The sequence below is a fragment of the Apteryx mantelli genome, chromosome 1 (assembly GCF_036417845.1).
Source record: "Apteryx mantelli isolate bAptMan1 chromosome 1, bAptMan1.hap1, whole genome shotgun sequence".
NCBI classification, from domain to species: domain Eukaryota; kingdom Metazoa; phylum Chordata; class Aves; order Apterygiformes; family Apterygidae; genus Apteryx; species Apteryx mantelli.
Genome location: NC_089978.1, coordinates 171,676,875 through 171,821,053, shown reverse-complemented (window position 1 = coordinate 171,821,053; position 144,179 = coordinate 171,676,875). Strand labels below are relative to the sequence as shown.

General features: G+C 41.3%; 2 protein-coding genes and 1 long non-coding RNA gene across 4 annotated transcripts in view; 1 reads left to right on the top strand and 2 right to left on the bottom strand.

The window, feature by feature from the left end:
• LOC106488535 (uncharacterized) overlaps window positions 1-2,305 on the bottom strand; it is a 4,347-nt gene extending 2,042 nt beyond the window's left edge. Inside the window, exon 1 of the long non-coding RNA XR_001293216.1 lies at window positions 2,038-2,305. This is a non-coding gene — a long non-coding RNA (uncharacterized lncRNA). The remainder of the gene's footprint in view (window positions 1-2,037) is intronic.
• A 32,995-nt stretch (window positions 2,306-35,300) lies between these two features.
• On the top strand, window positions 35,301-106,782 carry PLXNC1 (plexin C1). Its single transcript, XM_067312526.1, has 31 exons — window positions 35,301-36,254; window positions 48,294-48,416; window positions 49,910-50,044; window positions 51,852-51,952; window positions 57,353-57,467; window positions 58,431-58,575; window positions 60,982-61,051; window positions 62,429-62,504; window positions 62,627-62,683; window positions 67,615-67,754; window positions 68,733-68,912; window positions 70,381-70,468; window positions 71,424-71,630; window positions 71,741-71,932; window positions 75,565-75,664; window positions 76,699-76,800; window positions 77,203-77,306; window positions 79,653-79,694; window positions 80,178-80,302; window positions 80,866-81,064; window positions 82,387-82,533; window positions 89,799-89,976; window positions 91,273-91,376; window positions 95,501-95,555; window positions 96,670-96,701; window positions 96,787-96,894; window positions 98,674-98,837; window positions 99,455-99,602; window positions 101,464-101,604; window positions 101,703-101,777; window positions 103,398-106,782. The coding sequence occupies exons 1-31, from the start codon at window positions 35,301-35,303 to the stop codon at window positions 103,500-103,502; spliced, it is 4,512 nt and encodes a 1,503-aa protein (XP_067168627.1). The 3' UTR covers window positions 103,503-106,782.
• A 5,158-nt stretch (window positions 106,783-111,940) lies between these two features.
• On the bottom strand, window positions 111,941-137,518 carry CEP83 (centrosomal protein 83). Of its 2 annotated transcripts, none has more exons than XM_067312517.1 (17): window positions 137,359-137,518; window positions 135,736-135,805; window positions 132,072-132,335; window positions 131,618-131,768; window positions 129,768-129,860; window positions 129,326-129,457; window positions 125,784-126,035; window positions 125,002-125,133; window positions 121,834-121,948; window positions 120,057-120,201; window positions 119,760-119,909; window positions 119,041-119,116; window positions 117,783-117,940; window positions 114,886-115,015; window positions 113,901-114,004; window positions 112,941-113,121; window positions 111,941-112,247 (listed from the first exon to the last, which is right to left on the bottom strand). In XM_067312517.1, exons 3-17 carry the CDS (start codon window positions 132,218-132,220, stop codon window positions 112,062-112,064), a joined length of 2,154 nt encoding a protein of 717 aa, XP_067168618.1. In that variant the 5' UTR covers window positions 132,221-132,335; window positions 135,736-135,805; window positions 137,359-137,518; the 3' UTR covers window positions 111,941-112,061. The 2 variants fall into 2 exon arrangements, with proteins under 2 accessions (XP_067168618.1, XP_067168611.1); XM_067312510.1 differs by having other exon boundaries at window positions 132,072-132,230.
• Window positions 137,519-144,179: the final 6,661 nt, after the last annotated feature.

Genomic DNA, 144,179 nt, shown 5'->3' with positions numbered 1-144,179 from the left:
TCAGATTGAACTGTCAGCAGAGGAGTTTTAGAGCAAATCAATAAAACGAATAGCAACACATTGCCAGGAGCAAGTAACAGTCACTCGAGGCATCTGAGGGAATTCAAACATAAAATTGCTGAACTTTTAACAGCAGTGTGTAACCCATCGCTTACATTGGCCTAAGTTCCAGAGGAATGGAAGGTGGCAAACGTGGCCTCAATTTTTGAAATAATCTCTGGAGGAGAGCCAGGAAACCAGAGAATAGTAAATCTAACTTCCTTCTGAGGCAAGCTGATGGAAGTTATAATAACGAGCAAAATTAGTAGATGTGAATAAATCCAACTGACTGGAGGTGAGTGAACGGAGTTTGTACAAGAAGAAATCATGCCTCACAAATCTAGTACAGCTCTTTGAAAGAATCATTGCGCTTGCAGACAAGGGTGATTGAGCAACATATTACATTTGGATTCCTGAAGCTTTCTACAATATCCCTTCCAAAACAGTCTTAAAGAGACCTAACTTCAGGGGAAACGTTCTGTGCATTAATAACTGCTGAAAAGGGCCAGAATGGATGGCAGCAATAAATGGTGAGGGTTTCCCAGCTGCCCTGGGAATCCCAGGGGGAAGCGTGCTCTCCAACATGTCCAGAAATCGCCCTGGGGAAGCTGAGCAACAGTGAGAGGAGAAAATTTGCTGGTAGTTCAGAATTATTCAGGACAATCGAAACTAAAACAGGCTGCAGAATTTCAAAAGCTTTCGTCATACTGAGCAGGCGATAAAATGGATGATAAAATTCAACCTCATGCTTGACAATCCTTAGTCTTCAAAAAGACAAATGACGTTAGAGGTGGACTAGGAGAGCAGTAGAGAACAAAACAAAAAACACTTATTTTAATGGTGCCATCACACCTTAGAGACAGGGTAGACTTCGTTCTCATAAAGGAGGCAAAAGACTTAGAAAGCTTAAGAGAGAAATGAGCTGAGGTTTCTATGCAAAGGGGTGATTAACATAAGAAAGCAGTTAACACTGGAAAAAAGATGGTCCCAACAGGATACATCAGAAATGTATAAAGATCCTGAACAATATAGAAAAGAGGAGGAGGGACCACTTCAGCTTTTCCCAACACAAGAACTAGGACCATGCACCAGAAGGCTTAAACAGCATGTCTAAAAGAAAGAAGAAGAAATACTTTTCCCCATAGCACACAGTAAAGCTGTGGAATTGCCACAGGATGTCACAGAGGTTTAACAACTACATAGGTTCAAAACAAGATCAGGCAACTCCATGGGGTGAGCTCTGCGGCTGCTAAACACAACCATCCCGCTCAGAAAATCCCTAATCGCTGATTTCCAGAAACGGGGAAAATATAATAGTGTCAGGATTGTTCACGGCCTGTTTCCCATATACTCTCCTGAAGCATCTGCCGCAGCCAGATGGGATAGACGGACCCTCACTCTGACCTGACGCCTCACCCTCACCTTTCCTGTGGGCTTTCGGTCGCTTTAGCAATTAGTTACCAAGCTTTGCTGGGGCAAGAGGGCGACTGGCCTGTTGCTGTGCCCATACTCAGGTGCACGGAAAAAGTAAGATTAAAAAAAAAGAGTGAGATTCTCCCAAACTTTGACAGATCTTGGCGTAAGTGAGAACAGCTGAAGCCTGCGCTGGTAAGACATAGGGAGAGATAATCCCTCAACCTGGAGAGAGGTGACTTTAGTCGGTGTTGGTAGAAAACACAACCAACGTGGTGGGCGGAAGGGCGATAATTAATCACATTGTTAATGACAGAGCCTGAGCTGTCACAGACCAGGTTGCAATGGCATTAAAGGATCAGCGCTGGGGTCACTGGCGGGGCGCTGCACGTCCCCTTTGGGCTTCCCCTGCACTGTGTCTGCACAGGGATTAACACTTTCCCTTTCAAACATTTAAGCTTCATGGGCTCGACAGGCCTTAAAAGAGACAGGAATAGGGGAAGGGGGTGAGGAACTGTGTCTAGAAACATAAGAATTGTAGTCAGCAGAACGCTCACAGTCATTTTTAATGACACAAAATCCTACCTGAAGCTGAAAGAACTAGGCTGAACCCGGCTGCTCTCCCCCAGTGCAAGTGGCAGCTTTGCCGGGTACCGAGGGAGCCGCTTTGCCGTAGGCAGTCCTCCAACTCCTGGGAACTGCTGCTCTCTGGTGCCCGTCTTCCAAACAGAAACCCCGGCAGTTCCTCTTTCGTTCTCCTTGCCCCGCATTTAATGGTGCTCCTGAATCACATCGTTTAAAAAAAAAAAAAATTAAGATGCAGAAATGCCCGTTCAGATGCACATCCTTTCTCATTAAGTGTTGGCAGATGGCGTGTAACTGAGTCGCAAAATGGGCCGCCGCGATATGTAAGGGAGCTGGAGTCAATTTGCAGGCTGTGCTGAGTGGTGCAGCACCACGTGCTCCAAGCATGCGACAGGCACGGCAAAGAAAAGTCTCATTTTGGCAGTGAGGAGAGTTTAATTTAAACATTTTCAATGGAAAATGTCTGGACTCCTCATTTCAAGACCATTTACATCCTGACATTGACAGAGGCAGCTTGAAAATGGGGTTAAATCATCTGAAATTGAAACAAAGCACTCCTTTTGGAGCTGGATGGGTCGAATCATTGTTTCGCAGGGAGACTGTTTGCTTTAAAAGGAGAATAAATCCTGTGTTGGCTCCCTACAGTCACAAGGGCCTTTTTGATGCATTTTGCAAGTGATGGCTCAAATTCTGTTTTGATTTTATAATACAGAAACTACACGGCTGAAATAATGTATGATTTGGTAATAGAGCTTTCATTATTTATTGCTTATTTTCATCACAGTTCTGTTATTTTTATTCCCTCTGCAAGCCAGTATATCTTCCTTGATGTCAGAGACTAGTGAACTAAATGAGTATAAAGTAGAAATTGTCTGCAGCAAAATTTCTATTAGAAGTTCTCTCTTTTCCATTTTAAATAATTATGTCCCATCAACTGCACAAAGGAAGTAACAAAATCAGCCAGGAAATCAGAAGTATCGAGTAGAAAAAGGGACTGTTGATGGTGTCTTTAACGGCTGAAAATGTATATATACATCAAGTAGTAATACTTTGCAAGCATAGTTATTTCCAACTTTATTGAAATGCCTTCTGTCCGTTACAGAGATTTAAGAGGTAGATGCAGTGAGGTGCAACAGCTATATCAAATGAAAATTGTAATACTTCTGCTTTCTGGACTACCATAGTATGTTTTATACAAACTGTAGAAGCATCAGGTTCACCTTCAACTGACCATCAAAACATCCCATGTTGTTCTTCACTGTGATTTCAGCATTCACTGTTCGTGATATCTATATGCAGTTTTTATTAATACTTCTACTTCCCGTTCATGTTGCTTATGGTAAAGGTGTTTGTGTTTTAAAGATTTTATGCACTAAGTTCAGGTGCAGAAATATGAAGATTAAGGCCTTAAAGCTGAGTAGGGCACCTAAGGAGGTACTTCTTACTGTATGAACAGCTCCATTGGCCCTAAAGCACTTTGCACACATGCTTAAAATAAGCCTGTGTTTAAGAGCTTTGCTGGATATAAAGATGCTATTTTGAGACCCAGGCAAAATAATTATGAAATAGAAACTCTCTTTTGGTGAATAGCATTCACCTTCTTCAGTGGTATTTTAATTTAAAATTACAATTACAAAGTGTAGTATGTAACTGGAGTGAAAAAACAAAGGGAAGGATCCATCTTCTTGAAAGAGGCTTGGGATTAGGAGACATTTTTCAGAAGAAGGTTGTCCATTTGCTGAGAGCCTCCTCTTTAGGAGCCCCCTGGAACTGAGTTTTCCAAGTTTGAGCCTTCCAAGGGGGCAATTTAGATGCGATTTCTGATCAGATTCCTTTTGTGTCAGAATCTTGTATCAATTAAACAAGAAGTTTATCCATATTTTGTGAAACTGTGAACTGAAAGAGTCCATTTTTCATTTTATCAAAAAAAAAAAAGGGTTTTCATTTCTCACTTACAAAAGCTTGTTCACATGATAATACCATACAAACTAAAAATGCGTTTACCATGAGGCAGTAAACCAGAAATCAGAGATGCGTGCTGAGTGCTGATGAGCAGTATTTGATGCAAAAAGAAGTTGGGAGTAATGTAGTCACTACCCAAACCACTTTGTTCAAAGTGATGGCACCTTTCCAGCATTTCATTAAGAAATAGTCAGAAATTTAAGCTACTAGAAAAAGATTTCCGCAGCAAAAATCCTTTACTCAGAGCCTGTTCTAAAGCGATAATCCTCATGGCCATGTACTAGAAACAGAAGTTAAAAGTGGTTAAAAAAAGAAGTCAGAGGAGGCAAAAAAGATAACTTCGCACTTTCAAAATATTTGTGAGATGCCAGAGATTATTTTTCCTGTTACAAATCAGCAAATTAGCAGTGACCAAGTCAAATCTTCGTAGTATTCAGCATGAGAGGTAGGGAGTTAAAGGGAAGGAGGTGGTAAGAGGTACTTCTGCTTAGCTTGAAAAGTATTAACTGGCTCTATCACTGCTCCTGAGTCAGGTGCTGGCAATACCAACCTATGCATGCTTCTAACATGCCAAAAATACACTTGTTGTACGAGTATTTAATGACTGTAAAATGCTAGTACAGAAGTATCCTGTTTTATTTTGGTTTTATTTTGAGCATATAGTCACCACATATAAACAGCACTTCCCCATGCCATCCTTGCTTAGTCATTTTTATCAGCCGTTGGCATTATGTGTTCTGGGACATCTAGTCCGTATAGGTGACTATTAGCATATAATTTGTTACTTACAAACGTGGGCTACATTATAGCTGCACACAGCACAGGAATCTTCGGTGATTATAGGCTCCAGCTGAATACTTCCTAAGTATTTGCATGTTATGGTTTGCAATAGAATTATTCTTCTTATTAGACAGCAAAATTAGGAAACTGTGAGGTCATTTCCAACGAACATTTGCTGTATAATTTACTGAGTGATTAGAAGTAGGAATTGCTGTTGCTTCCTGCTTCCTGTACATTCCTTAAATGAGCACAGGGTAAAACTAATGGAATAGGTAAAGAAGCAAGACCTGCAACTAGTCCGGAAATACAAGAGAGAGCCCTACAGAGAGTGGCCATTGGGAAGCAATAATTAAAGTTATATTGAAGGACATGGATGTTTTAAAGGACACTGATGGAAAAGGAAGTGCAAACTCATGGTTAAAGTTTACTGGAGCTGCCAAGGTATTGGTGCTGTCCTATTGAAGAAGTTATTGTACCGGATACACACCTTCCAAGGGTTGTTTTTAGCTTATGGCCTCAGGTAAATCTTTCCATGTGGATCTCCATGTTCAGTTTTGTGGCTTGGGGATTTATGGGCCATTCATACCTTGACATGTTCTTTCCTGCACCGAGCTGGCTCCAAGATGTGAAGACGTGCTGTGATATGATGAATGAGGTTTGGCTTCACTTCATATTCATGCCTTCCTGCTTGCAGTCTTTCCTCATGTGCTCTGTGATTGCAGAAGCAGTGAAAACAACTTATGTGCAGAGGAAAGAGGTATCTATTCCCATAGCATCTTGGAAGATCTGGTCTGGGCAAATAAACGGCAAAGGCAGGAAGCAAGAGGAGGAAAGAGATGGGAGGAGGCTAAGGGCTGAGATACCCCAAGATGCTTTCCAGGAGGTGACGAGTGTTGCCTGATGTTCCCCTCAAAGTTTCTTTCCGGGCATTCACTCTAGTGACCCTTTTATATGTTTTTTATTGCAGCTGTGGACAGCTGTGTCCTGCTGCAGCACAGTGGCTGCTGTTCTTGTGCTGGCCAACAGCTGACCCTGGTACCCTGAAACGCACAGCAGCACAAGACACTGGGCAGTATGTTATCTGTGCTGGAGCACAAGGGGCATTGCCAAAGGATCCATCATCTGCTTGGTCTTCTCCCTTGGAGGTTAGTGGTACAGGTATGGAAAAAGCACAGTTATGCCAGTGCTGGATGGTCTTGAAAATCTTGTCCTTCTGAGCTAACTCAACCAAAACCGGTGACATAAAAGATTCCCACTGAATATCACTAGCAACTGGATCAAGGCTTTTTTGACTGCTGTCTATCATTACTCCACAAACGAGATAGGGTCTGCCTGGAGAAAAGTGGACTGCTGTTTGCATCAAGCCAGAGGGGCATGTAACCAACAACGTACTGAAAAGAATTTGTATGTAAAATGCTTGGTTTTGAAGAACAAGGCCTGAGGTCCTTATATAGCTTAAGAAGCCTTCTGGATTTGGCCAAAGTTGAGAAGCTGGCTTTCTGTTTGCACAAAATAAGCCCTTGGAAGTCCAGTCAAGACATTCCTAAAGCAGAGCTTCTTACAGTTTAAAATTAATAGTCTGTAGTAAGCCATTATGATTTTATGTAATAAACCAACTCTAAGAGTTTGCAGCCAGTTCTTAAACTTCCAGGAACTGTGCTGCGGGATATAATGTTTCTATAGAGATCTTTTGTTGTGCCACAAAATAGGTCTACAAATACGCAGCGGGATGTCCCTTCTTCTACAGTCCTTATATCTCTCTGCCATATAATACAGTGGTGCCTCATCCAACACGTGCACGTCTTCCCATAACTGTATGTTTTTAGAGATGTCTTCATTCCTTCCAAAAAGATGCAGAGTAGAGGTTGAAAGAGAAGCTGAAATCTTGAGTTTTCCAAGGAGTGGAAAATTTGAGCTCTACAATTACTACTATTGCTACTCTATATTAATGCTTGTATTCCACAGCTTTGCTCCTGCACTGACAGCTTCACTGTATGTTATATTTGTGTTCTACTTTCTGAGTTGGAAAAAACCTGAGATCTAGGAATGAAAGACTGTTAGAAAACATTAATGCAATACAATTCGCTTAGATTTAAAACAAATAGCAAGATACCATGACATACTGAAATGGAAATAGATTTTCTTAAATGTTTTTTTTACATAAACAATTGTTTAATGGAAGCTCTGGGAATTGTGGGGGTCTCACAAGCAAAGTTAATTTATATAAAAAGTAAAGAAAATTTGAAGAAAAGTCACTTACGGTGCAGGATTATTGATAGATGGTAAATTTATAATGAGCTATTTCTTAAAGTTGCTACAACAAATAAGAGAAGCTGTGAGAATATTCTTTCAAACGACTAAATTTCTTCATTAAAATTATTTTAATAGATTTCTGTAGACCTAATGTTCTGTGTTAAATTAAAAAGAAACTATGGAAATCATTCTGCTGGAAAGAATTGTTTAAAGAAACAGTGTAATTTACATCAATACTGCTAACCATTTTTCAAAATAATTTTAAATATGTAAGCATGAATGGTTGCATTGGAAACCTGCCTCAAAGGATTAGGTGAATTGAGACTAAAACCACATTTATATTCTTACTTTTTTGTCCGAGCACTGTTAACCAAAATAGTAAACATTTTTAATCCCTGATTTATAATTCCCTTATCTTTTTCTACAAATCAAGAATTATTCTGCAAGTAATAACCAAAAAGAAAAGAGATTCCAGAACATCTAGAAAAATGCCTGAACAAACTGAGGATTTAAAACCCACCCAAAGTGTATTAGCTCTTAATTTTTTTCCCAACTGCACAGGGGTATATTATTTCTGCAAAAAAAGATGCCAGTTTCTGAAAACCAGAACTGCTGAATAAAAGGAGCTGATCTCACAACATGTTTGTTCAGAAACCATTAATGTGCTTCCCTGTTTAAGAGCAGCTGGCACATCATAGAAGACTTTTATGGAAATTCTGATTTTAATTAATCCCTTGGGCTTCTCCATTGACCTCAGGACAGTTACACAAGGATGAGATTTGTCTTCTCATTAGAAACAATTCCGTTTATAAATATGTCTTTAATTTTGGTAGGAGCTGGGTGGATTCTTCACTCTTTCTTCGGAGAGCGTTATGGGTACAAAGCAGAATTAGCTGTTCTTTGTTCGGTTGTTGCTTAATCAGCGTCCTTCGTTCTGACAAAGCCTATTGTGGGACTCACCTGTTGCTGGGCTTTTGTTATAAACCCAGCTTTCATCACAGATCCCCAGCAAGCTTTGCACACTTTGGTTTGCTTGCATCTGTGGCACAATTTCCACGATTTTATGGGGAGAAGAGGCCAAAGTTGTGGCTTTTAAGAAGCCAGTTAGCCCAGGGGTGACACACATGGTCTGAGGCGACTTCTTTTTTTCTGCTTGAGTTCGCACAAGCTTGGGACTCCAGGTGCAGTTCACTGGGAACAAACCAGCACAGATTCAAATCACGCTAAGCCCTCCCAGTGAAACCACCTGGCTTTGCCCTGGCCATAAATCTTCAGCTACAACAACCTAACCTCTAATCGCTCTCACAGCAAGCAGCAGTGATGTTACAAAGCAACTCCTCAGTCGTTTGAGGAACAAGCAGCAGGAGCTGTTGAGCTTGTACAGTTACATAAAAGTCCCATATCTGTGTCAGGAAGCTTGTTAATATATCAATAAGGAAAGATGGGCAGAGGAAGCATGTGGGAGAAGAGCCGCACACGCGCCAGCGTTACTCCTGCTCCTCCAGGGGAGAATGAGTCAGAGCTTTCTGCCTTCCACACATCCTTGCTTTGAAGTGGCTCATTTTGGCTCAATCTGAGAGAGCATGAGCCACTGTGAACCAGCGCTAGCGCTGATACCGTCAGCCTTCCAGTGTGTAACAAAGCCTGGTAGAGACAGCCACCACTGTGCTGCCCAAAATGTGCTCGGGAACATCAATCACGGGGGTTACACAATGTATTTCATAGCTACTGACATGCCGAAATCTCACCAGCTGGCTTGATCTTGTAGAAGCAAGCACAATGAGATGGTATTTTAGATGCGTTATAGAGGCCGAGCCACGAGGCTCAGAGCCAAGCTTCACTCTCACAAACAGCAGCGTCAGTCCAGAGCAACTCCCTCAACTTCACTGGAGGTTGCTTCAAAGCTAAGCCAGGATTCATATTCCAGGTTGCTTCCCACTGCCTGCACACACTGTACTACGTTACCTAAACCGAACCCCGGCTGCCTCATTTCTGGCATTTAAAAGGAGCAGCTACCAAATACGTGTTTGTATCTATATGTCATTTGAACTGGTGACAGTGCTGGAAATTGTAACCTAAACCCAAGAGTCGACCAGCGCTGGCTGGACTTGCAATGAGTGCATGAGTTCTTGCGCGTGCACGCGCGTGATGTTCGCATGGACGGCTGACTCGATGTGTGCACGTGCGAGTCCTGAAGACAAGGAAGAAGAGGGGCACGCAAGGAAAAGAATGGAGAAGGAAACGACCTGGCGATCTCAAGATCGTTCTTTTAAACGTACAGGAGCAAAGCTCAGGCTGGCTAGACTGGAAAGAGTCAGTGTTACATAGCACGTCTGGGGCTTTTGACATTACTTCTAAGTCGGTTTCACCATTTCCTAGCATAGCCTCTCGGTGCGGATATCCTGCTGCTTGTGTAGGACTTGCACACAGCAAGAGCTTACAGAGAACCTATATTTAGTCGAGCTTCCTACAGAAATCCATCTGTTCATGTAACTGCAGAGCCTGGAGGTCTGTCTGTCTTTTGCCTTGTCCTCCGTGATAACTTTTGGCCAATTGCAGCCATATCAGAGAGGGATGTAGAGTTTTTAAAAATATTAAATTCCTACAGGTTACACAGTCTTTTGACCAGGTGGAGGAGAAAGACCCAAAACTGTGCTTTTAGCGTGAGCTCTGAACACCATTACTAGGCATTAAGGGAAGCCACACCAGAGAAGGAAAGTATAAATATTCCAGTCATAGGAAATGCTTCAGTCAAAGCTTGCACCGTATTAGGCACAGAATATTATTAGTCACCAAGGCACAAGTTACCAGAGCTCATCTGTTCTTCTGCTCAGAGAATTGCTTCTTAAAATGGTGAGAAGTATGATGCTTCCACCCTCAAAAACTGATAAAGCATAGAAGGACAAAATGTAAAAGTGCTTTTTATTCTTTATTTTAGTTTTCTAATAATAAGTTTGTTATAATAATTTTCTCATAATAATTCTAATAATTCTCTAATAATTTTCTAACTGATAGTGTCCCTTTAATAACTGCTTTAAAAATCTATTCTAAAATGATGTAATTAATTTTTTTCTGTTTGTTGAATTCCATGTCTTTATGATATTTAAAAGCAAATTTTTGTACATCGTAGCACCTTGCATATGAAAATCACGTGAGCTCAGAAAGATTTTTTGCAGGTGGGTTTTAATCTGGAGCTTTACGGCAGCCCTGCAGATAAAACCTTCACTTAAATATGCCTTCTGCAGCCCATACCCATCTTATCAGATATAACTATTGCCAAAAGCTCCTCTCTATATAGACAGACCCCTGGGAGCTTTGCCATTCCCTGTGGGAGCTCTCTGTGCCCCTGACACCCTCGGCCACAGCAGAGCACCCATTTAAGAAGAAAGGCTCATGCCAGCTCTCAAGATTTCAAAGAAACTGTTGCAAACATGCAACCCAGAGCTTGGGCTTGCAGCTGCCTGGCTGGTGGCTGGGAAGTTTGTGTCTTTGATTTAGTATTCAACTAAATTAAGCTGGAGCTCCTGGAGCTCATCTTCAGATTGGGGGGAAAAAAAAACAGGAAAAAAAACAACAAAAAGCTTTTGTACTTCACATGCCAACAGATTGAGTGCAGAATTCGTATCCAAGTGTCACAGATGGCAAGCACCACGGTGCAAAGCATGCAAAAGCATGAATTCATCTCTTGGAGGGTGAGCATGTACTATGCTCATACTTGGAAAAGAAATGTTCAATTAATTTCCAGGAAGTTAAGCTTTCTAAACCATAAAACTAGAGATGCTTAATGCTTCAGTCAGTGCCAATGTGTTTTCTTGGCTGGTGAAAGAGATCTTTCCACTCTCGCACTTGGTTGAGCAGCACCTTGGCAGCGCTGCACAACACCCTGTGCCGCCATCCGGGATCAGGGTGACGACGAAGGCGCCTCTGGGGGCTCCTTGTGCGGCTCTGCCCATGCCGAAATCAGGCAGAGAGAGGGGAAAAGGAGTCTCCCTTTGGAAACAAAATAAAACCCCAAAAACCAAAGCAGCAAACAAAATGCCTCTTGGCACCTCGCTGTGCCGGCGCAGTCTGTGTTTGCTCCCTGGGGCAGGGCGCAGGCTGCGCCACCGCCGCGTCAGCGAAGCAGCCCCGCCACACGCCAGAGCAATTGCTTTCCTTGCGCCTTTCCAGGCACTGGCGAGGAGCCAGCGCCAGCGCCTCATCCATGGGACAGTGCCCTCGGCACCCGCGGCCGGGGCCAGCGCTGCCCCGAACCCAAAGGTCCCGTGGGAGCCCCCGCAGGTCCCCCACAGCTGCTGCTTTGCCCTCCTCTCCCAGCTTATTTCTGAGCCTCCGGCATTTGCAATGGCACCGGGACGGGGCAGAGCTCCTGCTCCCCAGCCGTGCCAAGCACCGGCCTTTCAACCGGCAGAAGCAGCCGCCCCTTGCGCCCGGGGCAGCCTCAGCCACCAGCTGGCATCTGTGGAGTTACTCCCGATGGGAGCCGCACGTGTGGCTGGAGTTACTGTGATTTCTACCGGCTTGAGGGTAAAGCCCTAAACGTACAGTTTCTTGCCTTTGAGGCCTTGTCCTTCAAGGGTACTTAAAGTTTGCGCCTCCCGTTTAACCCAATGAGAGGAACAGGGTGCCCAGGTCCCTCCCAGGGACTGGCTTTGAGCTCTTCTCACCACTGCTTGCCAAATAACCCTTCTTAAGCCAGGGTGTTCAACAAAACAGCCTCCTCGCCTTGCGTATATGCATTAAAAAACTAAAACGGAAACCTCAAGAGACAACTGCTCTACTGAAAGTAATAAAAGAAGAATTGGGGTCTGGAGGGCAAAGGCCTTATTAGTTGCAGGGAGTTAGAAGATTTGATAAAAAATATAAGGTAGATGATCTACACTGATGGGGACGACTCCTGTTATACCTTAACTAAGTAGGAGGGGAATAAACCTCTGGCTGTGCCAGTTTGTTAGGACTGGGATGCACTGCACCGGTGCAAAAGAAAAGCTGCTTTGACATTTATAACTGATGAGTTGCTGTTTTTTTTAATGAAACTAGATGTTCTGATTTAAAATGTTTGATAGATGTGTGCAGTGTAGTGAAGGTTGCTTCATAATAGTAAGGATATTACAATGCAAATCCAGACAAAGTCACATGAAACCAGCAGAATATGGTACTCTTATTGTGGAGTTATGTGTATAGATAACTATATAGATATAGCTATCAGCTATATAGATATAGCTATCTAATGACTATGTAATTTCGCCAATTTGGAGATAAAAGGGAGTTAAAGAATGGTTCCCTGGAGCTCTTTCTCAGGAAGGTGTTTCAACGCTTGTTTTTCACCTTGTGTCTTTCATGCCAAGTTTCTAAGAATAAGGTTATTTGAATTTTGAATTCTTAGTAATAGAGTTTAATTTGAATTTCATCTGTTTTCTGCCATGCAAAAACATAACTGCATAAAACCTCTTTGTTTTGGTGGATGCACCTAACAAAAACTGTCCAAATTGACATTTCTAACAAACCAGAAACTTCAGTAAACAACTAGGGTCCTGCTCCCGGTGGTTGTAGCTGTAAGTCTACTGAGTTAAAACAGACCAAGAACGAACCCTGAAGCAACCTGGGGTTTCTAAACTGCAGTCTTTAAACAATAGCTAAAAATCTACTCGTGACCTAAGTCCCTCTGAGCTTTTTCCTTATTTTGTCCAGTTCAAGAGTTCAGTTTCTTAATTTGTACAGTTAGGCTTTCCTGACAAAAGAAAAAGCAAAGCAGAGGGAAGAAGTAGTCTACGCATATCCCGGGCACTTCACTGGTGTTCAAAACCACTGGGTGCAGTGCCAGCATGTTTCACAAAGGAAGAACAAATTAAGCATAACAAAACAGCAGACGAAAATCGCTTTGTTGGTTTTTTAACCCTGTGAATCGCCTGGCAGAATGGTATCTGATTGCAAAAGCCTGTTTTGCTCCTCAGCAGCACTGTGGCACCAGCTGTGCTCAGCCAGGCTGCCTCAGCAAGCTGCTCTTCGGAGAGCACAGGGACTCCGGGGCACGGGAGGAGCTCTCCCGCTTTGCTTTGCCCTCTGCAGCCCTTCTCTGCTCCACTCTGCTCTCATTTTCCTCCTCTGGGCGCCCAGTCGACACTAGGACCCACCGCACAAATAATAAAAACTAGCCCTGAAATTCTGCCCCCTCCTGTTGAGCTTCCTGTTCTTTATATACCGAATATTTGCTCTGGTGAACAAGTCACTTCTTTCCTCCTGCTGATAACTTGTGCTGCAAGTGGTTACCAAAGTAGCTTTGTTTTTGAAGAACCAGCAAGAGGTTTCGGCAAAGACTGGCGTTTCCCACCTCTGCCGGTAGCGAGACCTGCTTTCAGCAGCAGGTGCTGCTGGCCCAGGAGCTGCCCCTTCGGCACCTGTGCCACCTCCTTGGGCTGCTGGAGGGGAATGCTGGCATGCAAGTCAGATCTGAAATGCAGGGAAAACACCGTTTCACAGGGTAAATCCGGCCACCTCGAACTGGGCGCTCACTTTGGAGTCCCAGAAGGGAGAAGAGGGCTCGCCTTCAAAACCCCCACACAGCAGAAGAGCCCACGCGAAAGGTTTCTGGGGGGGGAACAAAAGTTTCCTTATACCTTGACAGCAGGACTGCCTTCAAGGCCCTTGTGCAAATAGAGCTGGGTGTTTATTGAATTCCTCCACACTGAGTATATACATGCCAAGGATTTTAATTCTTTTGTATCTGTTAAGTGCTTGGTTGTATTTCTATTCGAGGCATCAAGATGGGAATTAATAGATATTTGTGTAAATTTGGGTCTGTTTAAATCAAAATTGGGCAAAAAACAAGTACGCAGAACTTCAGAGGTTCCCCATGCAGAGACACTTGGGAGGAGGGAAATCTCCTATCCCTAGTGGCCTGTTTTGTGACAAAATGTGTCATAGAATCTCAGACATGGAATAAAAAAGCCCACATATTGCTTTTGATAAATACTCACCCTCAGGCTTTCTGAACAGATGGGAGCACTAAACACCAAAATTCTTAAGCTTACAAACTGGCAAAAGGCCCGGCAGTGCTGCTAACAGAAGGAGTTGTACTAGCTCTTCATTATTTACAAATCGAAATTCTTCTGGAAAGAATTACTGTAATATGTAGGACATGATCCCAGGGTTTTGGCAAAATGTATTAGTAACATGAGCTATTGATCCCAGGAATTAAATTAGGTCTTTGAAGGTTGAAGTGTGAGGTTGTCTAATGTATTGTGAACTCTAATGGAAAATTGTTTACACCTGTTGCAAGTGTTTTAGTTAATACATGGAAGTTCTGCTTTGAGTGAGGGAATAGGCAGGCCACTCATCTCCAATGGTGTCTGTAGAAATCAGGGAAGCACTTCTGCCCTAGATATGTGACTATAATGTCTCTAGCACAGGATTAAGATGCTAAATCCACTTTATCTCTTATTTTTTGTCAAATGCAATCTTTTGGGCTCAAATATGTCATCCTGGAAACTTGTTGCAAGTTATTCAAAGCTTAGGAAGCTTTTTATTCCATTAAAAGAACATTTTAAGAGTTTTTTGTTTGGGTGGTTGGGGATTTTTGCTTCTGGATACTGTCAAGATAGTTTAAGGATTCACATAGATCAGTATCAAACTAGACCTGCAAAAGTATCTCTGTCTTTGTTTGAAACATAGATTTGAAACATAGTTTTGGAAATGAAATGGTGGGCACAGAGGGCTCAGCCATGCTGAATTGTTTCTTTAAGATCAGAAAAATAGAGAGTTCTGGGTTCTGAAGCTGATGGGGCTGGGGAGCTGCCGATGCACGCTGAGGGGAAGCAGAGAGGAGACCTGCCGTGAAGGGACCTGGAAGCATCTCACCTTCTTGAGAGGCAGATACTCCCTAGTTCCCAAAGCGTTTCTGCCACCGCGCTTCATCTCTGATTTGGGAAGGGAGAATGCCATCTGGCGTACCGTCTCTGCAAGCAGTACGCACTCCGTTTATATTGCAGCAGCTCCAGCGGGTCGGGGTGGCGGGAGACACCCGCATACCAACTAAGCGGGCAGTGCTTTCATCAGAAGGGAGACCCGCGTGGCTTGCCAGATAACATCCCTCGCGATGGGAGAGCGGTCACTCAGAAGCAGGCACGTCTCTCGCTGAAATACCTTCCTTGTTAAACTTTCACTGGCACTCCTATTGTTTCCTTTAAATGTTTTGGTGTTGACATGTTGTTTTGTTGAAAAATTCCTGTTCGGCTCTGCTCAGTATCCCTTCCTTCAGTGAGCTGTCAGCACTCCTTGATTTGGCAGGCTTATGGCAGTCACAGAACAAGGAAACTTGCAGTACAAATCAATGATCTATGTGTCTCCCAGAGGATGCGTGTGATGGAAATCCCAGTTATTGGTTATTATTGGACAAGTGGGAGCTTAGAGTTGGGAAAGAGATCGTCTTATGAGTCTCAGTGCAGTGAACAGAGCCCCTTCTTTGTTCCCCCGAAGCAATGGCAGTCTGTTCAGGCCCCAAGTTTGGGACCATCCATGCAGAACAAGGGAAACCGTCAGAGACATTCAGATTATTCGGCAGGCTTGTTTCTTTCTGCTGAGCTTCTGCTGCTTTAGAGCCAGAACAAGATCTCCTGAAGGCAGTTGGGCTCTGATTATTTCTGCAATGCATTTCAGGAATACCCAAACCAGTGTTAGCCAAGATACAATAGCGCCGTTTTTCTGCAAGAGTTGTGCAAGCTTCAGCCAGAGCCGGCTGTTGCTGTGCTGTGCTTCGAAAGCTAACCAGTGGGAAGGAGGCTCCGACGCTGTGTCTTTGGATTGTGGCACAGGCAGAGTATTTGTTCAGCTGTGTACGTGAAGGGAGGCAGGTTCTTCCCCCTGCCAAGCAGTTCAGTAGATCTCTCGATCTGTCACCACTTTATTTGGCAGTCTTCACTACAGAAGGCTACTCTGGTTTTTGCAGGAGATCTCGGATCCCTGCTCCTGCTAGCTTGCCTGCGTGGGGCAGCAATAAAACGTGACCAAAACAGACATCCTCCCATCCATTTGCACTTCTGTTCCTGTCAGATCTTTTCAAATGAGCAGAGTCGAGCTTGACCAGTGCTCTCACTGGGCAACCTTAGAGGGGCAAAGCCCATTGCCTTTGCTCAGCATGCAGATCCGCAGTGTGGGAGACTGCAGCTATCTGCCAGCAGCTCCTCTGGCAGTTGGGTTGTGTTACTCCCTCCTCCCCCATGCTTCTGCTTGACTTTTCATTAGCTTTCTTCTTTAAATAAATATTGTTCTTTCCCACCATTGTGAATGCATTTGTCAATCATCTGCCAAGTGGCTTAGCAGCTGGAGCCCACATCCTGAGACCTGGGAGAGCTAAAGGCACCAGTCCTGTGTGCCCTTGCACCCACTGCAAGCTGGCACGTGAGAAAGAGCGCAAACAAGGAGGTCTTTATTAAGGAAAAGAGAACAGAGCTGTCAATCTGGGAAAACACAACACCAATTATATTTGCAAACAGAGGGTCAAGCGCCTGTTTCTCTTTTCCAGTAACTGCCAGTGCCCGCCCAACACCCGTCCCAAATACCACCAAAAACAGCCCCTTGCACCAAAGTCCTTGCAAGGGATAGGCAAGAGGACTCAGAGACCCAGAGCGGTCTTGGCACCTTCAAAAGGAGCTGCCTGCCCCACCATATGGGTTCTTACGGGTGATCGGTTCTCTCAGGTCACAAATTCATGAACAGCAACAGTGACTTCACATGGCACTAGTGAACCTGGGAGCAAATAGCTCATGCAAATAAAACCCCATAGCAGCACTTTGCCTGTTTACCTCTAGGGCAAAAAAGAGTTTTAAGCTCTTGTGACTAGACTTGCCGGGGCAACATGGATTTGTTTTGAGGAGGCTTCGGGTGTTTTGGAAGGTGTTTGACTCCTGCTGTGGAGCAGATATCAAGCTGCCTGATGTTCTCCGGAAGGAGATAGAGCTGTGGACTGCTGGGATCCAACACCAATGGCAATCCAGCCGCTGAGCTGCCACTGAGTGGGGCAGGAACATACACATGTGTACGTACATGCCCACATTCACATGCACACCAGGCAGGAGACCACCAGAATTTTCTCTGAACTATTCCAGCACAGTGTTTTGATTTCTACAGTTTGACACATTCCAGCCATTTAATGAGAATCTGGGAATTTTTACTGTGCTCACATTTAGGGAGTCGAGAAGAATATTCCCTGTGGGAATGTTAATCCCATACCTTGTATAGATATTGCCTGAAGATGCTTGGGTTTGGGAGGTTTTTGTTGTTTTTTTGTTTGTTTTTTTTTAAATCCAGGATCCCACAGAATATAGGAAAATGAAAAAGGTGATACATAAGTAACAGAAAATTGTGAAATCCTTTTCAAAGACTTTACATTGAAATGCATGCCTGAAACTCACTGTTGCATGAGGTAATATCACAGACATGAAAACAACTGGCTATGAATGGAGGTAAATTTCTGTATAAAATATGAAATTTACTCTGCAACCAGGAACAGGTCAGGGAGGTTATTTGTCAGGCTCTGTCAGTGCTGCACTATCACCAGTTGATTTTGGTCAGAGGATCAATAAAATGATATCTGATTTGGCCACAGTCTGGCAGCATTCAAGAAGTTACGATTTCCACAATGAGGACATGGTGTCTATCAGCCGTACAGCTATGAATTCAAGGTCAGTGGCTCTCAACCTCGTGATAAGAAAGCCTCTCTTAAGAAAATTCATATTTTACTTTTCCCCTGCCCCGAACCATGCTGCTTCTCCTTCCTTCCACTTCTCCTAAGTGCTGCTGCCACCACCATGCCCTTTCTTCTTTTCTGGCCCCCCCCACACCATGGATCACCACGTCCTCTCCCCACCTTGTGTTGTTGCCTCTCAGAGACCCATGCCAACGCTCTGCTCTGTCAATAGTTTTCAGCTGGCATCCACCCATCTGCTGCTGGAGAGAAGACTTGACGGCTTTGCTTTCTCTCCACGTACCTGTAGTTGCTGTAAAACGCTGATGGGCTTTCCAGTAAGTAGCTGCATGTGTTGGGATATATGTTTTTCCCATGTTAGAAAATACACTTTTCCCAGCCACTGAGGACTGTAAATAAATGTTCTCAACACTAAATGTATCTTTAGAACGCTGTGATTGTATTGCATTTCCATCCAAATCAAAGACAGAACAAAGATCACAAAAATAGTAAGGGTGATGCGAGGAAGCAGTTTTAAAAAATCTGCAGTTCATTAAAAAATATCCAAAACAGCACTTTCCTAATTACCACGAGGGAGCTGCTTGAGGTAATCCAAGAGTTTTGGAATAGGATTAACTGATCATCTTGTTTCACTAATATCTTTATGAGTTTATATAATAGTAGAGATGCATGGTTTATTTTCAGTGGCTTCATCTCAAATCATATAATAAGAATCAAGCTTTTTAACTCTTTTTATAAGCAGTATGATGTTTATGAAATACCTCTTAAAGTTCTTTTTAGGTCCTTTTGTTATTTTTTCTGCTCACCTTTCACTTGTGCATTTTAATAAAAAGTCATTATTTTGTGAAGAAACATCCTGAGTGCAGCTGAATTGAATCCCATTGGCAATTGCACGATGAGGATTATTGTATAAACCTTTGGACAACAGGCAGCCTCACAAAACCTAATGTCCCAAGCTGAGTTATAATATCGCATGCTGTTAAAATTACAGTCTCGTACTTATTGAGGACCATGTTTTTTGTCAACTGAATTGGTAGCGACACCACGTGGCTAAAATATAGACTGCAAATTCTACTAGCCCAAAGAATTATAAATTATAGCCTATTAATTTCTGCTAGGTTAAGAAGGGTTGCCTGTGCCCCCCAGACTGCTTCCAGTTAAGTTCACATAGACCCTAGCAAGAGAAAACTGTTTTCAACCTTTCTCATGAGTACTAAAAGAGTTAGGCAGTTAGGTATCTGATTACCCTTTAAAATATGGCCCTTTTCACTGAAACAGCTAAATATACACCACATTATTTTTGTGTGCAAATGTTGCAGTTGCCATGGGAGAGTTATATAACTGTTTGTGGGAAGGGATGTGATCCATGTAATTTCAAATAGGAAGCAAAATATCTGCAGCGAGCTCTTGGCTATATCTAGTCTATGCTATGAAACAGTGTAAGATACCCTGCCTTTGACATTATATAGGTATTTACACATGTATGTGTGTGTTATGTATCCTTATAGGTATATGTGTGTGTATGCACATTAACCACATGCACACAGCCTCCCTTAAGCATGTGTGGGAAGGTCTCTGCTGGTGGCAAAGCTCTCGCCAAGCCCCAGGTTGTGGCCACGTGGCGTTGGCCCTTCACACAGATCCTGGGGACCCTCGTGGGAACCGGCATGGCCAAGCGAGTCACCAGGCCCTGGTGGCCCCTGGGTGCTGGTCCATAGTGGGGCATCTACCCCGACAGCAGGAGCCAGGAACATCGTGATATAATCAGAGTGTTTCTAAATACCCAGCCAAAGCTCTTAGTGCACATCTAATTCCTATTCAGGAAGCACAATAACATTTTCAATATAGTGCGAGAGCATGACTATTAGTATGAAAACCACTGTCGAAAAGCTTCGCACAAGATAATAAACACAGGTGGTGCGAGGTGCAGGCAGTTACAAATCTGTGGCCACCTGCAGTAGTTCAGAGAGATAACTTGGTGTGTGGGAAGCTGGAAAGGGGTCACAGAAAACATTATGTGCTGTTTAAAAATGGTAAATGTTAACTGATGCAGATGGGCAGCAGGAGTGAATACCCACAGAGGGCTCACCACAGCCCAGACCTCGCCTGCCAGCTTGTGATCGTCACTTACAGATCAACACTCCCTTTGCAGGGTTATTTGTGAAGCTTAAGGGGAAACTGCCAAATACGCTCGCCAAAAAGAGCTTTTAAAACAAGCACCAACAGTTGTCAAGTTGTTCCATCTCCCGTCTCCACCAAGATAAAGGGCCTCGAGGGACAATTTCCAGACTGGTTTCCATTCTGCACCCTTCCTCTTTGTTGCAAGTCTCCCTCCTGCCACGTCAGACTTCCAGCCCAAGAGAGAAACCAGCTAAGCATCGGTTGGGCTTGTGGCCCCACTGGTTACAGATGCAATCCACACTTTGGTTAGCTGTTCTTCATTCGGGAACTGCTGGCCTAGAGAGTAGCCTGCCCTAAGGACACCCATTTTTCAGTGGAAGGTGTTGAAATTAGAAAGAAGCAAAATAACTGAAGATACCACCATCTCTAACCCCCGCATATCTTCCAGAGTTTCCCATAGCCGCAGCAGAAGCAGATGTGTCTCAGCCAGCCACCCTCACTGGTACGTCCACATGCGGACCGCGAGCCAGCTTGATGCCCTGGCTCATTCTGCATTTTAACCCTCCTACTGCAGGGCGGACACCTCTGACCATACGACAGGACAGAATGCCCTTAATGACAGTTTCTGAAATAGCCAGAGTAGACCTGCTTGAGCGTATCTGCCCAAGCCCTGCCTGGTTACTGAAGCACCTGAATATGTCATCTTGGGAGGCAGAGGACCCTCCAGTGCTGGTGACTCTTAAAAATAGGAGAGACAAAAGTCTCTTGGCAATTATTTAGTTGCAGCTGTTCCCATATAACGACAGACAGGCTGGACTAGAGGACCTCTTAAGGTACTGTCTAGCACTACATGCTCTGATTTCTAATTGTAGCTGAAATTTTCAGTCTCTGGAGAGCTCTGATTGATGTGAAGGAACTTTCTACATTGATTACAATACCTAATCAAAAAAAAAAAAGAACAAAAAACCTCCAGTACCCCAAGAATAGTAATATTCCTTTGGAGCAAATGTAAAGTCTTGCTTTGTCTAAGCCTGTTAAGAGCACAAAAACATACTTGCTGATCAGTTTTGATCAGTTAAAAAAGTACTGGTTAATAAATGACAGTACATTGGTGTTACATTTAAACTTGCACTTAAAAGAGGATCAACATCCCTTTTTCATGCTTCAGTAATTATCCTTCACATCTGAAGCAATTCTTCTACTGCTAAGAAATATTTATTGGTGAAATATTTTCTCATCGGTTTTCCCAGACAAGCCTTCAAAAGTGGTCTATATGCAAAATCTTGGCCTTGTTTTCCTCATATTGCTCAAGCTTAGTGATCTCTGCAGCCTCCACACTACTAGCGACCTTTCCTTTTCTCATAGGGATACTTGAGAAGTCCACATCCCTTGGTGGATTTGTGAGCTCTTTTCTAAGCCCTGTAAAAGGAAGGATGCTCTAAAAGGATGAAAGAGTGAGGCAGCCCCTTCCCCTCAAAAAAAGAAGTTTGGAGGTCAAGAAAGAAGGATAAAGAAAGGACAGATAGATAATGTGAGATTGAAAAAAATAATGTCCTAATGTAGGTTAGAATGGTATTAGTCTAAGTTTGGGATATCAAACACTAATGTACAACACATCTTCCCCAATACATGGTGTTGTCTCTACACATACACACATCTCCTTCTTGCCATTATTCATTATTCATGTCTCATCAGGCCCAGTTATTTTCAGTGTCAGAATATTAATCACAAACTTGGTGGGATACTGTGGAACCACCCCAGGCAAGACCAACTCTATCTATGTCTTTCCTGACAGAGTTTTATACTCTTAAATACAGTGACTGACACTTTGAGACTTCCCTTTACTGACATTTCCTAATGTCAAACCTGAACCTTACTCACTGTAGTTTTCCTCTGATGCAATCAACCATTGACATGGGGAACATACAATTCCCTTTCCTGTTGCATGTTTGACAATCATCACAACCCTTCTCAGTCATCTTTTCTCTGGAGAGGAACAAATTCAAAACAATCCTAATTAATCCAGTCTTGTGTTCAAAGCCCGTTCTCATTTGTGTTGCTTTCCACGGGACTCTCTAATTGCTTCTCCTCCTCCTTGGAGAGTGATGCCCAAAACTGGATGCAACACTTCAGCCGCAGCCTTGCCACTGTGGAGTAGAGCGGAAGTATTGCTTCATGGCTCTTGCTTGCTTCATGGCTCTTGGAGGCAATACTTCTGTTTATACAGAAGTTTTAACTCCAAGTGATTTTCCAAGACAACGTGATGCTGTTGACTCATGCTTCAGCTTTGTGGGACACTACTCCCTGATCCTTTTGTGTAAAAGGGTGACTTACCTAGTTGCTCCCCATCTTGTGCCTGTCCCACTGGTTGTTACAATTTAATGTGGAACCTTCTACTTTCAAGGAATACTTAATGCAGCCAAACAAATTATGTGTTTTTTTCCTTATTGAATTTCATTCTTTTTTTCCCCCAGGCTACTTCTCCAATTTGTGAAGAGATCATTTTGAATTATAATCCTGTCCTCCAAAATACTTGAAGCCCCTCCCAGCTTGGTGTCTGTCAACACTCATTGCAAACAATGATCTCAGGAGACTTTTGAACACAGTTGTTAAGTGTTGACTTTTTGCTGAGCTGCATCACTTGTGGGGCAGTTTCTGGAAGTATTATACCTTACTGTGGATTAACAGACTCTGAGTATCTTGACAAAGGAGAGAATTTATTTACTACTACACTTCTAAAAGAGGAGTCATCCGGGCTGGCTAGCTCTGCTAATCCAGAGCAGTCCTGCAAGGATTGTATTTCTTGCTGCTCATCCATGTGTAAAAAACAAGCTTCTTGTTTTGCTCCTTGAGCCACAATCTGGGCTCTACATGCTTCTGTAACAGATGTAACTCTTGAACTGTCTTTTTTAATCCAGGCATAATGACATGTGTTGTGCATTAATTCTTTTTTTTGATGATGATGATGATGATGATGAGTCGTCAAAGGTTTTTTGTACATGTTGGCTGTTCATAGAAATACTTAACAAATGCATCTGCAGAAAACTAATACTTCTCACTAGGGTATATTTCAGATCAGGACAAGTTCTTAGTTTCTGGATATTTGATGCATACTCTGTCATCAAGGAGTGGCATTTTTTTCCATGTATATTCTTGGCTTAGTGTCATTATATTATGTGGAGCTTTATTTGGATAGGATACCTTCCCCAATTAATAAATAAAGAGATTATGAGATAAAATGGTAAATACTGAGAATATGGAGATATAGAGAACACTTTCATCTTTCAGACATGGATTTTGCAGACAATCAAATTAATGTTTCTTTTTCCTTTAATTCAGACTAAATATTCTGCTTTGTTTCAGATCCTCCTTTGGGATAAACGGCTATTGCTCCATTGACCACAGCAGAGTTGCAACATTTTATACCAGGAGGACCTGCCTCCATTATATTTCATTGAGAATATTAAAAGCAATATACTGTTCACAGAAAATGGCAACTGTACCTAGTATTCTTTCATATAGATTAAGTCATAAAAGGGTTAAAAGCATGATATGGCTCAGTAATTTAAGCTCCACTTCAGCTGCAGGCTGTGCAGTAAACATTTCATTCCATACAGCTTGTGTCATTATAATACCTAGAGGGGATATTTGGATAGGAGATCATCTGGTAGATTATTTGGTCAATTACTAAAGTTAGAGGATATGCGGAAAATACAGGATTGCTGATGCATTTGTGGACAATGCAAAAAGCCACAGGAATTTGTTACAAGAGAGAAAAGAAGGAAGATATTTCTGCAGATAATAAATAAGCTCAATGGTATTTGTAATGGGAAACCTGACTGATCTCAAATACCCCAAGTTTTCTTACTTCCACAGGTCTTCATTCACATAAGGAATCCATCATTCCTGCTTTCCTCTGACAATCTTTAATGTGACAGAGAAATTAATATGTGTGATATATTTGGACTTACATTGACATTGTGGATTCATGCACAGTTCTTGTGGCCCTTGGCTCAGCCAAGAGGACAAATAGAGCACTCAGCAAGAGTCGTTGCCCAGATCCAGCACTGAACTGCACTCCAGACTGAGAGCAGATGAGTGGAAGAGGAATCTGTGGGACCACTGTCATATACTGGGGTGTCAACAGCTTCCATGGGAGAGGGAATTTGCAAAGTGACATGCAGCATTTTTAGAATCATGAAGACAAACCAAAACATGCTTGGAAGAGATGAGGTGATTAAGAAGTGAAAAATGAGAGGACAGAGGAAGGAAGAAAGAAAGGAAGAAAGAAGGAAAGAAGGAAGGAAGGAGAAATAAAGGGAGAGAAAGAGAAAAAGAGAAAGAGAGAGGAAGAAAGAAAGAGAGAAAGAAGGGAAGAAAGAAGAAAAGAAAGGAAGGAGAGAGAAGAAGAAAAGAAAAAGAAAAAGAAGAAAAGAAAAAGAAGAAAAATAAGAAAAAGAAAAAAGAAAAAGAAATAAGGAGAAATAGGCTGAGTAGTTTAGCTGTTAGCCTCTTCACCACAAGAGTGGCAATACTAAAAAGGTTGGAGACAGTCACTGCAAATGGTATTACAGATTTATTTACTGTGAGTACCACCATCAACTATGCTAACAAGCTTTTCTGGGCAAATTTGGTGCTGAATCATCAGAGACAGTAATAACTCATCATCTCCTTTTCAGAGAAAACATAGTGGAGGGAAATATTTGAAGAAAAAGAAACAATTTCAAGCAGTTTTGTGTCAAGTTAAGGAGTCTGTCCCCATTTCCTTCAGAGGCACCACAGCTCAACAACACTCAAGGAAAGGCAAGCTCTTGCACTAGCGCATGGCATCAGCTTCAAACAACTATTGTTATAGTTAGAATATATATTTCCACTGCTCTCAGGTGGCAAAGACAGTGTATATCTTTGGTCCTTCTATTAACTCAGAATTTGAACATGGAGATTATTTGACAAAAACTACCTTTGTAGCCCTCTGGAAACAAAACTAAGTTGTCTTGGTTAGTATCATTAGCTGAATTAACTTGGTTAACTTATTTAAGCAGACTTTGATTAATACTAATGAAAAAATAAACGAAGTACTGCTGTACTTAGTAGTGTACTCATACTGTACTTTGTGCTGTACCCATGTTGATAATGGTTTAAAAAACTGGTCATTAAAAGATCATTGATACTCAGAAAACTTTGAAAAATATTCTCTATAGAAATTGGGTTTTTTATGTACCAAGTTTGTCTTTCCCTCTTTTTGAGCCCTTCTAGATGTCTGCAGAAGAAAAAAATGTCAGCTGACAGAGCCCAGTCTTGAGGTACTGAATATCCTGTAGTATGGAGCTAGTTTGTCGGACTCTAACATCCTGTTCCCACACGAAAGTCTCTTCAACACAAACAGAAAGGGGGAAGTGAGACTGAGATACACACTAAATAATTGACAGGATGATGAATAAAGAGTTAAACCGGGGTCAAATTTTACCTTGCCTTGAAGACTTGCTCATGAAAAACAGCGATGGAGCGTGAGAGGTGAGAATTTCTCTGGAAAGGTCAGGCTACAGCAGCAAGGCATCAGGACTGGGCTGTACACCAGAATAGTTTTCGGGTTACCCTCTGAGTGTAGTTAACATGTTTCATCGCCTTCTTATGCACAGCAAGGTTATTCTTTTCTGATAAGTCATTGTCCCTGCATAATTACTGTGAAATAGATCTTCAGCTCTGGAAATCAACGTAGTTGGGGTGGGGTTTTTTTCCTAACCAACAGTATTTCAAAAAAGGAGGTCAGTACATAAGGAGAGGTAGATACATATGCAAATAGGTGCTTAGTTATACAGTCCCTTAAATGATCACGCGTTTGGAAGAATATTTTGATTTGTATTCTCAAATCAGCTTTAATTGCATGTATCTCTATTTATTAATCTAGCTAGCACCAGTGTGTTCTCCCTGATCATTTCAGTTTTTTAACATGATTAATTACCAAAAAAAAAAAATCCAAGATGCTTTTCTGTAGAAGTGTTGAACCTTTCTCTAATATAAATAAGTATTTTAATACGATGATTCGGGTATGTTGAGGGCTATACCCTTGGCAATGCCTGGCTGCTGTGGTCTGTGTTTCAGATGGGATCGCTCCTCATAGTTAAGAGTCTAGGTGGGGGTAGGATGATAGGATTCAAGGAGGAAGGGCATGTGGAGTGAACGGGAATTTCTGGCACATGAGACATTGTGGAGGGTCCCTTTCCGAGACTGTCCTACAGAAGTAGATTTAAGACGCTGTCATCTTTTAGTTCATGCATCAGAAAGTAAAGGACACAATGTCAGTGTTAAAATGCTGAAGGATTTACTTGCAATATTATCCGAGTTTAGATTTAACAGATGTAAGTGGGCCTAATAGTAAGTGAAGGTAATAGTATATTGTATATTAGATTTTGTATATTGTAACCAAATGTCAGGAAAAGTGGAAGGACATATGAATATCTTGGCAGCTCTAAATAATTAAGGCTTGTTCCTTCATATGTATTAGCCTTTGGCAACCTTCTCTTAGAGTTAGCAGATATTCCTATCTGCTACAGCACAACATATCTGTAATCTGACTCAATTTCCAAATGCTATCATGTGTCAGATTATGAAACTCTGGTTGTGACCAGATTAACAATCACAACCAAAAGCTGGAGTTATAAATAAAAGTCAGCTTATCTACTCACATCCGCAGTGAGACTGCACAAAAGTAGTATCATTTGGGGAAATCAGAGAAAAGAGCAGTGGAAACAAATAGCACTTCTTCCATTCAGAACCTATTGTAATCGTGGAGCATTTTAATATGTGACAACACTACGATGGTTCATGTACCAATTCTGTAATTAAAGTTCAGATGACTATGCTTTAAAGCAGTCATTCATTTTGCTTATACCTGAGGAAGATTACAGCATCTTATTCACCAATTTTGAGCACTTATTTTTTCAATTCTGAGTCAGTATTCTGAGTTTAATTTCAAATAAATTCAATCAAAGAATTTTAGCATACATTTTAAGACTTTCTATGGCTTGAAGGACCTTACTAATGGAGTGACGCTGGCTTTTGACTTACATTCTAAAGAATAAATTCTACTAGGTTAAAATTTCTAGAATTCAGGTGGAAAAGCTATATTTTTGAAATGCTCTTGCTACATTATCTATTAAAAGTTATCTGTAAATCTGTTATGTTTGCTGGAAATGAATAGTATGAGGACAAAAGTGAATAAGTGAAGGGTGCCAGAGTTGGGAAAATATAAAGGATTTAGGCAGACAGTGGCTCTGCAAATGGCTGCGCTGATGGAAGGCATTACTTTAGCGATCTTGTGCTGAGATGCTCTTAATAAGAGCTGATGAGACTTTAATACAAGGGTAAATTAAGAAACACTCAAGGAGCCTGTGGAAGGGATGCATACATCTTACTCAGCCTCAGTTCATATCAACAGACATTAGTCATAGAGACATACCCATGCTCTTTGGGGGACAGACACCCTTTCCTCTACCACTTGTTGGCCCAAACCCAGAGGCTTACTGCCACAACCTGCTGCCTCAATTTATCATCCCTTCAGATCTGCCAGCAGAAAAACTTGCATGAGTACTCTTATATCTGCCTCATCTGGATCACATGGGCTGGTTTAAACAGCTTAAATAGGAAACATGCTGACCAAACAGACTTTGTCTGAAGCTGTTTAGTAAGGCTTCAGATGAGTATCTCCTCTGCAGGGGTAGTAAGCCCTGCCAGGGGAAAATGAAGAAGAGTTTAGGACAGGTTCTTGATAATTCTCCTTTTCTAAGGGCAGTTAGATGTGGCAGAAGAAATTTGTCCTTGCGTTACTTCAGGGCATGTTTATCTAATACTGAGGAACTGACTCAAAAAGGAAGTCTGTATTTTGTATTTTGTCTTGTACATGTAAAGCCACACCATAAAGGATTTGTTCATTTCTCATCTGATCAAAATTGCCCCAGGTTCAGATCTTGCTCTAGATCTTAGGCCCCTCCACGGTATAATTATTATGACTGACTGGAGACACAGCCAGGTCAAGAGCTTGGGTCACATTTAAAAACATCTGTGACACCAGAGGTAACTCAACTAGTCACAGCCCTTCCTGGTTGGTTGGGCATGGGAACAAAGTAGTGGCAGGAACCTTCTGGGTCAAAAATTCCTGCAGGTTTCTATGTCATATACCCCCATCACAAAGTTATTAATTCCCACTCTGAAAGCACTGGCTACTCCTGTTTAAAAAGATGCTAATAGCCAGAAGCTATCTCTTTATTTCTAGCTCCAGTTAGCTGGAGGCTGAGCCTTCTGATTATAACGTGCTGGTCCCATGAAGGGAAGCGTTAACCTGCTTCCGGAGCCTCTACTAGGTCAGAGATGCCTGGATGGTGCGTATAGCTCCTGTGATCCATAAGGGAGTATCTCCCTGGGCACGTGCATCAGATTCGTTAGTGAGACTCCAGCAAGGCAACAGGAACACTTTTGCCAGAGCCTAGGGACGTATCACTGGTGGTTGTGACTGATGCCCATGTCACACAGATCCCCAAGGAGTGATAACAGCCTAGTCCTCGTTGAGTGTTATCAGCCGTCTCTCCAGACTTATCACTGCTACCCTCTCTCATCTGATATGATACTGTGCCCTTGTCCTCATCAGGCTCACATCCTTTCAAGCCACCCTCCTCCCTCTGCTTCCCACAGCATTATCCTCACAATCTGTCTGCATCTTGTCACCCATCTTATCTCTCATCACGCACACAAAGCTCTTCTTTCGCCCAAGCCCTGGCCCCTTTTACTCAGACCGGTTTTTGGCCTTCACAGAGAGCCAGTACCAGAAAATGAAACAATGAGCACTGCTACAGAGGATGGAGGCACCTACCATGGTTTTGAGACACCTTTGCGCCTTCCTTACTCTACATTGTCTTGGATGTTGGCAAGTTTTCCCTGATACAATAACACTATCCCCAGCTGTCTATGGGCAAAGCTCTCTGTCCAGAAGTCCTCCGTGCTGTGTACTCTTTGTGTGCATCCAGGGGACAAATATACCAGCAAGCACACTTCCCAGGTGCATAACCAGCACCACCCAGCTGCATTGCTCTGCTTCAGCTTGGTACAAACCAGATCGTGATACAGACGAACCCTACCAGTTATGAAGGAAGAAAGGGAGATGGATATTGTTCAATCCCCTTTCTTTGTAGTTACTTCATGGAGACATTATTTTGCTGGATGAATGGTACAAACTTTTATAATAAATAAAAGAAAAAGAAAATACATTCTAGGTAAAACTTAGTTCTTGAACATGTATCAGCCATGGATAAGATAAACCATTAAGATAAACTAAATAAAAAAAAACATATTATTTTCACTTGTGATATGTTATCTGTATTTCAAGTGTACCTTCCTGTAATCCTGTAATTTTATTTCACATGCATATAATGCCTTTACTGATGTTGATCTACACAGCCTCCTTAAAAGGGAAATAGTTTTATTCCTCTTATAAACAGAGGAGACAACTATGGGATGCAAAGAGGGATGTGTATTGCCCAGCATTATACACAAAGGTTGTGGCACCAATTGTTATAGAACCTAGATTTCATGCTTGATATAAAAATCAACTTTTTGTCACTGTGATTTAGACCATGAATATTTTTCAGTGTATAGAACAGAAAACCATATTTTTCCTTTGGGTGTACCTCTTAATTCCCTCTGCACCCTTGCTACTATATCGCAGACTATCATATTTGAAAAGAAAGGAAACATAATGTGATTGAAAAAATGTGGTTTAGATAAACAATCATAGTTTCCTGATTTCTTATGCAAATTTTATAGTATTAATATACGGAGATAGGCTCAAAATTTCTTCTTTCTTTTCCTTGCTTTCTTCCTTCTTTTCTCTTTCTCTCTCTCTCTCTTTCTTCTTTCTTCCTCTTTCTTTCTTTTTCTTTTTGCTTTCTTCTTTCTTTCCTTCCTTCCTTGCTTTTTTCTTTCTGTTTCTTTCTCTTTTTCTCTTTCTTTCTTTTTCTTTTCATTCCTTCTTTCCTTTTCTTCTTTCCATCTCTCTCTTTTTCTCCCTCACATCCCCCATACAGCAAGTATTACGAATATTTTAATATAGTAAATATGTGACTTTTTGCTGGGACATTCATGAATTCAGGTCACTGTCCTCTCCACTCAGTTACATTATTTGCAGATCTTCTGCAATTAATAGCTCATTTTTTCCAATGATTTGAATTTCCTCTTCAGGTTCACAAAGGAGCCTATTCTTGACTATGACATTTCCTTTGGTGGTAAAGACCACCAAAAAAGAATGCAGAAGGGTCACTAATTTTTAGATTAGACAGTGCATAAAAACAAAACAAAAAAGTAGAACTAAAATCCAAAACTGCAAACTCAGTTTCAGTATTCAAATGCACTTACACTACAAGGAAGGGAATCTTTCTCAGCACAGCTTCTTGAAAAAATGTCTAGCATTTCCTTTTCACTTAGTCAAGATTTACTGACATTACAAAATTGACTTATCTATACAATGAAAAAAGCAGCTATTCCAAGTATTGCACTGAGGATAAAATGTATGTTAACATTAATGCTACCTATCATTACTTTGTAAACAGAAGATTATTTACCCTGTGAGAAAAGACAAGTCAGAACCAAGCTAAGGTAACCACATGCATTAACTAAAAAAACAGACCAAATGTGAATTGGGCTTGGAGTTTCAAAACAGGGAAAATATCAAAGTTAAGCTAAATCTGAAATAAATTACACTTAAAAATAAATCTCATTTGTTGACTAATATTTTGTCACATTCTCTGTGGAGTCCTAAATTCTGAGAAATTTAGCATGCAAATGAGAAATAAGGAGGAGAGAAGTAGGCAGCTGAACAATAGTGAGAAAGACAACTATAAGTTAATTTGCGATGTGTTCTGCCCAATATTGATGAAGATCTAAAAAAGTTCTTTATACGTACATGTAAATCCAAGTGTTGGTGTGATTCAAATGAAACTCTTCCTAGCTCAAATTCTACTTTCAGATCCTATATGCCCCACTGAAATAAATAAAGCTTGCTTCAGAAAGTGAAGGAAGCTGAATTTGGTTCCCTGGCTCCATTAGTTATTTTGATCAGAGTGCCAGAGTTAACCAGCAATGCTTTGTGAAGTGCAACATTAACAGGCAGACTCCCTCGTTTGCCATTTCTACAGTGCCTAAAAAATAAAGCATAATGTAGCAATAGCATAAACACACCAAATATGGAACTGATGACCAGGAGAATACAGTAAGATGTTTGCCATTTCATGCTTTGTTTTTATAAGAATATCGTGAATTGATTGCACTGTTTTCTGCTCTTCTGTATTAATAGCAAATATTAAAATCAGCAAAGTTACAAAAGAAACCTGTAGCCTTGCTTCCTATTTCCATAATATCCATAGAAGCTCAACTCTACTTGTATCCTGCCAGGTATCCCTGGAGGGATGGACTGAACACATGCACTCCTATTTATTTCTGGGACTTTGAAAGGAATTGAGAATACCTTGCCACTTGAAGAACTGGGCCAGTCATGAACAAACCTTCATGCAATAGTCCTCAGTTCAAAGCTGCTTTAGTGGCTCTCAGAAGTGCACACAATTAAATTTTGCAAGATGAGGACCTGGTCCTAGCTATTGCTTCCCTGGAAGGGGTAGAGGAGGAAACAACAGAAAAGCGATGCAGGTAGGGAAGAGACTGTGAACTGGGTTCTGACTGCTGTCTGGGGGCAGGAGGAGGGCAGTCTCCTGTCTTGCCTTCATAGCACCTGATACTCCACACAACTAGCCTGTTTTCTAATGACAGTAGCTGTACACAGTCTAGCTTTCCAGGGTCCTAGAATAAGCAACATTTGAAGCAGAACATTGCTGTTTTGGTGGTCTGAGGAGTCTGCAGCCTTAGGAGATGTCGCTCTTCTCTAAGACTAAAATAAGCCTGAGCTCACCACTTAACCAAATTAGTCACTAGGTGAAGCATGTGGCATATTTCACACATAAACCCAAAGAAACAGGCAATTTGGTCAGTCCCGAAAGCCAACAGATGCAGAGGCTGGTGATTTCACAAGAGGAGCGACTTCCTCGGAAGCTGATCTGTTGCTGGATGTGCTCTGTGGCCAATACCAAAGACATCTTGCATATGGGTATCTGTCCATTCGCTTTCCTAGTTGGCCTTATAGGTTGTAGGCAAAACATAGATCACTCAGAACTTTATATTTGCACTGAAAAGCAACTAGAAGTCAAGGTATGCACTCCAATGTGACATGTTCAGCTTCCTCTGCAATGCTGTATAAATTGTACTTTTGTACACAGTCTATGTTGGTGATATCGGCATGACGATTTACTCTGCCTACGGGTTGACAAAGAGTTCAGTTGTGTGCAGGAAGCTACAGGCAGTGCGTATTAGCAGGTATAGCCTCCCTTGCTCTGCATTTGGTGAGAAAAAAAAAAATTGTGCAATGATTCTGTTCCACATCCTCTGCTACATTTTGCAAAGCTTGGACACATTTTGGAGTGACTGTCCATGAGATAAGCGGATGAGTTGTAAGAGGTTCTGAATTTGACCGTAGTATGCGTCCTAGCCCCTGATTGCTGCAAGATGGAAAAATATTTTTGCTGACCAGAGCAAAAGTAATTCTTGCACAATAGTTGCTGCTGGGTACAGTAATGGAGAAAATAATAAAATTTTGCTAACTGCATTGCACTTCCTATTTGAATATATTGGGCTTGACTCATCTACACGGACACTACTTTTGCTCTTGTTTTTACAGCTCCACTTATTCACACTGTAAAGCCACTTATCTCTAAGTGGTGTGAAGGGAGGGTCAGTGTTAGGGAAAATGGCCTCGCAGTTCTGAATATTATATCCTCTTCTCGGTAAAGGTGGCAATGGGCCCTGTGCCCATCCTTGCCCAGTTTCCAGAGACACCCAACAGAGAACATTAAAATGTGTCCTTGTTATCTTTTATAATCACATTTTTACTTTAAACTCAGCAAAAAAAATATTTATTGTTAGCTGAGTATGCAGTATATACCCCTGGTTTGGTTGAGTCTGTACCAGAAATAACTTAGCGGGACAGTAAATGAGTTGTGCCATTCAACATGCTGAATCCTATCCCCAAATGTTTGAACAGAGTCCATCTTTGGGAAACATAGTTGGAGAAAACAGGGCTTTTTATGTATCATGCAATAGCTAAATAGAAAATGTTGACTCTCTGTCCTACCTCAGATAATACTGTAGGTTTTAAATAGAGATCTGACATCAAAATCCATCCCCACACAGAGATGGTGCCTGATTGGGTTACAACTGGTTTCTGTTCCTGACATCCTTCAAATTGAGTGACTAAAAATACGACGGCGTGTGCACATGGGGTGTTATTTAGCAGGATGGTTATGCAGAATATTTGAATAGATAACCTGGTTTCAAAGCTTGCACCTGCTAGGGTCACAGCCCTGCAGTGTACAGAGACAGGTGGCATGAGTGTCCAGCAGAGACTGGCCTCATACAAATACCTTGCACCCAGCGATGAACCAGTCCAGAGGGACTGCAATGGTTTGTCTTTACCCAAAACCCCCCAAACTTCCAAAATCACACTTCCCCTTTTGCATGGTGGTGGATACGTGGCCGTGGGGAGGCCTCACACCCAGCTGAAGGCAGGGAGCAAGAAGGGGGGCTGGGGGCTGGCCATGCCCCGGGGGACCCACGGATGACCGTTTTCACCCACCAGTGACCAGGGCCTGCGCAGCACGTCCCTGAGGGCAGAGGGGACACGTGGAGGGGACCATGGCATCCTGCAGCCCACCTGGGGCAAGGGGAGGTGAGGCGGCCACTTGAGGCTCAGCAGCCTGCTGCGGGGGGGGGGAGGTGAGGCATGGTGGCCACCTGAGCCATGGCAGCCCATGGTGTGGCGTGGAGGCCTGTGGCAAGGCGAGGCACAGTGTGGCGGCCACCTGAGGGGTGGTGGCCCATGGCAAGGCACGGTGGCCCACCAGGGGCATGGTGGTCTGTGGTGAGGTGAGGTGCGGTATGGCAGCCACCTGAGGTGTGTGAAGTGGCCCAAAGTGAGGTGAGGTGAGATGTGTCATGGCAACTGCCTGAGGCATGGTGGCCCACGGCGAGGCAAGGTGAGGCACAGTGTGGCGGCCACCTGAGGCACAGTGGCCCAGGGCAAGGTGAGGTGAGGTGGCGCAGAGTGGCCACCTGAGGCACAGTGGCCACAGCAAGGTGAGCTGAGGCACAGCATGGTGGCCACCTGTGTCATGGTGGCCCACAGTGAGGTGAAGCATAGTGTGGTGGCCGCCTGAGGCAAGGCAGCCTGCGGTGAGGCGAGGTACGGAGTGGTGGCCACCTGAGGCGTGCTGGCCCACGGCAAGGCAAGGTGAGGCATGGTGTGGCGGCCACCTGAGGGATGGTGGCTACAGTGAGGTGAGGTAAGGTGAGATGCAGCGTGGTGGCCACCCGAGGAGCGGTGGACCATGGTGAGGTGAGGTGAGGCACAGTGTGGTGACCACTTGAGGTGAAGTGGCCCACAGCAAGGCAAGGTGAGGCACAGTGTGGTGGCCACCTGAGGCACAGAGGCCATGGCGAGGCGAGGTGTGGTGAGGCACAGCGTGGCGGCCATCTGAGGCGAGGCAGACTGCGGTGAAGTGAGCTGAGGCACGGTGCGGTGGCCACCTGAGGGGTGGTGGCCCACAGCAAGGTGAGGTGAGGCACAGTGTGGTGACCACCTGAGGTGAAGTGGCCCACGGCGAGGCAAGGTGAGGCAGTGTGGTGACCGCCCGAGGCATGGTGGACCATGGAGAGGCGAGGTGAGGCACAGTGTGGTGGCCACCTGAAGCATAGTGGCCATGGTGAGGCGAGGCGAGCTGAGGCACAGCGTGGTGGCCACCTGAGGGGTGGTGGCCCACAGCAAGGCACGGTGGCCCACCAGGGGCACGGTGGCCCACGGCGAGGCGAGGTGCAGCACAGCGGTCACCTGCGGTGCGGTGGCCCACCAGAGGCGAGGCGAGGTGAGGCGAGGCGCGGCGCGGCGTGGGGCCCCCTGAGGTGCCCCCGGCACAGGACAGCGACCCGCCCGCGGCGCGGCCCCGCCGCCGGGGCGCCGCGTCCCGCCTGGCCCCCGGCGCCGCGGTGCCGCCGCGGGGAGGGCGCCCCCGGCCCCCACCCGCCCCCGCGGGCGGCGGCCCCGGCGGCCCCGGCGGCGCGGCGGCCCCGGCGGAGGAGCCCAGCCCACCGCTCGGGCACGGGCACCCCCTCCCCTCCCTGCCTCCCTTCCCCGCCCCGAAAGAGGAACTCCCCGCCCGCGCACACGCGCCGGCCGCGGCGGAGGAAGCGGCGGCGGCGGCGGCGGCAGCGGCGGCCCCGGGGCGCAGCATGGCGCAGCAGCGCCCGCCGCCCGCCGCCACCTAAGCGGCCCCCGCGGCGCCGAGCGCAGCCCGCGCCCATGGCGGCGCCGCCGGCGGCCCTGCGCTGGGCGCTGCCGCTGCTGGCGGCGCTGGCGGGCGCCGGCGCGGGCGGCCCGCAGGTCTTCGAGGTGCCGGGGGCCCCCATCGACAACATCGAGGTGAGCCGCGGCGGCGTGCTGGTGGCGGGCGGCAGCTGCCTCTACGAGCTGCGGCCCTCGCTGCGGCCGCGGCGGCGCGTGGTGCCGCCGGCGGCGCGGGGCTGCGGGGAGCCGCCCGGCGTGCGCAGCAAGCTGCTGCTGCCCTACGAGGAGGCGGCGGGCGGCGGGGTGCTGCTGGCCGGCTGGACGCAGGCGGAGGGCAGCTGCCAGGTGTGGGAGCGCCCGGCCTACCGGCAGCGCTTCAACCGCAGCGAGGTGGTGAGCTGCCTGCCCGACGGCTCCACCGCCGGCGTGGTCTTCGAGCTGGCCGGCTCCTGGTACCTGGCCGTGGCGGCCACCTACTCAGAGGGCGACCGCGGCGCCCGGCTGGGCTGCGAGCCGGCCCAGTCAGACGCCACCACCGCCATCACGGTGCGCCGCACCGACAGCCTGCTGTCCAGCGAGGAGCTGGCCGTCGTCAAGTACAACGGGGACCCGCTGCACTTCGTGGACGCGCTCCACTGGGAGAGTCGCCTCTTCTTCCCCTACTACAAGCTGAAGGCCAAGCTGGGCGATGACGGGGAGCTGCCGAGCATGGCCGTGCTGCGCCAGCTGCGGCCCTCGGAAAGCGCCTTCATGCTGCAAGGCCAGGTGTATCTGGACTGTGGCTGCAGGAGCCTCGTCGTCTCCTCCAGCCTCGTCCGCCAGGGAGCGAAGGGCTGGTGGGTGGGTGTTTTCCGCCACAGCTGGAGCACCAAGACCTGGAACAGCACTGCTGTCTGCATCTTCGGGATGGAGGAGATGAGCGAGCAAGCCTGCGTTTCCACGCACTTCGCCGGGAACGGGAACCCTTGTGTAAGTTGTGGCACTGCTTTTCTTAAGCTTTGTCCCTTCAAACCGTTGTTGTCACTGTTGTTGTTGCCGCTGCTTTACTCCATCAGGTGTCCGAGGCAGACAGACCTGAAGGCTCGCGAAGTTCGGAGGAACTTCTGAGCTGGGCCAGGCTTTGCGCGTCAGCCCTGGCTCTGTCAGCCCTGAAAATCTCTCTAGCGCTTTGTGTTTCTACAGAGCTGATCCGCTAACGGGTCCTTGCAGGCTGTCTGATGGGTAGTGCCCTTCCCAGTCCCGTTCCAGGAAAGGCATGGAGGAAGGAACACCTGAGGGCATCCTGGCTCAGGCGTGCACCCGTTGCTGTCAAGGATTAGTCATACTTCACTGTATTTTTTATAGAGCCTAGATAAAGCATTTCCTACCTTGTTCTGTGCGTTCACATCTCATGTCATTGCAGCTACATCAGAAGTGAAAAAAAGCCCATCAAAGTGACTCCTGTGCACTGGGCTGCGTGCATTTTTATGCCTGTTGCTCACTAGTTATTTATGATTGCTTGCGTGGTGGCGGGTGTTTTCCAAAACTCCCAGGATTGTCCCTGCTCGGAAGGGCTCACAAAACCCACCCGAACATGTATACACAGCAGACAGCCATAGTCTCTTTGCTGATGTGGTGGTTACGTTTTTACAGCAGTGGTATCCCATGGAGATCCCCTTGTCACCTACTTCTGCAACACAGTCCCTTCAGCTCCTGCATCCTTTTAGAGTCAGCTGTTCGCAGGGAGGGCAGGGTGGGCAAGGCTGCCAGGTTTGCTATGGCCATGGCAACTAGTAAAACAATCAGCTAAAAATGTAATTCAAGAAAGAAGCTGCTTTCGCAAGGCCCTTCCATGCTTTTAAAAGTCACACCCCTCAGAAGTCTTCAGTTCTGTAGCAAAAGGAACAATGCTGAAATGCTGTAGTTCTCGGGGAGGACTACAGGGGATCGAGCCTTCATAATGAAAGCCCTGACCTTTTGCAGCTCCTCCTCCATCCATGGACTCTGCAGCTTCACCCCTCAATTCTTCCTCTGGTAGGACAGGCATTTGTTGTAAACTCCTTGAAAGAAGTCTAGGAGATTTACTATCGCTCCTTGACTTCCAAGATCTAGCCCGTAGCAGAGCACAGTGCTTGAGATTCTTCCAGACAAAAACTACCAGAGGGCACATATGATTCAATCTGCTCGTTTCCCTACTGAATTGCAAGACTGCTGCTGGTGTTAAAGGACCATAATTATGAATGAGAATCTGTATGTAGGTGAAACAACTGTGCTGAAGTCAATACCAAAAGACTTATTTCAACAGAGCCAGAACCAATCCTTAGATTTTCAATGACAGTTTATAACCTACTGCATGATTTCTGTGTTGTCACGTGGCAAACGTACTGAATGAAGTTCAAGTCTCCTTGCATCCCAAAATACACATTTGCTGTTTGGATTTTGAATTTGTATTCTTTGTTTTGAATTACTCATGGGGTTTCCTCCCTGGAAAACAAAGGTACTTTCTGAGCCTGCAAAAGCAAAAAAGGAACATCTCTGCACAGCAGATCCTTAATAAATACATTTCAAAGCCTGATGTTAGAAATTCCAGTTAAGTCTTTCGGAATTTATAGAGTATGGTAATGGCAGATATTTCCATCTGATCTGTGTTCTTCTGAATCCCCTATCTTCATTGTACCTGGGTGTCTGAATATGGAAAGCCGATGTTCCTCTTGTTTAAGGATAGGTCTGATTTAGCTCAAACTCCTGTTATCCCAAAGTTACTTTCATGTCCCAAAAGGCTTGTCCCTTCTCGAAATGTAGGTTGTGTTTGGCCATAACACTGAAGAATCTCAGCATTAAAAATGTTTAAAATGACTGCTTAATATTATGTCCCTAACTGTAACGATGTAGTTAATTTTGATACTCTGGCACAACGATAAATACAGCTTACTACTGACAATAAAAGGGTATTTAGTATTTTTTAAGATAGCAGACATCAGAGAGTTGAGCAGTAATATGGCCTGTAGCATTAGATGACTAATGATGCTCCCTTTTTAAGCTAATTATATGTGTTTGTAGTGTATAAACATAGAAACAAATGCAAGTTTTTCAGCTTTAATATGAATTTTTTTAGAACAGAAGGTTAGACTAGGCTAACGCAGAATAAGTTTATAGATGCCATGTCCATATGCTGCTGTTTCTGAGTTGATTTAATCCATATCCTTTTACTGTCTCTCACCAAATCATATGAGTCCCTGCAAAAGTGGAACATGTCCATGGACTTAAAAGTGTACTGGGTTCAGAACCAGCAGGAAAATAGTGCCTAGCCTGTTGGTCAGTATGGAGCATATAAGAAAGGTGTGTATAAAAGCTAGCAGTGACTCTGGCCAGAAGGGAGCTCCATGTGGGCCCCGAGCATCAATAGCATGCTGTAGAAGATGTGTAGACGTGCAGCAAGCAGCAGGGCTTACGTGTGCTTTACAGCCCAGTCCCGGTAATGAGCGTGTGAATGTGTTGTGCCTGGGATTCGCGTTCTGTACAGCGTTTGTGGCTGGTGGACTGTGTTGAACATAACCCTGATTTTTGCCTTGAAGATATCATGTGTTATAGGGTGCTGTGGGTCTTAGGCTTCTTTGCCTGGTACACTTGAATTCCAGAGCTCAGGCATGATGTGGTCTCGTATGTGAATATGGATGCATCCTGTCAGTTTATGAAGGGACTGAAAACACAGGTTTTTTCACTGTAGGAATACAGTTTATAGTGAGATGGTATGTTAGGGATTAGTGCCAGCTTTGTCTTTCTTCTTATCTTGCCATTCTTCAGATCTTTGTCGATACTCTCATTATCTTTAGGCAAGACATCTTACTTATCTGCGCTTGTACTTGCATTGCCTTGGCACTGTGTCTCTAGCAGTACTCTGCGAGGGATACTCATCCCGAGTTGTTTGTGCTTCTGAATTCCCTGATACTCTAGTCATGCATATGCTACCCTAAGTTCAGTCTGGTACTGAGCTTTCTGGCCCTACCCCAGCAAAGCACTTAAGAGCATCTTTAACATCAGGTGTATAAGAAGTTCCATCATCTTCAAGGGAACTGCCCATGCATCTAGAGTTAAGTATGAACTTGAGTACTTCGCTGGATTGGATCCAAACTGCTTAGCATCCTGTAGGAACTCATTTTGGGTGTGTGACCTCTTTGGTGTTGCATTGCTGTTTAGCCCACATTTGACATTTGCATTAGGTTTTAACGCTGGATTTGAGTCTGCCATTCTGAATGATTGATTTTTCAGATCCTTGCTTACCAACTTTTTCAAAAAGTATGTGACTCTGCCACAAATTGTGTGGAATTGCTGCTTATGAGAACAAGCTAATTCTGCCTTCATTTCATGCGGTAGTATGCACAAAGCATTTTTGTCAAGTTGTCTGTGTTTATTTTCAATGCATATATTATTGGATTTCCAGAGATATGATCCATAATTAGCAAGAGGCAAGCCTCAAGCAAAATTCTGTGAACATTTTAGTTTTCTGTTCTACTTGTTTTTCTCTGATCCACACTTAATTTTGAGTATAGCCAGTTACACACACTGTTGAGGTGTATATGTTAAAGGCCTTGCTAGCGTAAACTACACGTACATCAGTGTGTCTTCACAGTTTCCTTAGCTGTTAAATGTGAATTTGCCAAATCTCATCCTCAGTTTCTTCTCAGAAACCTGATTGAACAATAACGGACGTTTTTGGTGGATTGCAATGATGAAATGGAAGCTGCCTAGCTAAAACATGAGGAATATTGGAATTTGTCACAAACTTGTTCCAGTACCTAGTGAACTTACAGCAAGCCTTTCCTTCCATTGCTCTGAGACTGAAGGGAAGCTCCTAGAATCTCAGCTATATCCCAGTGATAGGGATCTTGCAGACCATAGATAAGCAGATGAGTCGGAAAAGAGTGCTCAAATTAGAGTACATCAACAGGAGAGAGTTGCAGGATGTTACCTAACCACAGTGACAAATCTGGAAATTAGGTTCACAGTTGGAGAAAGTGAAATGGGAAGAAAATGACTCTACAATTTTACAGGAAGAAAATATATTTAAAAAAAACATATTAGGCTTGTAACTGAAAGACAGAGGGAAGTTGTTGCATTTTGTATTAAGATGTTTATTTTATGATGTACTAAAGGCTAAGTGGCTGGCTAGCTCCTAAATGATAAGATAACTTTGTTGGATTTCCATCTGCTGTTTAATGCAAGTAAAAATATACAACAGCCTGCTCTTTGAATTTTTGCATTTTTCATTGAGAAATAAATATGTGAGTTGGTATATGCCCCTTAATTTATAAAGCACAATTTGGAATCTTGGAACAAATTTTAGCTTTCCCTTCTCTACAGAAATCAGGTGTTGAAGTCAACAGAGCCACATCAGTTTAATCATGGCCAAATTTGCAAGAATGACATCTGAATTTTTGTGGTAACTCATTTCAAAGTGAGTCAAGATCTTCTACTTAAGTAAAGATTTACTAAATATCATTTGGTATCAGGATTGGACATGTAATTAATTTTCTAGTAGTAAAGTCATTTCCTGTGTATTACCAGAGTGCTAGTATTTCATCTGCTGTTTGACAGCTGTGCAGATTTCTAGAGTTAACATTGTCTTATTGCTGAGTGAATATTTCTGTCTGGCTACAATGAATCCTCAGTTTGTCTCTATTTGGTGTGGGAAGTAAGCCACAGGAGTCTCATAAACTCTCAAATGATCAGTAATGAAGAGTTGCTTTTAGTCATCTGGCTTTACCAGGTGTTTTTAATGGAAACTTCTGAGGGCCTTGGGGAGCTCTTGAATAGAGGATTCATTTCCTTGGGATCACAGAATCACAGAGTCATTCAGGCTGGAAGGGACCTCAGCAAGTCCCTAGTCCATTCTCCTGCTCAAAACAGGATCGTCTGTGAGGTCAGACCAGGTTGCTCAGGGCTTCATCTGGTCAGGTCTGGAAACCTTCAAGGATGGAGAGTGCCCAGCCTCTCTTGGCTCCTGTTCCACTCTTTAACTGTCCTTATAGTGTTTGCTTTTTTTTTTTTTTAATCTCCTGTCCAATTGGAACCTCCCATGTCTCAATCTGTGGCCATTATCTCTAGTCATCCTGCGTGCAGCTCAGTGAAGAGCCTGGTTCTTTGGTCTCTCCAAAGCTATCTCTTCTCCAGGCTGAACCTGGTCCCTCGGCCTCTCCTCATAGGTGCTCCATTCCCCAGCCATCTGAGTGGCCCACCACTGAACTCGCTCCAGTTTATCAATATCTGTGCTGTCCCCAGATCTGGACACAGTATCCCAGATGCAATCTAATATGGGACAAGTAAAGGAGATGATAATCACTTTCATCAATCTGCTGGCTATGCCCCTGTTGATACAGCCCAGGATGCTGTTAACTCATTGCTGCCTCAGTACACTGTTTAGCCTACTGCCCTCCAGTACCCTTGAGTCCTTTTCAGCAGAGTTGCTCTCCAGCCAGTCAGTCCCCAGACCATAAATTACTGGGGGTTAGTCCATCCCAGGTGCAGGACTTAGCATTTGTCTTTGTTGAATTTCTTGAAGTTCCTGTCAGCCTATTCCTTCAGCCTATCTAGGTACCTCTGAATGGCGGTCCTGTGAGAGTATCAACTCATTTTGGTGTCATCCACAAGCTTGATCAGGATGCTTTCAGTGTCTTCCTCCAGGTTATTGATAAAGATGTTGAACAGGACGGGTCCTACGTTCCCAGAGGAACTCCACCTGTAACCACTCTCTAGGTAGAGTACAAACCATTAACCAGTACCCTTTAAGCCTGATGATCCATCCAGTTTTTCATCCATCCAGTAGCCTTCCCACCTAGACTGTAACATCCCGACTTGGATATGAGGGTGCTGCAGGAAACAGTGTTAAGAGCCCTGCTAAAGTCAAGGTAAAATGACATCCGCTGGTCTCCCTTTGTCCACAAATTGAGTGATTTCATTATAGAAGGCAATCAGGTTGGTCAGGTATGGTTTATCCTTGGGCAATCCATGCTGGCTTTTCCCAGTCACTTTCTTCTCCTTCATGTGCCCAGAAATGGCATCCAAGAGGATTTGCTTCATGATTTCCCAAAGGAATAGGTGAGGCTGACCAACCTGTGGTTCCTCAGGTCATCCTTCTTGTCCTTTTTGAAGATGTGTGCAACGTTTGCCTTTCTTCAGTTGGAGACTTCACCTGATCTCCACAGCTTTTCAAATATGAGAGGGAGTGGCCTTGCAATGATATCAGAGAGCTCAGCATCTTGGCACAGATCCCATCTGGTCCCCAGGACTTATATGGGTTGGGATTTCTCAAGAAATCCCTGGCTTGAGCCTCTTCCAATATTAGTAGTTTCTCTCCTACTTGAACTCTGTAGGCACAAAGGCCTGCTGGTGAAGAAAGAGCCTCATCGGCGTCCACTGTCACTAAATCACCTGCCCCATTCAGCAACAGGCCTGCGTTTTCCTTATGTATTCTTTTACTACTCATATGGTAGTAGAAGCTCTTCTTGAAGCCCATGACATGCCTTACCAGTTTCAACTCTAGATGAGCTTTGGCTTTCCTAGTACAATTCCTGCGCATCCTGGCAATTCCTCCTTTGTAGCTTGCTCCTGCTTCCACCTCTTCTATACTGCTTTTCTACATTATAGTTCAGTTGTGAGTTTCCTGCTTAGCTGAGCGTCTCTCCCGATACATCTACCTGTTTTTGTGAGTTTTCATGCTTGGAGGAGGTTGTCCTGAAAGACGTGCTGGCTCTCTTGAACAGCCTTTCCCTTCAAAGCTGCTTCTCATGTAATCCCATTTGTCAGTTCCCTGAAGAAGCTTTCCTTCAGGAGTCTGCTCTCCTGAAATCCAAGGTCTGTGCTCTGCTATCCTCTTTCCTCACCACCCTGAACTTAGTTATTTCCTAGTCACTAGAGCCAAGGCTGCCATTGATTATCACATCTCCACTCCATTCTTCCTTGTTTGCAAGTAGCAAATCCAGGACAGTATTACCTTCACTGACCCATCTGGCATCTTTATTAAGAAGTTGTCCCTTAGATGCTCCAGAAATCTCCCTGAATTGCTTGCTTCCCATGTGTTGTCCTTCCAGCATATATCAGGGAGTTAAAGTCTCCCATAAGAGCCAGGGCTTATGATTTGGAGACTTCTTCAAGTTGCTTGAAGACTTGGTTCACTTCCTCACCTTGTTTGGGTGGTCTGTAACAAAATCCCACCACGATGTGCTCAGTGGTCTCTTCTCTCATGTGACCCCCCAAGTTTTCACCCAGCCTGCCATCCGTCCCATAGAAGAGCTCCATACAGTTGAGCTGCTCCTTTGCAACCCCCCCCCTTTTTTTTCCCTGGCTTCTCTTTCCATTCATCACCGCACTCAATTGTGTGAGCAGTGCCACCACATCTTAGTTATTCCAAAGCAGTCACAGTTCTGCATCCATACACAGAGCTCCAGCTCCTCCTGCTTGTTTCCCAGGCATTTGTGCACAGGCACTTGAGGTGGGACCCCTTTCACCCTGTTTCATCCTTCCTGAGGGCACTCTCACTCTTGTCGCCCTGCCCTATGATCTTACCACCCCAACTTCCCTTTCCTCATTCAACTGCAAGCTATAGTCACCTTCCTCTGAAATACTTAGTTTAAAGCCTTCCTTGCCAGGTTGGCAAGCCTGTAGGCAAAGATGCTCTTACCCTACTTTGTCCAAGAGATCCCATCTCTCACTAATAGTCCTCATTCCTCAAAAAGGACCCTGTAGGACTGATAAAACCTGGGCTCCCATGTCCTTCATTTTACCCCATAGCTCTATAGTCACTCTTGATTCACTGTAGGTCTCCCTTGGCAGTGTTTGTGGTGTCCATGTGGATGGGCAACAAGGGATAGTAGTCCGAGATATGGAAAAGCACTGCCAGTTTCTCTGCAATGTACTGGATCTGGGCCCCTAACAAGCAAAAAACCTCTCTTGAAAGCACAACTGTTTGGCAGATGTATGCCTTCATCCCACGCAGAAGGGAATCTCCAACCACTTGTCATGCACCACTTCCTCTTGCTCTCTGCTAATGCTCGGTTCATGCCCAGCTGGCTTTGAAGCCTCCCTTAATGGAGCTTGTTATCCTTCCTTGGTTGTTAGGGCTCTTTACTGATTCTGTAAATTCAGATCTGAGGGCGGAGAAGGAGCTTTTCTCCTGCTGCCAGAAGCAACAAGCTTCCAGCCTCCCCCATCTCAGGTCTCCATCGGTCACTTATTAAAGTGTAGCCTCTAACTGTCCCTCCTTACTTGCATTGTGAGGCTCACGATCTTACCTCTGCAAGGTCTCTGTGAAGACCCTCTGGTTTCCTGTTCATCCTCCCCAATACTGACCTGCGGTGGTTTGTCTTCCTTCCATTGCTGTGCAATACACCAAGAAAAAAATCCTCATGGAAATCAAATCTTGGAACAGTTCACCTCCTCATTCCTTAGCCCTAATAAATCCTGATTGCGTGCACCAATATTTAAATTTGTTACTCTCTGATGCAGTAAAAAGTGACACAGGAGGCTGAAGGATGCTGAAGTTAAGAAAGAAGAATGAGGCTCCAGAAGCTTTTTCCCTTTGGGAAAGGCATTTATGTGTTCCAGTAAGCTCGAGTGTTGTCTATTGCTATACACTACTCACAAGTTTTGTGTCCCTGTTGGCTAGCTGCATCCATTCATTCACTCTAAGGCTCAAATCCTGTATTTTTACTTTTTGGCCAGACTGCAATATGTTGAGTGCTGCATGAGCAAGAAAATGCTGCCCTTCCCTCTGAGGCATGCAATATAAAGAACTGAGACGAAATCAAGCCAGAAAATAGTAGTGAGAATATAGTGGCTGCAGCTGGAATCATACAGGGATAAATCTGAAAATGAGATAAAAAATATAAAATATGAATAAATACCTTTCAAGCCAATAATCCCCAAACAGCATAGAGATCTGATCTTAAGAGTAAAATATAAGCTAATTTAGGAGACCTCTAGGCTTACCTGTGAAAGTGAAGGTGTTTTGGGACCACAGAATAAAACAGAAGGGTGGAACTGAAGAATTAGAAAAAAAAGTCTTCTGGAACAGTATAGCCTTTTTTTGTGCGTTTCATGTTTTCTTATGAGCCTGGAAGTGTTACGGGATAGATGATCATGGAGATGAATGACTCTTGAGGTATAAAGGAAGTTTAGACTGTAAGTGCATTTTAGGGCTGGATTTAGCTGTGAAAGAAAAAGCTTGGAAAGACCCTACAGTGCTGTAACCCCATTAATCACAGTGGAAGAAGTAAAAGGGCTTGTTAAAAAAAAAAAAATGCATGTGGAAAAAGGATGACAGAAGGGTGAAAGCAGCAGCTGCACCCTGGAGGGAATGGGAAAACTGGAGAAATAGGTTGCAAAAGAGAGAAGACAATTTTTGTTGTGACTGCCCACTGACTAAATCCCACCTCTTGTTATCTTTATTAGCTCAATGCCATGATGACCCTCCCTCGAGCAAGCGAAGCGAGGGGAGGAGGCTTCCAGACTTGTCAGTATTGCTTCAGTCAGATGATGGGGATGCGCTGATATGACACTAGTTATTTTACTAGTACGTGGGTCAAAATAAAATCTGGCAGCAAAGCTTTTTGGATTCTGGGTGATTACTCCCCTCTTCTGAAGTCTTATTGTACAGAGTTCAGAAGGAACCTGGGGTGTTTTGTCTTCCTTGCAGTGCTATGCAGTACACCAAGGAAAAAGCCAAAATCATCATGGAAATTCAAGCTTGGAAGGCTTCATCTCCTCATTCCTCAGCATGAGTGAGGGCTCATTGCATCCATCAATGTTTGTTACCCTCTGATCTGATAGAAAAGTGAGGACTCTAACTTTTTCTGCTTTAAAATGCTTGCAGTCACTTTTTTTTTTTCATATCTAAAACAGACTTCCATGGTACTGGTCTCACGCCTGAGTTGATTTTATTGGAGTTCTGTGCCAGTACATGGCAGTCCCTATGTTTTCTTCCTACTGCATGAAAAATTATCTTTTTCTTTAAATACGAAAGTTAATCAAGTCTTCTTTTACTCCAAGTGGCTGTTCTGGCAAGCTAATTAAAATAATTCAGATGACTGAAAAAGATTTTAATTGACTTTGGATTGATGTTCAGAAAAATTTTATTTCTGTGTGGAAAGATTTTTTGGGGTTAAGCCAGCATTCTAGTATGCAGGAGGGTTGGATTCAGCTGTTACCTGGGTCATGGGTTTGCTTCACGACTTTGAGAAATGCCTTTACCTTTTTGCAAAATGAGGATTTTAATGGTCCTTTCTCCCACTCTCTGTTTCGTGCACTAAAACAAAAGAGGTTCTTGCACTCCGGGGATTCCCGTAGATTTAGGAATCTGTCCTGGAGGCTGAGGTTGTAGTTATTTTAAGTCGACTCATGGGGGTTGTTGCCAAAGGCCCAGACCTACCTGAGCTCTTTCCCCGCCTCTACCTGCCTGCCGCTGTTTTGTGCCAGCACTTGTGTCCATGCAGCCGCATGTTCAGCTGATCAGGAGACTGGCCCAGATGAAAATTTAGGCAGGCAGACAGACAGACAGACAGACAGACAGATAGATTGGTTTCCAGGCCATTTTCCAGCTGCAGCATTTCTTTAATCAGACTCATTGCGAAGCTGTGTGTTACCTTATATATATAGGGAAAGGGGAAGCAGACCATGGCTGGGGTTGGAGCTGTTTGGGGAGCAGGTGGGATCACACTTTTGGCAGCATCTATCACTAAGATTGGCTTAAAGCAATTACAGGACTGCAAAATTAAGTTACTGCTTGCAAGGTAGAAGCCTGGGCTTGTAAGAGCCTTGGGATGGGGACAGTGTCTCACCTAGCGAAGGAGCAGTGCCTAGCACAGTATGGTCTTCCTTTTAGCACTTGATCTTCTACAGTGCAGATAATAGATTAGGGATATTTGGTTTGGGTTCTTTTCCCCCAAGATGCAGGGATTTCCTGCACTATATTTTCTTATATGAGCTGCTTACATGCTTCTGTTAGTTAGCATCGTCCAGCTTGTAAGTGTTGAGAATTGTAAGTGACATTTTGAAGTCTGCACAGGTACATTTAGTCTAGGCTTAGTGAGCCAAAACTTTTCATCCTCACTCTGATGTAACTCATACGCCACTGTAAAGACCTTATCATTTTGTGAAACAAAATAACAAGTGTGTTATTAAAACAGATTTCTCTAATGCTACATGATATTCAGATAATGTCATAATGTCATAATAAGAAAATTTGTATTATTCCTTTTGTTATTATCATAGTTTTGTCATAACATGTATTGCCAACTCTGAATTAAACATATCCTTGGAAACCTTCATTTCTATACATAGCAGAACTATGAAAGTGCAAAGAGCAAGAAAATAAGCTCTTTTTAGTGCTAACACTGACATGAACTGTATGCTGCTCTATTTCATTTTTATATTTATGTAATATGCAAGTCGCAGTTTCCTTTAGTGTGAAGCAGGAAACCAGAAAGGGGAGGATTAATGTCTGCATTTTCTGACAAGAAAAAAAAAACAAAAGAACAAATGAAGTCTGTGTGTTTGAAGAACCTCCTTTCTCTGGAATACTTGCATGCTTTTAAAAGTGGTTTCTGAGTGTATCCATAGCCTTCTTGATAGATCCAGTCAGGTGACAGCAAAACATTGCCACACGGAGAAGAACTGGCAATTCAGAATAGGTCCAGGCATTATGTCCCAAAAAAAGAGAGATTCAATTATGAAGTAATGTGCTGCTCTTAGACCAAGCCTATGTCATATTGAAGTCAGTGGTTTAGCTACAGTAGATGTAATCTCTGCTGCAGGTGTGACCAGGTACCATATAAAAAAAGTAGTTTTGTGTTTCATGCACTGCTTCCAAGGATATTTTGCTCTGAAATTGTGTCAAAATAAAAATATTATCCAAGCTGTTATCTGAAATTGAGCTCTCTGAGAATCTTTTCAGGGATTCTTCTTTTCCTTTCTATTAATATTTTGCTGTGTAGATGAATAGTTTTGTAATAATTTTCTCTTGTATCTGATTTTCAGGAGGCGCGATCAATCAAGAAGTTACCTACCTTGATTCACTCTGGTTTAGTGGCTGTTTTCGGCACGGTTGTTTTGAATCAGATAGTTCTGTTTCTGGGAACAGATGATGGACAGTTACTGAAGGTAAGCTGAATGTGGGTCCCATGGGGATGCCTCCTTTCTGCACCAGCTACTGGTGTGTTCAAAAGAGCAAAAGTTTCCTGTATTTTTACGCACTGTGATGTAAACAGAATACCCTGAATCTCTGTTTCTTTTTTGTTTGTTTTATGAAGAAACTGCTCTGTTGTTACTTGGAGAACAAGATAACTTTCAGAAGCAATTATGTACCCTGCTTAAAATTCATGGAAACGTTTCATTAATCTACTAATGCCCTTAGTAATTAATTTATGGACTGCAGACTTTTCAGTTGCACTGTCTTTTGTTTACTTCCTTACTTTGTTTTTTTCCAACGGAAATATTAAATACTACTAGATTTTGGGAGCCTGTGAAGGGAACATGTTTGTTTGTTTGTTTGTTTGTTTGTTTATTAGCCTATCTGCGTGATGTGCATAGCCGTCCATTAGAGAAAAAAACGAAAGACTCACTTTGCCGTAGCTTCTGAATAGTTGACCTGTGCCAGCTTAAATCAGTCACCTAGAAGTGAAAGTCACCTTATCTTAGTATCAAACCTTTCAACCATCCAGTCAAATGTCTTTATGGTTGAATTTTTTTCTGGGGTTTTGCGAGAATGTGTATTTCCTGTCTGCACGGCAAAGGATTATTCTCATTTTTTGTTTTTATTAAACAGGCAGTTGGAGGGGAATATAATAAAGATCATGAAAAGCTTCTACCCATTTGATTTCACTGTGCTAAGCTAATGCTTTTGACAATGAAAAATAAAATTGAAGGCTTTCATGTCCCATTTGCAGAGTGAGGACCATGAACATATCTCCCTTGTTTAGTCGTGTTTATGGAAATAAGAGATAAAAGTCATAGAAAACTTTGTATTGATGTTAGTGTATTTATTAACTTGAAAATTAAAGTGGTCTCTGATTCTCTTAAATTCTGTGAGAAGAGTGGTGGAAAGCTCTGGAGTTACGTGAGGTAAGAAAAAATAATAGCAACTTAAATGTATACTCACAGAAGCCACAAAGAAGCTTCTGTCTTGAAGGCATTTGTCAGTAACTGGCATAGGTTCCTTTTTACATGATGGTAGTTCTCATGTGGTGGTGTCCTGGATGTTAATTTGTTTTGTGAACACCCTACTCTCCACTCCATTCATAGAAGTACTTAACACATTATGACTTTTATTTTGGATATAGTTATCTCTTCCACATTCAGTCTTTCTGTCAATCAGGAACACATTTGATGAAAAGGATGTTTCCTACATTATACCAGTGCCAGATTCAGTGCAAAATGTGTCTGGCATGTATGTGGTAGAAATTCTGTTCTGACTGCCTTTTCCTCCATCTTTCTGCAATATAAGAGCCAGGTGTGATTTTGAATTTTATCAGGGCACAGTAAATCATCTGCGAGGTTCTGATATAGCTAGTGAAAGAGCAAAAATTAGGCTTATGATTAAAATACTAACTGATAAATAAAAGGGTTTGTGAATAATTTCCTTTCACTTGTTTTAGGCTATTCTTAATGAGGATATGGTATCTAATTGCCCAGAGATTTTATATGAAATTAAGGAAGAAACTTCCATTTTCCCCAAACTTCGACTTGATCCAGTAGATAATAACTACATCTATTTGTCATCTGCCAGTAAGGTAAGTACAATATTAAATTCAAGTAAACTGCTGCTTTAAGGATTTATACCACTTTATAGGTGAAGTATCTGTTTGGATCAGAGTCAGACCTTAACTATCCAAACTCAGGTTACCAGATTTACATGTTTTGTCTGCACTTCTGCAGAGCTCATAGGAGCTTCCATGTCCATGGTGCTGCCCACTGTTCCTATAGCCCAGCAAGGCCCTTAATGCCATGCTTATTTTATGTTATTCTGTTTAGAGATTCTTTATGTTTCTCTTTTTCCTGGAGCCTTGCATATCTGGCTGGCATCATGCAAAAGCAAGCTTGGAGTTAGCAAACACAGCTTAACAGATGCTTTGGAGAGGATGTTACTCTGAATTGGTAATCTAGGCCTCGGTAGGCTGGTGTTTGCTGTTTGATTATGCAGTCTCTAGTGTGGAGAAGTCTCTTAACTGAAGAGATGGGTTTGAAGTCTTAGTCCTGCTGAGGCTAGTGATAAAATTCTCATCATCTTCAGTTAAGCCAAGTCTCAAAAAAAAAAAAAAACCCACCCACAATCAGAAGTGATGAATATGTGTGCAGAGTGAAGCCAAGGAGTCCAAGATGCCCTGAGAGCTGCTGTGTGTGGGCAGTTGTGTCAGAACGGCACCTTGAGCAGAGAGCAGCTCTGGGGAACTGGTGCAGTTGTTGCAGCATGTCCTGCAGCAAGGCTGCTGGGCATGAACTTTGCAAATTCCTTCATCTCACCAGCAGCTGAGAAGACAGCAGTGAAAATGTGTGGGCTGGCTGGCTATCTTAGCTGGGCATGATTTCACCCAGCACTTTGATACCTTCATTTATATGTATATGTAAATATACACAGGAAAGACTTAGGTTTTCTTTAGCTTTAATAAAAGATCATAGTGTTATGGAGAAGCAACAGCTTTTAGAAACAGCTTTTTTTTTTTCTTGGTAGTAGTCTAAGATGCTGACAGGTTCCTGAACCTACTGATTATCTCAAACATCTCCAGTTAAACTGAGTTTCATAATGTGTGGTTGGAAAAAAAGAGTAAATAGAGTTCTGCATAAAGACATATCCTTGTTTCTGTTAACAAAATATAGAAATTTTTAATTCTTGCAAATTTGTAAACAAATGTTTTGAATCAGGAATGTTTTTATTATTAACATTTTTAATTCACATTATTATTAAAACTTTATTATATTTTTAAACAGCTTTCTCTTTTTTTTTTCCTTTTCTGAAAATGGCTGACTAGGAAATTTGAGCTGAATGTACAAGTATAGATACATGCAATATAATCACAATCATCTATATTTACCTATTGAAATGGCATTTGCATGCATGTTTGGTAGTTGCATGCATTTGTACCAGTTTGCACATGCAGTTACCTGACATGTTGATGCAAACATAAATGCATTTGTTTTGCACGTGCATTTTTGAATGCACCTTCATTAGTCATTTAAAAACTTCAGTTCTGGTGTGAGGAAAACAGTATTCTGCTAAGCAGAACATTATTCATAAAATATGCTTCCTTCTTACTGTTATCACTGTGCTAATGAGTTTTTCATGCATTGCTTTGTCTGTGCTGGCTAGTTAGGAGTAGAACCAAACTATCATTGTCAGAGCAGTTTCATCATCTGATGACAAAATATGATGCGTATAAAATAGGCTACAAATGTCTACCCAAAGGTCTTCTGGCAGAGAGGAGCACATACGGAAACTTCCCCAAAGGCATTGTATTTGGATGCTGTCAGATTTTTAAAGGTAATCTTCAACTTCCCCTACTTATGGAGGCTGTTTTAATTCACTGTATTCTTTGGGTTTAGGTGAGAAGAATACCAGTTGCAAATTGCGGTAGATTTGTTTCCCAGCAAGAATGCTTATCTGCAAAGGATCCCTACTGTGGGTGGTGTTCTTTGAATCAAAGGTATTTTCTGGTGTTTTAGACCTGCATATAAAAGCAATGCATTATTACTTACTGTATGTTTTTACTAGCTTGGGGCTATTCAGCGTTAAGATAGTATATCTTTGTATCTACTGAATTTTTATGTAATCAATCATAGCCATATATGTGAGCCACTTTATTGTCGTGTGAAAAGGTGCTCTGCGCCTTTTAGAGCCCATGTTAAACCTCTGATTTTTGAGATCTGCACATAAAATTTATGTTGGGCTAAAAAGAAAGGATTTTGGTTTTAGAACAGATGTTTTTGCATTCACAATTGATTGGGATATGAAATTGTGTACACATGCTTGAAGCATTTTGATAGCTGGGCAGCATCTTGCTTGTGAAAACAGGGAAACAGTGCTCGGCTGTCTTCAGTATTCACAGTTCCTTGCTTTGGAACCATTGCCTTTTGCTTTAGGCCAGTGGCGAGCGACTTTCCAAACACTTCACCCTCCCATTCAAGTCATTGGTTTTGCTGCTTTCTTTGAAGTGGGTTTCAGAACTGCTGTACTGTATTTCTGGACATGGAAAGACTGGGCTGGAGGACTTCCCAGGTCATCAAGGCTAGTCCTGACTATGGCAAGCAACCACATCATGTAAACCCACTCAAACTGATCAAGCCCTGTCCTGAATTGAGGAAGGCTTTTTGCCCTCAGTGCTTGGATTGACTGGCTGTCCAAGAGCCTCATTGTTCCGCTGCTTTAAAATCTTTCTCCTTGTTTTCATCATGAATCTATTCATAGACAGGGTATACCCATTCTTCTGGTGCCAACATTGCTTCAGATAGATTTTCCCCTCCCTCACACTTACCACTTCAATATTTTTGTGAAAGCAGACCGTTTCTTAAGTTTCATTTTGCTGCACTAAAACAGCCAACTTCAATAATAGCCCTTCTGTGCAGTTTTTATGCATGTTTTTTTAAATATGGACGACTAGGACTGTCATAGTATTTCAGAAGAGACGTCACCTTGCTCAGTGGTGTTTAATCCTTCCCAGTCTATCCAGGAAGCACCTTACTTGGTATGTCCTGGAATTACAAATGTCTTCTTCATGACTGCATCACGTTGATGGGCCACAATCATCCATGATCAAATAATGCCCCCAGGTCCTTCTCTTTCTTTGTTCCCCCCCCCCCCCAACTAATAAGTTTCCACTCTAAAGCACATATGGGTTGAGAGGTTTCTATTGCTCTAAGTACATGTTCTTGTATTTTGTGCTATGTAATGTCATCCTATTTCAAGGTCATCCACGTTTTCCTGTGTGATATTCTGATCCTTCTCTGCATGATAATATTCTCAACTTGATATCATCAGCAGAGGTCATCAGCATATACCTTCTTTTTATGCCAGTTCATTGGTGACTAAAACATTAAGCAAAAATGGTTACAGCAATGATTTTCGGGGAATTCCACTAGTGACCTTCCCTTAGAAGGTTAATACTACCCATTTTGATTTGTTTCAGTGTCAACATGATGTTGTTGAAGACTAACTTGTTTGTATTTGCAAAGGTGGTTATTAGAAGAGACTGGATTTTTGTTCTCTGATGTGTTTTATTCAAACCCTCTTTTGCTCTCTTATTAGAGGCTGTGTATGTTAAGAGTGTTAAACTTTTCAGGCTTTTAATTACCTTATAAAGAGCTTGAAAATAGCAGTTATTAGTCAGTAAATCCCCTTTTTATGAGGGGAATCACCAAAAGTTTCCAACTGGTTGAAACAGAGATCATTTACTCTTTTGGAGAAAAAGTAAATTACTGTAATGTGAATCCTCTTTAACACCTACATCATTTTTCTTTGTTAAGCCCTTAGCATCATTAAATTTTTGTGGTTGTGAAAGTATAGCTCTGAGTGAAACTTTAGAAAAAGAAAGAAATGTTTTTAGCAAATGTTTTTAGTAAAATCAGGACATGTCCACTAAAGCAATATACTCCATAATACATTTTTGTTATTTGGAAAAATATACCTGCTGTTGTCAGGAGACAGAAGTGTTGATTTTGTGTTAAAGAGATTGATGATATATCTTACACTCTAACTAGAGAATAAATTTTATGTTAAATATCCATTCCAGTTTTAATAAAACTTATTAGCAGTGCTTCATTTTAAAGACTGTGGATTCAAATCCAATGTTTTGGTGAAAAAATATACACATCCTATTGGAAGTGAAAACAAAATGAAACAAAATATTTCTACTCTTCATATTTCTACTGTTTGTTCCACAGGAACAAATGTATAAATTCTCCTTTTCACTTACACTCATTCAAAAGAATTAGTCATAGCATAGTATGATTTCTCTTAATGTATATTGATTTTCTTCAGATGAATCAGATTTATCTGAAGTATGTTGAAATTACTCCAATGCAAAGCACTGATGTTTTCCATGTATTTCAATATGGAAATAGTACAATATATCTTAGTTGTCTGACATGATGAACCTGACTTTCAAATTTGGTCAGTGCTTGTGGCATCTACAGACTTCATTTAGGGGTTGGTATCTTGGAAAATCAAGCCAAAACTTTCTCTGAAATTGTGTTCCTGTTCTACAAGGCAATCAGCATATTATAGCAAGACAGAGAGAACAAACTCCATAGGCTCTGTAGTTAATATAATGGTTAATGAAGCAGAGGTTTAAATACATATGAATGAGCCAGTATGCATAGGTACCGTGTTGTTCATCATGAAATAAGAGGAATGTGATTCACATTGTGAAGAGGAATCTTTAGTAGCATAAAGAACTAGCTTGCTGTGAAAGATTAGAGAAATTCTTCTCTCTGCTTTTCTCTGTACACAAATCCGTGCATGTTGGAAATCTGAGCCACTGAGTACTTAAAGCGGATACTGCCCCTTCATGTCTCATGGAAGCCTCAGACTCCTTCTCCCTAAATTTGCTCCCTTTCTGGGGATTACTAATGAATCTCACTTTTTGCTTTTTGTCCTTTCTTGTTACTCTCTCTCTTTCTTGCTATTCTCTTCCATGTTGTATAGGGTCTGGCCCAGTCTGCCTTTCCGGGAAAGCCAAACTCCAGAAATTTTGAAATTTTCAGCTACTTTTGATGCATTGATTTTTTTTTTTTTTCCTTTCTTAGGAGTTGTCTGAACCTGAATATGCTGATAAACCCTTCTCAGCAGCATGTGGTTCTCAAATAATGTTTATCTGTTATGTTCATTCCAATACACTCACAAACAATATAGATTGTCTTGAAATAGGGCTATAACAAAATAATCTCGTCCTTAAGCAAGTGGATTTCATGTTATTGTTGCCCTGTACAAGGCAATTTTGCTAATTTATGCTGAGAGGCACCAGACGTTCTACTTTCCCCTTTGCTGATGTTTCCTACAAAATGACCATTCCCCTCAGCACATAGCGTGAGTGTTAAAGGCCAGCTTTTACAACAGCAGAAGATGCATTTTCCCTAGCACAAAAACATGCACAGCCCTGGGTCCTGGGTGACATTACTTTTTTTGCCATGCAACTGTTAGATCCTTCTTTATAAACGAGGGAAACTAGCTCACTACTTGTATTGCTCAGGCAATCTAAGGATGCAAATATCTTTGTCCTAGGCAGTTTTAGAGATTCAGCTCTATAAATAGCTTTCTTCTTCAGTATTAGTGTCACTGAAATCTATATGCTTGTCTTGTGCCAAATATGGTAAATGTGTTTCTTTGCATCTTCAACAGTGAGATCCTCAGACCATCAGAAACTACTGGATGTCTGTCTCCCGTGTCTCATTCCCAGTGGGAGTTAGTTACCTATACCTCCCTGAGCATTCAGGTTTATAGATATCTGTTGCTAACATCTTGCCTTTTGTGGTTCAAAAGCTGTGGTGCTTATGGACCTTGGTGATCTCAGTAATGTGAAGAGAGATATACATGAGGCCAAAATTTGACCTAGTTAAGTCAACTTGAAATATGTCAAGCATATTCTCAATTTATTATAGTATAGTAATGATCTGAATGTATTCAGATGCAAAACGCCAGCACGTTCTTATGCAGCAGGAACTCCGTTTCCTGAGTCAGACCACACAGGAAGTGGCCTTGTGCTTAACTGCATTCCTGTCACCAGCATCTTGATTTACAGAGATGATGGCTATATGGTCTGTTTGGGGGGTTACTTTAGGCATTTTGGAAAGTGGTGGACATTTTTCTTGAAAGTCTTTCATTTCTTTTTTCTTCTGCGGAAAAAACCCTCTTGTCTAAATGTGTTTATACAGTGAGCTCTGAACTCCTCCTGAGGCCCATGTTTTGGAAACGTGTGCACATATCTAACGTTTAGCCAAGCAATAGTTCATTAAGGCCCATGCGACTGCTCACATAGTTGAGGCTACATGTGCTTCTGCTTTTTCATGGAATTGAGGCCTCATACTTCTTTTGTTCTACCTAATTCAAACAGTCTGTTTTGAGGGAAAATTCTTTAAGTAATATCTGGAAGTGAACACTATTAAAATATTCAGATATATGCAGTGAGTACTTGCTTGTATTGACTTGCTAGCTATCTGAAATTATTTGGAGTTAAGCTGTGGATTGTTCATTAACTCTCCACTCCAGTATTTTAAGGATTCACTTTTCAAACAGAGTGATTGTCCATCTAATTTGTATGCTGATGTTCTGGTTTTTTGCATGTATTAATATGTGTAATCTCTGTAGTGTTTATATCTCCCAGTGTTTCCTCATTCTTTCATAATTTTGTGCTATCTGCTGCATGCTTTCTATTTCCAACAATTTGCTATATAAAACATTTACTTTGTGCCATCCTACTTCTGAAATTGAATTTGTTCTTGAAGATGGAGAAATCTATTTTGAAGTACCTCACATCGGTGGACAGTGAACAAGATTAATAGGAATGATTCATCTCATCAGCTGTACATGTCTGTAGCATAGCTCTACATCTGAGCTTCAACCTCAGCTCCCCTTGCGCTCAGTGGAGAGAAGGAGCAGCTTCTGTCTGGTGTGATTCATCTCATTTTTGTGTGAATGTCTAAAACAGGTCAGGTTACTCACACCCTAAAAGAGCCTATGTCTCTCCATTGAGTGTAGAGGGAACTGAGGGATCGGGTCTAGAGCTGTACATTGAAACAGTCTAAAGTTAAGGGTGATGAATTCCAGCCCAAGCTACAAAGTCCATCATTACTGGCCAAGCATCTAATGTTTCCTTGAGTCCCATTGACTTAATCAGGACCCTAGAGCATACATCAATGTGTTGTAATTTATTTTGATAAGCAGAAGATTTTCCTGATTGTTTTCCTGGAGCTTTTTGTGGGTGTTACCATATTCCTGTAAAAAAATCAATCGTGTTCCTGTAAAAAATCAATAGCATTAAATAAGTTGAAGTACAGTGTCTGCAATCAAAGCCACCATAAGGAGGCTAGTGTAATTTTATTTCTGCTTTTAGGTGCACATTAAAAGAAAATTGTACACATTCAAGCAGCGTAAATGGTTGGTATAACATTTCACATGCACCTGATAAAGATCTGAAAATCCTGCTAAGTTTCCCTGCCAGAAATCAGGTATGTACATGCAGCTTTATGCATATTTGTTTATTGTGATTTTAAATGTGGTGTTCTGTCACTTATTGCAGCTTCCCTTCTTTTGTCACTGTGCTCCATATATTAGTCGCTCTTATCTAAACAATTGGCAAATATATAGGAAAAGCCAATAAGCTGAATGTATAGATCAGGCAGATGCTCTCTTCCTCTGTTATAAAACATATCCTCACTCTATACTTCATGATGTTGACTCGAAAATTCACTATGCTGACAAAGGCATTGCTTTCATTATATCAGCTATTTTAGTATTTCAAGTGTATTGTCTACGTTCTAAGCTTTATAGCAAGCTACAAAACATTCACTGGGACATATGTGCTAACACAAATACATCTTTAAGTGTTTGGTATTAGTGTTTATTCAGTGTCTGCTCAGAGCAAACATAGCCTTGAGTATTTGATTATCAAGTATTGTGACTGGCCACTTAATCTGCACGCTATTGTGCCTGCCTTCCCGATTGAATGCACTAATGTGCTTGTATTCTGTCTGCCTGAACAAAGGAGAATTTGTGGTAAGACAAATTCTGTTTCCTAATTAAGCGCACTTTGTATATTGATGCAAAAGTATGCTTTCTGTGAGGAGCTGTGCATTCTTGCTCAAATATTTTTAAGGGACAGCATATAGCACTGTTATGGCAAAATTCTAGTATGATATATTCCAAATGATATATTCCAAATTGTTCCCCTCACATAATTTACAGATCCATTTAATTTCAGTAAATAAGCAATATGTTCCTTTCAGCACTCTTTTTGTATTGCTTCTCCAGTTGGGAGAGGCTTTTTCCTTTGATAGGCTACCTAGTAAATTGTCTGCTTCTGCCATGAAAATTTTCTTCTGTACATTCCATAGTCTGAAGTTTTCTGTAAAGACAAGATGACAGCTTAACAAGTATTACAAGAAATCCATTGTATTTTTATGTTTTTATAGGTTGCTGTGGCTGCAAGTATAAGCAAAATCCTTACTTCTTGTATGGTAAAAATTATAAAACCTATTGAAATACTTTATGAAAATGTAATGCTGAAAAACTCATCTTGTTTCTGCAATCTAACTACACCAGTGATAACTGATAATGGTATGTTTTACTTTCCATTTATTTCATACTTATTCATTGTCCTTTATTGCTGAGGAGAACTGAGCCTAAACACAGGTCTAATGTGTGTAAGTGTAGGTAATGCTTTCTATTAAATGACATTGAAAAAAATTATTCCTGTTCTGGCAAATGATTTGAGTATATTTACACTATTCTTGATAATTAAAGTTTTTTTAATAGAGAATCCTCTCTAGAAGAAATACAATATTTTAACATTCATAGCTAGAAGCAGATTCCTCAGTTCGGCTTATAGCAGTTCAGTCTTTTTAGGAGTGTGTCTACATGGTGCAGCTACCAGCTATACAAGGAAACTCAGGGTAGCTACAAGTACAAGCAAACTGGCTGGAGTCATGGAAGAGGGTTGTTCAGTGCTCTGCCTGGGAAAATGAACCCATCTCAGCCCTTCTCTCATCTGCAAATTTGTTTTTGCAGGAAGCTGTACCAGCATAAATAAGAGGAGAGTTTGACTGTGAATGTCTGTACAATAAATAATCTTCACTTTCAGTTAACTGTTTAAACCTACTTTAGATGCTTGTCAGAAAATAATTTTTGCATATAGAGGCTACCACCTGTAGATAAGCAGAAAAATACAGGCTTCGGGGTAATATGGCTGGTTTATCTTTTTGTGTTTGACTTGATTTATATTTCCAAGTTAGTGGTTGAATCATTACACAATAATTCTTATACTAGTTTGTTTACCAGTAGTTCTCAGAAACATAGACCTGAGAAATTTGTGTTGGTCATGTGGATCACATGATCTGTTTTGTGCATTTTGGGGGTTATTGTAGATCTTAGAATGAGGTGGTGAATTACTGAATGTCTGGACTTCTGGAATTTTTGAGCTGTTCTCTAGGCTTTGGTCTCAAAGTTCAGATGATAAACCTTCACAGCAGGGTGTTATTTGATTAATAGAAGGAAAAAGTCCTTCCTGCATTGCTTCAGGGGTCTGTATAGAAGCACAAAACTCTTTAAAACAGTTTGAATTTACATTTCTTTGTTTTTGTTAGAACACAAAAGAGAGCTTAAATCTAAACCAGGGCGTAAAGATGGCAGACTCAAGAATACCATGTATTTTTAAGTTACATGAAGAGGAAATAGAAAATTTAGATAAGTGCCTGCCTTCATCTTTTCCTAGATAATGTAGCCCAAAAGATATGTAACATTTTGCATAAATCTGATTCTGTTATAATAACTTTGTGTAGAAAGAGGAATGAATTGTTAACCAGAACTTACAATGTCCTGTCTTTTTGTAGATTGCGGTGCTGCAAAAAGCTCTCTTTATGGGATCCTTGTCCCTGAGAGAGGTTCCTTGCAACATTGAGATCTCGGGAGATCATCCTATGGCCTTTGCATATCATAATGCCTATTGTATCTATTTTATGTGTCAAGTTCCTGTCTTAATACTGATTTGAGAATCAAGAAGAAAAGCCATTGTCCTTAATAGGTGACAGTTAGGGTATCATGAGTATTAGGACACTCACAGAACTCATGTGTGAGGTGTAGCCAAAGTTGGTTCTCATCTGAGCAAGCCAACCTGTGATAAAGACAAAGATTTCTGTACCTTTGCAAAGTAGGTATACCTTAAATGTGTAGCTTTCACATATTAAGAAGCCATCTACTTCTTAGCATAAAGAAGCCAGAAGACTGCACACATGGGTTTCATTTGATCTCAGACAGTCATTCATTTTGCAGACATACACATCTGCAGACACGCAAATGAAAGGGACTATGGTTTAAGTGGTATATCTAACTCTGCTCTTCGATGTGGTATTCTGCTCATGGGAGAAGAAGATACTCTTTCATTCCACAGCTGCCAGTGAATTGTCGGTACAGTAATTACGAGCTGAAATAATGGCAAATTGACTCATGCAATCATAAAAGATTTAAATAGGATGAAAATTGCTATTGCATAGATTACAAAAGAAGACTCTGAGACTAAGTGAGACAAAATGGGAGGAGTGCGGATATGTTGGGATCTCTTGCATTAGAACAGTCTGTTGCCTTAGAAGACTTGAATTCAGGATCTGGCTGTGCCACAGGTGGACTATGTGCTCTTGGGGGGTGATTTGATATCCCTACTTCATGGTAGCATTTCCTCAGCTGTATCCTGACAGTAACATTACTTCTCTATATCATGCAGAGATGACATCAAGGTTAATTAATGAGTGTATGTAAAGTCTTTGAATAAGGTGCTAAAAGGTGCTACTGAAGGACAAAATCTCGTTATTTTTATCAGTCAAAAGTGTGAGCGAATGTGTGTGTGAGAGAAAAAGGAAGTGCATACCATGTAGAGAACAGCTGAAGGCACATGAGACTTCAAGTCAGGGTTTTTTTTTACAGTAATCTCTTGTAATATCTGGCATATGTCTAACAGTCACATTTTTCCAGATTGTCTAGTTCTTGAAGCATCGCTGTCCTCAAGCTCTTGGAATATCACACAAACATTTCAGTTGAAAAAGTAAGAACCTCTTTCTTATTGAATCTCATCGAGGGGTTTATGTGCGTGTGTGGGGAGGGGGGCTGAAGTATAGTTGCTCTTTTTTTCATACTTACAAAAGGAAATACATTTCACCAGATATAGCAAAACCCCTTTTCTCGGTCCATTTCCTCTTTCTCCTCTCTTTCTTTGTTCTTAGAAAGCTACTTTCATGTGATGCTTCTGTTGTTTATCAGGACCTTGGCAGCTCTAGGAGAGTTATTACAATACAGGTCACTTCTGACAAGTGCCTGATGAGATAGTGAAGGATGGCACAATGATATTAAGATCCTTTTTTTCTGTGTGAGAAAGGAGGGCCACCTGTTACTAGCTCAGGATAAAACCTGGATCAGAGAAGTTTCAGTCGACTGAAAGAGTCAAGAGATTCTGTAAAAGTCACCTTTTGGAGTTGTTTTTTAATTGTTCGGGATGCCATTTAAATGTGATACACAGGTATCATGAGTACAGTTAAAACAGAAAGCAACGCTTCATCTGCTAATAGTAGTAGCGAATACCTGTTGTTCTGTGCAAAGTATTCTTCAGAGCCATAGTCTTTGTTCCAAGCTCTCAGCAGGAATAGTTTGTGCCCAGTCCATTGACTAACCCTTTATGATACCTAGTTGTAAGACCTTAGAAAGGTCTGGCTAACGTACACTCTAGGTAATTACAGTGCTCCCTTTCAGAGCTCTGCTCTTCCCTGTATACAGAGGCTAATTCATAGGCATCTGGGAAGAAACCGAACTCCTGCTTTTTGAGAATTGGCACATCAGTTCCCTGTCCTTGGAGCAAGACAGGGAAGGAACTGTCATTCTCTAAAGCACAGTACTTGTCAGCATGTGCAGAGGGGAGCTTTGCTGCTGTCGGCCCTTGTTCCTGCTGACTGATGTATTGCAGAGCAAGATGGGACGAACTTGTCTCCAGCTGGCATATATTTTTTTGGTAGGGGGAAGCAGTAGTACTTGTTAACACTACAGATGCAGAACAGAAGTTCAGGAAAGCTGTGAAAGATTCAGTGATGTTTTTTTCTGCCCTTCTCTGGATAAAAAATATGACCTAGACACTTACTAGAAAACCACAGCAAAATGAAACACAGAGTATTCTGTCTGCTTCATGCTTTTCGTAAATTTATGACCCACAGCATAAATTATATTTCATACTAAATTTGTCGTCAGAATAAGCAGAACAGAACAATAGTCTTGGAAGGTAAACACAATGTATGTGTTTTACACATTTCATTATGTTTGCCAGATTGTTCTCTTGGGTCTGTGCTTTTTTTTTGTCACTTGAAATTTCACGTTCATGGCTGAATTTAAATTAAGTCCCTGTGTCTTACAAAAATTCTGTTTTCTGTGTTGCCAGCTGCTCACGATGTATACACAAGGGTGAGTGTGCCAGCTGTAAAAGGAAGCGTGTCTCTCCTGCCACTGCCTGCCAGGTGAAGTTTGGTGTGGAGGACTGGAATCTCCTGTGGTTCTTTTTCCTTGTATTTCTTACATCTGAGCAGCAATTTGTCTCTTCCTTGTCCTGACATGGAGAAATGCTGATTTTTTTTTTCAGGATAGTTGTAATGCCACTGCTACTTCCAAGGGGAGCACCACTGCACAGAAATCAGAGGTTAGTTAGCATTTTGAGATTGACGTTATTGAGATACTGTGGGCTGGGGGAGAAATTCATGTAAAAGGAGGGAACTTTGCAGAAAGAGTAGAGGTAAAGATGAGGAGGCAGACAGTTGGTTATATAGAAAGGTAGTCCAGAACTTGGATTAGTACTACTTTTTCTTACTATACTGCTTAAAGGCATGAACAAAGATTTGAGTTTCAGATCCAGGCATTGTGACGATAAGCACTGTAAAAGTCAAGTGCCTACCTCTAGGTGCAGTATTTACAATATTGCCTTAAGTGCCAGAGCCCATGCGCGCTGTATTTAGACACTTCACAAGAGTCAATGTGCTGAGTACTGGGATATCTAAGTTGACCAACAAAAAAACCCAAAGGAGAACATCTCTGACTTAGTCTCTTACCAGGACTTAAATGCCTGTTTGAGGGCTGCTATCACAGACAACTCTGTGAAGCTAGGTTTCAGAGCTGCAAACCTCCTTCTCATTTTATGCAGCCAGATCACAGTTTCTCTTAAAAAATAGCTGCCAGGAGAACAGAAGGAAGGGGAGGATGTGCCACCCACTTTCTGCGTAACAGACAAGTGGCTAGAGGATGCATCCAGGAACTGGAATCCCTGGGTGCTAGGAAATCCTTGGCTCCTACTTCCAGAAAAGTTTTCCTTGCTTCCGGGCTGCAGACAAAACTGGGGATGGAGCTACTCTCACCCCTCCTGTTCAAGCTGGGTTGCTGGGAAGGAAGGAGTGTCGCTGGTGCCAAAGTACCCTTGTGAATCTAGTCCTTAAGTTCTCTACTGAAATGGTACAGACCGTATGTGAACTCAGCCCTCCTGCCTCACAGGCCAGCCCTTTAACCACGAGGTTATCCCTTCATTCTTTATGGTGCCAGAACGCTTTTCTTTTTTCATAAAGCTTAGTAATCTTGTCATCAGTGGTTGCTTATGACATGCAGGTGTTAGGAGAGAAATGAGTAGGGAAGAGGAATCTGACTGATGAGCAAGTACATAGAGATTTGCTGCCTACACTTCTTGGTTTCTGCCTTTCTGTGAGTGATAGAATGGTTGGTATAAATAGACACTGTGTTCTTATCTCTAAATGTCTCATTAGAACTACCCAAACTTTTACCTGTGAAAAAGAGAATTTCCTCTTAAATCCAGCTGTTCAGCTGAGGTTTCTTAAACAAAATCCATTTTGTTTTCCACAGACACAAGTGGGATTGTAATATTTTTGCTTGTGAATACTGATATTCTGGATTTGGTCTGCATATAAAGCTTTGCTGCTGATGAAAGAACAGAGGAAATTCTTTGCTCTGCTTCCAAGTGCATTAATTTGACATCGGTAAACAGCTGGAATTGCCTGGGAGATGGCTTTCTTCCACACGCCATATCTTGGAGAGACAGTGATGGACAAGGCTGTGAAAGCTCTAGAGGCAGTCCACAGGCAGATGTTTATTTAGAAGTGGTTAATACATTCAGAGGACTTAAAATCGCATTTGAAATCCTGCTCTGCTTTTACTGCTTATGCTTTAAGGGGCACATATTGGAGGGCTGAGAAAGAGGACTTGTGTTTTCACATAGCCCCAGCCGAGCATTTAGTTTAATTTAGTTCAATTTTAGTTTAATGTACTTTTCTTTGCTGACAGTCCCAGCCCTCCTTCCTGTCGCCAGCTGCTGGCTTCTATGCATGCACCTTCCTTCCCCTTGTATGAGGACAGCAGTTTGAGTGGTTGTGCGAGCGAGCTAGATTGGGGAGCCGATTTGGCTGGAAATAAATGTTTTCTTTTGGCAGGTTATTTCTCATCTGGGTCAATTCCATGATCCAGCTCTTCCTGTAGCCTCAGAGCCTTGTGCCAGCACTGGAGAAGGAGCTGTGCAGGAATGGGGATGAGCTGCCCAAGGTGGCAGAGGCTGCGGAAACCGGACTGCTGCCAAATGTCTCGCTGTGCCCCGCAGCCATGCTAACCACACCTCTAAGGGTGTCTGTAGCTGCCACTGTTTGCAGAGCCCCGGGGAAGTGTTACACTGTTCGGAGGACAGAGGGCTGGATCTCAGAAGTGTGTAGCTCTGTGGAAGTTGACAGGGTCGTGCTGATTTACGTTACTTGAGGACCTGGTGCACACTTTGTGTATGACTCTCTATGTGTTTATGTTGCTTCCATCGCCATCGTATCTGCATGCCTCACAACTACTGATATTTATAAGTATCTTCCTGCCTCTCTTCTGCCTTCTGCCTCTTATGGCTGGGAATCTCTCTTCCTGCCAGGCAGGGACTTTGCATGCAGAAACTGAAAGGTCAGTGGCTCTCTTTTGCTAGGGAAATGAGCGCCACAGACCCCAGCTAGCCCTTACCGAAGCTTTGTTTCCCCTGCATTCAGAGGTGGAATTCACAGTTTCTTTGTTGCTGAGAAAGGTAAGTGTCGCTGACAGCCACAGTCAAGTCTGGGAACGGGCACTCAAGTATCAGGGGCTAGCTTGGCTCAGACCTGCGAATATCTGCACTAAAACCAAGAGTCTGAGACAGAATTCAGCAGGGAAGTTGGTGTCATTTAGCCGCAGGAAAGGCATAATTCGGGGGTGAAACTTCAAGAATGAACCATTTTTACCACGATTTCTGTTTGGCATAAAAAGAAATGAAGCAGGCTAAGTGTTCTCTATAACCATACCATCTTTTCATCTCCTGAAATTTCTCTTTCCTTCCTTGAATGCTGGCTGTTAGCTGAAGTTTGGGGAAGTGTAGTTTCCTCCAAGGCCTGGAGGACCTGCTGCTCAGAAGAGGGCAGAGGGGGCCTGCTCCTCGTACACCTAATCAGGCTGCACCCTGTGAACGCCTTGAGCATGCCTTAGTGCAAGGCAGCTCTTGGCGCTTCCAAAAGAGGACGTGCTGTTGTAGATACTGTGCAAGAAGGCATGTTCCCCTAGTGCAGTGCAGCATCGCTGTTAGCCCTCACTGACCAGCACCAGCCAGCACAGGTGCCCTGTGGTGTGCAACACCTTGCAGAGAGCCTGAGCCCGGAAGCACCGCATTGGCCTATGACCTCCCTGTGCATGGGGCGCCTGGTACTCACCGTCTCCATGTAGCCCTGGGGGATCTCTGCATGCTTGTGTTATATTTATATTGTACTAATCCTGTGCTTCAGGATTCCTGCTAGTTACCTGTGAGAGCCCAGAAGCAATTTTGTACTCCTTTCTGTAGTATTTGGCTTCTGGGTCTCTCTGAGAATACTTGCTTTCTTCTGGTGCACTGGCGACTGTGCGCAGGCAGAGACAGGATGTAGGTGGGGTAAAGCACTCGTGCTTCACAGGCTTTAAACACTCAGGTTTCTGCTTCGTTTGTCCTGCTCGCATGCTAAGGGTTCAACTGATCCCTAGATCAGGGTGGGAGCAAATTTTCCTCTTCAGGCAGTTTGACAGGGATTTGCTTTGCCCTCCTCTGTTAACTAGTGTCCAGAAATCATCTTGGAGCAAAGGAATTTCTTCAGCAAATTCCCTGCTTTTGCAGGGCTTCTGGCCCCAGCCTTTGCACCCTCCTACTCTTTCCTAACGCATCAGTTGTGGTGTTTGGTCAGTTGTGACAGATGTCTCACGTTTATTCTGGAGCACTGGGAAGCTTTCTGTGGGCAGTGGTGACATGGGCAAAACGTGCCAGAGACTTTTCTGAACTGGGCCAATTTGCAGAGAACTGGATTCAGTAACCCAGGTGGTCGCCTCAGGCTAGGAGCCCAAAGTCATGATGGTGCTCAGATAAAAAGACATAAAAAGATGAGCGGGGAGAAAAGCCTTGTGGCAGGGACCTTCCTTGCTGGCGTATAGGTTCTGCACCAGCTCTGTTCTCACTATCAGTGTTAGTGGGTTATGAGCCAGCTTTACAAAGACAGAAGGCTGAACGTACCCATGGACATGTCCACAAGTGAACTCAGCAGAAATCAGGATAATTGCAAAATTTTAAAAGCTTATTTTAGATTACTTTTCTAGGCAGTCTAAAACCAAGTTAGAAGTCATTTGCCTGAGAAGGTCCCAAGCAGTTTTTGGTTTCACATGCATATTTTCCTGTTATTTTGGATGTTTTCACTTTTCTGTTGTTGTCTGAAAGATGCAGAGGGAGGAAACTGACTGTATAAATCTATAAGATAAACTGGGGAAGCAACAAAGCTGATTAAATATGAGATGCCATCAAATGCTTCAAGTGAATAAGCTAGGTAAAACATCTCTATTCTTGCTCAGTAGTGTTAGTAAAAGATTAAGCAAAGAAAAAGGTATGCAAAGAAAAGCACAGTTTAAAAATTGGCCATGTTTCTGTAAGACTGTGACATCAGCAGAACAAACTAGGATTATTTTTAAATGCTGGAAGATAGATTTGTAAACTTCTTTGCATCAGAATGTAATACCAAAAGACTCCTGCAATTGTGTTGTACCTTTAGCTCTATGTATGACTTTGAAAAGACGTGCCAGTAAAGCTAATTCTGGGCTCTTTCTTGACTTTTCATTCTAGGATTTGACCCTGCTTCCCCTTTTCAGGTCATGAGGGATGCCTTCATTTGTTTCTCTGATCTCTCACAACGAAAGCACCATGGGTTTTGTCTCCTGTTGCGTTGCTCTTTAGTCCCTCAAGGGTCGCACAAAATTTATCATTTCAAGCTGGGTTGTTGTGATGTGTGTGTTCCAGTATGTCAGATTGTGCTTCCTTTTAGCAACTTTATTTAGAGATAAATTGAGATATAAATTATGTAGGTAAAAATAGTTGGCTTGTAAAGAATTTGTGGTTGCCAGTACTTCTCAGGATCAGATTCAAACTTAGCAAGATTGGAAATTAATTAAAAAATGTATCCAAGTGCCATCAAATCTGCATTCCTGAGTAGTGGTTGTTTTTGTTGCTGTCAGTTAACAGCCTAGCCTTTTTATAACCAGATTTTGTTTTGCTTTGTTTTCTAATAGCATATCAACATTCATTCCATTGAGCCTTTGTGGATTTCTACATTAGGCAAAAGTGAATTAACAGTCAAAGGAGAAAACTTTACGCGTGCATCAGGCATCAAACTGATACTGACTGGAATCAGTGGCTGTAAACCAGACATGTGAGTTAACACAGCTCTGAAAAATGCTATTTTTTTGCTTTGCATAGTGAAAATTACATGTACCCAGACCCAGATTTTTCTCTAGCTATGTGGTTGTGTGAGCCATTCTCATGGACCTCTCCTTAGCAAAGAGTGGTGCTCTGCACTCTTGCTTTAGTTATACTTCCACTTTAAATTCCCAAAGGAGGGAACTTAATTTCGCGTTTGGGTACTATACAAGGGATGGAGTGGTTAGGTGGGCAGTTTGTGCACCTTTGGATTGTGGTCGTGCCCTAGCTAATTCATCTCAGCCACAGTTAGGACAATTCTGGGTCTTGTGGCCCTCTAGACCTTGCAGCAGCCAAAGAGAAGTTAAGTCACAGGAAAACCTCAGCTTTTATTTGACTCTCCTCTGTCTCAAAACATCCCCCAAATATTCTGGCTGCCCGTGATTGCCAAGCACATTTTGTATAGCTAACACTTGAAAAAATATTCATATGATACAGTTCCATTTTTACTTCAACCATGAATTTCCTGGGGACCACAACAAAACTAAAAGAGAGAATGAGAGAAAGGAAGGAAGGAAGGAAGGAAGGGAAAAAAGAAAGAAGAAAGAAAGGAAGGAAGGAAGAAATAAAGAATGAAAGGGAAACCGAAGACTCATTCCTGAAGAGCTAACAAACCATGTTGGCAGCACAGAGAAGTACACCGTAAAGAGTGAAATCACACATGAGATTACATAGCCTTGTCCCAAGGCCATAAAAGCAATATCCTTGCACTCTTGTGCAATTATGGTGGCACACAGCAACTTCATTCAAAAGATGCCCTACTTTGTGTTTTCAGCTCCCTACTCTCTCTTTCCGCATCCATCTGGCTGCTCAAAGAGAGTCATTTCTCTTCTCTCCTCGTCCTTTGCTTTAGGATATAGGCTTCATGTAGTAACACCAAATGAATGGCATCTGTGATTCAGCGTCTGTGACTGTTTTCTTTCTCCTTCAGTATTCAAGTCAGAAATGTGCTTAATGATACACAAATGACATTTGCTCTCCCACCAACACGCAAAGAGGCCAAAAGTGTATGCATACAGGCTGATGGGAGAAAATGTTCACCACCAGTGACATTGCATTATGTTTCGCTGCCATCGTGTTTTGGAATCACACCAAATACCTCCTGGGTCAGGTAAAATTTGTCTTCCTACACTTTTTTGTATTTAGTAAAATGTAGTTCCACAGAGCTAATATGAATCTGCTTACTTGGTCAGACTGCAGCCAACATAAACTTGGGTGACTGCACTAACTTTTGACATGCCGCTGTGCTCATCTGCACTGCAGAGAGCCTGAGATAATGAACTGTAGTTTAAACCTGCGGTAGCCTGTTGTGGAGGATGAATTTACCCCAGTGAACTGGCTTAGCATTTAATATACAGAGAGGGTCACAATCGCTGCAAGAGGAATTCTGTATTTCTGTTCAAATTCCTTTTCCCTTCCCCAACACTCCGTAGCAGAAGTAAAAAATAGTCTCTTGGTATTAAAGTTAAATCCAAAATCTAGGTAGCACACAAATTTAAACTCTGATTAACTTTGATTTTCCTCCATCATTTATTTTGGATAACTATGAATATACCCTTCACCTCCTAAACACTATGAAGGTCAGCAAATTGAAAATACAATGAAAATAATTGTCACTGCAATGATACACACAGACTTGTTTTAGGACCCAGTTTCATAGAGCCAAAAGACCCATATTCAGACTTCTTCTGTGTTCTACAAGAGACTTATGACTCTGACAGAAGAGTTGTGGTGAAACTTATATAGTGGTTTAAGAAATTCTCAGCCACAGCTTTCCACCTGTCCCTCTGCCTGCACAGCAGAGCAGCAGAAGGGATTTTTACCCACTTTCAAGTTCTCAATCTGACGTCTTGGCTTAAAGCACTGGCAAGTGTGGATTCATGATAATATGTTGGACTGGCAGCTGCAGCAGCTGAGCAGCTAGGACACATTCCCTCCCCTCCAGGTGAAGGGGCAGTTGCAGGCAGCTGGAAATTAATAATACCTTAAACCACTCCGAGTGTGTTCACCAGAGAGTGTGAGCCAGAGCCCTCAGACACGAGCACCTTTGTGTGTGCTGAGACAGATGGTCTGAATGCTGCCAGAAATGTTCCCTGGGAGGTGCCTGGCACCATCAGGTCATCCAGAAGAAAACAGGAATTGAGCACACCCAGAGCTACTCTGGGACAGCGAAATACTGTGGTATTCTTTCCCCAAAATAGAATATTAACTCACAGTCTGGTTCTTAGGCTGGGTGAATATCAAAAAGGTCGGAGAGTCCCTGAAAAGAAGCATGCACGTGCATGCTCTCACATCATTTGGTTTTGTGTTAGCAAACAAGTTTTACCATAACCACAGGAAGAAAGAATGGAAGTACAATATATAGCTCAAGTACCTTCAGAATAACTTTGTACAATGGGAGAGCCCAGCATGCAGATTATCTGGTCCTGAAGTTTGATTTTATTTTATTGGCTGCTACCAAAGCAAAATGTACGCAATTAGTTCATTTATGGCTAAAACCTTAATGTAGGATTTATCTGCAAGAAAACTCATAATATTAACCTCTTTTATTTGTTTGTTTTTCTGTTTTTGTTTAATAGTGGTGGTCGCAGAATAACCACATTTGGTAGAAATTTTAATGTGGTGGACAGTGTGATTATTTCAGATGACCAGAGACCAAACCTCACCGTAAGTCATAATCTCCTTCACAATAACAAATACAGGTGTCTTAAGGGAGTAGTTTTTGTTCCCAAAGTTTCAGGAAGATCTCAGTATTTTTGAAACACTTATACACATGCTTACCACCAGTCTTCCTACTGAAATAAATATGACCACTTGCCGGATTACAGTTGCCCACATACAGGATCATAGATAAACATAAGCTACTCTTCTGCATGATGCCCTGTGTCTTTTTTTGGTGCTCTGGGGACTTCTTTCCTAAGCTGTCATCTCTGAGCCCCCTGCTCCAGATGTGTGTCCACTGGAGGAGAAGGTGGTGATCTGAGGAGGCGTTTTCCCTACTGTTGATCCCGTCTCTTGATCTCAGCACACCACTTCCCCACATGTCACTGTACTTCTCTCAATTTGTGCTGAGAACCCAAATATTGCCAGTGCCTCGACCAGGACGGGCACTGGTGCTGGGACGAAACCCTTTCTGTGAGGCGGAGAGGAGGTGGGCAGCCCGTTGCCTCCTGGGCTTGCAGCACGGAGTCCGGATGACAGCAGCACCACCCCGGGGAGTCACCCGTGGGGCGACTGTAATGCACCCCCTTCTAGCAGGAGCCAAGGTGGGGACAGCCTAATCCTGGGGGTGTTGAGAAGCTCATCCTGCTCATCTCAAAGGAGAGCTCCCGAGCACTATTCGCTGTGCTCTCTTCTCACTGCAGGAAATACCTGCTTTAGCAGTGTGCAATCAGCCTTAAAGCCGCACGCAGGGAGTGCGATAACTGTGCTTAAAGGCAGATGCAGGCTCAACAGAAACTTTCCAGGTACTCTGCATGGAGCCCTGATCCCAGAGAGGAGGTTTAGCAGATATCTGTGTGAAGTCAGGAAGACTTTAAAATGATTTTGAGTGCCTCTGTTTGTAATTGTACCTACTGTTGAGCACTTAATGACAGTTACAGCTTTGCTATTGCTTTTCAAGGTCTCTAGGTGTCCTGGAAATGAATCTGAATATAATTACTTAACGCCAAGTCTGAACCATGCAAAAGAGGGAAAAATTGTTGATATGATGTTAAAAGTAGAAACTACCTTTATACCATGTGTCAAGTTACACTACCACCCTGACCCAGTGTTCATTAACTACCAGCTGCACACTGAACTGGATCCTGATCTGGAATTAAAAATATATGTAAGTTTGAAAAATATATATATAATTCCTTATTTAAAATAGTCACTGGGGATCATTTTACATCTTACCATATTTAGTGACTGTTTTCTAACTTCAATTTTTTCCTCTAGAAAGAAAATGACAACTTGAATATTTCCAAAACTGAGGTAGAGGTGTATCTCTCTTATATGAATGGTGCACAGACCAAAAAGATATGGTTCGATGTCCAAAATATTACCAAAAAACCTGACCGTAGCACCATATTGTGCAAATTCAAAAGGGAAGGAAGTGACAAGATTGATTTTTCCACAGTGAAAGTTTTTGTAAGTAGAATTCCGTTTTGTTGCAATTTAACAATGTTTTGATGTTTATATAAATGTAGTAAAATGTAACATTAATGCTCCGGTTGTGAACATTCTTTATAGAGAGAGGAATTGGATGCATTTTCTGCTGTCTTGCCTAGGGTGCTTGGTAATCTGGTTATCTTCCTCACACCTAAGCATGTCCGCCTAGCTTAGGTACCGCTAGCAGTACTGCGCTCAACTGCCTAGTTACTGATGGAGTATCAGAGACGGGCTTTGCAGCCCAAACTGAGCTCCCTGCTGTTGAGCTCCAGCAGGGCGGTAGCTGTCACACCTCTGACTGCAGCACAGACACGGCCAGTGAAGCGTCCCTGGCTCCAGGGCTGCCCCTCTTCACAGGTCTGTAAGCAACCTGGTGCTGTAGTGTGGCCATGAGGAAAAGGATTTTGTCCTCCTGTTCACTTTTCTCCACTAAAAGTGGATAAGGGTCTTGAACTTTGCATAGCGATCACTGCTGAGAGGCAGGAAAAGGCATTTCTGAATAAAAAAAGTAGGCAGAATTCAATGGAGGCCAAAATGCTATGAACATATGGCACAAAGCCAGGCCCAAGTCTAAGAATATTAACATGGATGTCAAAGCTATATGGCACCCTAAGATATTTGCTCCATGAATAAGATGAAGATATGAATTTTTTAAAATGCAGTCATCACCATTTATGAGTGAGAAAAATGATGCCAGACTCTTATTGCAGTGTCTGGTGGTATAAAACTGAAATAACTCTATTGACTTCAAGGCATATGGCACATAGTAAAGGTTAACGGAGCTATTCTCAATTTCATATCGCTGTTAACTGATCCCCCATCTGTGGATCCTGCCATCTGAGGCAGTAATTGCATGGAAAAGCCTTTCTGAGCTTGGTGTTGCATTTAAATATTAAAATTTCCTTGCAATATCACATGCCCATCCTGCAAGCTTCATAGGAGTGACTGTCATAGAAAACTCACCACTTCGGTAGGCAAATCAAGTGCGATAGTTATAATGTAACATTCTGCTGATAGGGTATTCAAAATAAATTTTTCCAACATCAGGAAAATGTAAAAGTAGGAAACCAGCCATGTTTTTTTAGCCCTATAAATATATAATATATAATATAGTTATACAGCATATATATTATCTATGTAATAATATCTATAATATGCTATATAATAGTATATAGTGTGATTTATTATGTATAATATATATTATATATAGCCCTGTAAATATATCATGATAGAAAAAGCAGGGCCTCCATGAAGAAAGGATGTGCTAGATAATAATCTAGGTGTGGCCCAAGTATAAATGTATACCTTGCCTTAGCTTTCAGTAAGAAAGAGGATGTTAAGTGTGGGGTCAAAGACAGGATGATCGGTCTGACTGGAGATATAAAAGAAGAAAATGCCATTCTTGTGACAGAAGCAAGATTCAGACAGATCAAGGGTCTCAAGACAGGAAGAACAGGATCATTTCCATCACAGAGCTGAGAAAGAACTGGCACATGATATTGTAGGCTTGGTAGGAAAGATTTTGAATAAAATTGTGGAGTCAGGAGAAGTACTGCATGACTGGAGAGCAGCAAATGTAATACCAGTAATTAAAAGAAAAAAAATGAACCAGGCAAACGCAGGCTTGCTGATTTAATCCTGGCTCTATTTAGAGCTTTATAATATATTTTGAATGAGAAACTCCTGAAAGACCTGCAGGTAAATGGAAAATGGGATAATTGTCAACTTGTTTTTAATAAAGGCAGATTATGCTAGATATCTTTATTTAGTATGATGAATGATTTCCTCGAGAAGAAAAAAGCAGTAGATCACATGTACCTGGAAGTCATTCAGAAAACTACTTAACATGATCATTATGAGATGCTGGGGCTTAGAAGAAACGGATGCTGTGTGTGGGGCGCTGACTCGGGGCAATGCTGATTTTCATACTGTTGTTTTTCCTGTGACTCGAGCACAAAAAGCAGGCATGCACCAATAACGTTTGCTGATGGCATAAAACTCAGCGGCATTGCCAGTCAAGAGGAGGCTTTGTAATATTATGCAGGAAGAATTAAATGAATTTAGGAATATGGACAGCATGAATTCAGGAACGCCATATTTAATCCATGATTCTTAAGCAAGATAAAAAAAAAGCTTAGGAAAGCGATGGGGCACTGAGCAAGAAGGCTGTGGTGAAGATTAGAGATAATCTAAATATAACCTGCAAAATTAAATGAATGCTCTGCCTCAGTTTTCAGTAAGAGGGGGGCAAGCAACACGAATTTCTGTTCCGGGAGTGCCTTGGTTGGAACTGAGAGGAGGGCAGGAAGAGGGGTGTCAGTCACGGGATCACCGCGAGCCACCGAAGCGGCTCAGCCTTGGAAAGGCAAATGGCTCCCTAGGAGGGCTCAGACCAACAGGACTTTGCACAGGCACTGTGGATACACACAAACCACCCGAGGGAAAAATTACATGTGATGGGAGAAATCGGTCTGCGTTGCCCTTGGTTCTTCGCAGCCCCGGAAATACGAGGGCTGCGTCCTCCCAGCCCGGTGGGGTTTCTTTGCTTGCGTGTGTCCGCGTGCGGCAGTGGCTGCCCAGCTGGCAGGCTCCGGCTGCCCCGGCTGCTCGTCACCTGTGACCGGCGGGTGACTGAAATAGCCTGATATCGGCCTGCTCGGCTGTAACCCGCAGTAATTGCAGCCCGACTCTCCCTTTCAATTATCTCAGGCTCATTTCTGCCCCCGGTACTCAGTGGTATGCTTTTTCTTTTGTTGAAGCATATTTTTTGCCTCTGGTCTGTTTATAGTCTTCACTACTCTTTATTTATGTGTTTTCACAGTGCTCGTAGAGATCCTCCTTTGTGAAGTTTCGTTTGCCATAATTATCAGTGGCGAATGCCTCAGTTTGGCATCTGGCAGACTTCAGCACTTTGGTGTGTTCCTAAAAATTCATGCCTGTCTGCCCTGGACAAGCCCAGTGGCTGTTGGGGGATATCGTACGTGTGATTATATCTGATCTTAAGCTGACCTTCAGGAACACCCTACAGTGCCAAATAAAGAGGTTGAAACTTCTGCAGGGAAATAGGGAACAGGACTCTGGGCAAGGCCGCTATCAAAAATGTTACTTCCCTGATTATCAGCTTGAGCCTTACCTTAGTTTTCTGTTCAGCAGATTAACACTGTGAGTTCAAAGAAATGTTTTTTAACTATCAGCAAGTGCCTTACTCACTTCAAAATGCCAAAATGTTTAGCAGTGATTCTGAAGTGCATGAGCCCTTTGGCCAGTCTGAGGCTAGATTCTGCCCTGGTTTATATTCATTTGAGGACTCTTGTTTACAGTGTGAGCAACAGCAAAACTTGGTGCTCCATGAGGACTTCCATATTTTTCTCTTGACACTGCTCTGTTCTCCTGCTTAAACATCAAATACGGTAACAGTTAAGTTTGTGTTGGTTCACGTATGTTTTTCCCAATTGCTGCTGTTTTCCCAATGATCTGCAGATCTGCATGTGCCTGGAAGGCCTTTCTCTCTCTCTCTTTTTTTTTTTTAATATACTTTAAATGTCATCTTGAGATCTTGAGCATAGATACAGCATCTGCCCTCTACTAACACAGGCATTATTTTTCTTCAGGTCAAATTAGGAAATTTTGAGCATGAAGTCAAACCAACATCATCACACATATATTTGTATGTTCTTATTTTACTACCTATTGTAGTGGGTGTCATTATAGGTAAGTACAATAATGTGTTTTCAGTTTTTGATTTTCTGAAAGAGATGATAGTCACTGCACAAACAAACACATATGTATGTCTGTGACAGTCGCAAACAATCTGATGTTTTCCCCTGTTCCAAATGAGAGTGGAGAAAGTTAACTCTGGTCTGGTAGTGAAGTATATCTTGCTAGACTACAGCATGTTACAACACTAGTTTTGACCATTCTTCTAGGGTTATTCACCAGCATTTAATGAGGCAAGACCTCATATCCAAATTCTTGAGGCATAACTCAGGCATTTCCAGTTGTCAGCACTAGACTCGCCTCCTATCCCTGGGGGTGGACGTTCCCTATCAAACCGCTTATCCTCAGGCAGTGTTTGAGGTGTTTCTGGTCGATCGCATCTGGGTGATTCATGAATTTGTAGATCATTATCAAACTGAGGGGGTGAGGAGATATCCCCTCCTCTTTTTCGCTCCTCCTTAATCTGCTACATATTTGATAAATTTTGCTTTATCGTTATATATGTGGGCTGTTGTTCTTTTGCTTGGTTGGGTTTCTTTTTAAAATGTGCATTACCTTTACGGGAACCATCTCTAGTGCCTTTCCTCTCTCGAAATAGGTTTCAGTAAGTTAACAGTTTGGAAGTAGATTTCCTGTTCAAAACAACTGCTTTTCCTGTTTGATCGGTGCTACATTAAGTAGCTTGCTAGGAGTAATAGTAGCAGTACTGCTTGTTAGGCTCTCTGTCTGACTGTGCAGGTTGTACATAGCAGATTGTGCTGTATATTTAAATAAAGTTGGATTGACAGTTCTAAGACCTCCTTTTAAGAAAGGTTTTTTTATTAAAAGTGTGGGTTTTGATCTAGATAACTGGGGCTCATGGATACTACCGCACTGATGACAGTAGAAACAATAATCCTTCCGAAGAATGCAAATGTATATTCATCTTTCTGTTTCTTAAAATAAAATTAAAGTCTGTATGTCTTATACAGGAGTTGTCTTGTCCTGCAATTTTCTGTATTCAGTATCTTTTTTCCCTCCCTTTTTAGCGGCATTCATAGTTACTAGATACAAATCCAAAGAGTTAACTCGCAAACAGAGTCAGCAGCTTGAACTGTTGGAATATGAGATTCGGAAAGAAATACGTGAGGGTAGGTCTAAAGCGCTTTGTAATGCTTAAGTACAGTATAATTTCTGAACTGAAATGTTCAAGAAGCAGGTCACATTATACAAACCTTTTAATTTTACAGCTGTTATAAAATAGAAATAGAATATTTTTGTGTTGTGAGTATCAGAGTTCCTCTTTAATGCTGGTGTGCACTGCAGTAGCAGAGGGCACTAAGCTAGTAGGATTGCATGTACTGATTTCCTTCAACAAAAGCAAAAATAAAAATGAACTTTCCAGCCCATAGGACTTCAGCTAGAAAAACAACTCCTCTTGCCTGAAAACTCTTTTTTTAAGGAACAGCTTTTGGGGCCAAGTTATAATTGTGAAGATGATTTTGTGCTAACTAAACTAACTCTCTGGGTGGGGAGGGGGGTTGTTATTTCAGGATTTGCTGAACTGCAGATGGATGAATTAGATGTGGTGGATAGTTTTGGAACCGTTCCCTTCCTTGACTACAAACACTTTGCTCTTAGAACTTTCTTTCCAGAGGTAAATATCTGTAAGTCTTTCAGGTTGTCAGTCCTGCATAATGATGAAAAGCTAGGAAGATCAGGATCAAAAAACTAAAGTCAATACTACACAGTAATTAAACACTGTTCTCACAAGAAATTTTTCTTAAATCAAAAACTAGCAAAGAGCATTTAGAGCTGTAAATCTCTATTCCCTCAAGCCTAAATGCTATAGTTAAAGCACTGTTTTTGAATATTCAAGGGTTGTGTGTGCATCAACTTTTTTTTTGCCCAGCCTCACTAAGCTGCCTGCCTTTGAGGCCGTCCTAACTGAGCTGTAATTTCTCTATGGCTTTTTTTGTTCTCATGTATTCACTTTCTGTGCTACACTAAGTCAGGTAGCAGTCAGGTTAGCTAGCATGTTTACATCATGACACTTCCTGCTTAGACTTGTGAGATGAAGAGAGGGAAAGGTTGCTCTAAGGCCACGCTGACCTTCTACTCCAAGCTGCTGTCAGAAATGTACTTAAGTGCTGTCCAGTTTAGGCTGGCAGAAGCTCTATTTTCAACCCGTAACGTTTTGTTGTGTAACTGACACCAGGGAGTTCCCACCTGTGGTTGGTGCCGTGGTGTTTAAGTTATAGCCAGCAGGTATGTTGCTCATCACTGCTGCACTGCTGTGGCCCAGTCCTGCGGTCTTACCTGCGTGCAGCTTCACTTTATCACTGTGCATAGTCCCACTGCAAGCTCAGTGTGATAAAGTTAAACCCATGTGATGGACACAGAATCGGGCTCCTTGTCTGTACGATGCCAGATACCATCAGATACTAAAGCAGATTCATATTTAACAATTACATATGCACAATCTTAATATACTTTGAGTCCAGTTCTCACACAAGAGGGTGTTGGGAATATCTCTGCTGATACTGCTGTGATGCTCCCAGTCTAATTTGTATGCGGTAATTAGGAGGTCTGAAGAAAATGGAGTAATGAAACCTTATTTTCTGCATTTATTTCCTTTCAGTTTGCTTTGTTGCCAGGCATATTAGCATTAAAATAGTGTTTTATTTTTAGGAATACATCTTTTCCCACTGATACTCCCCTGCCCAAACTGTAACACTGTAGAAGCTGTCTGGGTGGAAATGCTTTATGCAAATAAAAAGGAAAGAAAAAAGGCACAAAACATATCACTCCATTCCATTATGTGAGGTCAAAAGGGGAAGGGCTCACTTTTCACCTTGGTGAGTTTTCATGCCAGCTTGCATCCTGGAATTGTTTCCAGTTCAACTCTGCCCCTGATTGAAATACCAATACCACAGAGGTAAACTCACCGCTATTAGCTCTCTACAGACTTGACTTGTAGTGTCAGGCAAGTTATTTAACATATTGCATACCAATTTTTCCTGCCAAGTAGTTATCATTTACATTGCTGGAGTGTCCAAACATACCTTGTGCCGTATAGGTGTGGTAGGAGAGAAGTGCTCTCCCAGACAAACATCATGGGTGAACAGAAAAAACGGTGAGGTAGTAGAAAGCAACCTGGTGTCAGAATGGCCAAAGTGACAAACCGGCACTTCCCTTGCTAACCCCATCTGTTTAAATTATGTCTATCATGTTGTACTCGTTCTGCTTTCCAGTGAGTTCAGTGGGGTTTATCTCATCTAACTTCAGCTTTTTAAAAAGGAACATCAGAGGCTTCCACCAAAGCATTTTCTGTAGTCGGTGCAAAGAGACAGGCAGCTTGAGAAAGTGGTTCATCCCACTTGCCTGAGACATCTGTCTCAGGATGGAATGAATTGCTGAAAGAGGGAGTCAGATACCTAAAATTAATTGACAGATCCCATCTTCATTTCTGACTTCTAGCTCCTGCTGCTTCCATTTTCTATAATGAATCTGGCTTTATAGTTTTTGCTTTGTGCTTAATGCTTGTAGATATTAAATTAAATGGATATTACGGCTTTAATAAATTATTCCTTATGTTCAGTCTGATTTTTTGCTTTACTTGCTAAATTTGGCTTATTATTTCTGCCTTCTTTCCATTTCCCATATTCTTTGGTTTAATACTACCATGCTTGCTCCCTATTTGCAATTATTTTTAACCTTTACCTTTCCTCTGGTTGTTTCACAGTTTGTATTTAAGAGAGAGAGAGAGAGAGAGAGAGAGAGAGAGTGTGTGTGTGTGTGTGTGTGTGTGTGTGTAAGTGAACACGACAGCACCTTTGCAGAGGTCATTGTGTAGAATATATGTGTTGTAGCCACGCTTAGACCCAGAGCTTCCATTGCTTTAGTTCAAATTTTATGCCATTAGGCTTAGCATGTTTAATGTGCATGTATTAGAAGCTTTTGGTATACATCAGAATGAAATATCACCTGTCTTGCATTTTAGTCAGGAGGCTTTGCATCCATCTTCACTGAAGACATGCCACAGGTAAGTCAATGTAGTGTGATATGTCTTCATAAATGTGTTTTCCATGTGTGATTGCATCCCTCATCTCAGTGTTTTCATATTCCTATCAGACTGCATATGTTCCCTTCCCCCGTGGGGAGAGTTACATGGATTTATGCATAAAGAAGAATTTGAAATACAAGATTCTGTTACTTAATGTATATTATGGCTTATTTAAATAAGATAAACAGAATCTAGTAATGACATGACAGGCAAACTTAACTATTGGCATTACTTTGTGTATTTAAAGAAAATATGTGCTCTGCATGTGTGTACTCTTGTGTGTTGTACACAGACACAAATACATCTTAGGTAAAATCCTGGGACCCATTAAATAAATACAAAATTCCCACTGATTTGACTGAGGCCAGGATTTTATCTCCTATGTGCTTATCATTTTTTCTGAGCATTAAGAAGCCATCATAGCCAAACTACAGTTTGCTTATTTTTGTTTAACTATTCCAGAGCAGAGACCAAACGCGCAAGGATGAAAGATTCAACATGTTGCATGCTTTAATTTGTAACAAGAACTTTCTTGTTGCTCTCATTCACACCCTTGAAAAGCAGAAAAATTTCTCTGTGAAAGACAGGTATAGTATGATTATGCTTATCATCTTCAAGACAAAGAATTAACAGAAAAAAACAACATGGATTGTGACACACAAATGTAACTTCCACTTCTCGCAAAACAAGTTTGCATTGTTCCAGAGTATTTTTCCATTTTCTCCATCTGCACACGCTGAGGAAGAAAAGACATCATTGCCATTAAACAAGCCATTAAAAAGAAATCAGAATGTTTGTACATGTAAACACAGGGGCAAAGGAGCAGGAAAATTCACTTCAAAACTATGAACAGTTCCTGCAGTTAAATCAACAGTTTTACAGTTTAGAAATGTTCTGTCACTGAAACAGGTGTTCTTCTGCAGAATTAAATTTATAGGCACAAATTTTGTGTTTAAAAAAATAATCATAGGGACAGATGGACCTGAATTTTTTTATATTTTTGCATCAGTGGGCAGTTTGAGTCCCTGAGGAAGGAAAGCCTAGGATAGGAATGGCACTGAAAGGTGTTTCTGTTGTTACAGATGATTGGGAAAAAAATCACAAACATTAGCATTCTCTCTCTCCCTTTTTTTCTTTTTATTTTAAACAGGTGCTTGTTTGCATCTTTCTTGACTATTGCACTACAAACTAAGCTGGTTTATCTAACCCATATTCTGGAGGTGTTGACAAAGGACTTGATGGAGCAGTCAAGCAATGTCCAACCTAAACTCCTGCTCAGACGAACAGAATCTGTGGTAGAAAAGTTGCTGACAAACTGGATGTCTGTCTGCCTTTCTGGTTTTCTCCGGGTATGTGTACATCTTTTCATCCTGTAAGATACACAAATGGAGAATATTTTTAACTGATTTCTTCCAGAAGGAATGCTAGAGGGGTCTGTTTAATGCATTCAATCTAGCATCAAGTGGACAAAGGAAAAGAGCAGGTGTGTAAGCGATGATCATGTTATGTATTTGGCTGAGTTTTGGGTAATTTTGCAACTCTAGCATATCCTTCTCTCATGTCGGATATTGTTTCATCTCCATGAGTTGTATTCTGATCATCTTAAAAGACTGACGCATTTGTTAAAACGCAGTTTGTACCTTCCTGTGTGAGCCATTAGAAAGCTACTATTTAATGGAAATTTAAGGAATAATGTCTTTTGGAAAACTAAACTTCCTTCCAAATTTTTTAACCTTCAAACAACGTTGCAGGTTTCAAGAATTAAATGAGTTCAGGGGAAAACAAAATAAACATTTTTTTTCATTTTTACAGCTATTTTAGCCCTCTTGGTAGCACTTTGTTCTCGGTTTCAGTGTTTGGTTGTGATTCCAGTGCTGTTTACTAGTGTGATGGTATCGCACTGTTGGTATCACATCAAACCTTGCACTTGCCGTTAATACAGCAGCATCACAGTTTGGGGACAGCAACTCATGCCGGTTCCCTGAAACCCCAGGAGAGAGCCAAGGAAGAGTCAGGGCAGATGTGTTCTCGAGATCCCTTAGCCGGGCTGGAGGAGCAGTGTCATGGGGCAGCAAAGACCCATCCGTCCTTTCCCAGCTCTCTGGCTGGAGCGTGGGGCTCAGGCAGGAGAGGGAAGTCCCAGTTTTGTTTCCTCTGTCACTGATACACCAGTGCATGCCTTGCCACCTCACTCCCAAGGCTTTTTTTCAGGGACCGCAAGGGGAGAAGCCAGTTTAAAAGGAAACTGGATGCTAGCTTGTCCTCTTGCAAGTCTGGAGCAGAAGAGGTCTCTGAAGTACATGTGTGACCACTCGCATGTCTCGCCCCCATCTGCTCTGCTGCGGGACTAGGACGCGGCTGCCAGGTGGAGGAGGAGCAGCTCTGCCGGAGTGTGCTTGTGCACAGCACGGGGCTGCAAGCTGGCTTGCCACGCGCTCCAGGTGTCCCTCACTATTTGCATGAGACTTTCACACTGAAAAGCAAAGGATGGAAGTTGAACAAATAACCAGATCAATCTGCTCAGAGGGATTTTTCTTTTCAAACTGCAAGATAAAAAGTTGGTTTAAAGGAAATAACTCAATTTGTTACTCTTGATTTTTCCTCTAGTTATTCAAGCCTGTTTAGTGATTGCGAAAATAAACATGTTTCTTGTGTTTGTTTCATGTCCTAGGAGACAATCGGTGAACCTTTCTATTTGCTAGTGACAACCCTCAATCAGCGGATAAACAAAGGCCCCGTCGATGCGATAACTTGCAAGGCCCTGTACACGCTAAACGAAGACTGGCTGCTGTGGCAAGTGTCTGAATTCAGAACAGTGGTATGTTTGCTGGTTTGCCTTCCCTCCAAACACAAGCGGCTACAGCCTTTTTCTAGGAAGCTAAATTAAGGCTCTTAGACACTAAAGTGATGGCTAAGTACCTGGCTAAAGCAAAACAGAATTATTATTACAGACACAGCTTCAAAATGCGATAGGGTTAACTAACTGGTGTTTCACCAATAGACGTTTCACGAATAGCAGTTGCTCTTCAGTGTCAGCATGCTTTAATAGTCAAAGATTTAATGAAGTCTCAAGGTATTAAAATTTGCATATTATTTTAAAGTGTGCTACAAAAATGTAAACATATGTTTTGAATTTAAACTAAATTGCACTTCAATGAATGAAAGAATGGAATGTAGAGGTTCTGTTTTTCTATTGTATTTGCTTGTGGCTAATATTTAGGCAGCAGTGATTTACTGTGGGCTTCCATGTTATGAACTTCAATTTAGAAAGGTTTCAGTGTGGTGGGATTTAATTACTTGCTTGGTTAAAAACAAAAACTCTGGGAAACTTAGCTAAGTTTCTGAACTTTACCATAGATTTCTTGCCTTTCCTAAAGTAACTACAAAGTGGATACTATCTTACACTTACACCTTGGTCTCTCCAAAAGCTGCAATTCTCTTTCTGATATCTGACATTCTGGAATTGAGGGGAGAAGGGACAGCAAGGATTATTGCATTTTGGAGAGTGTAAAAATTCTGACTTTTTTTGATGAGAAGGTCTGAAAAAGCTTTTCAGAATAACCAGAGCACTTTGTTTCCAGAATTTCCAAATGATTTTGAGTCTGAGCACTTAAAATTCTGCATTTCCAATCATTTCCATGGCTTCCCTGCTTCTCAACTTCCTATCAGAGACATAAGAGTATGGGAAGTGTGACTGAATAGTGAGCCTCAGAGCCTGGGATAAGAACCTGCCAGGGTAGCACCTCCATGGCAGGGACAATGCAAAGACCAGTAGCTTTGGAGGAAAAGTCAGGCCTTCCCAGGGCCAAGACCCTGAGCCTTAAATAGGACTGGAGTTTCCAGCTCTGCCACTCTTCCATTTTTACAGCAAGGACCTGGAGGTCGTAAGATGCCGCACACTGGAGTAGGCCACATGACCCTGGAAATTTGGCTGGTCAGCAACCCATTGAACTAGCTAGGCCAAGGGCTGGGTCATTTAGGAGGCCCACTGAAATGACTAACTTTCTGTGAAACCTTTCTGACTTGTCATTTTCTGATGAAAGCTCTTGAACTGGCAAATTTATGGTCAAATCTTCTTACAGCTGTTTATGAAGCTGCTAAATTACCACAGAATGTGTTTTGAAAAGAAGTTTATGACTAAATATTAGTAAAAAATACCGTATCTTTGGTTTCCTTGTTTGTGCACTGCATTCTGACATTCATTTCGTATACAGGGTAAGTTTAAATATTCTGCTATGTATAGCCATAGGATACAAAACCCAGTAGTTCTGCAGAGCAGTAGTTTTCAGGCAAGATCAATATGCCTGATACTAGCAGACTACACAGGAACGTCTGGTCCTGTGGTATCGATTGGCTCTTCCTATTTCTAGCACACACGCACGCTCAGGGGATAGCTGAGTCTGAACTTAATGAACACTGCCTTAACACCTTTCCCAGTGCTACTTCTATGCATGCAATTACTGATAGGGTCTTGTGGGCAGCCTGCACTAAAGGAAAGAGAAGGGAAGTGGTCTGAAAGGCTCAGTATCTGTGGGGGAGGCTGTCTGCGAATGGATGAGGAAGTGAAAGAACAGATAGCGTTTCTAGAATATTGTTCACTGCCTTTGTACTTTGTATTCCTGATTTTTAAATAGGAGATAACAGTGCTGATAAAAGGTTAATAAGGCAGCTTGCCCCTCTAAGGTCCAGCAGTTTATCAGACCCAGGTGAGAAGCAGCTGGGTATTCCCTTTCAAGACTGTCAGAAAAGGAGAGAGGATCCTGCAGTAGAAACACACAGATGGAGCCAGAGACGCCAGTTTGGAGAGGGGAATGGCTTTGTTTGGTGTTTTGTCTAAGATTTATGTTGAAAACTAAAGCTGTGTGCTGAAAGGGATTTGGGTGGAACGGTGAGGCTTTTGGGGCTGGGGAAGCAGGCCAGCTGTGCACTTCTTTCCTTCAAGAACTGTACTTAACAGGATGCTAAAATGGAAGGAGTCAGCTTTTCTTCTCTCGCTGATGCAATTTCACATGCACTGAAATGACATGCAAGACCTGTGAATATACATATAGAGACCTAGGTATCTTTTTCTCCTTTCTTTGGAAGTAAATCTCTGTCTAAAAGATTGCAATTATTATTTTTTACATCAGATAAATTCCAAGCTGAATTTTCAAATGCATTTGCATACTTGCTCACTGAATTGCATTATGAGTCTTGCAATATTATAAGTATTTTATTTTGCCCCTTTCCAAGGTCCCAGAATAGCTGAACTTTAAAGAGTACCTGTCCAGAGCAAAGTATAAAAAACAGCCAAAATGAGAGTGGTAGGAAGATACTGAGGCAAATGTGCAGACACTCGGTGCCAAACTTTTAAGGTATATAGACACTTGAAGATGCAGAGAAGCATCTAGCAGGCAGTTCAACTCTGAAACCAGTGGCAGGGCACAGGCAAGGCAATTAGTAGGCAATCTGCCTGCAAATCCCAAACTACTTAAAACAGGGCACAGGCAGGCTCCTAAAAATCAGGGGAAGCTCCACAAGTCTTTTCCTAAACTGACCACTGTGCAGGTAGGCTCTTGGGACAGGAGAAGGAAGAAGTGCTGGGCATGAAGAAGGAAAGACAGGAGAGATTTTCTAAAACTCAGGCCATTTGTAACAGGAAAAAGAGAGCTAAGGAATGTGTTGGTTTTGAATTACATTAGAATGGTCCCTTGACCCAGCTGCCTGCCTTTTCAAAAAAGGCCACGGACCTTGGGACCAGCCAGCCCCCTGCAGTTACCACTTTCTGCTGGAAAGGGTCAGATGCTCCCTGCAAAGGACTGAATAGAGATGGGCTTCTGAAGGAAATATTCAAGCAGAGCAGTTGAAAGCGAGATGCTTCTAAAAGCATTGGTCCAGTATGAGCTGAGGAGCTGTGTGGTTTCACGCTGTGCTTATATTTGATTACTGAGAAATAAAACTGCCTTGAAAGGGGCTTGGATGTGTCATGGAGCCTTTCACAGGCTGAGGAAACAAGCCTGCTTTCTCACAGGCAGGCAAGCAGCTGCACCCCTCAGCGAATAATTTGCTCAATGACTGATGAAAAGCACTGTGCATGGCTGAGTGTTAGTATTTCACAGAAATGTTTCATTTTAAATAGAAAACCTACACAATGTGAGCCTGACCTTGGAGATATTCTTGGTGGAATCTCTCCTGTGGAAAAGCAGGGGAGGATTTCTTCATATAGAAGACTTGGTGCTAGGACATTAGAGAGCTACAAGTTTCTCCTAATTAGTTACTACTTACTTTTTAAAAAGGGAATTGGGCTGTTGAATTCTCTTTGCTGAAACCAGCTTGCATTTTCAGATGGGAAGAAATGATCTAATATAGCCTTTCAGCCAACAGCCTTTATTGAAAGTGAAGCAAAGCTGCAATGGTAGAAGATTGGTTAAAGCGTTCAACTGCTTCACTAGTTAAAAGAAGGGTGTTAAAAGAAGTGGGATGACTGTAAAAGGGAGTCGAGCAGAGAAAGGGAACACAATTTCCTAATAGGACACCGTGATGTGGTATTACTGGTCACACTTCGTGAGAGATAGGAAACTATTAAAGGCATGTGACGTATGGGGGGTTCATCAGCAGAAAAGGACACAGCGATCCTTGCTAGGAAGCGAGCAGTGCAAATGCTGGTGACAGGAGAGAACTGTGAATTAGATACAGACTGAGGACCATCCTGTAGCATCAGGAGTGCAACCTTCACATTGTGTAGTGCCTACCAAGCCTTAATTTAACTCCCATAACATTTTCTCTGCCAATTTATTGGCTGTTCTGTAACCTCTTGATGGGTAACGGTTCTGGCTGCTATAGAAGGATCATATGGTGAATCCGACTTTTCCTGTTGTTTGTATTTCGTAGTCTGGGAGACACAGGAGTGGGTTTAAGGCAATTTCATTGTATTATATGTTACAGTGCAGTCTCCTTTGCGTGATTCTCCTTTACCGAACGGAAGTTTCCTCATTTTCTCAGTTTGTCAGATAAATGGAAATCTACTTTGTTCAAATGCATAGCTGAAAAGAAAACAGGATACTGATTAAGAGCCTTTGTATTTTCCAGATGATTTTTCTTTACAACTAAGAAAAAAAATGTATTATAGCATTTCTTTAACAAACCACATCTCATTTATTATCTGTTACAGTTATTAATGACTTTATTTTCTTAGATAATTCAGTGTTTGAAATTCATTTTCAGAAAAACTTTTAATTTGAAAGATCATCCGTAAACATTGCCTTCAAATGTCATTACTGCTGTCATTGTATGAGTGAAGAAATTTTTTTTTTCCCCTGTGTTTTAGCTCGGTTCCAAGCTAGTTCACATGCAAGTAGTTCCAGATGCTTGCCTTTTTCCCCTTAAATAGCCTTTAACAATTCTTGCAACCTGTGTTAAGCCTTTGGTGAAAAGCACTGTGACTTTCTGTTGCCAACCACTAATTTCCAGTGCATGAAATCTCGACTTTACATATTACTAGGTTGCATCAAATGCCCTGTAATTTCCTCCTGAGTCTTTCCATAAATTAACTTGTATTTCTTTTGAGTTTCCTCTGCAAAATTAGCTTAGAAAACTGCCTTACGATGTTTCTTCAGGACTTCTGTGTCCTTCTGTGATTTTTCTAATGTTTTCTGACCTTCAGGGTTAACTGTAAAAGGGCTTTCATTATTTTACAGTCACTTCTGATTCTTTTCCAGTTCTACACTTTGTGTCTAAATGCAGTGATTGAGACAGTTGGCTTGTGATTAATGGTTTCTAAAGCCAGGCATTGTGCTGTCAGGCAGGTAGAATCTGATTTATGAAAACTTCAACTGCAGAGAGAAGACATAATAATAATTGGCTTTTCTAGCTCCCCATCAATTGTTTCATCACTTAAGATTAATTTCTGCAGGAAAATGTATCACAAAAACTGCCTGCCTCTCTTGGTTTAGAGACTTCTTATATATGTTTGTATGAACATTTCTTCCCATCTGACTACTTCTTTGAGTGGTGAAGTGTTGTTATCCTCACATTATGGATGCTTTTGATTAAGGAGTTCATAAATGACTTGAATACCACCTACATAAAGGACTAGTACTCTCTTTTTGCAGTCCTGTCACCCAACGATGAGTTGAGCAGGAATGGGAGGATTCTCACGTGCTAATAAGTGAAGAGGCAGCACATTTGTGTGCAATCTATGTGAGAGTATGTGCCGAAAGGGAAATGCAGCAAAGGAAAGGACGGCTGCTCTTGGCAGTCCGAAAGGAAAAGAAATTGCAGGAGAAACAGGAACATGAACATTGCAGCACAGGAACAGTGTTAGGACAGAAGGATTGGCTACACAGTCGAAGGTTTCCAAGGGGCAAAGACAGATCGAAATCAGTTAAAGAGTGAAGAGCTACCCCCGAAAGATCAGTTGGGAGACTGGAAGAGACAACGACTTGGATGCAAATCTGGTGGAGAGTTTTCATTATTATCCTACCAGACCCTGCCTTCAGGGCAGTCACAGTCAAGGACAGGACGGTTGTCTGTTGAGTTGGGCTGTGGGCCTAGCCAAGCATGTCTCCCTCACTCCTGCCCCAATAGATTTTTTGACTAGTTTTCCACATGAAATCCCAACGCAACCCGAGGCATGGCATCCAGCCTGTGTCTCCTTCTGCAGGCACCAGTCCTGCATCTCCTCCTCTTCTGTTCAGTCTGTCCTTTCAGTAGACTCATTCTGCTCACAATTAAACATCTCTGTGTCCTGATTAAGTCATTCTCAGTTACTTCAGTTATGTCCTAGCGTTCATTAAACCCAGCTATTTATAGTTTTGCCACCTTGTTTTTAATACTCCCTGTGCTTCTGCAGAAACAGTAAAGTTCATGAATGCTTCACTAGGCTACTTTTTTTCACCACCAGTGTGTGGTAGTTTCCACTCTTGCTGGGTAATAAAGCACAAAATAGTACTCTACAGCTATTAATAACTATTCTTTTCTTTAAGAAGAGAGAGAGAGCAGGCCCCTGCAGCAACCTGACAGAAGTTCTTTCCCTTACATGACAACAAGAAAAAATAAACGTTTTTAGTTGCTTCCTCTTCTAACGATCACTCCTTTACTGAGTCACAACCACAGTCCTCACTTTTCTATCAAAAGATACTTATTAGATCAGAAGTGTCCAACAGCCAGAAGGATTCAAAGTACACAGATTTCCCTATCTCACTTGCAGACAGGTGTAGGCATCTAAAACACTTGTTTTAATTCTGTCCTGAGACAGCTGCAGCAGAACCGCCACATTCATGCAGCTGAACAGCGATGTTGTCTCTTCAAGGAGCAGGCTGTGGCGCTGGAAATCTTTCCTATTATCACCTTGCCTTAGCTATCCTGGGCTCATCCTTCTTCCCATCCCTTACATAACCGGACAGGCTGTGTGGGTGTTTGACCCACAGTGATGGCCAACAGATTAAATTCACACTTTCTGTGCAAGTCTGGACTGCTTTGGAGTGTGTCTGCTGCAACATAGTTTCCCTTTCCACTGCTTCTGCAGGAGGTCCTGTCTCTGCAGCCTTCAGAGACATGGCTGTGTGCAGACGGACACTGATATCTACAGGGGACGTATATTTTTTTGCATGATATAAAGTACATGGCATAGTTTTCTGGTGTATGTATGCATTTTAACATTGCTTCACATCTACTCAAAATCAATCATGCTTGCCATGACGACTTACTTAGCAACCTTATCAGATCTTTAGTCACTTACAGTTTTGCGTTTAAAGCATTCATTTTAAATAAAAGACATGCTTTTTTTAGAACATACATTATAATTTTTCCTGGTCTTCTGTCTTTTGTGGTAACTTACTGAAATAGATTTGCAGAAAAGCAGAATACAAAACACACTTTTGGAAACCTACAGCTGTTTATCTTTGATTTTTCAGACACAAGGAATTCTAAATGCTTCATTGTGTAATTCCATCAAATAATCTTTATTTGAAATGGCTTTAATAATGAATATTCTGAAGACCCAGTGGAGTGTGTCTAACCTTATATGCTATTGGGATTGCCAGCAGGAGTTTCCCATGCCAGGTGTTCCCCATAAGTCAGAATAACATATGTTTCTTTCCCCAGACAGTGAACATCATCTTTGAAAAAATCCCAGAAAACGAGAGTGGAGATGCCTGTCAAACCATCCAAGTTAATGTTCTGGACTGTGACACCATAGGGCAAGCCAAGGAGAAGAGCCTTCAGGCATTTCTTAATAAGAATGGCTTTCTCTATGGTCTTCAGCTGGATGAAATTGGTCTTGGTAAGAGGGTGTCACTGTGTTATATTTTTATCAAGTTCACTGTTCTTTCTGTGGAGTTTTCTTTGGGGGAATTCCTACCTTTGGCTTTGATTTTTTTCTTTTTTAGCTTTTAGGCAGAATGTATCTGTTGTAATGATTTTCTGTGGAAATGTTAGATCATTTATGCTACTAGTTAGAACACTAGACTTACAACTGTTTCACATCTGCAAGGATTTTAGCATGCAGTTAACAAACACCCATGTTACATATGCCCCTTTCTTCTAGTCTCAACATGGCCATACAGCAGGGCACACGGGCAGCAGAATTGCTGGTATTGTAGTAACTCAGATTATCCCACCAACCCTCAAAGTTATGTCCTCATGTTCCCTAAAACCCAGCTCTTGGCTTTATTATGTAAGGAGGAACTTGCAATGATCAGATTGGCGTGGCTGTTAAAAAAAAAAAAGGAGAGAGAGAGACACACACACAATGCTGTGAGGAAGCCCAGAGGATGAGGACTAAGATGGTTACTGACAGCACACAGCAGATATTAGTGTACCTCAGACCGTTTACTCCTGATCTGAACTGGTCATACAGACTGCACACCAGTATCAAAAGAAAACTCACTCTGGTATCCAGGCTGTACATGACCTATTTGAGAAGCAAGGGAGAAGGACAAGTTACCAGAGCTTCTCCCCAGTCAGGAGTTGAGGTCTATTGCTCATATATATGTCCTTTACCAGATAACGAATTGCCACCAGGAAAAACAGTGACCACAAACAGACCAACAGGATCAGATCATATTTTGTGGCCTGCATGTGGGTGCCCTCTGAGAGCACCTTAGGTGCTCTGTGGATGCATGGAAAATTTGTTGTAGTGACTACTCCTTCCTGCTGACAGTTGCTATCACACATGGGGCTCAGGGCCTTTAGGAAAGGTGGTGGTGAGAGAGGACTACCATCTGCCTAAGACAATCACCTCCCAACCCACCTGCCAGGGGCCCTCATGAAAGAGGAAGCCAGGAGTAGAGCTGCATATCTCTGGCCAGATATGTACTGATCTCTTGGTCTTTACAAGTGGCCTGTGAGCTGTGGGCTGGATATTCCTGAGCAAGATTAGATGAAAGCACCTCTGAAAACCGTGACCAACACAAAGTAAAGCACCAATAGCCTACAATAACTGAAGCCATCAGAGAGAAACAGAGCTCAGTTGGGAACCATTGGTCTAAAATAATTAGGTGTTATTTTTCTTCACAAAAATCAGTACATACAGAATGCAGTTGGGATGTAATTGTGTTTTATTGCTGTCATTCTGCAGAACTGGTGTCTGAGGAGCAACAAAGAGAATTGTTAGATATTGATGGTTCCTCAGAGACAATGGAGGATGGGATAAGGAGGCTAAACACCATCAGTCATTATGAGGTAAGGATGCAAACCATACCAGTGAACTGAGTACTGGTTTCTCCTCAACTCCTAAATACTGTCTGCACAGAAATATCTTGACAGATCAAAATCTTGAAAAGACAGCTGAGCACCATCAGCAGAAAGAAAGAAGCGTGTGACACGACTTCCTTGCTGATGGATGAGTCACGTGTTTTCTGTTACTTTTCAGAGGTTTGCTTGTTGCAGAGGGTGCTTGGTTTAGGTATATCAGATAAACTGTTCCCCTTTCAGCTAGGAAATTCAGTTAAAAGGGCATCTGATTTCTAGCTATGAACATTGCCTTGAGTCTATTCCAGTCTCTGCTGCTGAGTTTTTGTTGCACCATGAGCCATTGTTTGATCTCTTTTCACCTCATATTTTGATTATTTGAACAGGTAGTAGTGATACTTGTGAAAGGTCGTTGAGAGCCAGAATAGAAATAACTGCTGGGATGAGTTTGCTCTTTCTTTTGAGACCTTGTGCATCAGTCTCCTTCCTCTCTTCTCTCTATTTCTACTTCCATCCAGTGTGGCCACTTGTACCCTAATTTTTCCCTCCCACTTCCAAATGCACCTATAAACCAGTCCTTTTCAATGCCTGAATTTCCAAATCTATCCATCAATGCAGCAACACACGGTGTCCACAACTGAGGGCAGAGCCCTTTGGGGCTTAGCACTTTGCAAAAGCATAGCAAGCGGCATTGGCTCTCCAAGGAGTTTTCACTGACACAGGACAAAATAGAGGGTGAGAGACTGGAGTCAGATGTACAGCAGATGATTGGCCTCAGGTGATATGGTAGCTCACATTTTGATGCTTACAGCTAGATTTTGAAAATGAGGTTAGTGTGTTGAGTGCTTTTAGTGAGCCTCTTTCATGCTTTATTATTGAATTTGAAAATCTGGCTCTTAACATGATGGTGTATTTTTATTTATTTAGACATTTTGCTGGTGAATGTAGGTCTGTGTCATGCAGTGCAACAGGACGCTGAGAAACCTGAGCCAGCTCTGAACAAATTGCGGTCCACATGAGTCAGTACAGTGCCATCACCAGATAGGAACAGAGAGTCCTAGCAGGACCATTTGTAGCTTGGGTGAAGCATTAGGCTGATCAAGCTCATTTGGAGCCAGTTCACAGATTTCTGTAGGGGTTTGTTGCTCCCCTTACATCGTGGGAGGCGGAGATGAACCCAAATGTCCTCAGTCACAGTCTAGTACTTTAAATACAGCTTTTCCTGTGCCTCTCTTGAATCTTGTCTCTAGATTAGCGTGGGACTTGCCTCCACTCAGTAAAGGTTTTGTACAAATCAGGACATCGTAGTGTTGCAATCAGTGTCTATGCAGCAGAGAGGTCTGAGCAACATAGCTTTAAATCTGATTAGGTTTTTGGGATCCTGTCTGTTAAGATAATAGAAGCCGCCTTGGGCAACTATGGCAAGTGCTCACTGATTTTACATAGCAGCTATTCACGCTTCCTGAGCAAGAGCTCGTGGTGCCATACTTTGTAGCAAATGAGTCTTGTCCAGTTGGTCACTGTCATCCCTGGGCATCTTTGACCTAGCCCTTGTTTTCCCCTGCAGTTTCTGCAGGCAGATACAACTTGCATTGGAGGTTCAGTTGTTTTTGCAAAGCTGTAACTATACTAATTATAGCTTAGCAGCTGCCTTATGGAAATTGTGCTGGGTGCCTCTGTTAGATATTTTAGTTCACTTTTTCTGACCATGACAAAATACTGTATGTTTTAGACAGAAGCTTAGTGGCATCAGGGCAAGTCAGCCATTTGCATGTCAATTTTTTTTTGTATGCATATTAATGCTAAAAGGAATGTAAAGCTGTCCTGTTAGCAAGAAAAACAAGAAAAGAAAATGCTGCTTATGCAGTGTGAGGGTAGTAACATTGCCTGAGGAATTCCAGCTTACATTTCAATAGTGCCTAGAGAGTTGTGGCGAGCCTGAATTTTTCCTTTTGTTTGCCAGCCTTAAACACTAGAAAGCAACTAGATTTTTTTTTTCTTTTTTTTTTGGAATTGGGAAGTACCATCAAGTCTTTTTAAGATATTCAAGTGGGGGAAAGGGGGGTTGCATTGTAAATGTCCCAGAATCGCTGATCACTTGAAAAAGCAGACTTAATTTCTACACTAATTTTAAAAATGACACTGCTCTAGTTTAAGGAGAGAGTGAGGGAGCAGCTTTCAGAACTACCATCCACTCACAGATCTCAGATTTCTCAAGCTGTAGCAGCACCACAAACACCAGCAGCAGGCCCAGCCCTAGTGAGCAGATCTGAATGTGGGATCTAAGGAGCCCATTGAAAACAGCTGGATTATAAGCAGGACAGGAGGCCTGGAGGACAAGGAAGAGCCACCCTACTGCATCTTCTGTTTTGCAAAGTACCTGTAGTCCATATCATGTGGATCTGAACAGATTTCCCTTCTCCCCCTTCATTCCCCTCAGTAACACTCCTCACAAAATAACGTTTTGAGGTGCCCATGGGAGCAACCATGAAAAGTGGTATAGACAGCAGGACACAAAAGGAAGGGCTTATCTTTTTCTGTATAGATCACCCTGAAAGAAACGGTAAGTATGGCCACAGGAGTAATCATAAAAAAGGGCAAGTGTATTCCACTCAGTGCTAAGAGTAACATTGTCCCAGAAATGAAACCCAAGGTAGGGGGTTGGATCATGGCTGCACTGCACCAATGTCTCCAGTTCCTAGAGGGAAGCGCAGTTCTCTGTGCTCTGCCCCTTTCCTCGGGATAGGAGCTGACATATTTCAGCATTAAGCTGCTCTCCTGCTTCTCAGAGAGGGAGGGGAGTGGAAACATCACATTGCACTTTGGGAGGGGGTAAGCTGTTGTGTATCCCTGGTCCTCTTTTCCTCTCTTTCAGGGCCTGGTAGTGAGGTAAGGAGGACTCTTGCTCTCTCTGGGTGCTCACCTCACATCACAAACTAGCCTTACAGCATTGGTAGCGTGGTCTTAAAGTGCTTGGTGTTTGTTATCTGGAAGAGCTGTGAAATGCTGTATGATAAATGGAAACACTGAAAAAAATAAGGCTTATAAAATAGACTGTATTTACTTTCCAGGAGCAAGTGTAAGTGCATGCAGATTTCTTTGGCACAGGACACAGCTTTTGATAGAGTATCTTAACGTTTAAACTGGTTTCTCACACTGGGCTGGCTGCCAAGGTTTAAAAAACCACTTAAATTATTTTGGCAGAGATCCCTTCCTAGAACTGTCCAGTTGTTTTTGTAATTATAGAGGGAAGTATACTAGCACTTGGCAAAACCCAGCATTTGACAGCAGAGCAGTGGTGTAGTACTCAGTGGGAGACATTCTGGAGTTGTTCTTTGACAATAAGAGCATGACTTGCCAATTTCTTTTAAAGATAATAGTTACTGTCCTAGCAGCACTCTAAATTCAGGGAAGCAGAGGGGCAAGATTTTTGCAGAAGTCTCAAGGTGCCTAGATACGGATCTTGACCTCATAGTCCACAGGGCACAAATATTTTGGTCACTTTGGGAACTGAAGATTGAAAATAGTTTTTAGGAGCACCAGGCTAGGCTGTATGAGTTCTCTCAACATGGTCCCTCCATAGAGAATGGGGGGGAAAGGCATTATCTGCTCCACCTAACCTTGCTCACCTGGGGAAGCACTGGAAAGGATGGAGCTGAAAGCAAGGGGCTGGAATAGAAATCATCCTGGTGTTCCCTCCCTGCCCCATCATCTTCCCATAAGATACTGCTGAAGTGGAGCCACAGAATCCAACCCGAAGAATCTGTAGAAAGGTGAATGCAAAAAGAGCCACAGAGCAGGACATGAAAATGAAATGTCCAGAGCAGGGCTGAACCAGAAAAATCAGGGAAAGGGAAAGGCCTTAAATGCCAGTTTCTCAGAAATGCTGGCTTCCCATGGATCCAGGTAAGGCTAAAAGAAAGTGTAGCTGCTGCACATGCCTGAAAACCCAGCCCCGGCTGCCCGCTGAGAGCCATGTACACCGTGCTGGGAACAGAGCAGGCTCGCACACTCCTGTGCTGCACAGTGACAGACATAAGGGCAGAGGAAATGAAACTGAGGGTTTGTGAATTTTCACATCTATTTCAGCAAGATATGTTTGTTTTTGCTTTCAGATTTCAAATGGAGCAACTATAAAAGTCTTTAAAAAGAAAACAAATACCCGATCAGGTAACAAAGGAACTGCAACCTATTTAATCTTTTGTGAAGAATGGGCTGGGAATGCAAAGAGCTGAGATATGACAGGCTGTATCTTGGTCAGTAGGTGGTCAGAAAAATTGGCACTTTGATACAACAGAGCCAAAGGGACGGCCGCTTTACCCTGCCTCTGGGCCTCGGGCAGGCACAGTGGGCCTAAGAGGACGAAAGAAGGCAAAGCAGAGACAGAAGCACCTACAGTCTTTGGCAACTGAATGCTTAAAGATACAGACTAATAGGCAGGAAAACAGGGCAGAGGAGCCCAAATGCCGCAAAACACTGGCTGATGAGACCAACATATAAAACATATCCTGCTCCAGTACTCTGTGATATGCATCACAGACATGACAGCACCACTGTACAGTGACAGGCATAATGCAAAAAACACAATTTCAGAATTTTCATTGCTCTCTTTACTGTGTTTCTGAAAGTTTGACTCTGCTGTCTCAACAGCACATCAGGAGTTAAAGGGTGCATACAAGGGGTCAGGTCATCTCACTTACCCGTATATCTGGGATGTAGATGGCTCTGGCTAGACTTTCTCTAGCCCCTGGGGAGAAACAGACACTCCTAGGGTGTGATTCACCTTGCCATCAAAGCAGACAGCTAAAGCTAGGAGAGGTGACTCCCAGGCCGAGATGCAAGTCACAGGGATGGATGGCATTGCTCTGCCCCTTGGCAAGAGCTGGGTTGTCCATTCTCAGCCATTTGAGAGACTGACCTCAGCCCACCTGTGTTGAGTATTCGTAACAGTGGCTAAACCAATACAGTCAAATCCTCCTCTGTTTAGCATCTTCTTTTCAGAGGAGCTCTGATTTGCTAGTGGCTTACCCCAGCTGCAGATGACAACAGTCTAGCTTAGTGGTTGTAGTTAGAGACAGGCACGGGGGACACGAGCCAGGACCTGTCCTTTTCTCCAAGGCTTCCCCCACACTGCTGGCAGGAAAGTGTGACACCAAGCCTGTTTGCTCTGCATCCTGACATGTACCCTGGTGCACAGTCCAGAGCCCACCAGAGCCCTAAATTCACAAGCTTGTAACTCTGCATTTCATTAATGCCTGTTTGCTTTCTGCTTTCTGTTATTTAGATGTGGACTACTCTGACAAACACTGTCATTTGGTGAGTTCAGTAAATATACTATTAAGTGGTAGATTTAATAATAATTGTTCATATTTGTTTAACATCTCCAATCTCTTCATAACAGATTTTACCAGACTCTGAAGCAAACAAAGATGTGAAAGGAGCAGGTCACAAAGGAAAGCAAAAATTCAAAGTGAAAGAAATGTATTTGACAAAGCTTCTGTCAACCAAGGTAAATGCTAAGGACTTGTTTTGGGAGAGGGCTGGTGTTAGATTTGGCTTATTTGGCGCAGTAGAAATAAAAATTAAAGCAGAAATTATGCAGCCTTCATTATGCATACTCTCTGTCTTCCCATTCACAACATTTTCTTTTTTGCCTAAAAAAATGTAGTTATTGAGGGCTATGGGAAGTGAGTTTTGCTATTGAGTTCAACAAAGCGAGAACTGTCCTTTCTGGAGAGATAGCATACAGTCAACAATTTCCTCACTCTCTAGTTGCCCAGCCTAGAGGCATCTGCCAAGGCTTGTGTTTCAGAAAAGACTGCCCACCATCTGACTGAAATGAAATAATCTTTTAGGGTCTCAGGCTGAGTGTCCAAAGTCACTAGATGAGTTTGAAAAACAAGGTCCATAGGATTTATAATATAATTATCTAATTTATACAATACACATTCCTTAGGAATAAGCCCTGCTCACTACTTCCAGTAATACCATCTTGTTTCTGACTTATTCAAAGAGGATATAAAACTCTTTGCAGTGGCATATTACTTAAAATATTAATTAGTGCCCAACACAGAGCTATGTGATACAAGAGGCCTGAAGGGATGCTCATTATGGCCCTCTTGCATTTAAAAATCTATCAATCATTAATTAATTACATTGTTGATAGCATCTAAAGTAATTTGGGACTCTACCCAAAGTGAGAGACAAGACTGCTCATTTCTCAAGAGGCATAGAAAATAGCATAGTCCCTTAGGAATTGCTGGGGCAAACTAGTAATATCTTACGGTACTGAAGTACAAAAGAAAAGAGCAGCCTCTTGAGAAAGAGTCTTTAAATGCCTTTAAATTAATCACCTCTTTCTTCAAAGTAAGATAGCACGCTGAACAACAGTGCTGTGAGATCCTTCACTGTAAAATTCTGTCTGTGATGTGCCGTGCACTAAAGCAAATTGCATTTAACCATGTCTTTCTCTCTTATACACACACATAGAGCCTCAGAGTTCAGAGTTTGGTACATGAAATGAGCAGGCCAGTAACCCATCAGGGACTGGGATACACTTAAATCCTTCTTGTTAGGAGGAAGGTTGGATGAATTGCGCTTCAGAACACATGTAAAGAAAAAAAGCACAAAACAAATAGTGTTTTGCTTTGTTTGCCTCTACTTATTTTGTGAAGATGTCAGTGGGTACAGCAGCAATCAAGCCCTTGCTAAGTAGCTTTGCTTTGGATCAGAAGTATCCAGTTTTCAGTTCCTCTCTCTAATATCGACATCTTTGTACGTCACCCAGTGCCATTATCTTAGAGTTAGATCTTCCATTATCTCCATTATCTTAGAGTTAGATCAGTGAAGTGCTGATGAGAAGAGCAGCTCAGCATATATCTCAGATGGCACGATGAAGACCAGCCCTCTAGAAACCTGGTTAAACTCCTTTTTCTCACCATACTCTTACTTCCAGTAATGAAGTTCCAAATGCCTTTAGAAAAGACACAAACAGTATCTAAAAAGCCGATGTTTGTTTCCTTTGTTCAGGAAACCTTACAAATGATTCCTTCCACCTATGATTTATCGTGAAGTTTACCACAATTCTGTCTGCCAAACAATAGTTAATGAGATGTGAAAACATCTCATTATGGTGTATTTTGTAGTTTCGGTTTTTTTGACTGTCTTATTTGTTAATAACCTATGCCCTTCTGAGTATGGTTCCCTGGGGCACGTTCAGCTCACTGAGACGAGAAATCTTGTTCTTTTCATGTGTATTAATAGCACTGCTCATTTTCTTACTTTTCAGGTTGCAATTCATTCAGTTGTTGAAAAGCTCTTCAGAAGCATTTGGAGTTTACCTAACAATAAAGCACCTGTTGCCATCAAGTACTTTTTTGACTTTCTGGATGCCCAGGCTGAGAGCAAAAAAATTACAGACCCTGATGTGGTCCATATCTGGAAAACCAACAGGTATGCCCATGCACGCTCATATGCACATGAGCGCGTGCACTTTCCGAGAGTGTCGTTGCAAAGGCAGAACAAATCACATGATCAGAAGAACACGATTTTGGCATGTTTGAGTGAAGATGCTGACAGCATTAACTGCTGCATACTGTTGTATAAGCTGTTCCAAAGTCTGCTGTGACAAAGTGTGATCATGCTAAAGCAAAGACCATCACAATATTACAGCTCATTGAAAACATAAAGCATCAAGCAGAAACAAACTGAAGTTTGCCCCTTAACTTCTGTGGTTTGGCTTTGTGGGTCCCAATAATTTTAATACATAGATGAGATACAGATACAAACCACTGTAGCTTACAGGACTTTTGAGTCTGCATGCTGACTTCACACTCAGAAAGAAGTACGTGCAGGTTGAGAGCATTATTTACTGCAATTTGAAGCTGGAGAGCTGACCTGGCTGAGGTGTTTGCTCCATGGTATTTGTTTTGCTGATCGCTTTTTTACATGAATAAGCAGCAGAGAGTTGTGCTTCTTTTTATGAATGCAGTGCAATTAAACTACCATTTTAATAGCAGTTGTGAGACCTAAGTGGCTAAATTTAAGATGCTTGTCCTTTCTCTGACTAGTCTTCCTCTTCGCTTCTGGGTGAATATACTGAAGAATCCTCAATTTGTCTTTGATATTAAGAAGACTTCACATATAGATGGCTGTTTGTCTGTAATCGCACAAGCTTTCATGGATGCCTTTTCTCTAGCAGAACAGACACTGGGGAAGGTAATGCTGCCCTTCATGTCTTTTGCTAGTTTCTCAACGTATGGCTGTCTTAATTTTATAATGATTTAGGGGATGAAACCTTGGATCTCCTGAAGTTAGAGGTGAAACTGTCACTGGCTTCATTAGGCCAGTTTTCCATTCCTTCATACTTTAACTCACAAGACTGAGGAATTCCTGGTCTAGACAGATACAGCTACCAGAATGTCATATTTATAGTTTGCTGCTGCTGCTTATCTTGTGCAATTAATTTCTACACATTGTATTTATAGAATGTGGGGAAGAAGGTGGAAACTGTAAGATATTAATTTTTTAACAACTTTTAACTAAAGGTCCTAAAAGTATTAACATTATTTGATAAATAGTCCAAATTTTTCTGCCACACGCTGATGTACAGAAAACACATGTTATAAGGAAACTTCAAGGAGCTCTGAAGTTTGAAACAGTTTTCACAATGTATTAGCTGCTCTCTTTTTATATCCAGAATTACTTACTGGAGAAAAAAGTCCATAAATCTTACATTCAGAAGCTCTTTAGTACCGTGTCCAGAACTCTGGGGATTAGAAATACTTCATTTTTTCCTGAGAATATTTTCCTTTTCTTTGGATCAAAACAGGAAGCATTATGTTCAGGCTCATACAACTAAAAAACAAAACAAAACAAAACAAAAAAAAAGAAACCACACAACACATACACACTAGAGATTTTTTAGCCTGAAAAAGTATTACATAAAAATGGATTAATTTCCTATGTGATCTGAACCAGCTGCTCATCCATTAAATGTAATGTGCTTATTTATCTTATTTTAGGAGTGAAGTGTCATGAATTAAAACTAATCACATTACTTATTTGATGGAAAACTGAAAATGGTCTGTTAGGATTCTGCAATTGCTACACTTAACAGTAAAGTACTGTTGATACAACAGCTCCATTAGTCTTTTGAAAAGAGGGATGCTGAAACCTGATGAATGTTTGCAATGCAGTTAAGGTCTTGTGGCCTTTTAGTAAGATGTATTTATTTTCATGATTTCTAGCTTTTCTCTTAAAATATCCTTTAACCACTTAGAAAACAAGCATATTTAAAATCATTTCAGTACAGACTGGAACAGTAGTGACAAGATATTGCACGGGTGTGTCATTTTATTCCCTGTAAGTTAAACTAGAGCTGTTACAGGAAATGGCCAGCCCCCTCTTTTACACTCTGAAAACATGGTTTCCAGGTGGGGCTTTAGGTCCTACCGCAAACGTCAGCATTTCCTTGGATGAGCCTAGAGCTGCCTGGAAGGTCAGTGCTGATCTGGGTTGCTGATGTCCAGAGGGGAAAATTCCCTTTGGCTGTGCGTGCCTGGCAGTCAGCTCTCCACCTTCATGAACTCCTGAGCAGAAGGAACAGGGACCAAAGCATTTTTGCCCCAGTAGGGGAACCTCTACCAGCACAGGATCTAGCAAGATGGTCTGGCACGTTACCCGAGAGGAACTTTCCACAGCACTGCTGTATCCTGTATGTAAACAAAATATCAGCCTCAAGCCCCTTGGTTCAGCTTTCACAATCAATCAGGTCCTGTGAGGATGGAGGGGAGGAAGCAAGAAAGAAAAATATGTCTGAGGGACAAATATTTAATGCTGCTGATGCCAACAGAAATAATTATATGGCAATTGTCATGAAACAGAATGCACTGTTACCAGTCCTTTGTCTGTTCTTCATCTTTATTTCATAACCTTGATTCCTTGCATGTAACCACTGCAGAGAGAAATGAATCACACAGAGAACAGACACAATTAGATACAATTAACTATGTGGAGGTGGAACCTCAGGAAATCTGCGCTGTTAAAATTGACAAGACTTCAAATATTTTCTTTTAAGGAAGCACCAACAAATAAACTTCTCTATGCGAAGGACATTCCACTCTACAAGAAAGAGGTGAAAGCATACTATAAAGCCATCAGGGATCTGCCTCCATTGACCACTTCAGAAGTTGAAGAATTTTTAACTCAGGAATCGAAGGTATTGTTGAGAAGTGAGAACTTCATTTTCTTTCCTGTTACTTTTTTTTTTTTTAAAAAAAAGAAGAACTATCTGACCAGAACTCTCTTCTGTTTTAGAAACATGAAAATGAATTTAATGAGGAAGTGGCCTTGATTGAAATCTACAGATACATAGGGAAATATTATGATGAGGTAAGCACATCTGCTATTCCTATTTGCCCCTGTAATGTTAACTAGCCGTTTCACGCCTGGAAGTCAGGCTTGATGAACTAAACCAGGTCTGGCCTGGCTCATGACTTACTGGGTGTTCACTTCAGAGAGCCTGTCAGGGATGCAGCCAAGGCCACTCTTCCCACTGAGCTGCGTAGGGCCAGAGCAGCGTAGCCCCCAGGTGTGGTTGGAAACCCCACCTCTTGGAGGGGTCACAGGCCAAAGGTTTGTAATGCATCATTACTCTTGACACTGCTGTCACAGAGACAAATAAAATAAAATACTCCCAGCAGTTTTGAGAAAGATCCTATATGCTCTAGGCTTCCTGCAGAGCATGTGTTAATGCCTGTCGCAACTCCTGGGCATGCGTTCCATTTCCTGGAGATGCAGAAATCAGAGGATCTGACTTCTGTAGCACTGGGGATTTCACTTTAACAAGTCAGTACAAACACCTCAGCGTAGCACACTCAGCCTTACAGCAAGAGGTATCCGCTCCTTGCCTGTCGCTGCCCTCTTATCCTCTGCTCCAATGGTCTTTCTCTCTTAAAGAAAAGAAGCTGCAGTTTCCAGTCCCTACTATGGCTAACAAAAGAAGCCTTTTCTCACCCAAAAGCACTTAGTCACAGGCTATCTCTAAGCTCATTTGTAAGAAAATCCCTGCCCTCTGCTTTGCATGATAGGATTCTCCACTGCTTGTTGCCTGGCACCCTTAACAGAGAGCTAGCTGTGCCTGCACAGGGACACAGATGCGAGCCAGCTGCCGTGTGCTGCCTGAAGGCCCAGCTACCGCTTTCAGCGGGTTGCCTGGGTCTCCCAGCAACCAGACCTTTCTCTCCTCCTTCCCCAATAGCACCGCAGCAGCACTGCCCTGAGCAGCCAGCTGTCAGTCACCTGCTAGCTAGCTCGCCACTGTCATCTCTGACAGCTCAGATTTCCTGGATTCTGCCTCAAATCATGACCTTCGCCTCTTAGAAGAGGTTAGACTGACGCTTGGAAAGTCACTACAGTTTATTAAGCTGGTTAAATTGTTGAAACAGGAGACTTTAGAATACTTTCTAATCTTAATGGCCTTTTTTTGCTTGTTTGAAAACAGCAGTAGCTAAACTTTCCCTGTTCTTAGAAAGACACCTTGCCTCTGCTTTGTAGAGTTGCCAGCAAAGGGTTTTCAGCAAACAGCAGTGCTCCTTCCTATCACCTGAGCCGGTGCCAACTGGGTCAGTTAGAGGAAGAGAGGCAGCTCACTGCACCCTCAATTTAGAGGGTGGCAGGGGAGAAGAGATCAACTGCAAAACTGATCTAGGGTAAAACTGGAGCACTGGCCTTGCCTCACACTTTAATAAATTAATATATGTGGGTTTGTTTTGTTTTTTAACTCGGCTTTGTCATTCTTTATTTTGTAGAAGTGTTGCAAATCCTGTAATCATAATCACTTGTAAGGAAAACGACAAAAATAAAATGTTAAAGTCAGAAAAAAAATATTTACATACAGGCATGCATTCAGGTGGATTTTTCTGACAGTATTTGTTTGAATGCAGAAAAAGAAACAAGTAGCAAATAAAATAAGCACTAAAAAAATTATTCTTTCTTCCTAATTGTTAACAGATCATCAGCAAACTTGAGCGAGAACGGGGGTTTGAAGAAGTCCAGAAGCAGCTCCAGCAAGTAAAAGCCTTATTTGACGAAAAGAAAAAATGCAAATGGATTTGAGCAGAGCACTGACTCACAACATTACTGTGGGGGATTTTAAATAAGTGCTACTGCTCCCAAAACATGAATGATTATATGTACAGGGTTTGAAATATTTGGACACTTTTTTTCCACTCTGACCATTCCAAGTAATATCTAAGGTTGAGAATGAATTATGGGCAGGGTTAGATATTCAAACGTGGGCATATAAAAGTGAAAGTGAGTCTAGCATTGGTGTAGCCGGCCTTTTTAAGTCCTTGAACACATGCATCTTTGGGTTAAAAAAACTTCTAAGTAAGCTTTCCGCTTACTTAAAAACAAACCTATAGAAGACATGCAAAACATACTGCAAGTTCAGAGTTGCCCGTGTGAACTTGTAAGTTGCTTACCTCTGTTTTTAAGAGAGAAAGTTGGTGTTTTGCCACATCCTTTCAGCAGCCTTGGCAATCTGTGAGGATAAGTTCCAGCTTCAGAATATGGGTCAGCTGCAGTTTCCTGCCTTTCCAGACACATGTACACTGGTTTCTGTTTGTTTGAAGAAAACAAAACAAAAAAAACAGCACCAAAGGGACACTTAGGACAAGTTTGTTTTACAAAAAAAAGTGAGTCTGAGGTTTGAAGTGCAAATGCCACATGGCAGGATTTCTCTTTCTTAGTTTAGGAATTGCATGTGCAATGCAAAGCCAGCCACTAAGCAAGGGGTAAGGCTTCTGGAGAAAGAAGCTGGACAGGCATCAGTCTGTGTTTACATTTCTACCTTTCCATCCTTAAATAAGCTGTGAAACACTTGTGAGCAGCTTCACACCTGAAACCTCTGTGCAGCTGCACTGCATGAGAACACCTTTGAGGTTTGATGAGCCAGCTGGCCATGGCTGCACTTTGGTGCACAACCCTGTACTCAGGTGCATGATACACAGGCCCATGCGTCAGTGCTGACAGTCCTGGCAAGGCTTGCCATCCATGTATAAGGGTCTCACAGACCTAAAGCCAGCACTTTTTTTTCTTTTTTTCTTTCTTCCCCCAGGTAGGCCAAACCAAAGCTTCATAAGAAGGTTGGTTTGATAAGCTATAAGAACAAGAGGTCTGATATAATCCCTGGTATTTTTACTGTTCTGTATGAGAGACTATGTTTGATATATACAGGCTAGCTAGATTTTCTTAGAATTTTGTTTTGGCCAACTGTCTGCCTTAGTCCTGCTGGGGTGTCTTTTGAGGGTCTTTTTTTTGGGGGGGGGGGGTGGAGGGGAGGAGGAGTGCCATTACATTTTCATTGGTGGCTAAGGTTAGCCCAACTGAAAGAAGGGTGCATGGCCATGCTGGTTAAAATGGGCTGGGGCAGTGGCTGCAGCGCAAAGAGCCATGGAGGAAGAGCCATGGCTCTGGCACCAGCAGAGCACAGGTATAGTCCTGGCCCCCAGCACTACAGAGCTGAAATGTCTGGTGGCCACATCCTCTGTTTCACTTGCTGTGATGGCGCAGAGGCGCTTGGTAAGGCTATAACCTGCCTTGTGATTTGCGATGAGGCTTCACTGGTAAGCTGCTCAGCTACAAAAGCCATTGAAAAAGAGACATTGTTACATTTCCACACATTTCTCAAGTGCACCACTGCTTGGAGGCGCGTGGAGTGGCTGTGGCCCCCATGCGGTGGTGAGTCATCCATTGCCTTGACAGCCACAGGGAGCCTCGGGCTGTGAGCTGTGCAGGTGGCCTAAATTTTAGTATAGAAAGCACGTGCTAGGGCTGTGCTGAGACAGAGCTGCCCAGGCACGGCTCCCAGGCAGCACGGCGCTCAGAGACTTCGTTACCTTGCACCGCTGCTTAGGAGGAGCCCAGACCCTGCAGTACAACAGTGCTAAAGCTGCCTGGTTTGCTTTGTTGCAAATGCTACTAGAAGTTGGCCTGGCCCGATCGCCCGGAGCACAGCTGGCCGAGGCCAGGGAACGCTAACCATCGCCGGCTGGAGCACAGCTGCCTGCGCGTTGCCTACTGGTCTGCCCCCTCCTTACCCTGTGATTGCACACCTTGTACCTCTGGCATATCAGAGAGGGGAGCCACCCATCCATACTGTGATGGCTTTGTTTTTAATTCAAGTCTTACACTTGATACTAAGTTTACACTTTATACTTGATGGAATGTATGGTTTTGTTCAGGAAACTGCACTACAGTGTTGCAGTACTTTCAGCAGTTCCCTTCTTTCCTGTTATGGCACAATATATTGGGGTAAGTTCAATTTTAAGAAAAACTAACCTATCTTGCCCTCTGTTGCAAAGGAGTGGACCATGGCTTGAGTAGAACTTAAGCTTAGAATACCTGTACTTAAACAAAGGGCTTTCATCTTAACATCCTTAACCTAACCTTTTAAAACAGCAGAAAGAAAAAAAAAGCACAGTAATTATTATTAAAAGACAGGCATAAGTAGTTTACTCTTTCTGGTTAGTCAGATGTCTCAGAAATTCAGTTCCATTTCAGGTGTGTACTGGCAGTGTAATTGAAGGAAATGTGATAGTTTTGTTCAACAGTAACCTTCTGTACAGGCAGAAAAAAAAAAATTCTGCTTGAAAAAGTTGTAAGATATAATCTGTTTGAGTGGGTCAGATCCTATGAACCTCACTATATGTGTTTATATGACAAGAAAAACTAAAACCAGTCCCATTTGTATTTGTACTACTGCTTGTTTGCTACAATAGCTTTAATGGTTTCTAGAGATGTAAGTATGTGTTAAAGCAGGTAGTGTGGCTTTAGCCTACAGCCTGGTATAGGATTTATTGCCTTTTTTCAAGCGTCCTAAACAGTTTCACTCTGTTCGTAAGTCATTTAAAGTCATGCTGGGACTTTGCAGCCCGTAAAGTGGATCTCACAAAGTGATGTGAAGTATAATTAAGTGACTGTAGTTCTTCTGGTAGGTTTTGGTCAGCACAAACAAACACTGGCATACACATTCACTATTTGCAGTCCGCTGTTACCTTGTTACCTGGAGAGAAAAAAAGAACAATCTGACTAAAGCTGTATTATGGCAACCCAATAATTCTAATATTTTCTGAAGTGAAAGCAAACCTCTCTAACTTATTTTCACATGTTTACAGGCAAACTGCTATTGCAAACAGTATATTTTCTAACACTAGCTTACAAAGCATTATTTTGCAGTCATCTAGTGTAAAGTCAAATCCTACTAATGTGTAAAGTAATTCCTGTTGTACAGAAGTTATCTGTTGTTTAAAATGAATGGTTAAAAAAGTGCAAATGAGAAATACATGTTCGTGTTTGTATGGGTTTATTTAGAATAAAATGCATTTGAAGGTTATTTTGATTAGCTCGTGTATTTAAAAATGACTAAGTACCTTGAAAGAAAGCACAGCTTACAGCCATGCTGAGGTCATGCAAGGAACAGCGTACAAGACCCTGCCAGTCAGTTAAGCACTACCCTGCCTCTCGCTCTGCAAAGTCCCTAAGGCACAGCCGCATGGGTAAAGACCACATTTTACAAACCACTTCCTGAAGCGGAAGCTGGGAAGTACAGAAAAGGAAGGTACCACTCAGCATCAGGTGACATCGGGGGTGGAGGGCTGCTGGCCTGAAACTGAGCAGCTAACTCGCTGCAGGGGCCCGGGTGGGCGGTGGTGGAGGGGGGCTTCCCTGCGCCCTCCAGCCCCTGGGGGCTACCAGGGGGCCGGGCAGAGAGGCAGTACATCTCCACCCAGCCTTCGGGGGCAGCGCTGCAGCTTCGGTGCTCTAAAGCTCAGGTGCCCAGAGGCTGATTTAAGACAGGCAGTTCAGCCTGATGACACGTTTTAGAAGCTCAAAGTGTTAAAAAAGAGGATAGCCTGACAACTGTTCTTTCAGGAGGGGATCCTGCAGGGACAGGAATTTAACCCTTCTAGCAGAATAGCCTGAGACCTACTGGGAAAGAGAACCCACAAACCTGTAACAGACATTGTTCTTCCTCCCGCTATTACCCTTTTCTACCCTACAAGAAGCAGGTTCCAAAGAAAGCCCCAGGTAGTATAAATTTTCCCCTTCTCTGACATCAGATAAAAGTCTTGCTGAACAGCACATAACCAGTGTTGTGGACAGAAATAAGAGGTTGTTGGCAACCATTATGCATCTTTCACCATGTACTGGTATACTTAAACATTAATGAGCAGTACATTTGGCAAAGCTAGCTCAGATGCAGATAGTTACATTTTCTAGATTAATTCTCCAGAAATCTCTAGAAATAGCTTCCATTACTTCTAATAATTACAGGCTTAATATACTATTTTCGTCAGAAAACAGTCTAAAAAATTCCCCAAGAAAATACAATACAACAATGTTTATACTTACCTACTGTATGGAAAATCAAAAATGCAGAAGCTGGAGAGCAAAGTTGAATCAATATTAATGACAATGTCACCGCATGTAATTTAGCTACTCAGTTGTCTATTTCTACACTATTACAACAATATTGAATAAACTATTAAAAGAAATCCCCCTACAAATCTCACTGTAATATATCTTCACTGCAGTATCTTCAAAAACAAGAGATTAAAAAAAAAAAAAAAAAAACATTCCTGCACTTCCAGGAAAGTTTTCACTATCCAGTCATAAAAAATAAACTGATCCTTTACACGTTTCTGTTACTAAACTGAAAATGAAGAAAAAAAATACAAAGGAGATTTTAAAATATATATATTAAATTTTGAATAAATAGATTTCATTGTAGTTAAGTAAACAGACACATTACAGTACCAACAACAAATACAAACTTACATTTACCTAATGTGAAGGCAATTTGTTATACTTCATCTCTACTACATTATTTTAAGAACCTGATTATTGCTTCTTCCTGTTATAAAATATTTGTAAAAATACAAGAGGCACATTGTCAAGAATAGAAAATCAAGATTTTTCATCACTTTTTCCATTACACTTCATCCCGTCTATGTGCATGGGAACTTCAAAAATAAAAATCCAAATGTGATAAGGCAACCCAGCAAAACTCCATATTGATACAGTAACTTCTACATTAAAGGGGTAAGAGGATATTATCAAAGATGCTGTAAAAGATTTTTTCAAAGAAGTTGACTTTATGTTTTAAATATCGGCAAAACCCAAACCTTGAGAGACATTCTTAAGTTTTGTGCAACAAGGTTATTCCATGTTTTGACTTCCAGATGATTTTATATCATTTATATAAAAAGAGCTTCAAAATGGAGTTACTCTTAGAATGCTTTTGTTTTACACAGAATCACAGAATGGTTGAGGTTGGAAGGGACCTCTGGAGATCATCTAGTCCAACCCCCCTCCTCAAGCAGGGTCACCTAGAGCACGTTGCACAGGATCGCGTCCAGGCAGGTTTTGAATATCTCCAGAGAAGGAGACTCCACAACCTCTCTGGGCAACCTCTTCCAGTGCTCTGTCACCCTCACAGTGAAGAAACTTTTCCTCATCTTAGATGGAATTGTCTGTGTTTCAGTTTGTGTCTGTTGCCTCGTGTCCTGTTGCTGGGCACCACTGAAAAGAGTCTGGCTCCATCCTCTTGACACCCTCCCTTCAGATACTTGTACACGTTGATAAGATCTCCTCTCAGCCTTCTCTTCTCCAAGCTAAACAGGCCAAGCTCTCTCAGCCTTTCCTCATAAGAGAGATGCTCCAGTCCCCTAATCATCTTTGTAGCCCTTCGCTGGACTTGCTCCAGTAGTGCCACATCCCTCTTGTACTGGGGAGCCCAGAACTGGACACAGTACTCCAGATGGGGCCTCACCAGGGCTGAGTAGAGGGGGAGGATCACCTCCCTCGACCTGCTGGCAACACTCTTCCTGATGCACCCCAGGATACCATTGGCCTTCTTAGCCACAAGGGCACATTGCTGCCTCATGCTTAACTTGGTGTCCACCAGCACTCCCAGGTCCTTCTCCGCAGAGCTGCTTTCCAGCAGGTCAACCCCCAACCTGTACTGGTGACTGGGGTTATTCCTCCCCAGGTGCAGGACCCTGCACTTGCCTTTGTTGATCTTCATGAGGTTCCTCTCCGCCCACCTCTTCAGCCTGTCCAGGTCTCCCTGAATGGCAGCACAGCCCTCTGGCGTATCAGCCACTCCTCCCAGTTTTGTATCGTCAGCAAACTTGCTGAGGGTGCACTCTGTCCCTTCATCCAGGTCATTGATGAAGAAGTTGAACAAGAACCCAGAACTGACCCCTGGGGGACACCGCTAGCTACAGGCCTCCAACTAGACTCTGCGCTGCTGATCACGACTCTCTGAGCTCTGCCATTCAGCAAGTTCTCAATCCACCTCACTGTCCACTCATCTAGCCCACACTTCCTGAGCTTGTCTATGAGGACGTTATGGGAGACAGTATCAAAAGCCTTGCTGAAGTCTAGGTAGACAACATCCACTGCTCTCCCTTCATCTACCCAGCCTGTCATTGCATCATAGAAGGCTATCAGATTGGTTAGGCATCATTTCCCCTTGGTGAAGCCATGCTGACTACTCCTGATCACTTTCTTGTCCTCCACATGCTTGGAGATGGCCTCCAGGACGAGCTGCTCCATCACCTTTCCAGGGATGCAGGTGAGGCTGACTGGCCTGTAGTTCCCTGGGTCCTCCTTCTTGCCCTTTTTGAAGACTGGGGTGACATTGGCTTTCTTCCAGTCCTCAGGCACCTCTCCTGTCCTCCATGTCCTTTCAAAGATGATGGAGAGTGGCTTAGCAATAACGTCTGCCAGCTCCCTCAGCACTCGTGGGTGCATCCCATCAGGGCCCATGGATTTGTGGGTGTCAGGTTTCACTAAATGATCTCTAAACCAAACCTCCTCAACCAAGGGGAAGTCTTCCTTTCTCCAGACTTTCTCTCTTGCCTAGAGGGTCTGGGGTTCCTGAGGGCTGGCCTGAGCAGTAAAGACTGAAGCAAAGAAGGCATTCAGTAACTCTGCCTTCTCTGCATCCTTCGTCACCAGGGCACCCACCCCATTCAGCAGCAGGCCCACATTTTCCCTAGTCTTCCTCTTGCTACTGATGTATTTGAAGAAGCCCTTCTTGTCCTTGACATCTCTTGCCAGATTTAATTCCAAACGGGCCTTAGCCTTCCTCGTCACATCCCTGCATACTCTGACAACGTTCCTATATTCCTCCCAAGTGGCCTGTCCCCCTTTCCACTTTCTGTATACTTCCTTCTTCTGGTTGAGTTTTGCCAGGAGCTCCTTGCTCATCCATGCAGGTCTCCTGCCTCCTTTGCTTGACTTCCTACTCATAGGGATGCACCGCTCTTGAGCCTGGAGGAGGTGATGTTTGAATATTAACCAGCTCTCTTGAACGCCCCTTCTTTCTAGAGCCCTAACCCATGGGATTCCTCCAAGTAGGTCCCTGAAGAGGCCAAAGTTTGCTCTCCTGAAGTCCAGGGTTGCGATCCTACTTAGTGCCCTGCTTCCTCCTCGCAGGATCCTGAACTCCACCATCTCATGGTCACTGCAGCCAAGGCTGCCCCCGACCTTCACATCTTCCACCAGTTTTTCTTTGTTTGTTAGTACAAGGTCCAGCAGCACACCTCTCCTCGTTGGCTCCTCCACCACCTGTGTCAAGAAGTTGTCACCAATGCTCTGCAGGAACCTCCAGGACTGTTTGTGCCTAGCTGTGTTGTCCTTCCAACAGATATCGGGGTGGTTGAAGTCCCCCATGAGAACCAGGGCCTGGGATCGTGAGGCTACTTCCAGCTGTCTGTAGAAGGCCTCATCGACTTCCTCTTCCTGATCAGGTGGCCTGTAGTAAACACCCACAACAGTGTCACCCATGCTAGCCTGCCCTTTGATCCCTACCTATAAGCTCTCAACTTGCTCTTCATCCACCCCTAGGCACAGCTCAATACATTCCAGTTGCTCTCTCACATAAAGAGCAACTCCACCACCTCGCTTGCCTGGCCTGTCTTTCCTAAAAAGCACGTAGCCATCCATGACAGCACTCCAGTCATACGAGCTATCCCACCATGTCTCTGTAATGGCAATGAGATCATGGCCCTGCGACCGCACACACAGATCTCTAGTTCTTCCTGTTTGTTCCCCATGCTGCGTGCATTGGTGTACAGGCATTTCAGAGAGGTGATCGAGCATGCAGGTTTCCCAGGAGGAATACAAGAGCATCCTCCATAGCCACATCCCATGCGCACTTCCCTGGCTGCATTCACCTGCTGGAGGCGTCCCGGCTTGAGCTGTCTTTTGCCAACTACCCTGGCACTATAACTCTCCCCTTCCCCCGTCTTTCCTAGTTTAAAGCCCTCCTTACCAGGTTGGCCAACCTGTTGGCAAAGACACGCGTGCCCCACTTAGTGGGGCGGATCCCACCTCTCGCCATCAGTTGTCGATCTTCAGACAGGGTCCCATGGTCGCAGAAACCAAAACCCTGTTGCCAACACCAGCGGCGCAGCCAGTCACTAACTTGGAATCATTATGTTTGTTAATTTACAACTGTCTATCAAAAATAAATACAAAACTATGCAGAATATGTTTTATGCTATTCAGGCACATACAAGCATGTTTTTGGCAAAATATTAAATAAAAGCATGTACGAAAGATATGCTATTGAAAACTAACAGTAGGTAGAGTTTGCACATTTTATTTAGAGTCCTCACTTTGTGCATCATCTTCTTCAGCTAGCTTGGTTCTAGCTAAGTCCCTGCATGCTCCCACCATTACTCGCTCTCTTGATAGTCCGAGCTCTTGCAGCTGTTTTCTCTGTGCAGTTTCTAGTTCTTCCAGCCGCTTGCGAAGCAGGGAAAGCTCCCTTTGATGTTGTTCCTCCTTGAAATTAAGAAAAGTGTTTCTGTTACATTTTGCAACACCTACGAGGGACTAAAATAATCTCCATTTTTTAGTAATGATTTTAAAATAAAATTGTGAAGTTTAAAATGCCCTTATCCATCAAGATTTTCTTCCACAATTTTTGTGGTTATTGTTCTGACAGCCATCACAAACAGCATCAGCAAGAAGCATGCACACGGGCATTCCTGCTCTCAGATAGAAGGGGCACACTGAGCTGAAGTCCTGTCTCAGTTACTGAGAATCAATAAGTTCAGCCTGGTCAACCTCAGTTAGAGAGATTTTCTCCCTCAGAAGCTCACTGGAATAAAGAAAGTGCTTTTAACCACACAAGAAATCAAGGGTAGCAATACTCCTTTTTACTAGTGAAAACATGGTCTGAAAATAACACAATGATACTTCCTTGTCCAGAAGGAGCCATTCAAAGCCTCTCAAGAAAATGGTAAATTATTGAGAATAGGTTTAAAACTGCCTGTGTGCTATGAAGTACTGTACCCTTGTCTTTCAAGAACTCTTTCATACAGTGAGGAAGGGAACAGCACTGAAAGCACTCCTAAAAGTTTACGTCCTCTGTTCAAAGATCAAATATTCCTTCCTTCCTTAAGACTAAGGCCTACTACTGTTCTAACACCCTCTTTTGTTGTATTAGTTTCACTTATTGTAATACATCACCACCTGAAGAAGGGGAAAGGACACTTCAGGCCCAGGAGGCAAGGCAGACGATGGCATTATACTGACTGGATTGAGCGAGGGTATGTTAGGATTCAGAATTAAACTCCGGAATTCATTGTGTCTACGTTGCAAGTCCTTTAGTCTCTTCTGGAGCCGTGTATATTCTTCATAGGAAACATTCTGCCTATGAAATAAGAGATTTCTTATTGCTCAAAATATTTAGTACACCAACATATAAGCATACCTCTCCATGAGTGCTCTGCTGTTTACTATGCTTAAGAAGGAAAACAATATACCAGAAGGAATAGAAGGTGCAAGATCTCTTTATATGCTTCTGCCTAATGTCCCTCTTCACCTTAAGCTAGCTGCTGTATTATGTATTAGAATTTATTCAGTAGATGGAATAAATTAAGATTTTAATAGCATGAGCAGTAGTGAGCCACAGAAGCCACACTAAATTAATTATTTGAATCAAGCCCTCCATAGGTGTTCAATGGAGAGAAAAAAAACAGGAGCTTATCTTTCCAAGAGGATGTTAGTCTGTTTTATTTGCAATTCTGAAGTCTTTTTCTTTCCTGTCTTCTATTTATTTTCACATACTGTACTTCCAACTCTAACACTGGTTCTCTGTGGCACCCCCTTTTTTTTAATCTATCTTCCTTCTTTTGAAGGGAGCCCTGCAACTGTATTTATACTGTCTTCAGATATTCTTCCTCCATTTTTACCTGAAAAAAAGACAGCCCTGCAGTTGTCTTATGAATTCTTAGCTGACCGTACAAACACAACCATCATAAATAGACTCCATTCAAAGAAGAATTCTAATACTGAAAATAGCAATAAATTGGACCTCAGTTACTAAACTAAGTGGCAGGTACCTTATAAAATACTTATCTGTAAGTCTGATCTTGGGCATATGTTGTCTTTCAAAGGATATGTAAGCTAAGAAAAAGCAAAGTTTATTACCTATTTAACAACTGATTTTCTTTTTCTAGTTCTTCTATCTTGGCTTCCAAAAGTTCTAGTTTTTCTTGCATCCTCCTGTGTTTATTATCATTGAGAGTCTTTCTCTGTCAAACAAGACATTTCAAATTGAGCCAAGTAATACTTTGATATACTAGATCCTGTAAAAGTTAAATCTATATTGCACATGGTTTCAAGCTGTGACATTTTTTAGGATTTTCCTTTTTTAAGAAGAGGCACTGTATTGTCTGAAGGTTCTGAAAGCCTTGAGGAGAAACAAAAGAGATGAGAAATGATCCAGAACTGACTGAAAGACGCACATCTGTAAGTCATTCATTGGGAAACTAACTGTATTTTCAAATGACAAATGTCATTCTTTAAATGACCACATATAAATACAAGCACTACACAAAAAATTGCATACTTTCTTCTGTGACTCTTTTTTGCTCATGTTAACCTCAACTCTGAACAACCTTAAAAGCTAGATGTTCGTTTCATAACCTGCATATGCCCAATGTATAAAACTGCCCATTAATCTTGGGCTTTTATAAAAAATTAACCAGCTTTTCCTGTCAAGCTATTTCCTAAAAAGCAAGCTTAGGAGAAGACATAAAATTTTAATATTCCATGAAGGGTACCACATTGCGACACAAAATAGATGGGGCACATATAATCAAGGAAAAGGAGACCATCATCTAGCTGGTATCCGAAACATCATCCTTACTAGTTAAGGAAGAGTCCACCTCTTAAATTTAACTATATATGCACAAGAAAACTCACAAAATCTTTGATGACATTTCAACATTGTTGTTGGTTGTAATATTCTTTTACATATCATTTCAACCTATTTCTATGCTAATCTTGAAGAACCTGATTATTTTATTATGTCTAACAGATTGCAAATAAACCTTTAAAACAATTCTAGCTGCCCAAAATAAAGCTGAGCTTTTCATAAGCTGCATCATTCATAAAGGAAGAGTCAACATGCCTTTTTTTGAGTAACAGCAGCTCGATGTAGCTTGTTCTTCACTTGGTTATATTTCTCTTCTCTTTCTGTGATACGCTGAGTAAGTTCATGCTTCTCCTCCAGCCATTCGATATGTTTGTATTCTAAAGTCCTTAGAAAAGTCAAGTACAGAGATTAGAAAGTTATATAGACAAAACAGCGCTTTGGATTAATTTCTTAGGGCTATTGAAATAGATGTTTCTTTTCACAACTCCTGCCTTATATATTTGAAGCGTCCGATTTAAATTTGATTGTGCTCAAGATCCACCAAATTTGAATGCGTGTATTAACGTCATCATTGGTTTGTTCAACTATGAGTGGCAAATTTTGAAAACTGATTCCAATAGCTAGTTAATTGTAGACTGCTTGTTGGGTTGGCATGTTGCCACACAGTCCTGAGAAAAGTTCTAAATTCAAATCAAATAATCACACTGGAACACAACGGTAGACAACTGAAGCTTAAGCCAAACATCAGTTGTCAGAAGAGCTGACAGCTATCTTCTCTGTTTGGAAAATAAGACATAAAATTAGGTTGCTGCCATACATGGTCTACTACTCCTTTGAATTAGAGAAGTAAAACCTGACTAATGTGTGCTCCTGACCAGCATAAACACCAACACAACAGGAAGTTCCCACTGATATGGTTCCTAGCCAACATACCAGCTGAATGCAAACCAAGAGTAATACACTTTATTTCTTTGGAACTTTGAATGGTTAAACCATCTTAAAATTAGGCTGTATTCTTTGCCAATTCACTTGCAAAGGACCCGGTTTCTCTCTTCAGTCTTGTTTGTCTGGGCTACTTGTATTGTGTCTGGGTAAGGAAGAGCTAACTACATCTAAGTATAATCCTGTATAAAAATCATATGATGAGATTCTTTGTAGTTTTTAAGAAATCCGGTCTAGGGACTGGTGTCAGTGCATCCATACCACTCCAGTCTCGGGGTGATGCAGTTCCCCTGCAGGGACTCTGAATACATCTCTAAGTTTCTCACCAAACACCCTTTAACCTTCTCTGCAGTGGAAGTATTACAAGTCATCTGCTCTCAGATCAGAACCAGAATCCTGGCCCACTTGATACCCATCACAACTTTTCTAGTAGATCCAATGGGGTTTGTACTTTGCTGTTAACTGTAAATAACTATTACTATGCAGGAACCAAAGAGCTTTATCCAAAAGCACTGCTTGACATTAGAAGAAATTCAATGGACACAGGGGTTAAAAATGTCCCAACAGAGACCTAACACTGTTCCTGAAATGCTTAACAAGTGCCTGCCTGGGCTAATCTCTCATCTACATCAATCTCATAGTTTGTCTTTAGCCCTTTCCTCATTTCAGATTTTTGTTTCCAAGCCTAAGCCAGACACAATCAAGCAGGCAGCTGCCTTGCCTACTCATGGCCCAACTAGCACTTTTTTAACTTAAGCTGTTTATCTTTCTTATCTTTTGGTCCTTATTTCACTTCCTCTTTAAGTCAACCTACAGCTTTGGTGAGACTTAACTCTTGGAGTTCAAGCTTGTAACAAAACCGAGCAAGGAAGTTATGTATTGCCCACAGAGTCAGAAAAAGAATGGAAACAGTGCCAAGGCTCCCAGTGCAAGAGTAGGGCAGACTGAGAGCACTTACCTGTAGGCTGCAAAACTTCTCAATTTCTGCAGCATCAGTTTTGATGTATCTCCCATTTTCTACATATTTATAAAACGATCTTAGAGGACTGCCAAGTTCCTTCCACTGCCTTCCCCAAGAAAACCTGTTCCTCTCTCGTAAAAGAGCCTATAGCCCATTTACACTATTTTAAAAGGTCTGTGACAGTGATTATCTCACTCAGAATATTAATACACCTTTCTACAGTAAATATCCAATGTTTAATATCCAATTTAACATACTACTAACAATTGAACTTTCTGTGTGGTCCCAATGCAATGGTCTACCCAATTATTAAACTGAAAAGCAATACTTAGACTAACGATGTCAGTGCAACCAGCTTTATCATAGCAGTAGTACTTTGTAGTAAAGGCAAAGTTAAAATGAAAAATGCCATATTACATCTCTTGGAAGTTTTCCAAGTTTGATCTGGGACATGGACTTTCTTAAAAATCCACCACACACAACAATCCAGTAAAACTTAAACATGTATTCGGTTATTTTGCTATGAAACACTAAATAGTCACTTCAGACTAACTGACAAATGAATCTTTAAACTCCAGGAAAGCGTTCATTACTGTACTGGCCCTGAACAATATTTGGTTTCCTTCAGCATTTATTACCATATTTTGATTGTATATGGTAAAGTTCATAGAGTAATGGAAAGACTGGAAAAAAATCATTAATCATTAAATTGATTAGATTTTTCACTTAATGGGAGCAACTTGAAGATGCCCCCAAAAGCTATTATTTGCCTCATATCAGCTAAAAGGATCTGGTGAGAGGGGGAAAAAAAAGTATATATACAGACTCAGTCCCTGGAACCTTTTCAAAGCATAATACAATGTTTAAACACTTTTTTCCCCTTTATGCTAAACACACAAGAACTGTGTGTGAAACTCTGGATCCATTTAAACTAATAGAAGTTTGGCATTCACTTCAATAGAAACAAGATGTCATTTTATAGACATAGCATATTTCATTAGTCAAGAATTATTTGCAACAGACGTGAATGGAAACAAACTCCTATTTTTGAAGTTATCACTAGTAAAGCTTTTATATATGCCACATAACAGAAGGTATAACCATTTTCTACAATTGTCCTATATTTCCCATTCAGGCCTCATTTCAGACTTTATTCAGAATCTACAATCCACAGTTAGTAATCTACATGAAAGGAAAACAGCAATACGAAAAGAAAAAGTAAAGACAAAAAAAGAAGAAAAAAAATTACTTCTCTGTTTCCAGTTGAGCTTTTTCTGCTTGACTCCTTGCATTTTGACATTCTTGTTTTAACCTTTCTATCATGTCTTTCAGCTTTTGATTGGAATCCAGCAAATCATTTTCTGACTGAGAAAGTGAGGCAACCTGGAGCTGCAAGTCATGAATTTGCTACAAAGAAATGCAAGGTTTCATTTGAGAAGATATATGAATAATTCACAATTAGTTCTGAGAAACTAGGTTTGATAAGCCTTTGTTATTTGCTCCACTTCTCCTTACTCAAGAGCTTCTCCAGAAGCTTTACAGTAAATCACTAGACAAGGAAAAAGTTTTCTATTGTGGTTAAAATGAGAAAGGGATGCACAAGTCATTAGCCTCTGATACCTTTCCTAGGACCTAAGGCATCCTACATGATGTCCCAGAGCTGTACAGAACTAGAGCGCCAAAGCAGAAAGAGTAGCTGAGCTTTGGAGCTACACAGACTCTTCTCTCTCATAATGCACAATGTTGATCCCAGCTGCGTGACAGCTTGGTGGCTGAACCAGTTGGTTTGCAAGAGCAAATAACTATGAAGAGTCTTATAAGTCAACATTCCACAGTCAGCACACAGAGATGATGACTGTTTTCCTTTCTTTTTTCCCTCTGCACACATACACTCACAGACGCCCCATCTCCTGATTTCTGGAGAAAAAATATATTGCCTTGAATTTCAAGTGCATACAGCTTGTGTTGCAGACTTCTTTGATGTTCAGCTACATTCTTACCTACTAAATAACAGTATAGGTGAGCAGGAGTAAAGAGAATAAGGTTTTATTTCCAGCACTGCCATCAATTCACTTTGCAGTGGAAATATACCTCTTTAGACTAGTTTATTCATTTATGAAACAACTGTTAAGCACTTGAAGAACCTCAGATGAGAGGCGCAGTCTAAATGCAAAGCATTGCCTAGAAACAATTCATAAATCTCCATGGCAACTGAATCTCCAGTTAAATAGTGCATAACTGTGTTCAATATACCAGTCTATAAACATTCAGCTTTGAAATCCTTGGTACACACAAAATACATGGAGCAAAAGCTGTAATTCATTTATACAGGTCTAGAAAGCATATGTGATTTCTTAACACTTTTGCATTTAAATATCTGTTCCAAACATATTGTCCCTCAGGAAGAAAAGTCTTAAAAATTCAATCTAATCTTCAAATACTGTACTTGGGAACTGCAAAAAAGATGGAATTTCTCTATAAAACATTACAATGCAATAAACCCTTACCTGTTTCAGATCAGCAGCTTCAGTTTTCTTCTCTTCCAACTCCTCTGTCTGAATAGCTTGCTGTTGAATTTTTAATCTAAAATTGTATACAACATCCTTATTTTTATCTAATTAAAATACAGCTGTTAGAAGTTTGGACAATTCAGTCTGACAATAGAATATATTGCACAAATATTTATCAGTCTTTCAATTTACTAAACAATGATTTAAAGGCCTATTTTTATTGATAATTAGAATTCATAAGGGAGTAAGAAATACGTTGATTTGTTTGCTTTTGGAACATGATTTTCACTATACCATTTGTATGAAGGTCAGTATGATAAAAAGAGCAAAACAACTTCACTGAGTATTATAATAACCAACTCAAAGAGATGTCATATTACGGTCTCAGTTTACAAGTTGCTGATGTTACTCCACTGTGGAAAGAGAAACGTTTTACACTAATGCTGGGTTATGCCAGCAGCCAATATGGAGTCAATTTTATTATACAGTTATTTCTTTAAAATGTTTATTAAAAGCAAGAAGTTTTTCTTTCAAACTTCTAAAATTTATTATTTTTTAAACAGCATATTTTTCTTTTACAGAAGATAATTTTGTTTCATTCACTATAATGAACATTTATTTACCTATAAATAATAATCCTCTATGCTGAATACTGTAAAGAAATTAGGAGAAAAACCTTTGTGAAATTTGTATTAAGATCAGAAAAGCCACACTACCGCAGTCGCTGAAGTTCCTTTTTGCTAGATTCTTCTGCCATCTGTGCAACATGTAATTTCTCTTCATACTGATCTTTTTCAGATTGCCTCCAAGTATCTTGTTCGGCTTTCATCTTCTCTAGATCAGCTATTCTGTTCTCAAGTTCTAACCTGAGATAGCATTCAATGTTTACACAAGAACCATGACAAAGACAAGTGCCAACAAAAGCATTTAGTTGCTAAGAACATTTAAATAAGTTACTCAAAACAGTCTTCCCCAGCCCTTTTAGAAGTTGAGCAATAAATCAACAAACATACTTTTCATCCTGTAATGCTGCAATTTTTTCAAAAACTTCATCTTTGGCAGCTTGCACTTTACGAATTAGCTCCCGATCCTTTTTGACTAAAAGCACCTTATGACGTTCAACAGCTGCTTTAAGAATTTTATTGTCTGACAACAATCCTGCATTATATGTTAAAAAAGTTAAAATGTCATTATTGATATCAACATGAGGGAATCCAATATTAAAATAACATTACACACTAATAAAAGGGAGCTGAAATTCACAATTCATATTCCAACATGCGGGGGGAAAAAAAACATAACAGACTAGGCCTTTTTTAGTGTAACAGCAACATGTCAGAAAAACTTTTGAAAAGCAACTATTACACTGGAATCTCTGCCTACACAGCCTTATTATTTTAACAAATGCAAATAAACAGTTGGTATTATTTAGATTTAAAGTCCAAAGCAATTTCTGCTAAGCAGTTGTGCCTGGATAAAAATGTTCTACCATAGCTATGAAAAGGTTAAGACAGAAAATGTATTATTTTCACAAAAGAAGAGATGAAGTTTATGGAAACAAATAACCAGTCAACTAGTGAAACCACAGTAACCGGTCTACAGCAAATCTCCCATTTTCATCCACTCAGATTAGATGCAGTGAAAATGGAAAGAACACCAATAATACTTACATGTAACATCAGTTACAAATTTTGGGGATTGTATTACCATTAAAAGCAAAAAACTCAGAAAACAACTCCACAAACTTGAGAAAACAATCAGAGTGAGAAATATTACCAAATGAAGCAATTCTGAAAGTTGTGACTCTATATGCAGGAATGAAAGATGCAAATGAGAAAAAATGTAACCAAGGCTTCTGTGCTCACTGGCAAATAGGACAACACTCTATATCAATGACTGCTGGTTATTTAGCTAATTCAGTGATAAAAACTGGATTCCACCACAACTTTAAGTTAGGTTAAAGGCAGATGATTTTATGAAATATAAAATAAATCTTGTTTGCATTTAGTTTCATATTTTATACCTCCAACATTTTTAGTTTGCAAGATACTACAAAAGTGGGTTGTCGAAACAGAAATCGACACTTTTTAGATGCTCTCAGGAAACTAAATAGTAAAGCAAGTGAACAGAAGCAACTGTTCCTGGAAGATGACAGTACCATTTGGGGATTATGGCACAGACTCACACATTGAGGACAGTCCACTTAAGAGCTGTGTACTGATTTAAATCATCAGTATATAACTAGTACTAGAATACTACTACTAGTTTCACTCTGGAAAGTTATTTCAGGTTGCCTATAGGCTCAGCTTTGAATTAGGTAGCCTGCACCATTGCCTATTTTCTTCAAAGAATGACCTAGAGCCTCTATTTTGTTTCACATGAGCACCTTACTCGATTGTTGGCCGTTCCATGGATGCAAAATCAGAGTACAAAATAACCACTGAAGTCCTAGATATGTTAAGGTTTCAAGCAAAGTGAAAGACTGAAAACTTTGGCAATATATATATTTTTTAATTAACCTCTAAAGTACATGATTTAAAACAGATTATGTTCAAATTGTATCACAAATTCACTAATTTACATAACTGCAAATTGTTCTGTAATTGTTCTTCTTACCCTAGTAAATCAAATGATACAACAGTTAGATAGCAGTATGAATTTTTAGATCTATCATCTGGACTAGAAGTAGAAGTTAAGATTGCTGGGGGACAATTAGAGGAAAAATAATTGTAATATTGTTCTAACTGAAATTTACAAAAGAAACCATTAGAAATTAATTGCATATTTTACCATCCATTTCACTTTGAATCCTGTTTCGCTCTCTTTCTACCTCACTCTTTGTTCTTGCTGCCTCCAGTTTGACATTTGTTACTTCTAATTTATGTGAATGTTTAAGTTCTTCTACCTATGAATTAGAAAATAAAACCAAATCAACTGAAAATAAAAATATATATTTGCAGCTATACTGTACATTTTTCATGTGCTACTTTGCTAACAAGAAAAACTGCTAAATAATGGCAGCCTACGTTTATTCTAAATATTCCTTTTTAAATAATTTTTTTCATCCACTGCTTTCCTGAAAATCATTCCAGAATATCCACTCCTGTAGGTCATTTTAATGATGATTATACAGACTCTGTACCACTAAAGCTTATTGACAAGATATGATTCCCCAAATCATATTCAGTGCTACTACAAGTTTTCATTAATTCCTTGAGTCAGACACTGACAATTCATGAATTGAATCATCATGAATTGAATTCATGAATGATCTTTTTTCCACCCCATTACTCCTAATAGTCTGTTTTAGAACCTAACCCATTAGCACAACTGCTTCTAACTATGCCAGTCTCTAACCATTTGGCTGATGTTTTCCATGGTGAATGTTTCCAACTATTTCTGGAGTCTTTTCAACTAAAATAGTTCAGCCATTTCCAGTAGAGGGTAGTGAAAAACACATTATTTGGGCCATAATTATTCACAAGAGGCAATTCTGGTTACTTTTTTCTTACTTCAGGATCAGAAACATAAAACCATTAGGATGATCCCATCCACCATTAATGATTTCCATTTTAATCAGGAACTTTTGAAGCGAAGGAAATTACCTTGATGATACTAAGAAAAAAGATGCCCAATCCATACCTAGTAAAAACAAACAACTTTTTATTTTATATTATTTTTCTTGCACTTAGCCAAACAGAGCAGGGGTTGACCCTTGCTTCTAATCAAGATACAGCTTGTTTCAGAGAAATATGTCAAGGCCAAGCGGTCAGTATCTAGACTATGAAAATCTGAATTCATGAATGACAATTCATGAATGAATTGTCAGTCATCTTAAAATGTAAGTTTTGTATATTCCCTGATTAAAAAAAATAAAAGTAACCAAAGACAATACACATTACAGGAACCAGGCTGTCTGACTATGGACATGTACCCCATACTTAAGCAGTAAGCGATTACAAGCTACAGACTGGAAAGATTATTCTTTTAAAAAGCCTTGGTGACACATGCGCAAATGCACAGGACTGCCTATGCAAACTTGGTTTCTGAGCAAATACTACATATTCTACAGAATCAAGCTAGAATAAAGTTAGATGTAATCTCCCTAAAGTGAAACAAAACCAGAGTATCAGTTATTTCTCCAAGTCATTTCCATTTGATAACTATGTATAGCTCTCTTGACATCCTGGAGTGCTACAATACTATCTCAAAATCCAGGTCATCATAGTTTTAAAGTGCATTTTAAATCAAATACTTCTCTACAACTGTGACATGCACATCAAACTGCCTCATAAAAACAGCAGTTTTAAGAACATCAAATCATCAAAGACAATTACTGCTTGCATGGAAACTTTCTATAGTTTAGGCATTTCTACACAGTAATTACACGGTCAATGAGAATTAAATACCTAGAGGAAAGCACTTATAATGAAAATCCATTCACAGTGACAAATGTAATTACAACCTGCTAGCATATACAAGTGGCAAAAGGTTAAGAATGACACAGTAGCTTATTAAGTAACTACACTGTGGATTTGGTTGCTTAAATATGAAGTTGAGAACATTTCAGGGCCACCTGCAAAATTTTAAGGTGGCTTTTTTAAGGCACAAAATCCAGAAGATAAACCCGTACACTTGTGCTCAGGAATATGACTGAGCTGGTGCAGAAAAAGTTGGGGGGGGAGGTGGTATATAGAAACGAGTTTCTACTCTTCCTCCCTTCAAAAACACCACCAAGTATTTTAATTTTCTCCTACTTCTGGAGGCAAGCAGAGAACACCAGTTAATACAATGTCAAGACTGTGACCATCTATTATATATATTTTAAAAGGTTCCTGATAAAAAAGGCTTAACAAAAAAGTTTTTAAAACGAAGATACATAGAGGTTATTTTCTTATCCATGACTCTACCTCCTATTTATTATTCATGCTAGACAAGTATGACAGGCTCTAAACAGGTTTATAATATTGGTATAGTTATATCCTATTCTTATGGTAAGCTAGAACTTTCTTGGATTCAGGACAAAAATTGAAATAGTCCACACTTATAAATTACAAGAGCCGAGTACTGTAAAGCCTGTTTTGAATGACTTCTGAGACTGTTAAAGATGAACTAGGAAGAAGCTATTTTTTCAGTATTTTTCTTGTATTATATCTTGTCTGAGGCATATTATGCCAGTATTGACTGTCATACCCATACAAAGTTCATGTCAGTGTTATTGTGGAAAGTATATTCAGAAATGGAGGATAGCTTTAAGTCAGTCTAGAGGTTAAAACAATTTTGCATTCAACTGGATATACCAGACCAAAATTACTGAATTTATGGTCAGTTCAGGAATACCTAAAACCCTTCCAGAAGAGTGAGAAAACACAGGGGATTAAACTTGCTACCAGTGCTGTACAGAAACATTTCCAACAAGCTTCACTGGCATTAGACCAAGTAGAACGCTGCACTAACGTGCCTATCCTGCTTCTAATAGAACCTAAATCTCAGCAGGTGATTTCAATGCAGATTGCTTCCTGTAGGTAATGCAGCACAGTCAGAGCATACTTTTTACAGTTTCCAGAAGCCATATCTTGAAGAAATAAATACATATATTTTTGTCAAGTTCCATTGCACTTGATGAAAGATTAAAGGTTGTTTCCATCAAATAAGGCTATCTTCATGAGTAATAAAAACATGAATGTAAATACATCTCTTCAAGCACTTTTCTGTTTAGAAAAAAGATCTAGAAAACGAAATTAAAAGGGTATAACCTCAATCTCTAGAGATACTCTTAGGGATGATGTTTTTCCTGTAAAATCACATACATATTCTGGATCTACCAACTGAAAATGGAAAAAAACCTACTTCAATTCACAGCAGAAAAAATTGTTACTTTATTCTTAATATAAAATACAGACAGAAAAAATATAACATATGAAAAAAATGTATTTCAGATATCATAAAAGCACTTACTTTAGTAGCTAAGGAATTGACTTCTCGTTCAGATTTGTGAAGTTTGCTGGTTAAAAGAATGTTTTGCTCATGACTCATCTGCAGTTCTTTCCCAATGCGATCAATCTGTTGTTCAGCTAACTTCTTTTCTGCCTTGAATAAAGGCGGCATTTGTAAGATTTTTGGAGCAGGGTATTCACCTGTATGGTTCAACTGATTTGCCCTTCTAGACATTACTGACATCATATATATAGCAAAATGTTTATCTTTGCTGGACAGTGTGTTCCAATACAATAAAGTATTTTACTCAAAAGTAATAACTGTTTTTTCTAACACTGCCTGCACAGAATCACACACATCTTCAATTTAAGAGGCAGAGGTAATCAGACTTACTTAGGAAGCAGCAAGTATTTGTATCATTAAACTGCTGGGATCTAAATACGGGTATGCACTAAGCAGTGCTCATAAAGATGTCATATGTTGGCCTATGCAGTTATACTAACTGAAGTGTTAACTTCACGGAGAGGAAATAAAATGTAATTATTGCTAATCTTATAGACTCAAGACCCTGAGCTTTACTAAAGTATCAAAGGGCTGAATTTGGCAGTTCATGACTCCTAACACAGTTAAATTTTGTTTTTAAATCTGAAATTGCAAAATTTGTGATTTTGTCTTCTCTTGTAGAATCAATGGCAAAATTACCAGTGATTTCAGTGATAGCTTCATCAGGCCAAGTGTTACTCTCACTACACTCTACAAGACGAAAAAAAAAAACCAAAAAAACAAAGAGAAAACAATCTTACCTCTAGAGACCTTGCCATAGTCTGCATCTCAGCTAACTGTCGTACTTGTACTCTTTGAACATTTTCTGCTTGTACACCATAGTTGTCTCTTTCTGCTCTTAGTTCTGCTACTTCTGCTTCCAAGCCTTTTAATTTCTGATGTAGTCGTGCCTTTTCTCTGGAGAGTACCTCCACGCGTTTACTATCCCTTGTGGGATCAACGCTAAGCAGCTGATCATGGAGTTCTTCTTTATCTTTATCCAGCCTTGTTATCTGATAGTTGTTAATCAGAAAATATAAACCTCTACATTAGCTAGCTGTCAGACAGTAACAAATATTCTGGAAAGAACAGCAATGTGCATTTAAAAAATAAAAAAGAAATTATATTTGCGTTTGTTTTCTTTCTTAGAACAGGATAATCAAAAGGCCCATTACTTAATGCCTTTTTTGCCTCAGTTTTCACCGATGAGGCTTGTTCTTGGGCCTCCCAAGTCCCTGAGCCTCCTAACAGAGTCTGTGGAAGTACTACCAAGAGTAAAGGAAGAAAGAGTTAGGGATCATTTAACTCACTTGGACATACACAAGTCTATGGGACCAGATGGAATAGATCCAAGGATATTGAAGGAGCTGGGTGATGCCATTCAAAGATAACAGAGAACAGCCTTGCAAAGGTCATGACAGGTGAGGAAGGTTCCTGATGACTGGAAAAAGGCAGACATCATACCCATCACCAAGAAAGGCAAGAAGGTCAAGAAGGAGGATCCAGGTAACTAACAGGCCAGCCAGCTTCACCTCAGTCCCTGGCAAGTCCTCCTAGAAGCCATTTCTAAACACACAGAAGACAAGAATGTGACTGGAAGTAGGGCTTACTATGGGCAAATCATACGTGACTCCACTTCTCTGCTTTCTAGGATGAAATGACTGGTGCTGTGGACAAGGAGAGGGCAGTGGATGTTGTATACTTTGATTTTAGCAAGGTCTTTGATACAGTCTCACATAGGTCTGCTATCAGATTGATAAGATATGAGCTGGGTAAGTGGATGATAAATTGGGTAGAAATTTGGCTGCACTGGCAGGCTCAAAGAGTTGTGATCAGTGGTGCAAAGTCCAGCTGATGGCCTGTAAATAGTAGGGTCCCTCAGAGATCAGTACTCGGTCCAATACTGTTTGATGTCTTCATTAATGACCTGGATGACAGGATGGAGTGCACTCAACAAATTTGTGGATGACATCAAATTGGCAAGAACAGTCGATATGCTGGAGGGCAGAGCTGCTATTCAGGGGGACCTAGACAGTCTGGACAAATGGGCTGACTGGAACCTCTTGAAGTTCAAGGAGAGCAAGTACAAAGTCATGCATCTGGGATGGAGTAACCCGGCGCAACAGCACTAGGTGGGACCCACTGTCTAGGAAGCAGCTCCACAGGAAAGGATCCAGGGGGGGTCCTAGTAGACAACAAGCTGAACATGAATCAGCATTTGCAGCAAAGAAGGCCAACTGCATCCTGAGTTGCATTGGCAGAAGCATAGCCAGCAGGTCCAGAGAAGTGATCCTTCCCCTCTTTTCAGCACTTGTAAGACCACATCTGGAGTACTAAGTCCAGTAAACGAAGGATATTGACACACTGGAGCACATCCAGCAGAGGGCCATCAGAATGGTCAAGAGGTTGAAGAACATAATGTGTGAAAACAGCCCGAGAGAACCGGGCCTATTCAGCTTGGAGAAGAGAAGGCTCAGGCGAGACCTTACTGCTTTCTACAACTACCTGATCAGAGGGTACAGAGAAGATGGATCTAGACTCTTCTCAGAGGTGCATGGTAATAGGAAGAGAGGCAACAGACAGAAGTTGGAACATGCCAATTAGATATTAGGATTTTTTTTTAAACCATGAGAGTGGTTAAATACTGGAACAGGTTGCCCAGAAAGATTGTTGAATCTCCATTCTTGCAAATATTCAAGATTTTACTGGATATGGCTCTGAGCAACCTGATCTAATTAGACCTCTTCTGAGCAGGGTGTTGGACTAGATCTGTGAAGGTCCCTTCCAACCTAAATTACGATTCTACAATTCTACCATTACAATAGTACTCAAACCTGCCAGTAACTCAAGGATAGCTAACATGATTTGACCCTATCAGACAGAAAACAAAACAATATATTAAAAAAAAAAAAAACTGCTGTTACAAGTTAGTAAAATAGGCATGAACTAATCTTGAGATTGTAACTGATGAATATATTCTAAATAGACAGTTCTCAATGATTCAAAACAAGTTACGTGGACGGTACGTAAGGTGAGGATTGGGGGCGAAAGAGTGAAAAAGCAAGGTCTGAAAGAGATTCAGTTCTCTCGATATTTGGAAACTATATTCTAAACTCTGATTTGCAGTGCTGTGCTTTTAAAAGTTCCATCAATGACCTCTATGGGGAAAAGCCAAATTCTGTAGCAGAATCCCTCCAAATCCCTTTTATGTGGAGATCCAAGAATTATTGCATGACATGCCCAAGCCATCACTTAGGAATTATGATGTTTTTGTAGTCTCCCTGTGCCAAATGGTGTGGGAGGTTAAGAAGGCTGCAAAAGCTTTAGCATTTCTCATATCCAGATGTGGCTCAGAGAGAGGAACTAGGACACATTGTGCCCTGGGCTCAAGGTAATCCCGTTCTCTGTAACTGTGCTAGTCAGTTGCAGAATGAGCACAAGTCCAACAAGCCACGAGAGAGACAGGCTGTAAAGCAGCACCTGGGATTAGCTCTGGGAAGGAAGGCTGTTCTGTTTTTTGTGTGTTGCATTTGTGAATTTGGATTGATTTTGAAAGCGATGATTGCTTTTGATTTGTGTCTCATGCTTGGACTAATACATTCAAATCTGGCATCTTGGGATGTGCTCCAAGACAAATACTTAAATGAAATATGCAAATGATATATGCAACTTTCATTTACACCTTTGCATATATTTAAAACATATATAAGCTGGCAATTTATTTAGCCATACTTTTGCAAGTCCAATTCTGAAACAAAAAAATTTATGAATGATTTATCCAGAAGTTAATATAACTTAAAAAGAGTTACCAAAGTTTTCACTATCCTTTTGACCACCACTGTTGCAATCTAACTTAATTTCAAAATTTACCCTTGTCTGGCATTAAGAATATCTTCTGCTGCCTTCCTGTTGGATTAGTTGCTTCATAAGTAATTTAAAATTTAAATTTACATCAGTTGCTCAGATAACCTATTAATTTCAGATCAGTGTAATGTATCAAATTCTACCTCAAATGTGATTTAAAAAAAGCATTTAAGCAAAGCTACTGGCTGTCATTTATCAGAAGGCAAGTCTATTCTTACTTATAACAGCACGAACGACATTATAACACATCACTGAACGAACCTACAGAGACAGCTTTAGGCTAAGTCATAAAAGTGTTTTGAGAATTAAGAGAACAGAAACAAACACTACATTATGAAATTATGTCAAACTGACAACTCATCAAAGTACCAACATTTTCACAAGGTTCAAGTGACTTTGTCATCAGATACACTTTAAGCTACTGTAACACTTCACATACCTCAGCCTCGTATTTTATTTTCTTCTCCTCCAAAATACGTGCATGTTCTTCCTTTTGATGTTCAAATTCTGATTTTAGAAAGGTATGTTCATAACGAAGTTTGTTATATTCTGTTCTATATTTTTCCACTTCCTAAGTTAGACAATAAAACAAATAGACTCAACCAGAGAAGGATTCAGATTTATTTCCTTCAAATGTCCATTCAGTGTTCCCATCATTTTAGAAGTTATACTTGTTCAACTGAATCCCTCTTTCTCCCTGTTCTAGGGTTTCAGCCTTCACTGTCTGGAGCAACAGCACTGAACAGTACCAGATGAGGATTATCGTACTTTGCTCCTCTTGCCAACTTCAGTTTTAATCTCCTAATGTTCCTATTGTGAGGAACAATTATAAATGAGTGGTCACTACCCTAATGAAACAAAATTAAATACTTATTACTTACATTTTCTAGCTTCTTAAAACGTCCTCTCATAGGAGATTCCAATTCCTGCTGTATTTGTGCTCTTAACAATTCCAATTTTTGAGGAGTTAGCACCTTAAGACAAAAAGCTATAAGTAACTAGCCATATTCTTCTATTTTTACTGGGATATGCCAAACAGCAAGAAAATATTTCAAGTACGATTTTAGGAATCCTGTTGAGTTTTCTATGTCTTTGTAAAAAAATTTTCAATGATATTTACAGAAGCAAAGAAATGTGATATTAGCTAACTAAACACATTCTGGGAAGATAAAAGAAACACTTAGAATGTCACATTTTACTGACAGAAGTAACAAAGATGTTGAGGTAAACTGCCAAGAAATCGGTCTCCTTTTTGGAGAAAAAGAAGTGTCATAAAAAGTAAAGCATTATTGTCTGGAAAAACTTTCCAAATAGTAAATGACCCAACCCCATTTAGTCAAAATGAATAAACCAAACCACTTCCTGTAAAACACATTATATACAGCCCATTAGAAAAAACCTGCTATCTTAGCACAATCTTTCACAAGCAAATGTGAGGTCATACATGCAAAGCAGTACCAACAGATACATGGTTCCTGGTTTGAAATGAAACTGAGATCAAGAAAGATTTTCTGCCTTAATATCAATACTACATGGTATTTTGGTAAGAGTAGTCTTGGGTATGGTCAATAACAGCAAACTAACTACCAAGAGAGAGAGCTTAAAACAAACAAACAAACAAAAAGACAGGCATACATCCACAACCTGTGACAGATTCTACTTTATTCTACTTTTCTTTTGCTATTCTGTACCCCTAAAGTCCCTGAAGACTAATTCTAGTTACAGCACAGAGGCACCTCTCCTCCATTCAGAGTCTAGGGATCTCCTCCATTCACCTGGGTATGTTTTATTAGATGCTGTATTTGTTCCCTAGGAACATTAGTTTATACAAAGACTTCTAACATCTTAGAACACAGTTCAGCAAGCAACCTACAAGCTGGATTGTTCAGCCAGTAACAGAATCACCACAATCTTTCCAGTTCTGAAAAGCTGATGAGATCCAAATATACGAAGTACTTGAGTAAATACCAACCCCTTTGGAAGATAAAGAGTCCCTCAAAGAGAACACTATGTTGTTCTTTTGATGGTAGAATAATCATTACAAAACTTCACTTTTAGCAGGTAACAGGCAAGAAACCTGCAAATAAATCTGAAAAATGAATGAGCTCTTATTTTTAACCTAGTCACTGAAGAGCTACTACTAGTCTTATCCAAAGTTTGCAGAAGTAAATAAATTCCCGTATAGTGATAGCAATGTTAGTATCTCAAAAGATTTACAGGATTTGAGAAGTCATTCATGAGTGGAAATCATTTCACTTAAATCTAGACACCTACATCTAAATTAGTCACCCTGAGCTCTCTCTGCAGGCAGTCATAACTATGTCCTGCACTAGTTTAAAGAAATAAGCAATTATAGAAAATGTCATCCAAGATATCTTAAATGCTTAAAAAAAAAAAAAAGAGAGAAGAATTGCCATCATGAAGAGAAACCGATATCTATTTCTCCAGTCACTAATGATAACAGATTTAGGCATCTAAGCTATTCACCAGAGCAGATGATTCTCTCTGTAATAGGAAAGCATGCACTGACAGAGCTTTTCCTCAGAGACTGAGAGTCTGACTATTAAATGCAGCATACACCAGTATATGGGAGATCAGTTAAACAAGAAAAAAAGAATTTCATCCCACAGTCACTCCAGAGAAATATATGCATGTTAGATAAACAGAAATATAAGCATGGCCCTATTACAGCATTAAAATCATATTAAGCTCTGTCAGTAACATATTTCACCTGCATCTTCAGTTCTTCCAGCTCTTGTGTTTTACCCAGCAACTCCTTTTGATATTCAGCAAGAAGAAACTGAAACTTGTCATGTACAGTTTGCTTTTCAACTAACAACCGTTTCAGTTCATCTTGTGATTTTGTATATTCCTCCTGTAACCTGCAAGACAAAGTACAAACTTATTTTATATTTACCCTCTGAAAGTAGAGGGGTATCTATCTAAATATCACCTTCTTGTAACATATTGAAAAGTGACACCATATTTACAAACGTATCAAGTATTTTGGAAACATTGCCTAACATGTATTAAGGTATTTTGAATTGTTTATTTTCTAAAATGAACAACACTCAAATCTGTCCTTAAATACAGAAATAGCTCACGCACACAAAACATGCTTCCACATAACATTTAGCTTCACCTTTTAACAGCTAAAAGGAAGAAACCTGTTTAAATTAGCCTACCTTATATGTTCTGCCTTTAGAGTTTGATAATTTGCTTTATGGTGTTCACATCGCATTTTTTCATCAATCAGAAGTTTTTGCAACTCTTGTGAACTAGCAGTATCATCATTTCCAACCATGGGAGGAAGGAGGCCACCAAAGGTATCCATTCTACGACGACTATTCACAATGATTATTGAGAGGACAAGACAAAAATTAATTTATAACAAATCTGTAACACCATCCACTTTTTTATGCTGATGACATCCCAGAAGATCAAGTCACCTGACACAAACACAAGGACATGTAATTAGTAATGAAGATATATATCAACAATTCAAAGACTTAACATACTGCTTTTGCTTTCAGCACAGAAGAACCCTGCCTCTGCAGCGTTCCTCCTAGAAACCTCCTACTTTTGAAAGGGCAATTCTTCTCTGTTCATTCTGCCTGCCGTGAAATTTGGTAGCCCTCCCAGGACCACAGGACAAATTTAATAAAGGAGCTTATTTGAGTCGATACAAAATAAGCACAAGCACCTCAAACTGACAGATACACAAACTGTTATTTTTACTTTCGGTGTACACCAAGAATCAAACTATGATGCAATTATGCCCCCTTAACAAGGTTTCAAACAGAGGCCACAGACCTCAGAAACAAACAGTTTTTACTACTACTTATCACAGTCACTGTGTGCTTCGCTGTCCTAATAAGTTGTTCTACTCAGTACACCATCAATTCAGCTGGAAGAACAGCAGATAATTCTCACTGACGAATTCCTATCAAACTGTCTCCAGAGAAGAGTTAAGGTTGCATGAGCAGGTATCTGCCAGACTGTTCAAAGTTCAGCTCTGAAATACACCACTGATATACATCATTTCCTCGTTTTCAAAATTTATCTGGTAGTTTCTTATGCTCTTTCTGGAAAGAGTTTTGCTAAAAGTGACAATCTGAGATCGGTGAGAAAGCTGCAGCTCACCAGATGCTGAGAAATGGGGAAGTATCGTAATATGTCTGTTCAGTTCTTTTCAATATTAGAAACAAGATACTGTGTTAGACTCATTGTTAGTGCCTCTTCTAAAGGATCTGGAGGAAGGAGGCTTGTAACCAAATTTTAGGGAAGTTACAAAGCTTTGAAACTGACTACTCTGCCATTTTAGCTTTTGGCATAACTGGACTGACTGGTGACTAAGAACTCCGTATTTGCAGTGGTGTACAAAATAAAACTCAAACAGGAGTGAATTTAAATCCCCAGCATCACTGCAAATACCTCACCTTCTTCACATATAGAGCTGAATATATAACATCTTCCAACATTTCACTCTCTGTTAAAATCTTTCATGGACCTGTCTTAAAACACTTGGCATTTGATTCTATAAACTTCTGAACTACAAGCAAGATCAAAATATAATCTTCTATATAGGAAAAAAAACACTGCATGTTAGTACCTATTCCACTAAATGACATAGTAACATAAAAAAAAATCTTATGTTTCAGTTTCTTTCCTGTTTTTTCTTCCTCCACTGCTAAGATGGGAAAAGGTCAGAGGAAAATCTACCAATGTAAGTCACTGTTACAATAATAGAATAGGCAAAGTGATAGCAGCAACTTCTTTTTATTCTGCTTTATCCAAATTTGCTGGGAGGAGGAGGAGAAGAAATCAAATAAAGAACATTCTCCTCAGTGACTGTTCTATATGTGCATCTCATTTTGAGAATTAATCCCTCTACAAACAGAACAAATTCTGAAAAACCTTCTAATCAATATAGTATCTATTTTTCATCCCTGAATTTTGTTTATTATTGAGAAACAAAGGACAAAAGCAGTTGCCAAACTCAGGATTGCTACATTTTCAATCCTTAAACCAACAGCTGTATGAGGAAAAGTGGTCAGCGATCCTAAGTACATAAACTGTGTGAGACAACAGAAAGTTCTGGTACACAGAGAAGACCCAGGCAGCACATACCTAAGAATTTTTAAGCATACAGAAAGCATTATCGTGATCACTGTAAAAAAAAAAAATAAGCCACAGTATTTTCTCTGTCTCAGATCTTTGCTTTTATAAACTACAAGTACCAAATTTAAATACCAAACCAAATTCAGAATTAGGAACACAGGATTTAAACTTGGGACTGAATTCTCTTAACTTACGTGAGCAAAAAGTAGCATTACTATATACAAAATCAAAGACACATACAAAAAGAGAGTTTTCTGAGAACATAAAAAACAAAAGAAAAAGATAAATGGAAGAGCAGAAATGCAACCTTCTGTACTCTCAGCTCTAAACTGATGCAGGTGGGAAATACACACTCGCCTGACAACTTCTGCTGCTATCAAAAAGTCCACAGATTGTAAAGCAAGACACACATCCTGTCATTTATTCATTTGCACAAAGATTTCATGAAAGAAAAAAGGAAAGAGCATGAAAAAAATGTAGCTCACAAAAAACCTGTTTCACCCTTTAAAAACCAAAGTGGTGCACAGTTAAGGAAAATAAAGGTATTTTGGCTTACAGGGACATCTTGTGGCAAATTTCATGATCTGCATTCCAGTAACAAATATGAGAGGAACTACAAAATCAAAGACTTCATTTCTTTCCTATCTCTCTTTTCCTGAATCTACCAACAGCAACATAATACTCACTTTCTTGCAAACAAAAAAATAAAGATTTTTTTCCCATCAAATTCATAAGCTTCATTTTCAAAACATAAAATAATTCCTGCTAGTGAGCTGTGAATATTTAATACCATTCCAGGGTAAAAAGCTTAAGTATACAGCTAACAAGCTAAGAATCTCTTCTGTGCTAATGGCCTACAACACTTGCTCACAGTCAATGGTCAGACCTTAAATAACCTTTACAATTACTTATTTCTAAAATTAGTTCTCCACCTATATTTGCCAGTTTTTAATCATGTTACAGAACTGCAAACTTGTATCAGTCGCCGCAAATTCATTTTTTGCCTACTTTTGTCAGAATTCTAGACCTCTTTATATGTTCACTTTTTTTTTCTTCAATCAGCCAACATCTTGTGAAATAATACAACCACTTGTCTGAAAGAGTAAGTGAGAAACTCAAAGGAAGCACACAGCCTCATGCAAGTGCCTCTTCAAACACTAACCCTTCCCATTCCTGCTTAACAGCCTACAGAGTAAGACTAGATAATGAACTAATGAGAAATTGTAACCCAGTTCAACTGCTTACTGTCACCAGAAACAGGAGGTTTCACTCCTCCTTTTTTCATCCTCACTCCTAGAACTAACATTCATCAGACCTTTCTGTGAACTGATTTAGCTCAATAAGACAACAGAAAATTAACCAAGCAAAAAACACTCAATAGTTTTATGTGAGGTCAGTGAGTCAAGTTAGCTCATGGAAAAATCCAACAAGCTACAGAACAGTGAAAGTAGGGAATGGGAACTGGTTAGGGGAAAGAAACAAAGAGGCAAAGAAATGGCCAGAAGGAGGAGCAAGACTTTCTCCTTTCAGGAGCAGAGAGCTGTTACATCATGAGCTCAGATGCTCATGAAACAACAGCATTGAATACCTAGTTTTTAGACAAAGTGAAACGAATCCCACCTTAAATGACTATGCAACACACTCAGGAGAGATCAGACTAGCCAAGAAGAGCAAGTGAATTAAAACAAAACCAAAATTATATATCATCTGAGAAACACAATAGCTTACCTATCATTACTTTAATAGTCCTCACTCTGTTACTCCATCATCAGCAACTTGCAATAGCCAAAGTAATCACCTTTTTAAAAATAGAAATAAAACAAATATTACGGGGAAAAAAATCAAAGAGAAACATGAAATCCTTTATTACAGAAATTTCTATAATTTGGATACTACTCAGATATCACAGCAGAGAATTCAGTGGAAGTAAACACTCAGTGCTTTTGCATTCATAAATGCAGAAATTTTGGAGAACATCTGTATGATTTGTATGTTACAGAACACATCAATCTCACTTCAACTATTTTCACTTCTTCCACAGCAGTGTTCAAAGTACAAATTTCAACAGTTAGGCATGCACTATTTCACAGTGTCCAATCCCTACACATGACACACAGTATCAGCCTTTCTGTTTCTATCTTACATTAGAGAGAGGATTTTTTTTATTACACAAAGAACAACAAACAAGGTTATATCTTAACATAAGATGCAAATTTTGGCTTTAGTACACAGCTAAAGTAAACTGATAGCACTTGCAACATTGCCAGATATACTACTGTTCAAACTAAAATTTTGCATGGTAGCTACATTTGAGAACTCTCCTAGCTGTATTTGAGAACAGTTATTCGGGTATCATATGCCAGTTATCTTTCTCACTATATCATGACAAGAGTCCTTCAAATACACATGACAAACTTTTGTTTACTAGAGTGTCATTCAAAGTTTTATTCAGACATACAGATGTGATAAACTGCTACTTGTCATTAGTAGTTCTATACTCCACAACCAACATTCTTCTTCCATTTCTACTGACAAAGCATTTCATATTAATGTTGACTTAAAGACAGAGATATTCAGATAAGACACAAATCACATCTTAGTATATGCATTCCACAGTGCTCCTGTAGGCAAAAACATGATTATATGCACCTTACAGCATGTGCACAGGCTTTATTTTGGATAACAAGCAGAGTGAGCTTGTGTAAGTCACTGTGACAATTACGCTGTTGACTTTCCTATGACTTATGAATATAGAAGCCTTCTACTACGCTAATATGTACTACATACTGATATCGGTACTACACTAATATGGGGGTCAAACAACCTGAAGTGCAGAAAAATAATCAGCATCCTCAAACTGCACATGCATGAAGCCCACTGGTGGAAAAGATAACATGAGAACATGCACACAGAGTAGGCTCTTTCTACCCCTGAACTTCGCTGCTTGTGCTGGGCAATTCCCCAACTCAGGGGGTCACCAGCCCACTACCAGCTCCCAGAGGGCGCAGCAGGCTGTAACCACCGGTTGGGGACATAAGAGAAAAACGACCGCGCTGCGGGATCGGCCGCCGACCGCTCCTCGAGGGTTTACAGATCTCTGCTTGGCAACGGCGGGCCCAAGGGAGGCGCGAGCAGGGCCGCGGCAGGAGCGAGGGCCGAGGGGCCTCCCAGCTCGCACACCGCGAGGTGAAACCCCGGGCAGGAAGACCCCGGGCAGGAAGGCCCCGGGCCGCCTGCCTGCCTGCCTGCCCACCCTCCCCGCAGGGGCGCCCGGCCACCCCACCCCACCCCGCACCCGCTCACCCGACAGCGGCCGCCAACGGTTTGAGGAATTTAAAAATGGCGCCTCACCTCCCGCTCGCGCCACCGCCCGCCGCGGGCCCGCAGAGCATCCTGGGAGCACAGACGCGCGGCGCCGCCGCCCCGGGTAAGGACGACGAGAGCGCGGCGCGGGGGGGGGAGGCGCTGCCGGGGAAACGGGCGCGCGCTACCTCCGCGCCGGGGGCGCTCGAGCGCGCCGTAGCCCCACCCCCCGGGGGGAGGCCGGGCGCGGCGGCCGCTGGCTGGGCGGGGCCGCCGGGCGCGCGTGCGCAGAGCGGCGCCGCGCGGCCGGCGCAGCGCTGGGGGGCACCTCCCCCCTCCCTCGGCGCTTAACGGCCGTTAGGGGCCGTTGCGGCGGGTGGTGCTGTGCTGTGCTGTGCCTCGGCCCCACCGGCCCTAACGGTGAGGGCCGCCGCTGCGAGAGGTCCGGCTGCCCTCCCCCCGTCACCGCACGGCTGGTGCCTTATCGCTTCCGTCGGTTTGTCTCTCCCTTCCCAGGAGGGAGCTGACTTTGCTGTGTTCTCTGCAGGACACCGCGGCGGTTACGGCAATCTCCGCTTACGCGTGCAGTATTATGGTACGAATTAATACTTGTCCATAGGCCTCTTCAAAAGAAGGTTACTATGGAAGGTGAAAAACTAGAAGATAGAGGAAATGAGGGTTCCTGTGGGTTTTCTTGTCCTAAATTATATCTCTGGTTATTAATTGCAGTGAAGGTAGCATAGGGAGGGGGAAAGCTTTCGTCCCTTTTTGTTGGTTAATTTGCAAGTAATAATTTGAGGATGAATGAATGCATTGAAGAAAGCAGTTGCATCGATCCCATCTGTTCATATGGCACTCCCCAGTATGAGAATACCAGAACTCTGCTGAATGTAATGTATCGTAAATGCATGTAATGTATCGTAAATGCATCTTGTATGTCACTGCATAGCAAATTTAAGCTTCTGTACCGAATTTCACAAAGTCCTTTACCAGTCGTTACAGTTCTGCTTCTGGAGGAGAGAGAAGAATAACATGCAATGCTGACAGAGATTTAAGCACATTTGCACAATTCACAGTAATTTCTGAAAATGCCTGGATCCAAGGCTTTTAACAAAAAAGAAAAAAGTGTATGCATTATATTTAGTATTCAATAATGCTAAGTAATTATAGTCAAGTTATTAATACCAAGAAGAATATTTTATGTAGCTACATAAAATAATGTTCATGGTATTGCTGACAATTATCATTATTTTCTAACTGACACAAACTAGTAAGAGCAGTTAAATGTAAACAAGATCTTCTAGTAAACTGTTCATCAATTTTTCTCTAAAATGTCTTTGACAAGAAAGGTAATTGATCATCCTGACCAGTATTGACACTCCCTTAATAAGATTAACAGTCCTTTAACAAGGATTAAAATTAGCTTCAACTAGTATTTTAGAATGTGCCTATTACTGATGAACCCCCTCAGGAAAAAGAGAAAAAAGTCAAATGTTAAATATTGCCAGTTGTTTTATACAGATCTTGACAAAGAATTACAATTGCAGTTAGTTCCCCTAGAGGTAGTTGTAAGCTTAGCTAAGAAGGTAGCTAAAACATGTTCGTTGCTTCTATAGCTACAACAGCAGGAGTATAGTATTTCACTTATACTAGTGAAGTACTTATTTCACTCATAAATTGACTATGTACAGATTGTTGATGCTGTAGTGTTTTACCTGTATGTTGTGGAGATTTTAATGATAACAGCATTCAGTCTATACAAATGTGCTATCCTGAAATAGCATTAAAACAAGCTAAAAATTCACCTTACAAAATGAACTGTTTATTTTTTAAAGATTTTTAAAGATTTTTTGATGCAAAACAGATTTAGATGCAAATCACAGTAGTTCAACAAGGCTTTACAGTGCATTTTTTAAAAGAAAATTATTATGAGGTTACATGTTTATCTTTTTTGTTTTTCATATCAAATATGCTCATTCTTAAATTAACTTTTTCACTATCAGCTCTGCAAACACTACCTGTTAACTAAAGTCAAAAAGAAATCTTCCTTGCTTGTACAGTTTTGTTAACAGGAATGGTAGGATGGCCCAGATTCTTTCTTTGGTACTGTCTGTGCCTATCTACATTAGGATTATACAGCTATAACCTATAGCAGGCAGTTAATTTGCATGATAAGCATGAAGTCAGGAATCTAGGTAACTCAGTATGACTTCTGCATGGGTCATAGAGGAGGTAAAACTTTTAAACTCTAAAGTTATTTAAGTCACTAAAGTCAAAAGACAGGATTGGGTGTCTATTGCCAGCTCTTTTGTTGAATAGCAGTGCACTTTTTATGGAGGCATTTCCATGGTGGAACCATGTTCTAAGAGGAGGACTCAAGATGGTGGAAATCATGTTACTTCATTTTTGCCTCCATATTTTTCACCTTGGTCAAAAAGGGAACTTGTTTTCTTCTGAGGCCCACTGAGTTAGGCTATTTCAGTTAATCACCTACTACCTAGCATTTCTGTGGCACGGGTAGAAATGGTACTCTCACCCATTGCGGTGACTTTCTCTCCCCATGTCTCACAGCAGTGCAAGAGGCAACACTGAGAGGCTTCTATCTCTGATAGCTTTAAAACTAAGGCTGCTGTAGTGACTCAGATTGGGCTCGACCTGAGAATCTTGTAGAATGCAGCAAGGGAAAAGAGACAAAAAGCGAGAGCCAAGATGGAGTCCAAGGGCCCAAGGAGGAGATGGCTAAGGAGGAGTAACAAGCAGAAGTGTGGGGTTTATGAACACAGCGGAGGGAAAAGAGGGTGAAACAAGATGAGGCTAGATAGCAAGAATTGGGGAAAAAGCTAGAAAATGAGGATTATAAATATTACAAGACAAATGGAAAAAAATTGAAAGATAATAAATATGAAAGGAAACTGACTTGCTGGGGAGAGGGAAAACATATTGGGATTTGTTTTTATGTCAGTCAATCTAGCTGCTAATTAGGATAGTACCTAAAAGAAGCAGGAATAATAAATACCTTTATAATATGTTGAATTCAGGCAGTGACAAATTCCCCTTTGTAAGATCTCTCTCAAAACCCAGGTCTTTCTTGGGAATAGAAATCCATGCAGCTACATACGGTAATAGTTTATTCTACAAAAATGTAAAGTGTCTTTAAAATACTCTACATAAATGCACTGTGGGGCTCAACAAAAAGTAAAGGGAATCCATATAGACACCCTCAATGTTTTTGGTTTACAGTATTAGAGATTATTTATGTCTCTTTAAATACCATCTTATATTAGTTCTGGATGGATCAGCATTTCACAAAGCAGCGAAGTTCACTCACACAAAGAAGGCAGCATATGAAGAAAAGTAAAGTCAATATAGCACTCCATGAATATATCAGATGAGTTTTGTAGATGCACTCTTTGGATGAAGAAAGATAATGTGTAAGTCTGGTCAAGAAGTGTCTTGATGAGTTTGAAAGCTCACTTAGACTTCCTTTCTGCCTCAGTTGAGGAGAGCTGAAAATAGGTACTAGATTATCTAAATCCTCAAGCTCCTATAACCCAGCAGCATATCTTTAGAGAGGAGTATTGCTGTTGTACATACATGCTGCTGTTCATACCTGTAGTTTAATCCATGCTTAGTTTATGTCACCTTGACCTGAATTCAACTTAACAGGATAGAAGCCAAATGAGGAATTAGTGTTGGGAGTGCAGGCTCTGTTCAGCCTCTGAGTCAGCAGAGCCCGAAGTGTTGTGCAGATAGTACCATTCAATTGTGGCAGAGATGGCTGTAACCAAGGAGTGTGCCATTTTTGTTGGAGAGGCTAAAACCATAGATTATTGTGTGTAGATTGAGGGAAAAAGTAATATTTGCAGTCAGAAGATGCCATTGCTCTTAAATGTCATAGTGCTGAGATAAACGTCTTTCTCAGTTGAACTCAGAGGGAGTTTTGCCATTGACTTCAGTGGGGCCAGAATATAATTCTTTGTATATTTTAGCACATAGGGTATCAATAGATTTAAGGCATGAGACAGTTTGAGGCCATTACTCAATCACGTGTTATGGGACTGATGATTACACAGACCTGTATTCTCTAATTTTCTGATCAGCATGTATGCAGAGTATTACTTGCTTACAGAATACAGATCCTCTCCTCTCTTCCTCTTTAACCACGTGTCTGTAGCTGTGGAGGAAAAGGATTTTTCCTAGTCTTGCACCAATTTATTAAAATGGTATTCAACAGAAGAATGCAGCTGGAATTTGTTGGGCTGCAAGGAGATTTCACATTTATGTATATTGTTGTATGTATATTGAACCTCTGCAAAACTAGTGAATTTTCACTTAAGTGAACAGTCCAAATATAATTTCCGGAGGATAGAGTGCAGAGTTCTTCTCAGTTACATCAACCCTATGCCAGTTGTCATTGGAGGCAGAACTGCCATTTAGATTGCTATATTTTTCCACATTAGTACAAGTGCACCAACTGCATACATGTGTTCAGGAAGCATTTATCATTAAGTTTAAACTGCACTGATAGCAGTATCTAAACTAGCTAGTTTAAAGCTATTTTTGCAACATCTAAAAGAGTTGCAGTTGCTGCTCAGTGTAATAGTAGATGAAGCTTGGGTGCCTTCAGCTGGTTTCTAGCAAATTCCTACAGCTTTACATCTCACAGGTATTGTGGGGACGTATTTAGTATACAGTGATGGTAAAGGTTATTTGTCAGATGCTTCATCCAGTGATTGCTAACACCAAATGGTAACCACCATACTTAGCTATGAACAACACTTTCTAAACTAAGTTAAGAGAGTACCCTTATATTTTCCTCTCTGCCTTTCAATTTTAGGGTGCTAAAACAGTTACCAGGTTATGTTACTCTTCAAAATCCGAGTTATGAAGAACTTGGAGAACCGATGACAGGTGATATGCCTTTTTTATGTCTGGCTTGCCGGTGTGTTTGCAGGGACTATTCAGCCCATGTCAGAAGTGGGCAAAAGATATTAGCAGTTGAGGGGGAACCTGCTGTTTGTGAAATGAGTTAGCTTTAACACAGAAGTTAGATTCCAAGCATCTGCATCAAACTCTGTGCGACAAGTTCTTGGAAGGTCTGCAGATGACATGGGAACTACTGTATGCCATTTCCTCAAATAGCAGGGGTGTGACATGAGTGCAAAGCAAAACGCCAGTACTGCACTGTTTCTACTCTGTTCTTGGTATAAAAATGATGTCATTCCCAATAGCTGCCAGTGCCAGTTGACAAGAACTCTGCTTTATAAAAAATAAATGCAAATATTTTGCTTTATATCAGCTATGGTAACCACTAGCCATATCAGTATTAGATTTTGGCACATGACTAAGTAGTAACAGTTTTCTGACAATAACATAAAAATTCAGCTTAGGTTTTTAATTCAGTTTTCCACAAGAATAATCCAAAATGAGTCCAACTGCTTGGCAGAATAAAATCATGTTTGCATAGCATGTTCACACTAGCTCTGGAGAAGAGCAGTGATGCTACCTCCTTTGACGTTTGCAGCTTTGCCATGTCATAGCTGTAAATAAAACTCAGTTTTGGTCAAAACTGAAAAAGAGCAGAATGCTCGCAGTTGATGTCTGAACATTTTGTCTCTATTTTAAAGCTAGGGTTTATTTTCAACTGAGCAACTTTGTTATTGATAAAGCACTGAGGCTTGGGTTTGAGTGATCAGACAGTTTAAGAAACTGAACTTTCACCATCAAATAAATGTAAATATCTTTATTTTAAAAAATGTTAATGGCACCTTAGAGGCAGTCATGACTACACAACAAAATATACAAAAATTGTGTTTTAGTTGTTGCATTTTTCCGTAGTACTGCACAAAATGAAAATAATGTGAGAAACACAGTAGATTACACGCTGAGACAATTAACTTCAGTCAACTAAAACAGACAATTTTTGGTACACATCTGTACTACTAGGCCCAGATACCCTGGCAAAAAAAAAAAAAAGAAAAGGTGACATTGTGCAAAACTTTCCAACAACAGTACAACTGAATACACTATACATACAGTAAATCAACAATATAAGATAATTTGAGTATTCCTCATGCAGTCTTTATATACAGCATCTTGTCGGGTCTCCCAAAGTTAGATTTTTATAGTGCTTTTTCAGGGAGAGTAAGCAATTCCATTAACAAACTAAAATTTTCTTAGTCTTGAACTGCTGTAATTTAAAATTGTGTGATTGTTTCTCCTGGATTCTACTCAGCATCAGAGACCATTGAAATTTTTTTTGAAAACAAGCCTTTTATAATCTTCTCCCAAGCTTCAACACTTGCATACTGGCTTTTAAAAAGAGAGCAATATAATTAAAGTCCATGTTGTGGCATCATGGTAAATGAAAAAGCAGATAAAAACTTGCTTGATTAAAAAACAGGGGAGTAAACTTGTCTGATTGCTATTCCTAGATGGACTTCTAGAAGTGATTAAATTGTTATCCAAGTAAAAAGTGTTTAATTACATTAATCTGTATTTACCTTCTGCTGTACTATTGAATCCAGAAGTAAAATGTCTATATCGCAGTGGAAATAGGCTTGGTTTAAAAAGATTCCATGCCAACTAAATGAAACAAGTTTGGGGGGGGGGGGTTCTTTTTTTTTTGCAGATTACTTTTGGGGGCTTGGGGGGGGGTTGATTTCTTTTTAAGACAAGAAAGCACTACTTTGATTATGCAGTTGACTTTGTATCTAACACAAGCCTGAACTAATTCATCTTTGAACAAGAGCATTCAACTTTAATTTAAAATTTTTGAGTCTTTATTTATGTTATTCAGTAGCTATGATTACAAAACTAAAGTTTATGCTTACTCTGGATTTGTCTAGTTTCCGTTTCTAGTCATTGGA

What these genes read in the sequence shown, in the direction of transcription:
- PLXNC1 (XM_067312526.1), top strand. Translation starts at nt 35,301, where the DNA reads ATGGCGGCGCCGCCGGCGGCCCTGCGCTGGGCGCTGCCGCTGCTGGCG. An exon ending in GCCTTTCTGGTTTTCTCCGG is followed by an intron (nt 81,065 to 82,386) that starts GTATGTGTACAT and finishes TTCATGTCCTAG; the next exon opens with GAGACAATCGGTGAACCTTT. An exon ending in TAGGGAAATATTATGATGAG is followed by an intron (nt 101,778 to 103,397) that starts GTAAGCACATCT and finishes AATTGTTAACAG; the next exon opens with ATCATCAGCAAACTTGAGCG.
- CEP83 (XM_067312517.1), bottom strand. Translation starts at nt 132,220, where the DNA reads ATGGATACCTTTGGTGGCCTCCTTCCTCCCATGGTTGGAAATGATGAT. An exon ending in AAATAAAATACGAGGCTGAG is followed by an intron (nt 126,036 to 129,325) that starts GTATGTGAAGTG and finishes AACAACTATCAG; the next exon opens with ATAACAAGGCTGGATAAAGA. An exon ending in TCAATTCCTTAGCTACTAAA is followed by an intron (nt 121,949 to 125,001) that starts GTAAGTGCTTTT and finishes TCTAATTCATAG; the next exon opens with GTAGAAGAACTTAAACATTC.